We start from the raw sequence: 135,366 nt of genomic DNA, 5'->3' as shown, positions 1-135,366 counted from the left end.
ATTGTATTGAGGAAACTACCGAACAACCAGACCACCCAGGACTAAGTGTGCCTCCAATTACCGTTTGCAACAATGTTGCAAACGGGTAATTGGCAATCAGTGTAATGTATTCTTTGTCCTCTGGGTGGCCGCCATTCGGGAAACACGTGGCGGCGGCCATCTTAAACTACCGAACAGCGGTGTTTTGCCGTCGAGTGTCTGGAACTAAAATCGGACACTTGACTAGGCAAACACCGCTGAGACCTCCATACTTCCAGAAATTCGTATAAAAACTACCGAATGACCAGCCGTTCGGTAGAAAGAACCCCACAAACAAGGGAATTCATTCAAACCCTCTCCAGGCTCTATAACACAGGCAACACAGGCAATTCGTCTGTTTTCATTCCCTTGTTTGTGACCGACCGCAGGGCCAAAATGCATGGAACTGTTTTCGGATACTTTACCCATGCGGTCGGTCAAATCTTTGGAACCTCATATCTCCCGAACCATTCATCCGAATGACCTGATTCTTGGATATGTTGTCCCCCTGAATAAGGGCTATCAAGGGATACCTGTCTTGGAGGTGTAGTGTATGTATTTGGGGTACATCCAGGAATTGGGGAAAAGGGTGTACGGTATAATTATGTTAAGTGCTAATCTAAGGGGAGGAAATGTGTGGGAGGTACATCTATGTGATTGGTTAAATTCATCCTCCCCCTGGGAGTGTCCTGTATGTACTTGTTTGTAATAAAAGCCAGACTGGGTGTCCCAGTCCAGAGGTCTTGCTTAACCCTCAAAGCGATGTGTCGTCTCGGTCTTTGGGGAATGGGATTGTATGCTGACTGCCAAGAGTGTAAGCCGATGTCTGCTTTTCTTGTTCAGCTGTTCCAGTGTTCGTGTGGTTCCAGTCGGGAGAATGGTGTTTGCAGTAGCTGCCTGTGCATCTGGAAAGGGGATTATCGCCTAAACGGATTTTAACCCCTCATATGCTGAAACGGTCCGTTACAATTGGTGGCAGCGGTGGGATCGTTCCTACAACCAGAGGGACAGCTACAGACAACACCATTTCTGGATTACAAATTGAGGGCAACGCTAGTATCCGTACAGCGACCCTATCTACAAAGGAAATCAGGAAAATGGAAGGAGACAGAGTCGCAGCTGCTGCAGCACCTCCGAGGGAGGAGGAGGAATCCGAGTTTGCCAGGGAATATAGGAGCAGGATGGCTCTATTCTCACCAGCCCGAGCGGAGCAGATGGCAGACCGGGTCTACAACGATGTACAGGCGTACCTCATGCTGCGAACGACGCAGAGGAACCAACAAGCTGCGGGATTGTTCCCACAGCCAGAAGGACAGCTACAGAACAGCAATTCCTTGGAGTTACAAATTGAGGGCAACGTTAGCACTCGTGCAGCGCCCCTGGCAGCAGAGGTATCCAGCGACTTGGAGCAGACAAGTATGGAAGGCTCTGACGCTGAAGATGATTTTATGGCCAAGGTGAGGCAGCAAGTGGCCCAGTATGGGGGTTATATATCCATGGACATATTCCAGGGGATCTGGAACCAGGTCATGGCTGAGCAAAACTCAAAGATGGACGGAGAGTATGATGAGCAGGAAGAGTGGTACAGCAGCAGAGTAGAGGCTGCATCCGAGGAGGTTAGCCGCCCCCCCCTGAGGCGGCAGGAAGAACCCGAAGTAGGGGTCCTCATAGATTGGTCCTGTGAGGAACCACAACAGGCAGGTGGAGATGGGACCGAGGTCTCTCCACCGGGCCCAACGGGATGGTGGGCAGCAGGCCCAGGTCCCCCGCGACAGAGTAAGTCCCCGGGAGATGAAGGTGCCGTCCTTCCTCCCCAGCGGCAGTGTGTATCCCAGGGAGATGAAGGTGTCGTCCTTCCTCCCCAGCGGCAGGCTGAGTTACAGGGGGCAGAGGTTGTTGTTCCTGCCCCCCAGCAGAAAAGTGATATGCCAGGAAGGCAGTGTGAAGTAAAGGGAGAGGAGAGCAGCGTCCTCCCTCCCCAGCGGCAGTGTGTGTCTCCGGGAGCTGATGGTGTCGTCCATCCTCCCCAGCGGCAGGCTGAGTTACAGGGGGCAGAGGTTGTTGTTCCTGCCCCCCAGCAGCAAAGTGATGTGCCAGGAAGGCAGTGTGAAGTGAAGGGAGAGGAGAGCAGCGTCCTCCCTCCCCAGCGGCAGTGTGTACCCCAGGGAGCTGAAGGTGCCGTCCTTCCTCCCCAGCGGCAGTGTGTCCTGCAGGGAGCAGAGACAGTCAGTCTCGCACCCCAACCGCAGGACAAGGGAATGAAAGGGGAAACAGCTGGTCTCCCTTTTCCCCAGCAGAGAGAGTGGCAGGGAGAGGAGCCTGCTAACCCCTCTCCCCAGCAGCAGTTCACCGTCCAGAGAGAGGAGCTTGTTATACCCTCTCTCCCACGGCAGCCTAACCCACCAAGGGGAGATGTTAAGCCCCACAACTGTGCAGATGGGACTGTAGTCTCTGCACTTACAGCACAAGGGATAGGGACGGTCGGTCCTGTTCCCCAGCCTCAGGGTGATGGATCCAAAGGGGAGACAGTCGGTCTCCCCCTCCGGCAGTCGAGCTGTGCACCTAAAGGGGAGAAAGTCAGTCTCCAGCAACCAGGCGCCCACCAGACTACTCCCGTGGTAGTGCTGGCAACCGGACAGAGTACCGCTGGTCTCTGCCCCCTCAGCAACCCACCAAGGCAGCCTACCAGTCTCCCACCCAGCAGCGGTGAAACACCAGAACCTGGACAAAATTCTTCCTCACCCAGATGTAGTAACCGGTTAGTGTGGGTGGGCTGCTCTGTTATTTCTGTTTTGTGGGTGGGTTGCTGGACTAACCAGGGCACTGACCGGCAGAAAGTCAGGTACCCTGTTAGTCTAATTGGCAAAGGGGAGAAATGTGGCGAAACCAGCTTCGCCACTGTGAACTGGAGAGGCCTGGCTGCTAGCCTCCTGCCCTGCGACTATGGCCCCTGGACATATTGTACTGGAAAAACTATATTTGGGCATGTAATAATGTATATTACTGCTACTGGGCCTTTAAGGGCCATCCGTGGATCTATGGGGACTTTTTGGATACTGTACCTTTAAGACTGTGGAGCGTAGTACAGTAATCCTGCCTTTAATACTTTAATGTCATGTATGTATTTTTGTATGCAGTTTAACCTGGGATATGTATGCAGCATTCAACTGATTGTTCGGTAGAATCACTCCATTCATTGTATTGAGGAAACTACCGAACAACCAGACCACCCAGGACTAAGTGTGCCTCCAATTACCGTTTGCAACAATGTTGCAAACGGGTAATTGGCAATCAGTGTAATGTATTCTTTGTCCTCTGGGTGGCCGCCATTCGGGAAACACGTGGCGGCGGCCATCTTAAACTACCGAACAGCGGTGTTTTGCCGTCGAGTGTCTGGAACTAAAATCGGACACTTGACTAGGCAAACACCGCTGAGACCTCCATACTTCCAGAAATTCGTATAAAAACTACCGAATGACCAGCCGTTCGGTAGAAAGAACCCCACAAACAAGGGAATTCATTCAAACCCTCTCCAGGCTCTATAACACAGGCAATTCGTCTGTTTTCATTCCCTTGTTTGTGACCGACCGCAGGGCCAAAATGCATGGAACTGTTTTCGGATACTTTACCCATGCGGTCGGTCAAATCTTTGGAACCTCATATCTCCCGAACCATTCATCCGAATGACCTGATTCTTGGATATGTTGTCCCCCTGAATAAGGGCTATCAAGGGATACCTGTTTTGGAGGTGTAGCATATGTATTTGGGGTACATCCAGGAATTGGGGAAAAGGGTGTACGGTATAATTATGTTAAGTGCTAATCTAAGGGGAGGAAATGTGTGGGAGGTACATCTATGTGATTGGTTAAATTCATCCTCCCCCTGGGAGTGTCCTGTATGTACTTGTTTGTAATAAAAGCCAGACTGGGTGTCCCAGTCCAGAGGTCTTGCATAACCCTCAAAGCGATGTGTCATCTCGGTCTTTGGGGGAATGGGATTGTATGCTGACTGCCAAGAGTGTAAGCCGATGTCTGCTTTTCTTGTTCAGCTGTTCCAGTGTTCGTGTGGTTCCAGTCGGGAGAATGGTGTTTGCAGTAGCTGCCTGTGCATCTGGAAAGGGGATTATCGCCTAAACGGATTTTAACCCCTCATATGCTGAAACGGTCCGTTACACTGACATACACACAGACTTACTGGCATACACACAGACATTCTGGCATACACACAGACATTCTGACATACGTACAGACATTCTAACATACATACAGACATTCTAACATACATACAGACATTCTAACATACACACACAGACATTCTAACATACATACAGACATTCTGACATAAACACAGACATACTAACATACACACAGACATACTAACATACACACAGACATACTGACATACGTACAGACATTCTAACATACACACAGACATTCTAACATACATACAGACATTCTAACATACATACAGACATTCTAACATACACACAGACATTCTAACATACATACAGACATTCTGACATACACACAGACATACTAACATACACACAGACATACTAACATACACACAGACATACTAACATACACACAGACATACTGACATACGTACAGACATTCTAACATACACACAGACATTCTAACATACATACAGACATTCTAACATACATACAGACATTCTAACATACACACAGACATTCTAACATACATACAGACATCCTAACATACACACAGACATTCTAACATACATACAGACATCCTAACATACACACAGACATTCTAACATACATACAGACATTCTAACATACACACAGACATACTGACATATGTACAGACATTCTAACATACATACAGACATTCTAACATACATACAGACATTCTAACATACACACAGACATTCTAACATACATACAGACATTCTAACATACATACAGACATTCTAACATACACACAGACATTCTAACATACACACAGACATTCTAACATACATACAGACATTCTAACATACACACAGACATTCTAACATACATACAGACATTCTAACATACACACAGACATTCTAACATACACACAGACATTATAACATACACACAGACATTCAAAGATACATACAGACATTCTGACATACACACAGACATACATACACAAATACAGCTAATTTTTCTTACCTTTTTTTGCAGGTGGAAGGCTGTGGCTGATGGGAGTCGGCGTGGCTCCTGCGGGCTGCAGGCCTGTCCTTCTTGCCTCCCGCGCGGTGCTGAGGGGAGGGGAGGGAGCTGGGAGGAAGTGACGGCCACTTCCTCCCAGCAGTACTTTGCGGTTGGGATTTTTTTTAAAGGGGCCCGGTCGCGCTATTGCACGGCCGCAGCGCTGACCGGGCCCCTGAAGATACAGGGCCCATGGGGTGGCCCTAAGTGAGTGGGCCACCCGATGGGCCCCATCAGCATGCGCTACACGTGGGGCCCGGGCGGCTGGGCCCCCCAGGGCCGCCGGGCCCGTGACAACCGTTATGGTTGTCACCCCCTGATGGCGGCCCTGTGGACAAGCCTTAGGTTGACAAAAGGCAGAGCTCTACCATCAACTTTTGTCCAATCCCAACAGCTGTCCCAGGTGATGGCCGTGGGATTCAGGCATCTTTTCGCTTATCACAAGACATGATCTATTGAGTCTCCCAAAGTCACATGGCATCCACTAAAGACCTCAGTGTTGTATTCTGGCACATATGCCCATTGTACAGTGCTACGGAATTTGCTGGCACTATATAAATATTAAAAAAATTATTATGCGAGAGTACAGCTCGTATGCAGCTACTGAGAGATCAAGTGCCAGAAACTGAAGAGGGTCCTCAGGATGAAGATGGCGGTGGCTGCAAGAGACAGTTTCAGGTAATCTACCCTTGACTGCCCTTTATGGCCACGGGACCCAAACTGGAGATGTCATCTTGAGGTGTTACAAAATATGCAAAGAGAATACCCTCCAGACTATGGTTACACACCGCCACATATTCAGACTTACACACCAACAACCCTCTAATCGACGCCTCGATCAGAGTGTGGACAGCTGTGCGCTACAGACTTAGACTCACCACCTCCCCTAGCCCTTTAACTCCCATCACTCACAACCCGGACTTGGCGGGCGCCTTATCCCAACGAGACCTGGCTGGTCTCCGACAGGCAGATTGGATGTACCTACACCAATGGATCGGCACGCGAGGACTTAAACCACTCGCCGAGCTATGCCCCGATAGAACACCAACGTTACTCGAACGATTCAGATATCACCAAATAAAGACATACTTTCTTTCTTTGCCGGGCCGAGGGCATCTAATCAGACCCCTCACCAGCTTTGAACACCTATGCGTACACAGAATACATGTACACAGGGGTATCTCTACCATATACACCATACTCATGGCCCAGACCAGTGGAGACGTAGTGCTCAAATTTAAGGACCACTGGGAGACAGATACAGGGAAATCTCTCACCCCACAGGATTGGGACAAAATCTACACCCTCACTCATAAATGCTCCATCAGCTCAAAGTACCAAGAACTAAATTACAAAATTTTAACCCGCTGGTATAGAACCCCGGACATACTACATCGCATGAATGACAGCATTCCGGACACCTGTTGGAGATGCGGCACACATAGAGGCACATTCATTCACATATGGTGGACATGTCCAACGATCACCACGTACTGGGAGAGAGTCAAGGTAGAGATAAACAGAATCACAGGGGCAGGGATTCGCCTAGACCCCCTAACGATGCTGTTACACCACACCCCCGCACCCATTAAGATTTATAAGAAGTCCTTAACGTTGCCACTACTTAACGCGGCTAAGGCCCTTATCCCTGCATTATGGAAGCAGAGGGGGGCGCCTACCCTCCAGCAGTGGGTGACAAAGGTGGAAGAAATCCACTCAATGGAATCTCTAACGGCGGACCTCTATGGTAGACAAGAGCAGTGTGCACTGACCTGGTATCCATTGGAGGCATATCTAGCCAACGGGACCACCAATCCCCAAGGGACTCCTCAGAGGGCCATAGAGAGCCACCACGTACAAAGCTAACCTAGCCAGATACCCACCACCCCAACAGCTCCCATCCCTCACCCCCCTCCAGGACTGGACGACGGACGATACCCCCAATGACTGACTCGGACAGACCCGTAATAGGGACTCATTGACCTGTACACACTTGATGTAAGACGTAAAATGCCATGTAGGGCACTGAGATCAGAAGACAGGAGGTCACCTGTACAGCACAGCACCACCTGACTACCTAGACCGGTAACCAACGGGTTCACGCCTCAGACTGACAGTATAGTATGACAGGCAAACATATCTCCAGTTAAATGCTTACCCACAGTAATTATTAACCGTGTAGGCGTTAGCACACCTGGCTTTTACCCAAGTAACCAGGCGCCTGCCTGAAAAAGGACTATAGACTAACATTAGTACTACTTGCCCGGGAAGTGTTCCCAGTTATGGCCGCTATGATATGTGCTCGATAATATTCAGGTCAAGGGATACACAGATGATAAGGAAAAACTAGCAATCATCCAGGGTAAACAGGGAGATAATGCACGACAAAATATGACTACACATAGAAGTGTAAACACACACAAATGGGACTCTAAATTGCCTGAAAAACATTAGATATCCCCGATTGTGACCCGGCAGGTTCATGCAGGTGAAGAGATCCATTCATGCACCTCCTATCACAGCAATACATACTGTTTTACCTTCAAGAATTGTTGACGCTGTTTGAATTAACATGTTTATTTTGGCTAACCAAACTGACAAGCGATCTGTTTATAACCAACTGTTTATTGAAAATTGAGATGTACATTTGTAAGCATGCTTACCGACTTTGCTGTTCTGTACACTGCTATTGATCATATATGTCAAACGTAACATGGAAAAATAAAGATTGTCTAAACAAAATATGCAAAGACCCCCAAAACTTACAGATCCGATTTAATTTTCTTCAACACTTAAACCCTCAGCCTTTTTTAACCCTTGGCAATCAATTAATCCATTTGCACAACAGATGCAGATCTTTAACATTCTGTTATTGCATCCAGAAAGATATGTCTATAAAAATAGTAAGAGCGCAATAGTTTGTTCATTTATACAGCAATAACGCTATACAGTGGGACTTCAGTTTACGAATTTAATGCGTTCTACTGGACATTTCTTATTGCGAAAAATTTGTAAAACGAAACGCGTTTTCCTATAGGAATGCATTGAAAACCAATTAATCCGTTCTGGAGGTCAGAAAAAAGTCAAAATGAGCTGGCATGGAAACCAACACACAATGCAGAACACACAATAAAAGGCATGAAAACGACGAAGCTTAGCTCCTTACCTTTCCACAGCTTGAGAAATGCACCAAAAAGTCCCAAAACAACTGCAAAAATTTCCAGAAAGGCTCCAAAACTCGATGCAAAAGCCGCTCCAACACCTCCACACTCGACGCCACGTGCTACCCACAGGCTCCAGCATGCAGGGGGCGGTGCTATAAACCTCCCAGGTGCAATGCATCCTGGGAAAAATTGCTTTGTATTGCAAATTATTTTTGTAAACCGAGGCATTATTTTCAATAGATTTTCATTTGTAAACCGAAAATGATGTTAACCGAGGCGTTTTTAAACCGAGATCCTACTGTATTTTTAAAACACATAACACAATAAAACTCCTACCATGTAAACATATCATGGAATAACAATTTATTGTGGCGTGATTTAGCAATATTCTATTTTTCCCCCTGTGGAAAATCTTTACCCAATATTTCACATAGCGTTGCCAGATCAGGTAGGTTTTCTTGGACTTACAACCCTAATCAAGGACCCGAAAAGTGTGCCCTACAGTATGTAGCATTAACATGCTGCAGAAAGGACATTGGTTATTCTAGAAGGAATTTCCCTGGGGCTTATACTCTCCAGCAGCATATGAATACTATGTATTATATGGCAGCACTTTTCATGTGCTGCCCATCCACATTAGGAAGAAGTGATCTAATTCCAGGGGAAAAGGGTGGTTCCACCAACCCTAATATGACAGAGAATGGGTTAAACCACTTACTCAGCTTAGTCCACCTCAATCAAAGGCGGGTAAAGAAAGAAAAGAAAAAAAAAAGCATTTGAAAACAGAGCGTCTTTTTGGCACAAGGATAATAACGGTCCATTTCTTTCAATTATGTATTTTTTTCTAATCTAAGCCATGAGGGTCATTAACACTCGGAATGTTTTAATGCTGCTAAGTATTCAGCTGCCTCTTGAGCAGCAGGATTCGCTTTTAGTTCCAAATGGATTCATGGCTCCAAACCGATTCCATAATCCGCCCCCTGTATTCATTCTTTTCGCATTGTCTCCCCTGTGTTGATATGCTTCCCACTCATTATCCCACTTTCATCTCATCCTTTACTTTCATCTCAACTCTTTTTTTTCTCTGGCTGTCTCATACTCCCTCTGTCTGTCTCATTAGTTTGTGTATCCCCTAGCGCTCTGTCTCGTTCTCTTCCATTCTTCTTTTCTCTCTTTTTACAGAGCCAGCTGTTTTCATTTACCGTGCTTGCCTGAACAAAGCTCCTTCCTAGGCTGTTGCCTGCTAATTTATTATTTTCTCCAAATAACTGTAATTAGTTTATTACGCTGATATTAATGGCGCATGTGGAGTGCGCGGGAGCTAATTGAAATGTTTGCGATTCCCAATGACTTTTCATTCTGCAACAGAAGCAAATCCTATTTAATTTAGGGGATGTTGTTAGAGTGTAATACAATATACTGCAAAGCTCCTGGAAATTAACCTGATTTAGGCCAGAGTGATACGGAAAATTCCAAGTTCTCGTATATTTCTTCATGCCATGGGTCCATTTTAGTCTCCAACTCTTTTCTCGGCTGCAGATTTAGATTATATGATTAATAAAGTTGTAGATTTGGGATAATCAACAGACCTCTCTCTAGCGGTGATAGAACTGCACATTTCACGATGCTTTGTTACTTTGGAATTCCATACGTAGATCTCTTTCTGTGGTTCTTGAAGTGACAACATAAAATGAAACCTGGGGGTACCCACCATGGGCCTTCCAGCTTCTCCTGAACTATATTTCAAATTCTTCTCTAATAGCCAAAGCTGGAGAGTAAAAGCAACTCTTCTGGCACCATAACAACTTAATTAGAAAGAAGCTGTTATGGTGCCAGGAAGACCCTGGCGCACGCTTGCTTTTAGGGGTTAAACTGTTCATCAATGGTATAACCCCAAAGCCTAGTATCCAGAGCCCGATCGCTCTGCCTGCTGCCCTTCCACTGCTCAAAATATCAAAAAGAGTCAATCAGTACCTCTGCATTTACAAAAAGGCTTGAGAAAAATACGTACATGTCTCAAGGAGTTCTGTGAATAGAAAGCTACTGATTGGCTAAGAGCATCACTCTAACATACTCAGCCAATCAGCAGCGCCCCTGACCGAAGGCTTACTCTCAAGATTCTGAGCAGCAAAAGAGCAAGGGGCAGAGCGATTGCCTGCCTGGCTGGCACTATTACAATTTAATTCTAAAGTTCCAAAGTTCTTATGGTGCGTGAAGTGTTCTTTTGAGGCTGGACATCCCTGCCCCAGATCCCTGTCAAGATCTGGCAGAGAATCATGTTAAAGTCCAACAACTACACCTTTACCTCTCAGAAAAACAAGCAGATATTAACTCCTGATTTATTAAATACTATTTAAGGTTTTTTTCAACTAAACTTCATCAATATCTCAAAACACACATGTGATGCATGATAAAACAAAAAGAAACTGACAATATTTAGTTAGTCATCTGTGTATTTTCTGTAGTTTTATGGTCTAATGAGATGACAGTTATTGTATACTGCTGTGCACCTGGTAGCCAGGTGTTTCTATGACTCTACTTGGTTTCCTGTGTAATAATATTTTCTGCTGACTCCTCTCTTTTCTGTGAATACACACAATGAGAGGGACACAGAGTTCTCTATACGTAAAATATACTTTATGTTCAAATCCAAGAGATTTTAAAAAGGCTGAGGAGAGGTCTAGCCTTCTATTTTGGGTATAGGAAACAAAAATGTAAGGGATCCCCAGCATGGAGGGTTCTGTCATAGGGGTCGTACCCCAACTTACAAGATTGGCAAATACTACAAACAAAGGTTCTAGATAGATGTATTACCGGGCCTTAGCATGGCCAGACTTAACGTAAGAAAGATAACGTCAGTAGTAGCCAAGGTCAGGAATATAGAAATACAGATTAACAGAACAACAAGTTAGGTCAGGATACCAGAAATACTCAAAGTCACAAACAAGCCGGGTCAGGATACCAGAAATACGCAAAGTCAGAAAACAAGCCAGGTGAGGATACTAGAATTACATGAAGTCAAATACAAGCCAAGTTCAATACCAGGATATCAATAGAGACTTCCTAAAACGCGTATCAAGGCAGAAACCACGATAGGTCAATGAAAAGGGGCCCAAATTAACATGCGAAACCAGTAAAGGGAGCTGTTTGGTAAGTAATACCGGTATATTCACTGTTCAGGTCGAGCAGCCACAGGGAGCATTAGGGCCACACGACCTGACGAGGGCAGCAGCGCGGCCACGCAAAGCGTTCGACTTGCATAACCCGACGAGGGGAGCATCGCAGGCTCGAGATTTAGTTAAGTTTGCTACAGGTACAAGAAATGCAGTTCACACTAATGGATCGGTCTCTTTTGTTCAACAGAGCAGCAACCTAAAAAGTGGACAAAACCAGATCAACTCCACTAGCGAAGTGAAAGCCTGAGTCTACGGTTGAAAAGCACTAGGAAGCCATTAAAAAAACTTATCCAGTTTGTGTCTATCACCAACTATTAACTATGTCAATCCATCCACAACTGTCAGTTATGGGGTGCAAGGATATCCCTGGCTCAGTCATCAAAACCAAGTGACTGCAGGAATATTCACGGGGCGGCACCAAAGTCATTCCACCTTTTGTGTCTATGGTCAAAGAAAGAGCAACAGTATGAGGAAGAAAGGAATGAGACTGACAGAAAACCACTTAGGATAGGGAACAAACTAAAGGGGGAGATAGGACTCCTGGGGGAGCTGTCGGGGGTACGCAGTGATTTGGCCACTGGTAGAGACACTGATCGTGGACATGTACCCAGTTGGATCAATTTCCAACACCCACTAATAAGAATTATAAATGAATCACCTGTACCATCTGGCCTCATAAATAATTACAATCGGTTCCAACTTTTTGTTAGTGTTAGTAGTTCTTTATTATTTATAGCCCTAAAAAAAATTAACAGCCAGCCTCAGGGGTCATTGAAGTCACATCTATTGCCAATCTCATTACTCAGTCATCAGATGGCCAGTGTCCTTTCTCTCAGACACAATGGTCTTTATAACTGGTAGTCCCATTGTGCTACCTGCCACGTGTCTCTAAGGCTTTCCCAAGCCCAGCTGCCATACAATCCCATTATATGGTGGATTCAGACCATCTGCTTCTCAATCCTGTGACGATATACAGCCTCCTGAACTTCAACGGTCATCTGTTAAAAGCTGTTCATGCATGGGGTGAGCTTAGCTCAATCAGGAATTTAGTGACAAGAGGGGGTATTACACATTTAGAGATTTTTTTGTTCAATGAACTCCAAATTATAGACAGAACTATTTACTAAACTGAGAACTGCTGGGAATTCAAAGCACATTTTAAATTTAAGAAAAAGGTAGCCAAACTAAAAAGTCCTCAGATTTTCACTCACTCAGAATTCATGACAATTTTTACTTTGCTAAAAAAAAGATCATGAGAGAGTTGAAATCCGGATGACAAAATTAATACTAAAAAAGCCGATCTCGAAAAATTCTCAGAACACGGATATATTCACAGCTCAACTGTTCTAGCCTAAATTTTACCATCCACATTTACATGTTCTACAGTTTAAAGTTTGGTAAATAACCTTGCCCATGATATTGAACTATAGTTGATTTGGAAATACGTCTAAAGGTTTGAAATGACAATAAATGGTAGAAGGTAGGGTTATATTATTCAGCGCAACAAGAGGAGTTATATAAAGCAATATTACATGATATATTATATCATTATTATTTATAACGCACCAACAAATTCCACATCTCTGTACAATAGGTGGGACTAACAAACAAGTAATTGCAACAAGGCAAACTGGACGTACAGGAACAGAAGGTGCTATGGATCCTATTTTAGAACATGAAAAGCTTATACAAAGTAAAAGGAAATTAAATTTGGTGCAATAGCTATGCGCAATAAGAACGACTGGCAGGGAGCTAAGATGGAGATATCCAGTTGCAGGATAAAGAGGTTTTATACATTTATCTTGATTTTTCACAGCTCACAAATACTATAGGGGATATGCATACATAAAATTAAACGTCCTGTTAAGTGAAAGTTCCTCTTTAAATTAAATTATAAATGGAATTATTGAGAAGACTATATGGAATTATAATGATCTTCCCACATAAAAATCAGTTAAATTTTTTTAAGCTTATTTAATTATGGATTATTTATTTACGAATAATGTTAGCCTATAAATACATTACTTGAAGTGGAAACATTTTCTGCAAAACACTCAGGGCCGGCACTTCCTGTAAGGTGACCTAGGCAGCCGCCTAGGGCGCAACTTAGCAGGGGGCACCGGAGCCCTGCGCCTGGAATCACTGGTGCGGCTCCTCATGCTGCGCCGCCTGGGCGCTTTAGCAAGCCTCAGGCAGCTCAGCACTGCTGTATGGAGAGCGCACCCTCCTGCCAGTCTCTCAATGTAGCGTGGCCAGGCGGCGCGGAACAGGAACTTCTGTTTCCTGTACCCGGCGGCCGGCAAACTGACAAGAAGTGCTCACTTCAGTCCGCCAGCGGCCTGGTACAGGAAACAGAAGTTCCTGTACTGCGGTTCGCGCCGCCCGGCCACGCTACATAGGCAGGAGGGAAGAGGAGGGTAAGAACCACTGGTGGAGGGGGAGGGGAGTAAGGACCACTGGGGGAGGGTGGGGGGGGAGTAAGGACCACTGGGGAGGGGAGTAAGGACCACTGGGGGGAGTAAGGAACACTGAGGTAGAGGGAGGGGGGAGTAAAGACCGCTGAAGGAGAGGGAGGGCGGAGTAAGAACCACTGGGGGAGGGTGGGTGGGAAGCAAGGACCAATGGGGAGGGTGGGGAGTAAGGAACACTGGGGAAGGGGGGTGGGGAGTAAGGACCACTGAGGATAAGGGTGTAAGGACCACTGAGGGAGGAGGGGGAAGGTCCACTAAGGGGTTTGGCAGAGGGAGGACCACTAAGGGGGAGGGGGGAGAGGGGAAGGACCACCAAAGGGGGGGGGGGGGTAAGGCGGGAGGACCATTGAGGAAGGAGGGGGGGAGGTCCACTAAGGGGTTTGGGAGAGGGAGGACCACTTAGGAGGGGAAGGACCACCAAAGGGGGGTAAGGAGGGAGGACCATGAATGAGAGGGGAGGAGGGTAAGGGCCACTAAGGGGGAAAGAGGATAATAACCACGGAGAGGAGGGAGATTACCACTAAGGGGGTGGGGGAGGAGGGGAAGGTCTACTAAGGGGTTTGGGAGAGGGAGGACCACTAAGGGGGGAAGAGGGGAAGGACCACCAAAGGAGGGGAAGGACCACTAAGGAGAAGGGAGGAGGGTAAGGACCACTTAGAGGGTAAGGACCACTAAGGGGGAGATGAAGGTAAGGACCCCTAAGGGGGGGGGAGAGAGGAAGGACCACCAAAGGGGGGGAAAGGGGGGGGAAGGATCACTAAGGAGGGAGGACCACTAAGTAGAGGGGAGGAGGGTAACGACCACTTGGGGGGAGAGGGTAAGGACCACTAAGGGGGGGGGGAGAAGGTAAAGACCACTGAGAGAGGGGAAAGGGGAAGGACCACTAAGGGGGGGAAGAACCACTGGGGGGGCGGGGGGAGTAAGGACCACTGAGGGAGAGGGAGGGAGGGGAGTAAGGACCACTGAGGGAGAGGGAGGGGGGGAGTAAGGTCCACTGAGGGAGAGGGGGGGTAAGAACCACTGGGGGAGGGTGGGTGGGAAGTAAGGACCAATGGGGAGGGTGGGGAGTAAGGAACACTGGGGGAGGGGGGTGTGGAGTAAGGACCACTGAGGGAGGTGGGGGGAAGGTCCACTAATGGGTTTCAAAGAGGGAGGACCACTAAGGGGGGAAGAGGGGAAACCAAAGGGGGGGGGGTAAGGCGGGAGGACCATTGAGGGAGGAGGGGGGAGGTCCACTAAGGGGTTTGGGAGAGGGAGGACCACTAAGGAGGGTAAGGACCACCAAAGGGGGGGAAGGAGGGAGGACCATGAATGAGAGGGGAGGAGGGTAAGGGCCACTAAGGGGGAAAGAGGATAATAATCACGGAGAGGAGGGAGATTACCACTAAGGGGGTGGGGGGGAGGAGGGGAAGGTCTATTAAGGGGTTTGGGAGAGGGAGGACCACTAAGGGGGGAAGAGGGGAAGGACCACCAAAGGAGGGGAAGGACCACTAAGGAGAAGGGAGGAGGGTAAGGACCACTTAGAGGGTAAGGACCACTAAGGGGGAGATGAGGGTAAGGACCCCTAAGGGGGGGGGGAGAGAGGAAGGACCACCAAAGGGGGGGAAAGAGGGGGAAGGATCACTAAGGAGGGAGGACCACTAAGTAGAGGGGAGGAGGGTAACGACCACTTGGGGGGAGAGGGTAAGGACCACTAAGGGGGGGGGGGAAGAAGGTAAAGACCACTGAGAGAGGGGAAAGGGGAAGGACCACTAAGGGGGGGAAGAACCAGTGGGGGGGCGGGGGGAGTAAGGACCACTGAGGGAGAGGGAGGGAGGGGAGTAAGGACCACTGAGGGAGAGGGAGGGGGGGAGTAAGGTCCACTGAGGGAGAGGGGGGGGTAAGAACCACTGGGGGAGGGTGGGTGGGAAGTAAGGACCAATGGGGAGGGTGGGGAGTAAGGAACACTGGGGGAGGGGGGTGTGGAGTAAGGACCACTGAGGGAGGTGGGGGGAAGGTCCACTAATGGGTTTCAAAGAGGGAGGACCACTAAGGGGGGAAGAGGGGAAACCAAAGGGGGGGGGGGGGTAAGGCGGGAGGACCATTGAGGGAGGAGGGGGGAGGTCCACTAAGGGGTTTGGGAGAGGGAGGACCACTAAGGAGGGGAAGGACCACCAAAGGGGGGAAAGGAGGGAGGACCATGAATGAGAGGGGAGGAGGGTAAGGGCCACTAAGGGGGAAAGAGGATAATAATCACGGAGAGGAGGGAGATTACCACTAAGGGGGTGGGGGGGAGGAGGGGAAGGTCTATTAAGGGGTTTGGGAGAGGGAGGACCACTAAGGGGGGAAGAGGGGAAGGACCACCAAAGGAGGGGAAGGACCACTAAGGAGAAGGGAGGAGGGTAAGGACCACTTAGAGGGTAAGGACCACTAAGGGGGAGATGAGGGTAAGGACCCCTAAGGGGGGGGAGAGAGAGGAAGGACCACCAAAGGGGGGGAAAGAGGGGGAAGGATCACTAAGGAGGGAGGACCACTAAGTAGAGGGGAGGAGGGTAACGACCACTTGGGGGGAGAGGGTAAGGACCACTAAGGGGGGGGAAAGAAGGTAAAGACCACTGAGAGAGGGGAAAGGGGAAGGACCACTAAGGGGGGGAAGAACCAGTGGGGGGGCGGGGGGAGTAAGGACCACTGAGGGAGAGGGAGGGAGGGGAGTAAGGACCACTGAGGGAGAGGGAGGGGGGGAGTAAGGTCCACTGAGGGAGAGGGGGTGGGTAAGAACCACTGGGGAGGGTGGGTGGGAAGTAAGGACCAATGGGGGAGGGTGGGGAGTAAGGAACACTGGGGAAGGTGGGTGGGGAGTAAGGACCACTGAGGGAAAGGGTGTAAGGACCACTGAGGGAGGAGGGGGGAAGGTCCACTAAGGGGTTTGGCAGAGGGAGGACCACTAAGGGGGGGAAGAGGGGAAGGACCACCAAAGGGGGGGGGGGTAAGGCGGGAGGACCACTGAGGGTGGAGGGGGGGAGGTCCACTAAGGGGTTTGGAAGAGGGAGGACCACTAATGGGGGTAAGGACCACCAAAGGGGGGTAAGGAGGGAGGACCACTAAGGAGAGGGGAGGAGGGTAAGGACCACTAAGGGGGAAAGAGGAAAATGACCACTGAGGGGAGAGAGATTACCACTAAGGGGGTGGGGGGTGGAGGGGAAGGTCTACTAAGGGATTTGGGAGAGGGAGGACCACTAAGGGGGGGAAGAGGGGAAGGACCACTAAGGAGAAGGGAGGAGGGTAAGAACCACTAAGAGGGTAAGGACCACTAAGGGGGGGGGGAGAAGGTAAGGACCCCTAAGGGGTGGGAGGGAAAGCGACGAAGGACCATCAAAGGGGGGGAAAGGAGGGGAAGGACCACTAAGGAGGGAGGACAACTAATTAGAGGGGAGGAGGGTAAGGACCACTAAGAGGGGGGGGGAGGAGGTAAAGACCACTGAGAGAGGGGAAAGGGGAAGGACCACAAAGGGGGCGAGGAAGGCAAGGACCAATAAGGGGTTTGGGAGAGGGAGGACCACTAGGGGGAAGGAGGGAGGACCACTAAGGGGGAGAGGGGGGAGAGAGAAGACCACCAAGGGGGGACTGCAGAGGGACAGGGGGCCAAGGAAGAGCACTAAGGGACAGAAGGGGAGAACAGTGAGGGACAGGAGGAATGGGAGATCACTAATTGACAGGAGGGGAGAGCACTATGATTTTTAAAAAATAAAAAATAAAGAGCTGCTCCCCTCTCAGTCCCTATCCTACCCCAAAAACCCTCTCTTTTACACTACACACATACACAATGCATCCCCCCACACACACACACAGAAAACTACAATGAATCCCTACTCACACACAGACACACCTGAAACGCACAATGCATCCCTTACGCTCACACAAACATTCTCTTACACACAGAAACAAAATGCATCTCTTACACACTCAATGCACCCCTTACAGACACACACTGCATTCAATTACACAGAAACACACCTTGTTTCCCTTACACACACACACACACAGAAACATACAATGCATTCCTTACACGCAAACACACACTGCATCCCCTATACACATTGGTATCGCTATACACTATATTCTATAAGAACACACACACACACACACACATTACATCCTCTACAATAACACATAACACATCCCCTACACACATACACTCCACTCCCTGTGAGGGAACTCATGGGTGGGCCATGTAGGTGGATTTATGGGTGGGCATTGTAGGCATACTCGCATTGTAGGCATACTCACGGTCAAGCCCTGGGGGCCCAGACCTTGAGCTGTGTAAGGGGCCCCAAAAAATGGAGCTGCTTCCTGTTCGTTAATTGTTGTGAGCACTGTTACAAACAGTCTCCAGAGAGCCTCTTCTACACCAGACCTGTGGAGCCAGACTGAGCCCATCATCAGCCTCTTGTCCTCATCTGGTGGTAAGTAGGCAATCCAATATATTATTAGTGGCACTAATCTCTAATTTTCCTCACATTAAAGGGCCACTATAGTCACCAGAACCACTGCAGCTTAATATAGTGGTTCTGGTGTCTATATCCTGTGCCTGTAGGCTTTTTAATGTAAACACACTATCTTTTCAGATAAAATATACTTTGTGCAGACTGGCATTGGCCCATATGGCAGAGCATATGGGCGGGGCAATGTGATGTCACATGGTGGGCAGGGCATATAGAGGGGGCGGCAAAAATGTTTTTGCCTAGGGCGGCAAAAATCCTTGCACCGGCCCTGGCAACACTGCTCCAAGGGTACATTAACAAAAGCTAGGGAAATAAGACCATGTAATACATAATTAGACAAACATGGTAAAAACCATAAAATCTAGAATTCAACACTTTTATACAAAATGTAGTGTGAGATGCACTGTGAGCTTTCAATCTAAAGGTAATTCTCTGTAACTCCATTCACTGCTTCTTGAAGACTATTTATGTGTAGGTTGGAAAAAGGAAAAAGCACTAAACACTGAATTGTATTATTGGAATTCAAATAGCAAAATTATTATTATTAGCAACTATGTAGCGCCAAAATATTCAGCAACTTTAATTATTTATGCACTTTAAAATGTAGACAAACATGACAAATATCCAGCTCAGTTCTGGTAAAATTGGATTTAATTAATAAATGGTCATTTGGGTCAAAGGGGTCCTATATTTAAACTGCAGTACCACCAATGGCCACTGGGAGAATCTCAGTGTAGATTTCACTTAATACACTTCACTTAACTTTAGATTAGTGAAGCAGTTTTGGTATATAGATCATGCCTTTGAAGTCTCGCTGCTCAATTCTCTGCCATTTAGGAGTTATGTTACTTTTTTATGTAGCTTAGTCATACCTACATGCATGTGACTTACACAGCCTTCCTAAACACTTCCTGTAAAGTGAGATCTAATGTTTAAACTTCCTTTATTGCACATTCCGTTTAAGCTAGAATTTATTATTTCTTGCGCTGTTAATAGCCTGCTAGATCTCGCAAGAGCCTCATGTGTGTGATTAAAGCTCAATCTACAGTGCAGGATATAAAAACTTCTAAAGTAAGTTACCATCTGATTGGAAATGAAACCATCTTTTTTTTTCATGCAGGCTGTTTGTGAGTCACTGGCTAGGGCTAGGGCTGCATGGACAGAAACAAATTTTAACTCCTAAATGGCAGATAACTGAGCAGTGAAACTGCGGGGGCATGGTCTATACACCGAACCTGCTTCATAAAGCTCAAGTATTTTTGGTGAATTTAGTGTCCCTTGAACAGTACTTTTGTTTTTGAAACACCCCCAAGCTTTAAATTTCCAGCATGTCCAGAAAAGGACAACAAAACATAAAATACTTATTTAATAGATAAATGAAACCAACAATAATACTTTATAATAATATTTTATAATAACACAAATAAAAATACAAATATTTTATATATGACATTCCAATATCTTGTGCAGGGCTGTTCAAATGTTTCACTCGTTTACTATGTGAGTCCCTCCAACTCTCTATACACATTGTTCCAGCTCAATTATATATTTTTTTCATTGAGACTCTCTGTGATAGATCTATTATATTATAACTCTACCCCCCAGGATTAACCTTTCACAGTTCTCAGTCAAATTAAGCATTTCCCAGATAAATATTCTTTTGGCAGCCATGGCTGTATTCAAATGTCCCCAATAGGGCAAGAAACATATGCCATTATCATCAAAAACGCAAAGTTGCACGCTTGACATATCGGTTACATAAAATAGAAAACTGAAGAAAACAAAGCTGATTTAAGGATAAAAGCAAACTACGATGGTAAAAGATTAAATGTATGTATGTAAAGAAAAAGCAAAGTAAATTGAATGATAACAAGCTTAAAATCCATTAATTTACTAGACATTGAAATGAAATAAAAACCAAATTTACGGAATTTGGGGCAAAATAGCTAAGTTGAAAAAATAATAAAAAAAAATACAAAAATACAAAATTATTGGAAATATGAGGATAATATGATCCATAGCACCGCTACCACCATATTTGCTGTGTATGGTGAGTGAAAAAGCTATGGTTTGTCTATCAGACATGTGCAGCTATAGAATGTTATGAGAGACCCTGCACAAGTCACATAGTAGCTATATGATTTGGGATCAACGTGTATGCATAACCTATCAATAGGGGTTGCTGGTGGTTTTTGTATCTCTTCTTCCTTTTTTATTTTTCTTTAACTCTCTAAATGGGCTACTTTTCATTGACCCCTGTATGAGGCTTTCCAGTTATCGATATGATAAATTATGGTTATGGTCTATATGAGTTGTAGATGGGTATGACGGGATACATATGAACAATTGTCTGATCATGTATGATGATGTGCTTTGATTCATCAGTTTTGATTGTATGCCTATTGCAGATTTATTTTTTCTGTGTCTAACCCTGTCTATGTACTTTTTAAAATCAAGAGATTAAAAAAAAGGGGATGGCTGGGTGAGGGGATGGCTTGTCAGTAATGCAATTTGGTGATGCACACAGCGATGAAGGGGAAGGTCCTTTTTGGCACACCTCTTCACTAGGTCAATAGGCCGTTCAACAAGACAGCCAACCTGGGAAGGCAATGCGTAGGAGCTTTGCAGAAGCAGTTACATAATAATAATAACATCAAAGTGTTTAAACAGGAAAGATACATACTAATATTCCCTGGTTTCCAAGTTCATCCTGGGCATATATGGGCATATATACCTTTAAATCACGTAATACTTTATATTCCTCAGTTTAATGTAAATGTCCAGCCCAGACTAGCCATAGGTCAGACCAGCCAAATGTTAGTGAGTCAATTTCTCCTTTCTACTAAAATAATAAAGCAAGTCTGATAGGGGATGCAGGTTAAGTGTGCGTGTGGATCAATTGAACTCTCTCACTTGCGCACTCGAACCAGATATCACACTTCAAACTGGAGCAGTGGAAAAGGTCATTGTTTATTTCCAATATATCAAAAATTTGCAAAGAATACATGACAAAAAAAGATGCATTAAATAAATTAAGCATCAGATACAAAGAGGGGTATCACAAAATTAGAACAAAGTCACTATGTATTTTGCGGCTCACCCCAATGCTTATCGCACCTTTTCTGACAAGTATGTTTTTTATAATTTTTGATACTGTGGGAATAATTACATTTTATTTGTTTTATAAATTCCTTTGAGGTGTTTTATCTTGGCAAGCGCAAGACTTTTCTGAATGTGAGTGATCATCAATTGATCCAATTTATTAGTGAATGGAAAAGGTAATGAGTGTATGTAAGTTCCTCTAGCATTTTAGTAATATGAGATAGCATAGCATGCAGGTCACAAAGTAATTCCTATTTTAGACATAGAGTACATGCGGTCTATTTTAAAGGACCACTAAAGACACCATCTGGTGCAGTGGTCCTTTAGTTTTAACCCTGTAATGTAAAACATTGTCGTTTAGTGGAAATGGCAATGCGAGGTTAAAGGGACTTTCCACTTCCCAAATAAATAAATACATCACTCTTTATTAGATATACCCTTAATTAAATCATGAATGCTTTTAAAAATGCATTTTTCTTATCGGGGGTATATATAAAACCAACTTGCAAAACTTCATATCTTTTGTCTAAAGCCTTTGCAAGCCCTCCCCTCCTAACCCTGCCCAGACTTTTTGGCGGTCCAATCACAGACTTCCCAATGCAGCTCAATGAGAAAGCAGGTGCTCTGTGCAATTGCTGCCTCTAGAGTTTAGCTCCACTTAGCTAGGCAACCAGGAAGTAACGGGACCAGTTGTCTGATGGACAGCCAGGGGGTGTGACAAGGTTTATTTATAAAAGTGCCAATTTCTGTCAAATTATGCACTTTTTGTGTAATGAGAAAAATAGGACACACTCTTCACTCGGAAAGCACATTGAAGTTCCCCTACAAATACACCCCTAGTGGATAGCCTACACTTTAGTGGTGGAGTGGTGCGCTAGACAAGCATGTATTTTTCGTCCCCAATGCATAAAAAAGAGGAGTTGTGATACCGGAGAAACTGACGGAAGCCAAGCACAGAGAGATGGACACAGGTTTCTTCAGGAAGGAAGAGATTCTTTATTGGATCACCGATCAGGACTCAGAGGGACTAATGTCACCAAAATACAGCAAGTTCTGAGCCCCGGACAATAGTGCAGGCTCCTTATATAGGCACATAACTCCTCCCATATTAAGCTCCACCCGCACATTCTCTTGACCAATCAATACAAATAAGAATTAACTTCCTGCTTGACCGCATGGCCTGTCCAGCACAATGGAGGAGGGGAATACTACATCCTGTATTCTCGCACATGCTCCGTACACTACTGATCGTATCTTGCCTCGTGCAAGCAACTGATCGATACGTCAGCATATGCACGTACACATGCCACGTGGTAATCTCGGCCTACTAAATTTATTTTTACCGAGATTCCACCACATTCCCCCCTTTGATGCCTCTTGATATTTCACAATTACTTGAGGCATCACTTAACCTTGGTTTGCATACACCGCAAGTTACCATGAACCAGACCAGACTTATCTATGATGTGAATCTTCAACACTCATCTTCCTGCATTGGTTCTCCCTGATCTAGAGCCTTATATTTATAAATTGCCATTATCTGTGCAGCAGCCTTCCTCTCTGCTATATTTTCTATCAGGCTTTGCACAGACCTAACTACTAAGGGTATAAGACATGGCAGGAGTAGACACAACATTAAAATCAGTAGGACTCCACCTACCACTGCCTTAAGCCCTCCAAACCACTCATACCAGCTACCAAACCAACTACTTGGATTGTACCCTTTCCATACCTGAGTAGGTACATGCGCTAGTTTAACCATATGGCTAGTAAGCTCAGCTATTGCTTGCCCTTCGTCATCTATTTGAAGACAGCAATTGCTCAGGTTAAACTTCCCACATACACCTCCCTCTACTGCCAAAAGGTAATCCAAAGCTAATCTATTTTGGTAAACTGCTGTCCTCATCCTGGTATTGTGCTTCGCTAGAAGATTGAGCGCTTGTGATGTCTCGTTAGTAATGATCTCAACCACTGCCTGTAATCTTATAATACGGTTGAGCATATAAATTGGGGTTCTATGACCAAAGGTACCATCCTCTGCCCACGTGGCTGGCCCATAGTAATCTATAATACGCTGGGGAGGCCATTCATCATCTTCCCAGGCGCCTATCTCTATGGGTCCCCTTTTCTTCCTATGATTCACATCATACACTTTAACAACTAAAGTCTCACCTGTTTCGATAGGTAACAAGAAGAAGGATGGTTTGAGCATACCCAACACACATGCCCCTTCCCAGTCCTGTGGCAACTCCGAATAGGCTTTCTTACCACAGATCCAGTACAAATTTGCTGGGGCTCTCCAGTTAGATGTGATGGATAAATCAAACCATATATCCTTTAAATTGGCGTAACTTGCAAACGGGTTAGATGGTTCTGAGACATTTGAAGCCGACCACCAAGTTGTATTCTTTGTATCATCATCATAAGCTTTTTGCCCTAGACAAGTTAATTCTCCTACAGAAGTATTATACATTATACATTATCGGCTTCAGCTACTAGCAGGGCGGCTGCAGCTACGGCTCTTAGACAAGGTGGAAGTCCGCTGGCCACTGCATCCAGTTGCTTAGACATATAGGCAACAGGTCTTTGCCATGATCCCAAGTACTGTGTCAATACTCCCACAGCCATTCTTCTTTGCTCATGTACATACAGGTAGAATGGTCGTGTGTGATCAGGTAGACCTAATGCTGGGGCACTCATCAAAGCCTTCTTCACATCTTCAAATGCCGTTTGCTGTTCTTGAGTCCATAAGAAGGGGTCGTGCTCTGTACCTTTGATAGCTGCATACAGAGGTTTTGCCAGTATCGCGTAGCTGGGAATCCATATCCTACAGAAGCCTGCTGCCCCCAAGAATTCTCGCACTTGTCTTCTATTCTTGGGTATCGGTATTTGACATACAGCTTCTTTTCTCTCTGGCCCCATAATTCTTTGACCTTCAGAGATATGGAATCCCAGATATTTGACAGTTGGCAAACACAACTGAGCCTTCTTTCTAGACACCTTGTATCCTGCCTTCCAGAGAATGTGTAGTAGATCGTGCGTTGCTTGCTGACATATTTCCTTTGTAACTGCTGCTATCAACAAGTCATCTACATATTGTAACAATACACATTCTCCTGGGATGGACTCGAAATCCAGTAGATCTTGACTTAGAGCTGACCCAAATAGGGTAGGTGCATTTTTAAACCCTTGGGGCAGTCTTGTCCAGGTCATTTGGCGTTTCGAGCCCGTCACAGCGTTTTCCCATTGGAAAGCGAAGATACATTGGCTTTCTGCGGCAATTCGGAGGCAAAAGAAGGCATCTTTGAGGTCTAGGACTGTAAAGTAAGTAGCCCCGCCCGGAATTAAAGCAAGCAGGTTATATGGATTGGGTACAACTGGATGTATGCTAACAACTGCATCATTGACTGCTCTCAAGTCCTGTACAGGTCGATACTCATCTGTACCGGGCTTTTGAACAGGCAGCAATGGGGTGTTCCAGGGGGAAGTACAGAATTTTAGGATACCATACCGTATGAACTTATCCAGATAAGATTGGATGTTCTTCTTAGCCTTCTGCGGGATGTGATATTGTCTTAGGCTCACTGGATAAACCCCAAGTTTTAGTTCGATTTTAATAGGTGGAATATTGCGGGCCAGTCCTGGTGGGTTGTTCTCTGCCCAAACTCCTGGTATGTTGAATAAGGATTCATCACTCCTAGGGTTTTGGCTAGTCAACGTTGTATAAAGTCGCCACTCTTCTTCCTTTGGTACGGATAATGTCATAATACCTGAAGGTCCATTAAACTTTAAGGATGTTGTTCCATTTGGTAGGAACGTAATCTGCGCTTGTAATTTGGACAGCATATCACGTCCCAGCAATTGGACTGGACATTCAGGCATGTAAAGGAATTGATGTTTTACTACGTGGCCTCCCAATGTACAGAGTCGACTTTTAAGATCCGGTTTTGCAGCACTTCTTCCAGTTGCTCCTATTACAGTAATAGTTCTTCCAGATGGAGGAGCAACTAGGTTAGTCACCACCGAATGTTCAGCACCAGTGTCGATCATGAACGCACTCCTTTTTCCCCCTATTGATACATCGACCATAGGCTCCGCTCGACCAAGGGGGATGGAGCCCGGTCGGTATCAATAGTCCTCCATGACCGTGTCAGCCAATCCTACTAAGTCCCTACCTTCTCTATCGCGGGACCTTTGCGCTGCTGGATAGTACCTATCTTCCCTTACACTTCCTCTGTTCCCATTACTTCCTCTATTACCATTGCTCCCTCCGGGGCCTCCTCTACCTCTCGCTCTGCCTCTAAAGTTTCTGTAACCTGTCCTAGGTCTGTCTCTCTCATACTGTTCCCTTCGTGGACACTCACTTCTCCAATGCCCTTCTTCCCTACAGTATGCGCACTGATTTCTACTCAGAGGTTCCTCATTCCATCTACTATCGCCTCTATCTGGGCCCCGTCTATCTACGCCTGCGATCGCTACCGCTAGCATATCAGCCTTTTTACGCATCTTGCGCTCTTCCTCTTTCTTTGTCTCTGTTTCCCTGTTCATGTATACTTTATTTGCTACCTCCATTAGTTGGGTGATAGACATACCTGCAAACCCTTCTAACTTTTGTAGCTTGCGCTTAATATCTCCGTAAGCTTGGCTGACAAAGGCGGAGTTTACCATTCGGGAATTATCAGCGTCTTCCGGATTAAAGGGGGTATACAAGCGGTATGCCTCCAATAATCGGTCATAAAAGACACTGGGCGCTTCATCACTTTTCTGAATCACCTCAACTGTCTTCGACATATTAATAGCTTTCTTCCCTCCGGCTTTCATGCCAGCAATTATAGCGTCTCTATAGGCTTTGAGTTGAACCATATCTGCGCCATTAACATTCCAATCGGGATCGGTGTTAGGATAATGTGTTGCGGCCCATGCTGCCGGATTGGCTTGATTTAAAGCACGGGCTCTATCCTCTAGCGCTTTAATGGCCGCTTGGTTAATCCTTGTCCTTTCCTCATTATTGAACAATGTCATTAATAACTGCTGGCAATCAGCCCATGTCGGATTATGTGTCTGAACTATCGAGGTGAACAGATCGGTCATAGCGTGTGGTTTCTCAGTGTACGAGGAATTGTGGGTCTTCCAATTCAAGAGATCGGTAGTCGTGAACGGGACATATACGAAGACTGGGTCAGCATGTGCCATTTGACCTGCGGCATCGAGATAGGCTGACCCAGGATTCAGACAAAGGGGCATCTGGTAATGTTTGAGTTGTTGGGTACCGGTCAGTTGTCTGGTTAGTATAGGGCTACGTGAAGGGGCGTCAGTTATGGGTTCCAGTCGGGGGGAAATAAGGCATGAGGATGTGGGAACTTGATTTTGGGAAAAGCTGGTAAATAGAGTACTCCCAGCCGAGCTAGAAGAAGCTTGACCGGAAGTTTGAAGTGGCGCCAAATCAGGATATTCAGATCTAACGGGGGTTGGTTCTGGTTCCGGAAGGGGAGGTTTAATACGAGGGGGGGTGGACTCTGCACTGGAGGAGGAAGCGGAAGTGGATGAGGGCAATGAGGGGAGGGGTATAGAACTTCCTGCACTCGCGTCACCTCTTCCTATAGGGAAGTAAGGGGGCGGCAAAGGGATCTCGGACTCAGGGGGCGTGTCCAAAATGGGCCTAACCACAGTCCTAGTGGACAAACAAGTCCTGGCCACCATGAGGCGACATTGCTCCTCGTGGCATATCTGAATCCATTTTGGCGAGTCGTTTACGGCCTGTCTCAAACAATCAATATATGGAAACTGTCCGTAAAGTTCAGGCCTACCTGATACAGCCACGTGTACACGCTGTACCAGGGTTGGATCCAAACTACCATGTGGCGGCCATGCCGCAACCAAAGTAGGCCACTCCCTAGTGCACAAAGTGACCAAACGTACAGGAGACATTTTAATGCCAAAATCACATGTTTTAAATCCCTTTTTAAAATTCTTTACCATACAACCTAAGGGATCCAAAATCGTTGACTCCGACGCGCCCATACTTATCAATGGAACGTTGTTGACAACGAATACTATGCACGCGTTCTATTGAACAGTCACACCCGTTTCCTTCGGCAACAGCACCACGTGGTACGGTTACCAAGTGAAACGTACACAATAACAATAAACACTCAGGGAATTCCCGTACACACACAGCTGTTACACCAGTCACTAAATAATCAATATTATGCCCTTTGGCGAAACTATACAGTCACCCACGCTATAATTCTCTATATACGAATTACCCGTCTATAACACACCCCAGTAACATCGTCTTTTACAAATAGCGGTTACAGTACGGTTAGCATAGGTCAAAGCACAATTTAAGGTCACAATACAATTATTAGTGGTTATGGTGTTAAACATGCAATAGACGACAATGATTAGTACTTATATACAGTGTCAGTAAATATACAGGGTTATGGTACCGTGCACTATGATACAGCAACACACTATTAACACTCTCGCTAGACGGCTGAGCTCGCGCTATCTAACAAGATATACACTTTACTAACAATCTTTAACACATATACAATCCCAACTAAACTATTGGCCAGTACCTTGAATGGACTACCTAAAACTATGTACACCCGTTTTGGTTAGCCACACTGCCCAAGCACCACATATAGCGAACTAGAGGGCGGAATTTACAACAGCACCCTTTTAGTCTATTTACTCTATCAAAAATCTAGTGGGTTCCAAATTTACACGCCTTCCCACTTAGCCAAGATAGGTTGAGATCTAGCGAACCGAATTTACACAGACGCCGTTTAGTCTCCCGGTCCCTCCGACCTAGCGAACAAAATATACACCCTAGAACGCTAGTCTAGACAAGACACCGGTGTCCGGCTAGGGCTATTTACACAGAACTCCGCCTGACTCCAAACCAAATCAAACGGTCTTACTAAAGAGCGTTCGATTGAGCGGTGCGCCTTCGCTCCTTCCCTCCGACAGAGGGGGCAGATTCCATACACAGATTTAAACCCCTTTTGGGCCTACCGCACAATCGGTATACCCCTAGTGGGTCCGCCGTCTAAAACAGCGGTCGTCTTACCTCCTCGTTCCTGAACCTGAGTTCACACTCATCGACGGGGACACCCCAGCACTTCTTACGTAGAGGCCGATGATCTCCTGGACAACAGACCAGTGGCGCCGAGACGAAGGGAGGTCCACGCAGAAGTTCAGGGGTGCAGCCGTAGAGAACGTGGGCAAAGATAGACCGTCTCACGCCTCTGCCTCTCAGCTACCGTTGAACGATGAGCTTCCTGGCCAATGCACCAAATGATACCGGAGAAACTGACGGAAGCCAAGCACAGAGAGATGGACACAGGTTTCTTCAGGAAGGAAGAGATTCTTTATTGGATCACCAATCGGGACTCAGAGGGACTAATGTCACCAAAATACAGCAAGTTCTGAGCCCCGGACAATAGTGCAGGCTCCTTATATAGGCACATAACTCCTCCCATATTAAGCTCCACCCGCACATTCTCTTGACCAATCAATACAAATAAGAATTAACTTCCTGCTTGACCGCATGGCCTGTCCAGCACAATGGAGGAGGGGAATACTACATCCTGTATTCTCGCACATGCTCCGTACACTACTGATCGTATCTTGCCTCGTGCAACCAACTGATCGATACGTCAGCATATGCACGTACACATGCCACGTGGTAATCTCGGCCTACTAAATTTATTTTTACCGAGATTCCACCACAGTTGGTGTGATGTTATGGAAGGCAGATATAAATGAATATCTAAAATTGTCATTTAGATTTAGAGTTGATCCTTAAAGGGACACTGTAAGCACCCAAACCACTTCAGCTAATTGTTTGCTGTGTCCCTTTTGCACTTAGTGCTGCAATGTAAAACATTACAGTTCCAGAGAACTGCAATGTTTACATTGCAGCTCTAAGTCTGCCCTCAGTTGCTGTCTACCATAATGTCTAACAGACAGCCACTAGAGGGCTTCCGGAATCAAAATGGACCGGTCCGCTATCTGATGCTGGACGTCCTCACGCTCTGCATGAGGACCTCCAGCGTCAGATCTTTCACCATAGGAAAGCATTGATTAAAACTTTCCTATGGGGAAATCCTAATACGAGGATGTCCATTGCCGCGCATGCGCATTAGGTCTCCCCCGCCAGCTGACGTTGGCGGGGGAACAGTGTGGGCGGAGCCTGACCCAGTGCTGGATTCAGGTAAGTGACTGAAAGGGTTTTAGCCCCTTCAGCGCCGCAGGAGGAGGGGCGAGAGGGAGGGGGCTCCTTAGAAACCTATAGTGCCAGGAAAACGGCTTTGTTTTCCTGGCACTATAGGATCCCTTTAAACTAAGTGCAGAGGATATCACCACAGCATTAGGACTTGTATTCCTTTAATCTTTTGCAGCTTATAATTAACAAAATACTATACTATAGGGACTAAGTAGGGTTACCATATCCAACATGTTTTCAGGGACACATATCACATATACAAATAGATGGGCAGCACATGAAAACGGTTGCCCTGTAGTATATAGAATTCAGAAGATTGTGTATAAGAATAAGTATTTAGGCAACGAAGAATGCTGCAGAATATGCATTATACATACTGCAGGGCAACCCTTTTCATAAATATGACAACACTAAATATCTCCCTAAAAACATGGTGGATCTCGTAATCCTACCTTTATATGTTTAATAAATAGATTGGAGTGTTTTTAAATGTACAGGCCCAATGTTTTGTCCAGCCCTGCTAGATATTATGATCTCCATAATTATTTAACATGGACGTTGTAACGGATCCACTGGCACCCCGACTGGGTACCTCCGTTGAAAGATGCTCCTAGCGCTTCCAGAGGACTCCAAGCACTCCACCAGACACCATAAGCACCGCAGGCTGCAGCTATCTCCCTTCAGAACGAAGCAGGAACAAGCTCTTACAAGAGCTCAGTGATTATAGCAAGGGAATATGCCTAGCATAGCAATCCCTTGTAGCAGATTCCCCCAATAAGAGACAGGACTCAAGTTGAGGGTAAAAATAGAACTCTCTGGCTGCTAGCTTGCAGCCCTTTTTATTAGGTGCTCCCATGAAGGGGAGGGACACACACAGTAACGTACATTAACCAATCACACAATAGTTACATCCCACACATAGCCCTCCCCTCTACCTGTAAACTAATTATCTGTACACACAGGAAAATACAATTATCCTAGGTAGGGAAAATACAGTTTTTACACAACATTCATAACTCCCAAAATATACATCACATTCGCATAAAAATACATATTCACAATCAATCCATTCGGGGGAACAACATACTCAAAAATCATACGAATTGGACCAGGGGTTAAAAAGTTAGTACAAATGTGCATTTGACCTTCTGGAAGCATGGTTTTTAGAAGCTCAAACTAGTTCCCCAGAATCCTCTATCCTGGAGACAATGGAGAAGCTGATTTAATTATATCCAGGGACAAACACAGCCTCCATTAAGCACATGTTACCAGCAACCACCAAAAGACATAAAAATACATAACTCCTGTTATACTAAACAGAACCCCCACATTCAACCTATCCCCAGATGGCTTGGATCTGAGCGCTCAACATATCCAAACAGCGTTTAGATGCCACAAACACAGTTCAAACACCATGAGGGTTTAAGTTTCGTATGGGCTGATGAGAGGGCCCATAATCCTGGGGCAGCCCAATAACCCACAGTATGCCCAAATACCGTGCATAAAGGGCCAAATCGCCCAGGGACCGTAGTCACAGGGTAAGAGGCGGGCAAGCAGCCCCCTCCAAACCACAGTGGCGAAGTGGCTTTCGCTACATATCTTCCCATTCGGGGGTAGACTAACCAGGTACCTGACCTTCTGCCGGTCAGTACCTAGATTAGTCGGGCAGCCCACCCATAAAACAAAATTAGCAGAGTAGCCCACCCACAAAACAAATTTAGCAGTGTAGCCCCCCCACAATAAAGAATTCACAGAATGGCCCACCCACGGTACATAGTTCACAGAGGGTCTAACCCACAAAACAAATTTAGCAGTGTAGCCCCCCCACAATAAAGAATTCACAGAATAGCCCCCCAACAATAAGTCATACTGGCCTGTAGGTCCCAAGTTGTGGGGTGAAACTGTGGCACCCTCGGCCTTGCTGGGCAAATGGCTGTGAGTACTTGGGGGCCAGATGCCCGATGTGCTCTGCTCCGGGGTCAGAGCTGGGGTAGTCTCAGGGTAAGGAAAAAAGGAAGGACAGAGGCCAGCGGCGCTCTGCCCAGTTGCCAGCTCTTCCGCTGAGGCAGCCTGTAGAAAGTCAGGCTCAGGGGAAGGAAACAAGGGAGGACAGAGGCCAGCGGCGCTCTGCCCAGTTGCCAGCTCTTCTGCTGGGGGGTCAGGGAACAAAGGAGTTGACTGGGGAGGAGAAATATCACTTACCTCCCCCTGGTACTCCGGCTGCTGCTGGGGGGGGAGGTCGATGCTCTCCACTTTCTGTAACTCCAGCTCTAGTTGGGGATCTGGGCCGGTTGCCCAGCATCCCTGTAGGGCCGGTGGAGAGATCTCGGTCCCATCTCCACCTGCCTGCAGGGGGTCCTCCCAGGACCAGTCTATGAGGTCCTCTACCTCGGGTACCTCTGGTTGCTGTTGGGGAGGGAGACCGGTTGTCTCTTCCTCCAATAACACATTCTGCCGCTGGGGAGTGAGACCGACTGTCTCCCCTCCCTGTAAAACATACTGCCGCTGGGGATCTGGGCCGGGTGCCCAGCATCCCTGTAGGGCCGGTAGAGAGACCTCGGTCCCATCTCCACCGGCCACCTCGGTTTCTTCCTCGTCCCACTCTACCTGTGGCTGGAGTTTCTCCCAACGTGCCCACTGGCCTTCCCTCAACGCCCTGTGTTGTAGGTTCCGGGTCACCATGTCCCACACGAACCGCACGTATTTCTCCTCTGGATTGGGTCCGTAAAACTTCAGGCGCAACCCTACCATCGTGCCAAACTCTAGTACGGAGTAGCTATACGCCATGCTTGCTGTAGCCACTGCTGGTTCCATTATGTTGCTGAAGATAGGGACGCTGCACAACTCCACACGTTACCGGTGTCTCTGAGCTGCTTCTCCTCGCACTAGGACGCCATCCCACCACTGCCACCAATGTAACGGATCCACTGGCACCCCGACTGGGTACCTCCGTTGAAAGATGCTCCTAGCGCTTCCAGAGGACTCCAAGCACTCCACCAGACACCATAAGCACCGCAGGCTGCAGCTATCTCCCTTCAGAACGAAGCAGGAACAAGCTCTTACAAGAGCTCAGTGATTATAGCAAGGGAATATGCCTAGCATAGCAATCCCTTGTAGCAGATTCCCCCAATAAGAGACAGGACTCAAGTTGAGGGTAAAAATAGAACTCTCTGGCTGCTAGCTTGCAGCCCTTTTTATTAGGTGCTCCCATGAAGGGGAGGGACACACACAGTAACGTACATTAACCAATCACACAATAGTTACATCCCACACATAGCCCTCCCCTCTACCTGTAAACTAATTATCTGTACACACAGGAAAATACAATTATCCTAGGTAGGGAAAATACAGTTTTTACACAACATTCATAACTCCCAAAATATACATCACATTCGCATAAAAATACATATTCACAATCAATCCATTCGGGGGAACAACATACTCAAAAATCATACGAATTGGACCAGGGGTTAAAAAGTTAGTACAAATGTGCATTTGACCTTCTGGAAGCATGGTTTTTAGAAGCTCAAACTAGTTCCCCAGAATCCTCTATCCTGGAGACAATGGAGAAGCTGATTTAATTATATCCAGGGACAAACACAGCCTCCATTAAGCACATGTTACCAGCAACCACCAAAAGACATAAAAATACATAACTCCTGTTATACTAAACAGAACCCCCACATTCAACCTATCCCCAGATGGCTTGGATCTGAGCGCTCAACATATCCAAACAGCGTTTAGATGCCACAAACACAGTTCAAACACCATGAGGGTTTAAGTTTCGTATGGGCTGATGAGAGGGCCCATAATCCTGGGGCAGCCCAATAACCCACAGTATGCCCAAATACCGTGCATAAAGGGCCAAATCGCCCAGGGACCGTAGTCACAGGGTAAGAGGCGGGCAAGCAGCCCCCTCCAAACCACAGTGGCGAAGTGGCTTTCGCTACAGACGTTGCTAGGGGAAAGCTGACCTGGGCTGGATCCCAAGGTCCAATTTTATATCCATTTCATTGTTAGCCTAAAATGACCAATAACCTGTTCATCTCAGTTACGTAAGTACCATTTATTTCATATATAATAATTAAAGAACATAAAGAGGGGTACTGCTCAAATTTCATTGGCATGTTATTTGGTGACATACAAAGTTCATTGCACGATAATCAAATTATTTTGGGATTGTGGATTGGTTTGGAACTCCCTGGAATAAAAAACGCCAAGAAAGGTTTGGCAAGAATAGAGTTCATTTTTGGTTTAACATTTAAGGATTTAACGATTGCTTAGGCTTTAAATGATCCAAATGGATATTTGATAGCAGTATGTTACATGTAACTGGACCCAGTCGGTTTCATGTATTTGGTGTGGTTATTATAATGCTCTGTTTATACAGTTATGTCTGCCGGATTTGTAAATTGTGAAAATTACCTACAAACTGCAAACCTTTTTTTATAATAAACCTTTTTTTTTTTTTTTATAATTATTTTTTCTTTAATTCAAATATAAATAAACATATAAATATATACATATACATACCATAATTAACATATAAATTACACTTATTGCCCTACAGTCTCCAACTTAAATAACCGTCCTTGCCAACGAACTTAACCAGGTGCCTATGCACCAAAACTTTACCCACTGGTGTCTCGCCTCCCCCCTCGTGCAAACCAAAAATTCCCATCATCTTAAATGCTCTACCACCAGACGGCTTTTTGCTCGGTGGGCACGTCCTATTCGGTAACTTAAAAGTTTACCTTACAGAGCAGGGGAGGTTGAGACCCACCATGTCCATCTCCTGACATTCCATCTGGTCCCCAACCCTGTTGGCAAGGACACGCTCCCCGCTAGCTGTGACGGAACAAAAACAGAAAATTAGGGTGGGTTGGAGGGAAGATGTTTGCTGGCCAGAATCCCAAAAGGCACTGAGGTAAGGTGATCCCTGCCCCACTACAAACCCATAACCACTCCCCTAAACACATATAGCCAATTACTAGCACCATCCCCACACTCATACATGTGCCCTTGTCCGTTTAGCTGTGCTGACTCCCCAGGGCCTGAATTGTGGGTGCCATTGGAGATTTTAAATGCCACTGGGTGGCCAGCATAAACTGTTGCAAATAATTAGGTGTAATATATGATCAGGGCATAATCACAGGTTTAATAGAAATAGTGTGCAACTTTTATCTAGGCATGCATTATTAGACTAAGGGTACAAATAACAGTTTAAGCAGTTTGCAGCAAGGAATCAACAGCTAAACAGTGTTAATAGTATAAGCCATTAATTATAATCATAGCACATCACTTAGATAGCAATACTATAGATTATTAGCCCATAGATCGGTATAGCCATGCAGAAATCTGCGGATCCATCACAGACCCGCTCAGCCGATGCCCCTGGATGGTAGGCGAGTGTCCCATGCATGGTGTGTGAGGTGAGACTTTGGGGGGCAGTCGCAACCAGCCGGTTAGCCGGTGTCGGTAGTGTAATGGGAGTAAGGGAGGCCGGATTCTCCACTCCAGGCAGGCCTGCCGGCCGGCGTCTTCAACTCACAGAATTGGGGGATCCATATAGCCCAGGCCATCTAGTTAATGGGATAGCCGGAGACTTTGGTGGCGATGGTCTTCTTCTTGCGTGACCGACGCTTTGGCATACAGCCCCTTGGGGCCCGCTGTCTGGGAGGGCTAGGACGATTAATGCTAGGTGCTGGTAGAGTCGCTGTGCCCAGAGCATTCCTTACCTCTCCATGTTCTTCTCTTTGCTCGTCTGCTGGGGGTAGGTATGGAGTGGCGGCGCGTTTTGCTTCAAGCTTAGCCCAGAAGTGTGCGAAGATTTCCTCCAGCCTTTGGTCAGAGCCCATAGTTCAAGTCTCGTCCATGGTGTAAGGATTCGTCCTCCATCTTTGTTGATTCCATGTGGCAAGCCTGTTACACAGCGATGAAGGCAGCGAGGCAGGTAAGTGTGCTGGTCCAGTGGAGATCGGGTTAATCCCCCCTGGTCTAGAGGGGGGGGGGGGAAGCAGGGCTGCACCAAGGCTGTGCTGCATGGGGCCTGGTCCCGCTAGGCCTCACTTGGTGCTTCGGGAGTAGCTGACAGCCGGCATGTCACAGGCCCGACCTTAGGCTCTCCGTTGGTAGCAGAAGGTGGGTAAGTCCCAGTGAAGGCTGGATGAGGGTGCCCTTAGAGGGTATTGAGTCATATTGCGTCGGTTTGTGGAGGAGCTCTCACAAATTGCACCCGACCACTATGATGGTCAGGCCCTGCCCCCTTAAATAAACCTTTTTTATGAGGCAATTCTTTTGTACTCATAGGCACCAAAAGTATTTAAGCTATCTGACTAAATATTGTATGGTTCTTCCATTGCAGGAGGTAGATTTATTCTTTGTAGTTAAAAATATTTTTAAGGAACACTATAAGCACCATAACCACTACAGATTGCTGTAGGGATTATGGTACCAGGAGTATTCTGGCATCCTAAACAACCATTTTAGAGAAGTTTGACTTCTGGGAAACAATGGGCACTGCTCCCTGTCCCCACTACTTACTATGGAGAGTATGAAGCTCTTAAGGAGGATCTCAATTGGCTAGCAGTGTCAGCTGATCACTCTCGACCATCGAGTTAACCCCTGCACTGTGTAGATCAAAGAGACAGATTCTGGCACTCCATAGGAAGTAGGGGAGTTAGGGAATGGTGCCTGGCATCGCACCCCATATGAAGTCAAAGTGTTCTAAAATGATTTGACTACATACATTGGTGAGAGAAGGGCATCAGTACATTTCTTGCACCATAACTACTACAGCATTCTTGGTGCTTGGAGTGTCCCTTTAATTTATTTCAGTCTACTTGCCATTCATTTTCAATAAAAAATAAGCATTTGAAGGGTTACTTTAATCACCATGACCATTTGTTTTTAAGTGGTCATGGTGTTAGGACTCTGTATGTGTAGCAGTTCAGTAGCCAGCCCAAAATAAGTTTTAGCATATGGACATCACAACTTTTCAGGAATCCTATCAACATTGCACGCAGGATGTTGTCTTAACTTTCTACAGTCGAAAGCTGACAATTGAACTACAACTCCCTGAGATCCTTACTGTGCCCATAATGCATTGCAAGTAGTGCTACAGAATGTGAAAGGGACCTTCTGGCACCAAAACAACTTTAATGCATATGATGGCCTATTTTCCTGTGTGCATACATTGGATAAGAAAGTATTTTTCTGGACTTTTCAAATGCACAAAGAGGGAAACTTTAACCCCTTATGGACACGCGACATGTGTGACATGTCATGATTCCCTTTTATTCCAGAAGTTTGGTCCTTAAGGGGTTAAGTGTGAGTCGGGGTGTGGCCACGCATGCGCTGTTCTGATGCAAGTATCCTATTTAGACAGACTAGTTTCTAAACACATTTATTGTAGTTTAAAGACACATTACAGTGAGTATTATTACTGTGGATCTCTGTTATACATTTAGACACACCAACAATATGGAGCTTCTAGAAAATAATTGAATATTATCAGGGTTATTTACTAGAGTGAGAATTCAAAGTGAATTTCAAATTTAAATGAACACTATAGGCATCAAAACAACTTTAGAGTAATTAAGCAGTTTTGGTGTATAGATCATGCCCCTAAAGTTTCACTGCCCAATTTGCTGCCAGTTAGGAGTTAACCCCTTCAGGACGGAGTCAATAGTGCACGTTCTGATCAAAACAAAACGTAAACAAAAACTAGAATTTGCGCTACATGTCTGTTCAACCGTAGTTCCCCTCTTTCAAATTATATGCACCCACACTTATTATATATCATTTTGTTCAGGAGAAACAGGGCTTTAATTTACCATTAACTATTCATATATGAAACATAATATATTATGAATAAAATGTAAAAAAAAATGTGAGAAAATAAGATTTTTTTTTACAATTTGTATTTCCATCTGACATTTTAGCTGTGAATGCCATAATACTGTTAGGTTTTACTGCACAAAAATGCACATATTTGTAATCAGCGATGTCTCACGAGTACAACAGTATCCCCCATTAACAGGTTTTAGGGCGTTTTGGAAAGTTACAGGGTCAAATATAGAACGTTCCATTTTCAAATAGAAATTTGCCAGATTGGCAATGTTACCTTTGAGACGGTGTGGTAGCCCAGCAATGAGAATTACCCCCATAATGGCATACCATTTTAAAAAGTAGACAACCAAAGGTATTGAAAGTGGGGTATGTTTATTCTTTTTTAGTAGCCACTTAGTCACAAACACTGGCCAAAGTTAGCGTTCATATTTGTTTTTGTGTTAAAAAAGCAAAAAAGGAATATTTGGCCAGTGTTTGTGACTAAGTGGCTACTAAGAAAGACTGGACATACCCCACTTGCAATACCTTGGGTTGTCTACTTTTGCAAATGGTATGCCATCATGGGGGTAATTCTCATTCCTGGGCTACCATACGCTCTCAAAGGCAACATAACCAATCTGGCAAATTTCAATGTAAAAAAAATGAAATGCAAGCCTTATATGTGACTCTCTGACTTTCCAAAACACCATGAAACCTGTACATGGGGGGTACTGTTATTCTCGGGAGACTTCACTAAACACAAATATTAGTGTTTTAAAACAGTAAAACATATTACAACAATAATATAGTCCATAAAAGTGCTGTTCGTTTGTAAAAAATGCAAAAAACTTCACTTTTACTTAAAATATCATCGTTGTAATACAATTTACCAATTTGAAACACTAATATTTGAGTTCAGCAAAGTCTCCCGAGTAAAACAGTACCCCCCCATGTACAGGTTTTATGTTGTTTTGGAGAGTTACAGGGTCAAATGTAGTGCTTGCGAATTAAATTCTCTGCACTTTCTCCCTGTGTTGTCAGGCATGTCAATCAAATTTTAATTAATCAAATCACCTAATTATGTTAAAAGATTACTTAAATATACACGTAGAATTTTAATACATATGCATTTATAGGTATTTAAATTCTACGTGTATACTAATGTAATATTTTATGTAATTATATGTATTTATCTATATATATATATATATTTGCGGTTATTTGCATTTTATATATAGATAGATATATATAGAATGTCATTCTAAGTGTATTTTGTTACCAATATATATATATTAATAACAAAATACAGTTAGAATGAAATTACATATGTATATATAATTTATATTAAATTTTGTTTGAATATTTTATTTATTAATTTTATTATTGTATTTATTTATTATTGTAATTATACGTATTTATATATATAATATATGTGTATATATGATACCGGAGAAACTGACGGAAGCCAAGCACAGAGAGATGGACACAGGTTTCTTCAGGAAGGAAGAGATTCTTTATTGGATCACCGATCGGGACTCAGAGGGACTAGCGTCACCAAAATACAGCAAAGTCTGAGTACTGAATACATAGAGTACATTCCTTATATAGCACTGTAGCTCCTCCCACAATTAACTACACCCACACATACCCTTAACCTATTTAATGAATAGAGTCTAAACTCATCCATCCGGTCTAACCACGTGGCTCATCTGATACAAAGGAGAGGGACGCGTAATTCCAGTTCTTACATTCCTGCACCTGGTCAGTACAGTGATGACAGTATCTTAGCTACGTGTAATTAACTAACTGATACTACAAACACATATACATACATATGCCTTGTGGCAATCTTAGCCTGCTAAACTTGTATTTTACTGGAATTACATCACATTCCCCCCTTTGATGCCTCTGATATTTCACAATTACTTGAGGCATCACTTAACCTTGGTTTGCATATACCTCAGGTTACCATGAACCAGACCAGACTTATCTTATGATGTGAATCTTCAACATTCATCTTCTTGCATTGGTTCTCCCTGATCTAGAGCCTTATACTTATATATCGCCATTATCTGTGCAGCAGCCTTCCTCTCTGCTATAGTTCCTATCAGGCTTTGCACAGACCTAACTACTAAGGGTATAAGACACGGTAGGAGTAGACACAACAGTAAAATCAGTAGGACTCCACCTACCACTGCCTTAAGCCCTCCAAACCACTCATACCAGCTACCAAACCAACTACTTGGATTGTACCCTTTCCATACCTGAGTAGGCACATGCGCTAGTTTAACCATATGGCTAGTAAGCTCAGCTATTGCTTGCCCTTCGTCATCTATTTGAAGACAGCAATTACTTAGGTTAAACTTCCCACATACACCTCCCTCTACTGCCAAAAGGTAATCCAAGGCTAATCTATTTTGGTAGACTGCTGTCCTCATCCTGGTGTTATGCTTCGCTAGAAGATTGAGCGCTTGTGATGTTTCATTAGTGATAATCTCAACCACCGCCTGTAACCTTATAATACGGTGGAGCATATAAATAGGGGTTCTATAACCAAAGGTACCATCCTCAGCCCACGTGGCTGGCCCATAGTAATCTATAATACGCTGGGGAGGCCATTCATCATCTTCCCAGGCGCCTATCTCTATGGGTCCCCTTTTCTTCCTATGATTCACATCATACACTTTAACACCTAAAGTCTCACCTGTTTCAATCGGTAACAAGAAGAAGGATGGTTTGAGCATACCCAACACACATGCCCCTTCCCAGTCCTGTGGCAGCTCCGAATAGGCTTTCTTACCACAGATCCAGTACAAATTTGCTGGGGCTCTCCAGGTAGATGTGATGGATAGATCAAACCACACATCCTTTAAATTGGCATATCTAGCAAACGGGTTAGATGGTTCTGAGACATTTGAAGCCGACCACCAAGTTGTATTCTTTGTATCATCATCATAAGCTTTTTGCCCTAGACAAGTTAATTCTCCTACAGAAGTATTATACATTATTCCTTTCCTTGCTATGCAAACATAACCTATGATGGAGGTCTTTAATCTCCACTCAGATTTACCTCTAACACTCATATGATAATCGGCTTGTGTAGATATTAATTGGTCAACTGCCTCAGAACCGGACATTACCTCCTTTGCTTCCCAAGGCCATTGGTCTCCCATGTTAGTACCTCCACACACATAGCAGTTGGTAACATTAAGACTACCGGCAATACTTTCAGCTAGATCAATGAACAGGTTTTTAGCATTATGGGGGATCTTATTATCTATACTCATCTCTTCGTAAAAGGAATGGTATACTTGATGAGTCTGGGAGGATACCGTATCAGTCTCTATTCCTATAAACAATAATGTCCCAGGATCTAAACCCGTCCCGTATATTTGAAACCCAAATAAATTTCCATACTTATCTAAGAACTTGTCGGGGTTATTAATGAGTATATGGACTGGGTTGCATTCCATAGACTTACAATAAGGGCTAGTCGGCAACTTAGTCACTATCATGTCTTTGTCTACTGTCTGTCCCCAAGTTGCCCACCCCACACAAGACCAATATGGGCAAAAGTTATAATCTCTATTTGGGCATCTAGGACTTACATATTTATTTTTGCTACTGGGACAAATATATTTATCGTTAGACCCATACGTCCTCTCCCATCTAAGATCCCCACATACATTCCACGGCTTTCTACCACTCGATATCGCTTTACACGCATCAAATAGCAGAACACCCGAAGAATGTACGGATTCTAACACCGTTTTATTAATTAGGGTCCCCTGAGGATCTCCATTCCTGAGAGTCAACCAAATTGTACGAGGCTGATACTCCGGACTGAAGCACTTAGGTTCTCCTACTCCTAAATGGCACACACTATAATCTATATTTAAGTATCTACATCTCGATACATCTTCTTTACATTCGTATTGTGAATGCCAAATTAGGGTTTGGGAAATATGGTTACCTGTTCTCGTAGTCTTAATGCATACCTCACAGCTAGGAGTGTCGGTACCTCTACCTTCCTGAATATAAAAACACATATAAATAAACACTATCAAAAGCACATCTTTCGCCGTCATCCTCAGTCTTCGTCCGTGCGATGGAACCTCAGCTTCCAGGATGTGAGGGCTGCAGGGAATGGAGTTCTGCTCGTCTTCACAGGTGTCCCTTCGAGACTTTCCTGGCTTATACACTATGTGATGGTAAGCGGACAGGCTTTATTATGGCCTTCTCACTCACACCTGTAACAATAAAATTTGTAATCCACAATAATTCCTCGTTACTCCGACTGAGTAGTGCGTTTTAACCGGATCTTGCAGGGATTCTCTGGATCTGCTGTAACTTGCCAAGAATCGACTGCTGCTGGTTTAACCCTGGAGTGATGTATCCACGGAGTCACTTCTGCTACTTTTATTGCTGTAGGGGTAGACAAAAGAACAACATAAGGACCTCTCCACTTGGGCCCTAACGGTACATTATTCCACTCTTTAATCCACACTTGATCTCCTGGATGATAACTATGAACAGGGGGATAAATATTCACAGGTAATCTATCTTGTACCCATTTCTGTACCTCCTCCATAGTCTTACCCAACTCTACAACCTGCTGCCGGGTAATTCCTTCTCCCAACTGACTCAAGTCCCCCCTTAAGTTACCAAGTACGGGAGGTGGTCGCCCATACATGATTTCAAAAGGAGAGAGGCCCATCCTTCTGGTAGGGGTACTGCGGATTCGCAATAAAGCTATGGGTAAGAGAACGTTCCACTTAAGTTGGGTTTCCTGACACATTTTAGCCAACTGGTTCTTTATAGTTCTATTCATTCTCTCTACCTTACCAGAACTCTGGGGTCTATATGCAGTATGAAGCCTCCACTTTATACCAAGCATATGAGTCAGTTGTTGTAGGCACTGGTGAACAAAAGCTGGACCATTGTCCGATCCTATAGAACAGGGTAGTCCATATCGGGGTATTATTTCTCGTAGCAGGAATCTCACAACTTCTCCTGCTTTCTCTGTACGAGTAGGACATGCTTCTACCCAGCCTGAATAGGTGCACACAATTACCAGCAGGTAACGATGTCCACCCGATTTAGGCATCACTGTAAAGTCTATTTGTAGATCGGACATGGGGAGTCCCCCCATAAACTGAACTCCTGGTGGCTTTACTGGTCCTTGTCTTGCATTATTCTTAGCACACGTTACACATCTGCGTACAATGGCCTGAGTCAAGTTGGACAATCTTGGTATGTAGAAATGTTTTCTAAGAGATTCTTCAGTACTGTCTCTCCCAGAATGTGTCCCGTTGTGATAATTTTGGACAATTTCTACCGCTAGCGATGCTGGTATAACTATTCTTCCATCTTCTAGCTGATACCACTTGTTCTCCAGATACTTTCCCGGTTCAGTCTTTAACCACTCCTCTTCTTGAGCTGTATAAACTGGAGTCCATTGGGACAGTGGAGTTGGTATAAGAGCAGCTATATGCCCTACATACTCCTGTCTTCCTGATTCAGCAGCACGCTTAGCTGCACTATCTGCCATCCGATTTCCCTTGGTTACATCACCATCTCCTCTCAGATGTGCTCGACAATGAATAATACCGACTTCTTTCGGCTCCCACACTGCTTCCAATAGTTGTAGGATTTCAGCTGCGTACTTGATTTCTTTGCCCTCTGAATTCAGTAGTCCTCTTTCTTTATACAAAGCTCCGTGGGCATGAGTGGTTAAAAACGCATACTTAGAGTCCGTATAGATATTTACTCTTAAACCTTCAGCCAATTGTAACGCTCGTGTTAGTGCTATTAATTCTGCCTTTTGTGCTGATGTTCCTTTCGCCAGTGGCCGAGCTTCTATCACCTTGTCTATTGTTGTCACTGCATATCCTGCATAGCGGATCCCTTCTTTCACATAACTACTGCCGTCGGTGTAATATTGAACATCGGGGTTCTGGATGGGAAAATCACGAAGATCTGGTCTACTTGAGAATACTTCATCCATTACTTCCAGACAATCATGTTGACTTTCAGTAGGTTGTGGCAAAAGGGTAGCTGGATTTAAGGTGTTTACAGTCTCTAAATGCACTCTTGGGTTTTCACACAACATTGCTTGATACTTGGTCATACGGCTATTACTAAACCAATGATTTCCTTTGTAATCCAACAACGTCTGTACTGCATGTGGGACTCGTACATAAAGTTCTTGACCCAGAGTGAGTTTATCGGCTTCAGCTACTAGCAGGGCGGCTGCAGCTACGGCTCTTAGACAAGGTGGAAGTCCGCTGGCCACTGCATCCAGTTGCTTAGACATGTAGGCAACAGGTCTTTGCCATGATCCCAAGTACTGTGTCAATACTCCCACAGCCATTCTTCTTTGCTCGTGTACATATAAGTAGAATGGTCGTGTGTGATCAGGTAGACCTAATGCTGGGGCACTCATCAAAGCCTTCTTCACATCTTCAAATGCCGTTTGCTGTTCTTGGGTCCATAAGAAGGGGTCGTGCTCTGTACCTTTGATAGCTGCGTACAGAGGTTTTGCTAGTATCGCATAGCTGGGAATCCATATCCTACAGAAGCCTGCTGCCCCCAAGAATTCTCGCACTTGTCTTCTATTCTTGGGTATTGGTATTTGGCAGACAGCTTCTTTTCTCTCTGGCCCCATAATTCTTTGACCTTCAGAGATATGGAATCCTAGATACTTGACAGTTGGCAAACACAACTGAGCCTTCTTTCTAGACACCTTGTATCCTGCCTTCCAGAGAATGTGTAGTAGATCGTGCGTTGCTTGCTGATAGATTTATTTTGTAACTGCTGCTATCAACAAGTCATCTACATATTGTAACAATACACACTCTCCTGGGATGGACTCGAAATCCAATAGATCTTGACTTAGGGCTGAACCAAATAGGGTAGGTGAATTTTTAAACCCTTGGGGCAGTCTTGTCCAAGTCATTTGGCGTTTTGAGCCCGTTACAGCGTTCTCCCATTGGAAAGCGAAAATACATTGACTTTCTGCGGCAATTCGGAGGCAAAAGAAGGCATCTTTGAGATCTAAGACTGTGAAGTAAGTAGCCCCGCCCGGAATTAAAGCAAGCAGGTTATATGGATTGGGTACAACTGGATGTATGCTAACAACCGCATCATTGACTGCTCTTAAGTCCTGCACAGGTCGATACTCATCTGTGCCGGGCTTTTGAACAGGCAGCAATGGGGTGTTCCAGGGGGAAGTACAGAATTTTAGGATACCATACCGTATGAACTTATCCAGATAGGATTGTATGTTCTTCTTAGCCTTCTGCGGGATGTGATATTGTCTCAGGCTCACTGGATAAACCCCATGTTTCAGTTCAATTTTTATTGGTGGAATATTGCGGGCCAGTCCTGGTGGGTTGTTCTCTGCCCAAACTCCTGGTATGTTAAACAATGTCTCATCCCTCCTAGGGTTTTGGCTAGTCAACACTGTATAAAGTCGCCACTCTTCTTCCTTTGGTACGGATAAAGTCATAATACCTGAAGGTCCATTAAACTTTAAAGATGTTGTTCCATCTGGTAGGAACGTAATCTGCGCTTGTAATTTGGATAGCATATCACGTCCCAGCAATTGGACTGGACATTCAGGCATATAAAGGAATTGGTGTTTTACTACGTGGCCTCCCAATGTACAGAGTCGACTTTTAAGAACCGGTCTTTCAGCACTTCTTCCAGTTGCTCCTATCACAGTAATAGTCCTTCCAGATGGAGGAGCAACTAGATTAGTCACCACTGAATGTTCAGCACCAGTGTCGATCATGAACGCACTCCTTTTCCCCCCTATTGATACATCGACCATAGGCTCCGCTCGACCAAGGGGGATGGAGCCCGGTCGGTATCAATAGTCCTCCATGACCGTGTCAGCCAATCCTACAAAGTCCCTACCTTCTCTATCGCGAGACCTTTGCGCTGCTGGAATATACCTGTCTTCCCTAACACTTCCTCTGTTCCCATTACTCCCTCTATAACCATTACTCCCTCCGGGACCTCCTCTACCTCTCGCTCTGCCTCTAAAGTTTCCGTAGCCTGCCCTGGGTTGGTCTCTCTCGTACTGCTCTCTTTGCGGACATTCGTTCCTCCAATGCCCTTCTTCCTTGCAATACGCACACTGATCCCTACTCAAAGGCTCCCTACTCCATCTATTATTGCCTCTATCTGGGCCCCGTTTATCTACGCCTGCGATCGCTACCGCTAGCATATCAGCCTTTTTACGCATCTTGCGCTCCTCCTCTTTCTTGCTTTCTGTTTCCCTATTCATATACACCTTATTAGCTACCTCCATTAGTTGGGTGATTGACATACCTGCAAACCCTTCTAGCTTTTGTAGCTTGCGCTTAATATCTCCGTAAGCTTGGCTGACAAAGGCGGAGTTCACCATTCGGGAATTGTCTGCGTCTTCCGGATTAAAGGGGGTGTACAAGCGGTACGCCTCCAATAATCGGTCATAAAAGACACTGGGCGCTTCATCGCTTTTCTGAATCACCTCAACTGTCTTTGACATATTAATAGCCTTCTTTCCTCCGGCTTTCATGCCAGCAATTATAGCGTCTCTATAGGCTCTGAGTTGAACCATATCAGCACCATTTACGTTCCAATCGGGATCAGTGTTGGGATAATGTGTTGCGGCCCATGCTGCTGGATTAGCTTGGTTCAAAGCACGGGCTCTATCCTCTAATGCTTTAATGGCTGCTTGATTTATTCTTGTCCTTTCCTCATTGTTAAATAAAGTCATTAATAACTGCTGGCAATCAGCCCATGTCGGATTATGTGTCTGTACTATTGAGGTGAACAGATCAGTCATGGCTTGTGGTTTCTCAGTATACGAGGAATTATGGGTCTTCCAGTTTAAAAGGTCGGTAGTGGTGAAAGGGACATATACGAAGACAGGGTCAGCGTGTGCCATTTGACCTGCGGCATCGATATAAGCTGACCCGGGATTTAAGCGAAGAGGCATCTGATAGTGCTTTAATTGTTGGGCACCAGTCAACTGTCGGGTTTGGATGGGGCTACGTAGGGAAGCGTCAGTCATGGGTTCCGGTCGGGGAGATATAGGGTATGGGGATGTGGGAGGTTGGTTTTGGGAAAAGGTAGTGAATAGAACACTTCGGGCCGAGCTAGATGAAGCTTGACCGGAAGTCTGAAGTGGCGCCAAATCAGGATATTCGTTTCTAATGGGGGTGGGTTCTGGTTCCGGAAGGGGAGATTTAGTACGAGGGGGGGTGGATCCTGTACTGGAGGAGGAAGCGGAAGTGGATGAGGGTAATGAGGGAAGGGTTACAGGACTTCCTGTATTTGCGTCACTTCCTCTTACCGGAAAGTAAGGGGGCGGCAAAGGGATCTCGGACTCAGGGGGCGTGTCCAAAATGGGCCTAACACCAGCCCTAGTGGACGAACAAGTCCTAGCTACCATGAGGCGACACTGTTCCTCGTGGCATGTCCGGAGCCATTTTGGCGAGTCATTTACGGCCTGTCTCCAACAATCAATATAAGGAAACTGGCCGTAAAGTTCAGGCCTACCTGATACAGCCACGTGTAAGCGCTGTACCAGAGTTGGATCCAAACTGCCACGTGGCGGCCATGCCGCAACCAAAGTAGGCCACTCCCTAGTGCACAAAGTGACCAAACGTACAGGGGACATCTTAACCCCAAAATCACAAACTTTGAATCCCTTTTTAAAATTCTTAACCATACATCCTAAGGGATCCGGAATCGTTGACTGCGACGCACCCATATTTAACAGTGGAACGTCGTCGACAACGATTACTATACACGCGTACTATTCAACAGTCACACCCGTTTCCTCTGGCAACAGCACCACGTGGTACGGTTACCAAGTGAAACGTACACAATAACAATAAACACTCAGGGAATTCCCGTACACACACAGCTGCTACACCAGTCACTATATAATCAATATTATGCCCTTTGGCGTAACTACACAGTCACCCACGCTATAATTCTCTATATACGAATTACCCGTCTATAACACACCCCAGTAACATCGTCTTTTACAAATAGCGGTTACAGTACGGTTAGCATAGGTCAAAGCACAAGTTAAGGTCACAATACAATTATTAGTGGTTATGGTGTTAAACATGCAATGGACGACAATGATTAGTACTTATTATATAATGTCAGTAAATATACAGGGTTATGGTACCGTGCACTATAATACAGCAACACACTATTAACACTCTCGCTAGACGGCTGAGCTCGCGCTATCTAACAAGATATACACTTTACTAAAACAATCGTTAACACATTTACAATTCCCAACTAAACTATTGGCCAGTACCTTGAATGGACTACCTAAAACTATATACACCCGTTTTGGTTAGCCACACTGCCCAATCACCACATATATAGCGAGCTAGAGAACCGAATTTACACAGACGCCTCTTAGTCGCACTATACAACGAGCTAGAGAACCGAATTTACACAGGCGCCTCTTAGTCGTACTATCAAAAGTCTAGTGGGTTCCAAATTTACACGCCTTCCCACTTAGCCCAGATAGGATGAGAACTAGCGAACCGAATTTACACAGGCGCCGCTTAGTCTCCCGGTCCCTCCGACCTAGCGAACGTAATATACACCCTAGAACGCTAGTCTAGACAAGACACCGGTGTCCGGCTAGGGCTATCTTACACCAGGACCCCGCCTGACTAACCAAATCAAACGGTCTGACTAAAGAGCGTTCGATCGAGCGGTGCGCCTTCGCTCCTTCCCTCCGACAGAGGGGGCAGATACAGATTCAAAAACCCCTTTGGGCCTACCGCACAATCGGTATACCCCTAGCGGGTCCTGCCGTCTAAAACAGCAGTTATCTTACCTCCTCGTTCCTGAACCTGAGTTCACACTCATCGACGGGGACACCCCAGCACTTCTCACGTAGAGGCCGATGATCTCCTGGACAACAGACCAGTGGCGCCGAGACGAAGGGAGGTCCACGCAGAAGTTCAGGGGTGCAGCCGTAGAGAACGTGGGCAAAGATAGACCGTCTCACGCCTCTGCCTCTCAGCTACCGTTGAACGATGAGCTTCCCGGCCAATGCACCAAATGATACCGGAGAAACTGACGGAAGCCAAGCACAGAGAGATGGACACAGGTTTCTTCAGGAAGGAAGAGATTCTTTATTGGATCACCGATCGGGACTCAGAGGGACTAGCGTCACCAAAATACAGCAAAGTCTGAGTACTGAATACATAGAGTACATTCCTTATATAGCACTGTAGCTCCTCCCACAATTAACTACACCCACACATACCCTTAACCTATTTAATGAATAGAGTCTAAACTCATCCATCCGGTCTAACCACGTGGCTCATCTGATACAAAGGAGAGGGACGCGTAATTCCAGTTCTTACATTCCTGCACCTGGTCAGTACAGTGATGACAGTATCTTAGCTACGTGTAATTAACTAACTGATACTACAAACACATATACATACATATGCCTTGTGGCAATCTTAGCCTGCTAAACTTGTATTTTACTGGAATTACATCACATATATCTATTATATATATAATATATGTATATTATATATATGTAACGTCATTCTAAGTGTATTTTAATACTAATATATGTACTTATATTAGTATTAAAATACACTATGTATGACGTTAAATATATATAATATACATATATATTATATATATAATATATATACATATATTATATATATATATAAATACATTTGATTTATTTTTAAACATGTTTAATATATTTTTTTTATACTTCCCACCAGCAGGGGGACTGTCTAATATTTTAGACAGTCCCCCTGCTGGCAGATCCACAGCCAGCTATAGGGGGCCATGTGATCGCTCTTTGAAAGCGATCACATGGCCCCCGGGGGCCTGATTTGCCGTGGGAGGGCTGCCTGGGCTGTGAGGCAGTCCTCCCGAAGCGGAGCGCCGGGAAGGTAAGTAACCCGGGCGCTCCAGGGCTCAAAGCCGTTACGGCGTGCTATGCCGTCACAACGGCTTTAACCCCTTAAGGACCAAACTTCTGGAACTTCTGTCATGTGTCCTTAAGGGGTTAAAGCCCACTTAATCCGTGACGGCATAGCACGTCGTAACGGCGGGAAGGGGTTAAATCACTTTTATTTAAACAGTCCTAGCCACACCTCCCTGCATATGAATTACAAAGCCTTCCTAAACACTTCCTGTAAATTCACCTAATGTTTACACTTCCTTTATTGCAAATAATGTATCATTTATAATTTCTTATCTCCTGCTCTGTTAATAGATTCATAGAACCTGCAGAGGCCTCCTGTGTGTAATTAAAGTTAAATTTACAGAGCAGGAGATACAAACTTTTAAAGTAAGTAACATCTTATAGAAAATGAAACCATTTTGTTTACATGCAGGCTGTACCAGTGACACACATTGCAGGGATAAGGAGGACAGGGACACTGCACCAAGACCACTTCAATGACATGAAATGGTTTGGGTGCCTATATTGTCCCTTTAAAAACCTGCAGGAACAGTTATAGAGGGTGTAAACCTCAGTGATCTCCCATCTCCTGCAGTGTCTGTATGTGAGGTTGGAGAGGAAGAAGAAAAGGTCACTTCCCATCTGCCCACTAGAAGCCTCTCACACAGGAAATGCCTTGCAGGGGTCGCATTATCTGATACACACTGTATATCCTAAACTGCAGCTCTAATATAATCAATCTGACTGGTCTACTGAAGACATAGGAAGGTGAGTACTTTGCAAAACCCTTCAAACTCCAGCACTCAAATTCTAAACCTGAAAATACACTGTTTACCTTAATCCTTTGTTTATCTCCTCTTAAAAACTACATACCTCATGTCATGTACCTAAATAATGCATTTAACCCAACTCTAGTCCTAAACGCAATAATCCTAAACAGCCTTTATACGACAACTTCAACCTTCCTCAAGATATTTATAATTTTAACACTAAACACTCTCTGCAATACAACTCTGACATTAACCCCTCTCTAACCTTAAAGGGATCCTATAGTGCCAGGAAAACAAACCTCTTTTCGTGGCACTGTATGGTTAATAGGCCCCCTCCCTCATGTCCCCTATCCCTCAGGGTTGAGGGGGTTAAAACCTCTTCAGTCACTTAACTGAATCCAGCTCCGATGTTCCTCGGCGCTGGGTCAGGCTCCACCCACGTCCCTCCTCTGCCTCCCTCTTGCGCATTAGACCTCCCCATAGGAAAAAATTATTCAATCTGATGCTGGAGGCCACTAGAGGCTGGCTTAACCCCAAATGTAAACATAGCAGTTTCTCTGAAACTGCTATGATTACAGCAGGCAGGGTTAACCCTAGAGGGAACAGGCACACAGACCACTTCATTAAGCTGAAGTGGTCTGGGTGACTATAGTGTCCCTTTAAGCCTGCAAGCATTTACACAGCTGCATACACTCACTATACTCACAGATTCAAACACATTACATTACAAGCAGAACAGAAATATACATACATTTATACATATGCAGTTGTCAAATATGAATGTTTTTTTAGGCCTGCAATGTCCAGTTGATGCATTTATAATAATTTATCTGCCTTATTTTGGGGTTGTGGAGCAGGGGGGTGCTTTAGAATTTTGTGCCTACAGTCGCCTGACATGTAAATCCGGCCCTCCTGTAGAATGTAAATGATATATCCTCTGGGCAGAACTTTTCTTGTGCTGCTCATCAATATCTATAAATAATGTGTCCAGGACAACGTGATGATCTGACATCCCTAGGGATCAGTCACTCCATGCCCCAAACCATTAATGACAATGATATCCAGTTCAAGGTTTAGCGTTTAGGATTGAGTTACTTTAAGCATTACTTGTTTTAAGGGGTTATCAGTGTGTAATTTTTTAAATAACAACTAGTGTGATTGTTTAGTTTAAACATTTTCAGTACCAAACTCCTACAAATATCTGCAAATCAACATATTTTAAACCTCTTTCTACACTCAAGGGTTGTGTGTAGCTGAATATATTTATGATATCGATCTTTGTAGTGCCACTTGCTCTTTTTTAGAAGAGAATAGCCCGGTCAGCTTTTGAAATATACATTTGCGATCCTCTTCAAATAATAAAGTGGCCGTCTGCTTGCCACCTGCCCTGCTGACATCCTATATATGATGAAAACACAATGTGACATGTCCCCAGAAGGTCAAAGCCATGTGTGCAAACATTGCCTTGGGAGGATTATTTGCATGACAGAGCAAATATCTTGTCATATAGCAGCCTTGTCCTGTGCTATAAGAGAATACAAACTGATTGATGTACTGTGTGTGAATACTTAACATTTAGAAAGAAAAGAAAAATAGCCTAGAATAAACAACTCACAAATGTACATAAACCATCATTTATAAATACACAACGTTCTTTACTGTGTATCTAAACCGCCAGTTTGATTAATGTTCTGTCATATATAATAATAAACTGAATACTATAGTATATGTAATATATAATGTATATTGAATACATCCAAAACCTGGAAATCACTGATGGCATTAATTTTACTTAAAGGGACACTATAGTCACCAGAACAACTACAGCTTAATGTAGTTGTTCTGGTGAGTATAGGCAGTACCTGCAGGCATTTTCATGTAAACCCTGCCTTTTCAGAGAACATTGGTACAGATGGCCACTGGAAGTGCTTCCTGGAGATGCTGAACTTTCCTCATATCGAAGCATTAATTCAACGCATTTCTCTATGAGGAGGTGCTCATTGGCCAAGCCGACATTTGGCCCTGCCCCGTCCCGCCTCCTTTCCAATTTCAGCCTAGGTAAAGCTTTCCCTATGAGAAAACATTTGATTGGCTGAAATCATAAATTCTGATAATGTTAGCAAGGAGGCAGATCAGGGGCAGGGCTGCGGGGGCCGCCAATGCTGGAAATAAGGTTTTATTACCTTTAAAGGGGGATATGGGTGGGCAAGCTACCTAAATGGGGTTTTTAACACTATAGGGTCAGGAATACATGTTTGTGTCTTGACCCTGTAGTGTTCCTTTAATGTTCCTTTTATGTATCTTTTATATTGAGTTAATTTTTAGAATTATGAGGAGGGTCCCACAATATCACTTTAGGGAGAGGGCTGAATTAAAATGGCAACTGCAAACTGTTTGTGAAAAGTAGACCAAAGTGTGCCTCTAGCCGAGTTTAAGAATTTTTTTTAAATCTGCACATTCTGCCTAAGTTGTGCAACTTTCAGCACAGTTCAGTGAGAACATACATAGTGTAAGTATAGGATAGTCTTCTAACAGGGTAACATAATAAAGTAAAACTGGAACAATCGCTAGTTAGCGGGTTATATGTAAGAACAAGAACAGCACAGTTATAGACATGGAGCAGTTGCCATGAAAATCATGTAACTATTGCTGACTGTGCCACTTTAATGCCTGTTCCCCAAATGGTTATTCATTTACAAAGGATTTGAAAATAATAACTGATGGTTGTGCCTGTTGTAGATGTTTTGAATAGAACATGCTTTACTTATTCAAAATAAATGTTTTTTAAAATAAAATCAATAGGTTATAAAGGTATCTCAGGGTCCACATAAACCTTGCAATAATATAATTATTATTGCACAGGGGGAGAAACAGGGGCACTATAGCCTTAGGAAAATAAGTTTGCATTCCTAACGTTATTACGTTCCTTTAAGACATTGCCCCAGAGAGTAGGAAATCAGACACATCCCAAGATGCTTCTTATGAAATTCTGGAGTATCTTTTGTGGAAGGTCAGCTTGTCTATCGTGCCCAGTGTGTTCTCTTTGCTTTCCATATTCAGTCAGGATATACTAATATGCCCAACACGCAGAACTTAAGTAACAAATAAAGAAAACCCGAAGACGTATTACCGACCCTTAGAACGGCTGGATTTAACGTATAAAAGGAAAAACACAAGACAGGCTGAGGTCAAGAATACAGATATAGTGAAAATGGTATGTAAGCCAATGGTCAAGGGTTATAGAAGTCAGTTCCCCACGTTTGTCTTATTAAAGGACCACTATAGGCACCAAGACCACTTCAGCTTAATGAAGTGGTCTGTGTGCCTGGTCCAGCTAGGGTTAACCCTGCCTGCTATAAACATACATATGGGTTAATCCAGGCTCTAGTGGCTGTCTCATTGACAGTCGCTAGAGGCGCTTCTCACTGTGATTTTTTTTTTTTTATAAACATAGCAGTTTCAGAGAAACTGCTATGTTTATAATGGGGTTAATCCAGCCTCTAGTGGCTGTCTCATTTACAGCCGCTAGTGGCGTTGCGTGCTTCTCACTGTGAAAATCACAGTGAGAAGACGCCTGCGTCCATAGGAAAGCATTATAAATGCTTTCCTATGAGACTGGCTGAATGCGCGCGTGGCTCTTGCCGCGCATGCGCATTCCGCCGTAGAGGGGGAGAGGAGGAGGAGAGCTCCCCGCCTGGCGCTGGAGAAAGAGGTAAGTTTAACCCCTTCCTCCCCCTGGAGCCCGGCGGGAGGGGGTCCCTGAGGGTGGGGGCACCCTCAGGGCACTATAGTGCCAGGAAAACGAGTATGTTTTCCTGGCACTATAGTGGTCCTTTAAGAGTTTATAAGTATGTAGGGGCAGCACCCCTTCCTGTCTCATCAGAGAAATTTGCCTTTTAGCTGATACCCGGAAGGTGATTTGTATGTGTTATAGCCCCAGGGCCGGCGCGTCCATAAGGGCGCCAGAGGAGGGGGGCACAAAAATCCGAATCCCCTGCCTCTGGCTGGAGAATCGGATTTGTAATCTCACCTCTCTCCCTGCAGCCAGCACACAGCAGGAGCAGGGCAGTGAAGTCAGCCGTCCTCCTCTGATGATGTCAGAAGGGGGTGGGACTTCTACTGCTCCCAGACTCCCCAGCGGTCCTGACTGCAGCTCCAGCCTCCAGTGCAGCCCGTCCCAGCCGACCACTAGGGTTAAGGCTCTCCCCTCCCTGGCCCAAGGTAAGCCTCTGGAAGGGGAAGGGGGTGGGGGAAGAACTTTTAGTATGTTTACTTTTATTTATTTTTTTTTAAATCAAAACGTTTTTTGGCAGCCCCTTTCTACTGCCTCTGCACCCCTCTACAGCCCCTGCCCCCACCATACTGCCCCTGCCCCCACCATACTGCCCCTGCCCCCACCATACTGCCCCTGCCCCCACCATACTGCCCCTGCCCCCACCATACTGCCCCTGCCCCCACCATACTCCCCTTGCCCCCACCATACTCCCCTTGCCCCCACCATACTCCCCTTGCCCCCACCATACTCCCCTTGCCCCCACCATACTCCCCTTGCCCCCACCATACTCCCCCTGCCCCCACCATACTCCCCCTGCCCCCACCATACTCCCCCTGCCCCCACCATACTATCCCTGCCCCCACCATACTATCCCTGCCCCACCATACTCCCCCTGCCCCCACCATACTCCCCCTGCCCCCACCATACTGCCCCTGCCCCCACCATACTGCCCCTGCCTCCATAACAGCCCCTCTATAGCTCCTGCCCCACCATAGTGCCCCTCCCCCTTTACTGCCCCATGTGCCCCTCTACAGCACTTCTATTTCCCTCTATAGCCACTGCCCCCACCATACTGCCCCCTTTACAGGCCCTCTATAGCCCCTGCCCCTCTATGTCCCTCTATAGCCTCTGCCCCACCATCCTGCCCCCTCTACAGCCCCTGCCCCACCAAACTGCCCCACCATACTACCTCTGCCCCCTTTACAGCCCCTCTATAGCCTCTGCCCCACCATAGTGCCCCTGCCCCCTCTACTGACCCTCTATGCCCCTGCCCCCACTATACTGCCCCTGCCCCCTCTATAGCCCCTGCCCCACCATACTACCCCTGCCCCCTCTACAGCCCCACCAAACTGCCCCACCATACTACCTCTGCCCCTTAAGAGCCCCTCTATAACCTGTGTCCACACCATACTGCCCGAACCCCCCTGTACTGCCCCATGTGCCCCTCTCCAGCACTTCTATTTCCCTCTATAGACCCTGTCCCCACCATACTGCCCATGTCCCCTCTACGTCCCTCTATAGCCCCTGCCCCATGTGCCCCTCTACAGCACCTCTATAGCCCCTGCCCCCACCATACTGACCCTGTCCTCCTCTACTGCCCCATGTGCCCCTCTACAGCACCTCTATAGCCCCTGCCCCCACCATACTGACCCTGTCCTCCTCTACTGCCCCGTGTGCCACTCTACAGCACCTTTATTTCCCTCCATAACCCCTGCCCCACCATACTGCCCCTCTACAGCTCCTCTATTTCCCTCTACTGCCCCTGCCCTGTCTGCAGCTCCTCTATTTCCCTCTAAAGCCTCTACCCCACCATACTGCCCATGCGCCCCCTATACAGCTCATGCCCCCCCCTCTACAGCCCCTCTTTCCCTCTACAGCCCCTGTCCTCACTATACTGCCCATGTCCCCCCTCTATTGCTTTTGTGCCCCCCTCTTTATCCCCTGTGCCTCCTCTATTTCCCTCTACAGACCCTGCCCCCTGCCTCTGCCCCCCTTTCACACGCCTGCCCCTTTCTCCCCCCTCTACAGCCCATTTACCCCCACCATACTGTCCCTGTGACACCACTATATTGCCTCAGTGTCCCTCGTTACATCCTGTGCCCACACCATACTGCCCCTGTGTCCCCCTCTACTGCCCCTGTTTCCCACCATACTGCCCGTTTCCAACCACATTGCCCTCTTGCTCCCACCACAGCCCCTAACTCCCTTACTTCACATCCCTTCCACTCCCTTTTACACCCCATAACTCCAGTACAGCCCCTATTCCCTTACTACAGTCCTTACCCCCACTACAGCCTCTCTCCCCCAATTGCTGCCCATACCCCCCACACTACAGCCCCTGTTCCCACTTGCAGCCATCAACCTACTTCAGTCCCTAACCCCCTACTACAGCCCCAATTCCCCACTACATTTCCTAAGCCCCCAATTACAGCCCCTAACTCTCAACTACAGCCCCTGTCCCCCTACTACAGCCCCTAACTCCTCAATTAGAGCCCCTATTACCCCACTAAAACTCACTACCAGCCCCCCCCCCCACCCAAGATTAGGTTCTGGATCTGCCCCTGCTCTTTATACCTGTGTCTGCATGTCTCTGTATGACTATGTCTGTCTGTGTATGAAAGTGTATGTATGTCTGTGTCTGTATGTCTCTATATGACTGTGTCCGTGTGTTTCTGAATGTCACTGTATGCCTGTGTCTGTATGTCTCTGTATGACCGTATCCATATGTCTCTGTATGCCTTGTTCTGTATATCTTTGTGTGACTATGTCTGTGTATATATGCCCCTGCATGCCTGTGTAAGTATGTCTCTGCATGCCTGTATGTATCTGTATGCCTTGTTCTGTATGTCTATGTATGCCTGCATCTTCATGTCTCTGTATGTCTGTGTTTGTATAACTGTGTCTTTATTTATCTATATGCCAGTGTCTGCATGTCTCTGTATGTGTGTCTGTATGACTGTATTTCTGTGTACCTGTATGTGTTGATTGTATGACTGTGTGCCTGTATGGCTGTGTTTGTTTGATTGTGTGCCTGCATATTTCTGTGACTATGTGCCTGTATGTGTGTGTAGCTATATATCTAGGTCTATATGGCTTGGGAGGAAAAGTTACACAAAGGGGCCTGAGGGGAAGAGTGACACACAAAAAACAGGCTGAGGGGAGAGACCCACAGAAAAGGACTGTGGGAAAGAAAGACTCACAAAGGGGCTGGGGGGGGGAAGGAGATATACAAGGGGGTGTAAGACACACTAAAGGGGGGTACAATACACTACATGGGGATTTCACAAGGCTGGATATGAGATACCGCTAAAGATACATCTTATTCGTGGGGGGGGTGGGGGGGAGGCAAAAATTGTGTAGCCAAAAATCCTTGCACCGGCCCTGTATAGCCCTATCTATATCTAATGAACATTTGTTTTAATTACATTTAAATACAAATAAAAAATAAACACTTGTAGGGGAGGGCTTTAAATATTTTAATATAAAATGTGTTGTATTTTTAAACCTAGACTGTTGGTGTGCCTTGAAGACTGAGTTGGGAATCATGGGTCTGTGTCTTCTCCTATAGTACCCAGGACGGGCCAACATAGCTTCACTATAGTTGTGTTCATATCTCTTTCACTTTGCTGTCTACATAGTTCTAATCTTAAGCCTTCTACATCAAACCAGCTTCCAACATTTATAGTAACAGTGAACTCCAGCAGCACCCAGAGTAATACAGCAACAGGAACTCAGCTGGTTTCATATTCAGATTCCTAGTAGATTATAGACCTGTCCAACTTAATTTCTTTGGAATGGACATCACAGAAGTTCAGTTACCTGAGCTGCCATGAGGTCAGGAGCCAATATTGTGTTTAATGAATAAACCACTGTCTATCATCCTGTGTTATCACAGGATTTATTTTTTATTTTTTATTCCATGGTATTCAGGTGAGGAAGCTGAGGCTTTCTATATAAAGATTGCAATGTTATCTGTTAAATGTGCGTAGTGATAAATGCTGTCAATGTTTTAGCTTAGAACCAGATATTTTTAGAAATCGATGTGAAACAGGGGGAGTATGGCTTCCTTAAGATTCGGGATGTCACTCACAATGTGCCCAAACCTTTATGGTTGTGATGACATACGACATGTGGCTGTCATCTTCTCACTTTGAGTTATATCTCGGAGGTATCATAAATTATCTTCAACAGTTCATGCTGTATACAGTATATATCAAGCTGAAAAATGAACATCTTTTTAGGCAATCAGCTTCTGTTGTATTTTTCTTACGGTCAGTGCTAGATTAAAAACCCGTTGGACCTTACGCTGACAATTATAATTGGCCTAATTACAGACCTTGTTGACAGAAAACACTAGTGCAGCCATACCTTCCAAGTGTCTTGTTTGTGGTGCTAGAGGGGCTCTTTCAGGATGCATTTGAAGCCCATGCATACCCTATATAAGTCTCTCTTCCATTTCTCAATCTAGTCTATCTATCCATTTTACAAACTGAACAGCTCTCATCTCTCTCTCACTCATCACAGACTCTGAATGCTGTCTTCTTAGCACTCACATGTCCATTCCTCTCCTTCCCTTCTCACTAGCAGGCAGAAGCTTGCTGGTGGAATGCAGCTTGGGACAGAGAAAAAGGTGGCTGTATTGAGTGTAATAGAAAATTGGACATGGCACATGATGACAGGAAGACGCTGGGCTGTTCGAGAGCTACAAGTAGCAAATGCATTTGCACAGTGCAAGTCGGGTTTAACAGACAGTTTTTCACTTCTCATTATTATTACTTTTAATGGAGCTTAAAGGGATTCTCCAGTGCCAGGAAAACATATTAGTTTTCCTGGCACTGCAGGACCCTCTAGTGCCCCTCTCACTCCCACCCCTCATCCCCTCACCCCTCACCCCTCACCCCTTCAGTCACTTACCGGAGTCCAGCGCCTATGCTCCTCGGCGGGGGAGACCTACTGCATTAGACCTCCCCATAGGAAAGCATTGAATAATGCTTTCAATGCTTTCCTATGGTGATTTTGGCGACGTATCGTTTTAAACCGTGTACTATGAACACGGAAGTGTCCTCTAGTGGCTGTCTAGTAGACAGCCACTAGAGGAGGACTTAACCCTGCAATGTAAATATTGCAGTTTATGAAAACTGCAATAGTTGCAGGGTTAAGGGTAGTGGGAGTTGGCACCCAGACCACTCCAATGGGCAGAAGTGGTCTGGGTGCCTGTAGTATCCCTGTAATTACATTTGTTGAATGATGTTCTATTTTGGGCTTTTGTTCTGTTTTTTTTTTTTTTTTAATCTGACTGAGCAGCCATGTTGGTTCTGACTCTACTGTTATCTGACCAACTATTACTTAACCAAACTTACCTGCTGCTGTGATTGCTCTGTGTGAAACCGTCAGTTATCCTTGTTGAGGATAATAAAATCACGTGAAACAACTGGTCCAAATTAAAATATGATTATTGAACAGATAAGCAAAATTACAAAACAAAGTGACAGAGGTTTTAGCACTTTCAATGTTATTTAGCTGGCGCGCACATAATCAGATAAAAAGCTGTTTCTTATACGTTTTGCAGATATCCCAGTGATGCAGTTTGTCCAATAGAATTCTCTGCAAGTTCTCCAACTCAGGGTTTTCTTATCTCGTCCTTACAGTTCTTGGGTGTTGTAACATCATGTGTGCACGTAAAACAGAATTTAGCTGAACTATACAGAAAGGCTTTTGTTTAATATGACTGTAAGCATCAAACTGATATTAAGCATTGGGCAAGATATAGGCAGGTCATGTTTTCTTTAACATCCTTTAAGTTTTTTTTTTTTTTTTTTTTTTTTTTTTTAATTCTTTATTTTTGTTGTGCATCCAAATACATATACGCTCATAGTGCCACAACAGCAACAATAAGCACAGTTGTGTACAAACAAAACAAATGTGCGACATTCGCATAATCTGCACAAATTTTTAAAAGGTATGTAAGACAACGGCATGAGTTAAAAGGCTTGCTCTAGGTAACTATCTTTAAACAGCTATGGTGATGTGGCTCCCGATAACATGAGTAACTATAAGAAGAAAAAATATGCTTGACAATAGTATGCTCCACTGTCTGAAATAAAAGGCTCTATATTAGTAGACGATTAAATGTAGACAGCACCCTAAGCAATGCTTTGCAGTAGACATTAAAAAGAAAACCGTGACATAGTAAGCAGGGTGAGCAATCCTGTCTAAAAGATGGGCAAATGCAGAATAGTCTGACTGATAAGGACTATAGACATGGTGAGTATTGGCTCATTCTATCCTTGGCATAACAAGCTAGACACGGATGATAAAAGGAACCCGGGTACACTAAGTATTAATAGGCTGTATCTAGTAGGCAGTTGATTATTAAGGAGAGGAACACTGGTGGCTTATTAAGTTCAGCAAAAGAAACAGAGATTGGTAGCTAAGGGGAGCTGGGTCAACAGCATACACCTCCTGCACTAAAATATACTGCCATCAGCCTATCCCTTTAACAGGTATTTCACAGTCCCACATAGCTTGATTTTGCAGGCTCGCTGCTGAAGGTGGAATTGATGGGTTCTGTGGCTGCAGTTGCTTCCCTTCCTCCTCTCTTATTTTCCACTTCTCTGTCCTCGTGGGCATGGAGGGACGCAGCTTCAGTGCCTGCCGGTGAATTGCCTTACTCTTTTTGCGACAGTGCACCCTCCGCCGTCTTATGCGCCTTGAGCCTCTGGCGGGAACTGCCTTACATGCTGGGATGCGGTTCGGGTACCGTGTGGAAGGGACAGCCTCTGCTTTAGGTAAGATCAGCCTGCTCTCCAGCTTTCTCCAGAACGCATCGAAGAGAGCATCTAATCGTTGGTGGATAGTGTTCGCTTCTCTTCCCGGCACTGGAGTACTCGTGGCAGCCGCCATCTTTAGTGTACCTCCGGTGTCCTTGCTGCAGTTTGCGACCCTGCCACAGCTCTTCATAGGATCTGGGGAGTTACCAGGATGGGGACCGGGATCACCCCCGCCGGTCCAAAGGGGGGGGTAGCGGGGCATCAGGATCATGCTTGGAGCCCTGCCTGCGCGGGTCTGGGAGAGCGGCCGCCTCAACCCGTCTCAGCGCCTACTAGGCCTCACTCGGTACCGGCGTTTGGAAGGAGGTAAGTGACCCCGGGGTGCGCTCCCAAGACGGTCATTCAGTAGATCGGTCAAATTTTATATTGAACTCAGTGCGAGTTTGTGTGGAACAGCTTGTAGATAGGGTTTTGTTGCGTGTTTCACCAGGAGCTCATAGAATTCACATCCAGTCGCCATGCTAGTCAGGCCCCGCCCCCCCAACATCCTTTAAGTTAACTATTTTATCACCAGCCAGTCCACAAAAAGCTTGTTCTCCTGCATCCCTCCTTAACTTCCAATCTTCATTGTTTTCAGTGAGCCTATTCCATGGGCTGCAGCTCCATTAGTCCCTATAATTATCCTGCTCTGTTTACATCTTATATACTGCAGGCTTGATGAAGTGGAATCATTGCATCTTCCATAAAGAAAAAATATTTTTGGTGAGTGATTGATATTCGCTTTTTTCTTTGATTTGCCGTCTGTCAGTATAGCCATTGGACTTGATATAGCATGAGGACCAATAGGTCTGTTGCTCTGCTACAAACACTCATGGATATCCTCTGTGATTATCATGCCCAAACCACTCTCTGTCACCACAACCCAAGTCTCTTGTTACCACCACATCCAGGTTCACAGTCTGTCACTATAATAATACTCTCCGGTATAGTCTATGCCACAAACACATGTAGTCGCACTTTGACCTCATCTTAGTCATCTAAGGACCACACTTCCACTAACATAATCATGCTCATTGTTACCTCATTGACACCTAGGTGCTTTTGGCTAGGTTTGCCTTACGCTACCAGTACGCCCGTGTTGGCTCTCTTCCCAATAGCCCCATCATACATGTTTTGTCACTAGGATATGTCTTCTACATGCCAGAGGCATAGGCCGCTTTCTGCTGCTGGTTTATATATCCAGCCCTTCACACTACTCTGTGCCATCTGGAGATCCAGACCCACAATGCGCTCAGACACCAACACACCTAGGTCTATTCTGTACCACCAGCATGTTTTAACACACTTGTACCAACTCTGTACAACAAACACTAGCCACTGTTTAGTAGATATACCCCAAATGAAAACTTGCATGTATTTAATTATGCATTTTTTTCATTAGAGTAATATCTAAAAACAGCTGGCAAAAACTGCAAATCTGCTGCCTTTGCCTAACCTCGCCCAGACTTTGTGGCTGTCCAATCACAGACTTCCCAATGCAGCTCAAAGATGTAACCAGTATACTTTATAAAAGTGTACATTTCTACTGAAATATGCACATTTTTAAAAAAAATAAAATAAAGAGGACACACTCTACATACATAAAGCTTTTCAGCAAGGCAAAGTGCTTTCAGTGTCTGGAGTGTCCCTTTAACCCAGCTTTTTTTCTGCTTCCATATCCGAGGCAGAAGGCTGCAGGCTAGTGTCAGAAATAATAGCCAGAATTCAGAACCTACAAGTAGCAGGACATCAAGGAACTGGGGAAGTCTTGGAGATGCACAGAAGTAAGTTTAGTAGCCAATAAGCTACATAGTCATTTAGTCTCTTATGCTCATAAAAAATTTGGTGCACAAATAATGGTGCACAAATGTTTCAGTATCATATGAACTAACTCTAGAATTCCCATGATTGGTGTAACAGAGCAACATTACTGACGCATAAGAAACACAAAGTATGCTCTTTCTGCTTTTTTACGTGCATATTTGTGGCACGCTATTAACAACAGACAACAGACAAGAAACCGTGAAAGTGCCGCTGACTACAGGGGCCTATGATGTTACCTAGAACAGAGAAGTGCGGCCTGTTTTGAGGTTTCCGATGCTGGCACAAGCCATATATATTGAGTTAGAAACAGTTTTTTACCAGAATGGACACATTGTCTCTTTTTTGGGACACTTAGTTAGCCAAATTGAAAATTATATTTTAGTTTTGCTGTTTTAGCATAACATTTTAAAATGTACTTTGAATTCCCAACAATTCACAATTTAGTTAATATTTCTGGGGGAGGGGGGGAGGGGGGGGGACAAAACCAATCTACTTTTTTCTACCCATATGCCTTTGCTGCGCCATTCAAATTAATCTCCCCAATATATGTCACAAAGTACTATATTTATGGTATTTGCTGCATAATCTAGAGGTGTATATGTTTGTACAGATCACCTTGGAAGTTGCACATTGAATTTATCCATTGTACAGCGCTACGGAATTTGCTGGCGCTATATAAATTATAAAATAATAATAATAATAATCATATATAAATGACTTGCCCTTTAATGTAGCAAACACAATGTTTCATGCACCGAGATACTTGGTATCTTTTATGTTGTGATTCCAGCATTGATTGCCATGCTTTAAAATCCATTGAGCTGCTTGATAACACTGCATTAGGCATATAACATTATCCACAATTAGGGGAGGGTTTGTATTGGTGGTAGGGAGGAGATTGCACCCTCCCCCATTCTCTTGTATCCTTCCCAGCCCCCTTTCCTCCAGCCAGCCACACAGTCTCCTTCAGATATTGTAGAGGCCCTTTAACCTTTGTGTGCTAAAGAGATCTGTGGAGATACATTGTGTGGACTTTTTACATAGTGACTGTGCACAGCGATCGGATAACATGGTTGGGATTCCGGGATCCTTTCAGTGTAAGTTGATTGCAACCCCTAAAATTAAGCTTGCTTGCATCCTCTTATTGGGGAACCCGGGGGCGAAGATGCATGCCGTTGACTTTTTTACTTTTTAGCCTTCTGGGTTTTTGAGAAAGAAACCAGGGGTACTCATGCTTTGTTCTCTAATTTTTGTAAGACTACAATTCCCAAAATGCTCTGCTAGCAGTTGGTTGCTCAGTATTCAAGGGAAATGTAGTCCAGCAACAGCTGGAAGGCAAAGACTGGAGAGCCCAGTTATTAACGTCCCTTCTCCGAAGGGAATATATATGTGTTGTATGACTTGGAATCAAAAGAGTTAAGCTTTGCTGCTAAGATGCTCGTATTGTTTTTTTTTTGTTGTGCTGCTTTGGGTCTGGAAGAGTAAAATGGGTTACTTAGAAAATTGCCTTAGTCTGTACATATTTCCTCTGATTAGTTTAGTTGGCGGTTTGTGTATTAACTCTTCCATGCCTGGGGTTTGGACTCTGCATTTTGGTTTCTTTTGCATACTTAAGTGCCATTTTGTGACAGGCATAGCGATTACTAACAGAGGTCTCTGGCAGTGTATGGGTTAACTGGACAAGAGGACGTTTTATTACAGGAGATTTAATACAGGGGTTAATCTACGGAAAGGTCTTCGCTCATGGGAAGATTGAATTCCGGTGATAAAAGGGAGTTTGAGTGAACTAAGTTGGTTGATGGAGAGAATGTTGGCGTTGATGCAGAGGTTAACTTAACCCATTATGGTGTTTGAAGCAGTAACATGGACTGACATTATTCCATGGAAGTGACTTTCATACCTAGTGGGTTGTTTTCTATAGTGATCCAACATGATGGAGCATCTGTTGTGAATGATGAGATACACCCTGCAGGGATTGCCAGTAATAACCGTGCAAGAGCACCTATCCTTGGCTGGCTTGGAGAGAACCGTGGCTGCTGGCAGTGGTGGGGGTTACTCAGTTGAAGACTTGTTGGATTTAGAATTTTTTTCATTCAGGTTTAGAAATAGATCCTTTGCTTTTGTAGCTCTATATTTATTGTATTGTCTGGTCTTTTATTCATGTCAACAAAATAAAACCAAAATGTTTTAGTTTAATGCATCCCAACCATTTTCCCACCATATTTCCATGATGGCTCTCCAGGGCACTCCAGCGGTTGTGGAGTAAGATCCCCCTATTCCAGTAATTGGTCGGTCAGCATAAGGTGTTACTATAGTCCAGGATTAGGCAACCTTTGGCACTCCAGATGTTGTGGACTACATCCCCCACCCCCATGCTTTGCCAGCATTATGGCCGTGAAAGTATTATGGGAGATGTAGTCGTGTATTATGGGTGTTGTAGTCCACAACATATGGAATGCCGAAGATTGCCCACTCCTGTCATTGCCCCTTGCAGATGGAGTGCCAAAAGGTCACAAATCACTGTTATAAGCACTTGTGCGCTACTTAGAAATAATTGCACTGTTTCTTATAATTACTATGATGCCTTCGGTCCTACTACTGTTTTTGCATTCCTACATGGGTTTTATACATGAAAACAAAAAGGGCCCATATCGTGACTTTTCTTCTACCATTCCATTTTTCCATTAGTGCAGGTTACACCGTATACACGATGGAGGGGAATTGTGGTGCAATAAATTTTATCTTTAAAAAAAATCTGTATTTCAGGCTAAATTCTCACATCACCTGCAACAATTTATTTTTTCAACAATTAGATCTATTTTGTACTTTGATGCAGATGACACCCTGGCATCCAGTAGAGACACGAGGGTGAGTGGGGGTGTGGGGGTGGTGGAAATAATGAAAGTGTTGTGATCTTAAAAGTTTTGCAAAGTTACTAAAGTGGAGTGATCATTAATGGAATCTCTTATGGTAACTGCACCTCTTTGCAGATCACAACACTTTGATAAACCCCCCTCCACTGTTTAAAAATCGCAGTGCTTTTCTCCTCTAGACTCTTTTATATCTAACCCCCACTGTGGGCAGTATGACCAACATGGGTAAGTGATTTAATTAACCAATTCAATACTATAAGATTTTATAGCTATTGCAATGTCTTAACACAGACACAATCGGCCAACGTTGCATCAGTGGACTTTTTTGCACCAATGTCCTTCAGGGTCAATGCTCTGGAATATGGGTGGTGGGTCTATAAATACACAATTATGCGCATTCCGTAGGGATGACATATGGACGATTAACCCTGGTTGTGTTGACGTTAGTTATGTCATGTGTCAATAAGCACCTGCTACTCTGTTAATGCTAAATGAATTGGAATTATTGTGACTGCTATGAAATATTCTGGGCGATTGGAGTGGTATTAATAATTATAGCTCCCACTTGCCTAATTATTTTGCTTTAATTTCTGAAAGAATACATTTATAGACTGAATGAATTATCAGTTCAGCAACTAAAGACTCTTCTGATTATGCAACCCAATATCCTTCTCCTAAAATCTGATTAAATTCTGAATTCAACTCATATGTGTTGTTTTTTTGTGTTTTATTTTTAATTTTTTTTTTTTTTTAAATTTTGGCTGAAAAATATGGTTTGCGAAAAGTGGAGCTAGAAAAAATTATGAAACTTACACCCCCCAGTTTTTCTATTGTAAACATAGCTTTCAGTATGGCTGCAGGTTTGAAGCTTATTTATCATCTAACATTTTTTTTATTACTTTTTATTTGTTGACCGGCAATAGTACGAGAGTCAGTCAAAAATGATCCGCACTCTGGTAAAAAAAAAAAACAAAAAAAAAAAAACAACAACTTTGGTTAGCTGCACTTATCTAGCCTTATCTGTTGAAATCTGGATGATGTAGCAAATCATTTGCAAATTAGCCATTGCTTTGCCTATGAAATAATCCACAACAAACTTGGGTTTAGAAAAGTTTTTTGCGAGATGGGTACCAAAACATCTCACGAAAGAACATAAACAGAAGCGTTTGGATCAAAATTTAGATTGATACTCGAAGGAAGGTGAAAGCTTTTAAAAAATAATCAATATTGATAATGAGACATGGATTTATCAATACGAGTCTGAGAGTAAACGGTAGAGTACAGAATGGAAACCTTATCAATCGCGACCAGGAAAAAGTTCAAAAGACAACCATCAGCTGAAAAATTGATGCTTACAGTTTTCTGGGATTCTCAAGGGCTAGTATTGCTACACTGTTAGGAAAAAGGTTCAACAATCAACAGTGAGATGTTCACTGAAGGGCACCTCTGCCCAAACTGTGCAAAAACTTTGTTTTAAGGTGTTAAAGCATCCTCCCTTTAGTGCTGATCTTGCTTCATCGAAATTTCACCTGTTCGGTAGCCTAAAAGCAGGCCTACAATGACGAAGATTCACCACTGATTAAGAAGTGAAGACATCAGTGCATTCGTGGCTCTCTGCTCAGCCTAAAAAAAAATTTAATGAGGGAATACGAAAGCTTGTTGACAGATGGACAAAAATGATGTATTTGTCTTTTCTAAAAGTTGTCTAAACTAAAAATTCTACAGCCAGAGTGCAAATATTTTTTGACTCACCCTGATATATCATAGTGACATAAAAATTTCAATATGTAACAAAATCAGATTTTTGTATTTTTGGTTACACTGTCTATCATCATTATAAGAATAATCAACATTAAAGAAAATTATATAACGGAAACTAAGATAAGTTTCACAGAAATAAAATAAGGAAATTCCTGCCAGTCGGAGGCATCTATTGCCATGAACGCACACCCAAGTACTCCCACGCTTGACACCCATTCTCCTTGCGTTTCTGGTTTTGTCCCCCTATTGGTAATTGTATACCTCCCATGGTTCCCAAGTATTGTAGAATGTAGGTGAGTTGTTTCGGGCATGCGCTTTTAGTTTATCCATAGGGTACATCTTTAACTTTAGCTACCATCTGTGCAATGTTGTAAGTATCGCTCTTTAACAACATTTGAGCCATGGCACTATATGTTGCCAAACTGATTATATTAAAGAGCGTTTATTCTCTTTTGACAACACCTTCTATGGGTTTAGATAGTAGAAAACCCCAGGGAGATAATATAAAATGTCTATTGACAACATTGGATACGAATGATCAAACGTCCTTCCAAAAGGCTTGTGCTTCAGTGCATGCCCACGACATTTGTACATATGTACCTTGTTCCCCACACAATCTCCAGTATGTATCTGAGGTGGTCTTTCCATTACAACCCAACAGGGGTTATGTACCAGCTGAAAATTGTTCATAGTCTAAAGGTGTAATAAATAAATGGTATTGCCAAATAGAAACCCAGCAGGCATAAACAATGTTTAAAGCGAATTGGAATGGTGTTCACATAGGCTTGGCTTAACTCCTCTACCTCTTGGACCCTGGCGCGCTTGATGCTCCCCCTACAGAGCGCGCAGAATTATGGTACATTTAGGTTAGGTTTTTTTTTTTTCATTATAATTCAAATTATTTGTGTAAATATTTCAAATGTATAAGAGTAGTGTTTGCTTTTTAAGAACACTGTGTATTACTTTTTTCTTTTAAAAAAAAAACTTTATTTAAAATAATATTTTGCACATACCTTGAAAAAACACTGGACTAGATAAGAGTGGAGTGTCTTTTTGGTCTGCCTGCTTTAAATCTTGCAGTTGGGCCTCCCTGCTGGGTATTAGTCAAATATGTTATGGTGTGTTAGACTCCACAGAGCCAGCCAGTCTCCCAGACCAGCTGTTACACATTACATTCTTAGGCTATTGATTAGATGTTGGTCTTGACACAGACATATTTGTTTAATCAATCCAGTACTGGATATATGGCACACAAATTTCAGTCCATCAAGGCAGAGAGTCAGAAGTCTGAGTTTGTTACTTCACTGCTGAAACAATTTGCTTAAAAATTATTAAAAAAAAAAAAGTTAGAAACATTTTTATGGTATAAAAACAAGACTCCATTATACTGGATGTAAAATCCTCTATTTTGAGACATTCACAAGGAAACTTGGACAGCAACAATGTTTTCAGGTTTTACCACAATTATTAATGTAACTAATTTGCTGGCCTAATATTGGTTTTATAAAGACTGCAGATAACTTCTTGTGTGTACGAGTTAAATATTTTACCAGGTGGAACTTTTTTGGTCTGGCTTAAACAGAAATGTGTTTTCCATTTGAAGTGTCAAATCTGCTGGGAAATGGAGGGGTATTATAGAAGTTATATCATTTTTTTTTTTAAATCTGTGGAACTTATTGTAGATCCACTTACTTTGACAATGTTGCTACATGGCTTTTAAACATTTTTTTTTTAAAGGAAATGTTTAAAGGACCACTATAGGCACCCAGACCACTTCAGCTTAATGAAGTGGTCTGGGTGCCAGGTCCATCTAGGGTTAAAGGGAAACTCCAGTGCCAGGAAAACGATCCGTTTTCCTGGCACTGGAGGGTCCCTCTCCCTCCCACCCCCCAATCCCCAGTTGCTGAAGGGGTGAAAACCCCTTCAGTGACTTACCAGAGGCAGCGACAGGTCCCACGTCGCTGCTTCCTCCTCCCCCGCCACTCCTCCTTCTGCTTACGTCGGCCGGTGGGCGAGGCTGATCTCGCCCGCCGGCCGAGGAGACCTAATGCGCATGTGCGCCAATGCCGCGCATGCGCATTAGCGCACCCCATAGGAAAGCATTGAAAATGAATTTCAATGCTTCCCTAGGTTGGCGGTGAAATGGCTACGTAGAAAGTGTCAAAACAACCTTGGGTAAATAGCCTGTGGTCTCTACTTTATATAAATATATACTTTTGTGTGGCAATTTTGTTTTCTTTTATGGCTATTAAGCTTACAAGACAAACATACCAAATTCTAAAATCGCCCACATTAAAAGTTTATTTTACTCCTTGTGCTTTGTGACCTGTAACTACAAAAAAAAACTTAAAATCCCAGACACATTATATATTCTGTAAATCAGAACAACTAAATGAATTTATTTTTAATTACTTTCCTTAACCTGCACTAATTGTGCACACATTATTATTGCAAAATAGAGCGACGCTGGAGGTCCTCACACAGCGGGAGGACGTCCAGCGACGCTCTAGCACAGAAAACCTGTGCTATGAAGCAGGAAGTTCCCTCTAGTGGCTGTCTAATAGACAGCCACTAGAGGAGGACTTAACCCTGCAAGGTAATTATTGCAGTTTAAAAAAAACTGCAATAATTACACTTGCAGGGTTAAGGGTAGTGGGAGTTGGCACCAATGAGCAGATGTGGTCTGGGTGCCTGGAGTGTCCCTTTAACCCTGCCTGCTATAAACATACATATGGGTTAATCCAGCCTCTAGTGGCTGTCTCATTGACAGCCGCTAGAGGTGCTTCTCACTGTGATTTTCACAGTGAGAAGACGCCAGCGTCCATAGGAAAGCATTGAGAATGCTTTCCTATGGACTGACTGTGCGCACGCGGCTCTTGCCGCGCATGTGTATTCAGCCGGTGACTACCGAAGGAGGAGGAGAGTCCCCAGCGCCGAGGGAGCACGGCGCTGGAGAATGGTAAGTGATTTAACCCCTTCCTCCCCATTCAGCCCGGCAGGACAGGGGCCATGAGGGTGGGGGGGGGGACCTATTAATACTATAGTGCCAGGAAAACAAGTTTGTTTTCCTGGCACTATAGTGGTCCTTTAACATCAGGGATGCCCAAAAGGTAGATCCAGAGATATTGCTGAACTACAACTCCCATGATGCACTGCATGCCTTTGCATGTCTTTAGAATGACAAAGCATCATAGAAGTTGTAGTTTTCAAACATCTGAAGATCTACTTTTTGGGCATCATGTTCTACATAGTAAACTGTGAAAGAGCCAGTTAGAGAAACTGGGGATTTGTAATCTATATGCCCCCTTGAATGTGTAAAGTAATAGAAAATCCATCTCAGTGAGAGCGCTTCAGTCCAAGAAATACCCCTATACAGATGCTTGCTTGCAAAAATCCCAAGTTGACAACTATTTTTGTTTGTGATTCAAGACCGTTTTTTGGCACCCTTGGCGTCATTGGGCTTAGGAGAGAATAGGTGAAATTAGTAAACTAACTATATATATATATATATATATATATATATATATAAATTATATTTTGTTGATAATATTAATAAAACAAATTAACAAACACAAAACTGACTATCTTAATACTGGTAATCAACTAATCAGCATTCTTTATTTACAAGCTGAAAGAAATAAAACAATGCAATCTAAACAAATTAAATACAAAAAAATTAAACTATAAATAATTAAGTTTTTAACCTTCAAAACAAGCTACTTTGCACTGTACATTTTTACCATTATTAGTTTTGGAAGGACATGTGGTTACCGCGAATATATTCATATCAACAAGATGATATTTTGGAGGTACAGGGGTGGGGGTTGTTTTTGCATGTCTCTGTCTAAATCGTGGTATATTGTTAGAAGTGTGAACAAATGTACTTTCTTAATTTATGTTCCTGCAACACTTCCCCTGTGTTTTGTACACCTGGATAATCTTTTTTTTTATATGTTGGCTATTTTAATCACTTTATGTACACTGCAGTGTTGTTTGACAGGAAAGTAATTAAAGGAATAAAACAAAGTCTGGTGAAGCCCTTCAGCACTGTGTCACCTTATGATGCACTCTTGGAGAGAACACGGCCCCTGGGCGTGTGACAGCAGCCAGGTGTGCAGTGTGAACAAACAGGTGTGTTACAACTATGTCACACCTGGGGTTCCATCTACCCCAGGTCACCAGGTGCAGAGGTCTCTGTGTTACTGGAAGCTAGATGATGCTCCTGGGGTCAATAACTTTTTCAGAATCAGAGAATCAGCCCACTAATCATTTTAGGCAATATAGCACATAATGGGTCTGCTGACTATGCGTATCTGTCATCACAAGTCTCCTGTCTTTCCAGAGCCACCTATATCCAGGTAGTATCCTATAAAAACAGTTCTGTTTTGTGCTACACCGGATTAATTATCCTCTGGGGATAAAACTAAAAATATTAGTCTAAGGAAGGCAAATCTAAAAAGCCTAAAGGTTGACAGAGTGTCATGGTAGTCTTAGTCCTACACACCTACCCAAAATCAGTGTTTGCTGAAACAATAGAGGCCCAATAGTCTAGGTTGAGGCAGCACTCCACTGGAAAATAACTGGTTATTTTTTTTTTTTTTTTTTTTTTTTGAATTCTTTATTTTTGTCGTGCATGTGAGTACAAAGCATAAGTAAAACGCCACAACAGCGTACATAGATGTATACAAGATAGATCGTGGCTGGAATAGATGCACATTATTATTATTTTCCCTTGAAACAGGTTTAACATATCAATTGCAACCAATTGAATAAACTAAGTTATATAAGCAATGTCATGACTATGATCATGCAATTTGAAATAGCATAAGTAACTAATAAAACTCTAATACAGCTAATTCTCTGCGTGTGTTCAAGTTAAAGCATGTGACAAACTTTTCCACACTTTGCCCAACGAATTTTGCTGTGGAAGTATAAGCTGAACCTTGCTGTCATAAGTCGTGGTCGGTAGGGCCCCATGTAGAGTGGTCGTCAGTCATATCAGGCTGGTATGTGTTATGTATCCATTTTCTAGGGGCCTAATAAGCGCAGGCTGGGGCCTAATTGAAAAGTTGCTGGAGTCATGAGAAGTACAGGCTGGGGGTTCATTATGAGAGCCTGTATGTCACAGCATGTAGACGTAGCGTATGGTATTAATACAGGCCTTACATGTGGATACCAGTTGCGGTCGTGGGTGTCTAAGCAATCTTGTTGTGTCAGTTAAAACAAGTCAGCAGTATAGAACAACTAAAATAAAACAACATTTAAGGAACAAAAAGCAAGAAAAAGGCATATGAGATTTTGTTATCGGACTGATTTGGTTACGCTCGTTGTATCAGGGTTCGCATAGTCACCGGGTTACAGGCTTGGATTGAGCCCGGTAGAAGCAGAGTGCGGGAGAGCGTCCCAATGTTTTTGTTCTGCTTCATGTTGCGGTAGCTGTGTGTGGTCCTGCAGGGGGGTGTCGCGGCACAAAGATCGGTGCGCTGACCACGCTCTTCCCCAGGCTACTTGTGGGTCCAATCGGTGGGTCCGTGGCGTCCATTGCCAACCGTGGTAGTCTCAAGTCCTCTAGTGCTTTTGTGGCCTCTTGTGTGCTCCGCACCACCAGTGGGCCGCTTGCGCCTTCTATATGTAGGGCACGGCCTGGGCCCCAGCGGTATCTGATTTTTTCCTGCAGCAGGAAGGATGTGAGCCGTTTGAGGGATCTTCTCCAGGTCAGCGTGCCCCTTGAGAGATCAGCGTAGAATGATAGAGCGGTGCCCTCAAAAGTGTAGGCTGGTAGGCCCTTGGTGGCCTCTAGGACGGCCCTCTTGTCCCTCATGTTTGAAAATCGGAGGATAACGTCCCCTGTGGCAGCTGGTGGTGCTGTTGTTGGCAGCGGTATACGAAAGATGCTGTCCATCGTGACGGATTTGGCTACTTTCGGGGTTAAAAGTGAAGTGAGTAGCCGCCTGGTGTAGTGCGGAAGCTCGGCTTCTGGTATGGAATCCGATACCCCCCTCAACTTTATGTTGTTTTGACGTCTCTTATCTTCTTGTGTGGCTAATTGCTGTTCATGCAGGGACGCTAGTTGCTGCAGTTCGTGGACTGCCGTTTGTAGCTCTCCAATCTGGCGTGTGTGGTCGCTTGCGGTGCTTTCTACAGTCCCAAGTCGTGTGGAGAGGCCTTTCAGATCCTCTCTTATTGTGGCCACTTCTGCGGATATTTTGCCATGATGTGCAGCCATAAGCTCAGTGATAGCCTCCATAGTCACCGGTGTGGGTGCCGGAGCTACCACACGTGTTCTGACTGGCGGCGGTGGGGCTCTGGTCTGCAGGAGGCTCTCCTCTCCATCTTCCGACGTGCCATCCGAGAAATCGGAGCATCCACCGTGTAAGGACGCCATTGTAGCTCCGGCCATCTCGTGGGCCTGCTTCCACATGTCCCCTATGTTCATTCCCAGACGGGGCTTGTCCGGCTTTTGCTTTTTCGCTTTTCTGCCCATGAGGGTCAGGTAAGTTGTGGGGTACTCCGGGGGGGTGTTTTGGTCGTGATCGGGTGTCGCTTGCCGCTGTTAATCAGGTTTGGAGTCGGGAGCTCTGCGGCCATGCGACTATCTCTGTCCGTTGCTAGACCGGAACCCCCAACTGGTTATTTTTTAACTGTTGGGGCATAAAGACTGATTTGAGACTTGTCGAATAAAATCCATTTATGAAAATAAGCACCTCCTGCATTTATGAGAGGTGGGATGTATACTAACCAAGTATAATGGGAAAAAAACAACATATTTATAAGTACGCTGATTGTAAAAATCGATAATGACCTTTTATTTATTCATATTTTGACCACTCAAAGTATAACTGCGGACGATGAATAATAGTTACTACAAATGCAAAAAGCAAAATGTCACTCACAAAAAATAGCAACCACATTGCCGTGCATTTGAATCGTACGTTCAGCAAACATGTTAAAATAGTATACATTTTACTAAACATTTATTTCTAAATATTTTTGATATGTTCTAACAATTCTTATTTCATTTAAAATATAAGTACTAGTGCTAAATAAAGAAAAAAATATATATATTAGTTAATTCAATAAAATTGTGCTTCGTCGTTTAGAATATATATATATATTTTTAAAATCTAATATTCACATTTGTTCCCACGAAATGAGCAGATTCAATTAACATGTGTCTATAATTAAGAACACATTTCTCTGTAATGTGTTGCAGACGCCCTCTGGTAAAAATAAATTTAAAAAAAACAACATTTTTTTGAGCAGAACAGGAGTATTTAATAAGGAGCAAGGTATATTTTAAGCAGATGTTGGGATTCTGGAAAGAAAGCCAACCGTATATTTATATGTTAACAGCCCACTCAGCTGGGTGACAAAACATTTTCCCTCTTGGCGTAAGCAAGCTTTTGTTTGGCTAATGCCCTCCCATAGGCCTTTGCAGCATAGCTGCCTATTAGCTGATGTGGTCGCTACACACAATGAAGATCCGCAGTGCTAAGATTTTTGCTGCAAACAATACTGTGGCTTTGTAATGGCTACACCATTTGCTTAAATTTTACTTCCTGCATAGGCAATTTTTTCGCTTTTTTTTTTATTCTGTACAAAGAGCTCTCAAATAATACAAGTAATTTTACCTTTCCCTGAAAAGCGAAGTTCCCATTTAATCATAAAACGAAATTGACAAATTATATAGGGCAATCAAAGTTCAGGAAATAAAAAAAAAAGTTTTGGTAGTGCTTAATATTAAATGGGTTTTAAAATATGTGTAAATATGATTTATAGAACAGTAAGGAAATAATCCCATAGAAAATTTTGTTTTGTGTACAGCTGTGAGATGTACAATGAGATACATACAATTTGGTTTTATGTTTTGTCAAGATGTAATTCATGCAGTCGAGAATAGCTGAATTGGAAAAAATTTGTCAGTTCAGATATATTTATAACGCAACAATTTTGGTTGAAATTCTGCAGTTCCTGTTAATTTCCTTACAATCCCTAAGTTAGTTAAAAGGTTACTCCAAGCACTTCAGTGATTTCAAGTGGTCATGGTGCCTAGGGTCTGTAGGTACAACGTTTAACCCCACCTCTGGGAGCACCATTGTGTGTGTCATCAGCCTCCCTGAATTAAGAGTTCTGGGCTGGCTAATGTCAGTTCTGATGTGCAGCATGCCATTCATTGGCAGACAGGGATCAGTCGGTTCTCTCAGCCAATGAATGGCTGCAGAAGGTGGAAGCTTGTCAACCAGAGGGAGTGACTCCTTGGAGTCTGGTGGAGACCCAGGTAAGGAAGCCAACTGTTACAAAATGGTACTTCTGGCATCATAACCACTACAGTGGCCTTTAATGGTTTTAGTGCTTGGACTAATCCTTTCATAGCCATATGAGTATGTGTTTATTTATTTTTTTGTGTGTCTTTGTGTTTCTTTCCTTTGTGGGTTGTAAAAATAAATAAATTAATTAAATGACTATCAACTGAATATGAATTGGTCTGGCCGTTGCAAGACACACGGTGGGTATTTATCATACTATAGGGGTAATGTCTGCATATAATACTTAATTGCATGTCAATATACGATATTATTCAATAAATTGTATCGAATAATCCTATTATATAACCTATTATTAAAGGGACACTATAGTCACATGAACAACTTTAGCTTAATGAAGCAGTTTTGGTGTATAGAACATGCCCCTGCAGCCTCACTGCTCAATCATCTGCCATTTAGGAGTTAAATCCCTTTGTTTATGAACCCTAGTCACACCTCCCTGCATGTGACTTGCACAGCTTTCCATAAACACTTCCTGTAAAGAGAGCCCTATTTAAGCTTTCTTTATTGCAGGTTTTGTTTAATTAAGATTTTCTTATCCCCTGCTATGTTGATAGCTTGCTAGACCCTGCAAGAGCCTCCTGTATGTGATTAAAGTTCAATTTAGAGATTGAGATACAATTATTTAAGGTAAATTACATCTGTTTGAAAGTGAAACCAGTTTTTTTTTCCATGCAGGCTCTGTCAATCATAGCCAGGGGAGGTGTGGCTAGGGCTGCATAAACAGAAACAAAGTGATTTAACTCCTAAATGACAGTGAATTGAGCAGTGAAATTGCAGGGGAATGATCTATACACTAAAACTGCTTTATTTAGCTAAAGTAATTTAGGTGACTATAGTGTTCCTTTCATTCTTCATTTATAATGCTAAGACCTAACATTAGCACCGCAAAAAGTGCGCCGAGCAATATATTTAACCAGCTATTTTTAGTAAAATCAAACTTCTCATTTGGAACGCTACCCTGGAACGCCCTTGCAATGTCAACATTTAGTAGACTCTGGCATCTTTCATATATTCTGTACGTGACTATTTATATAACCACATATAACACTGAACGCAGGAGTATAAATATAGTGAATATAGTGTGTCTGCATAATCTACAATTTCTGTAGAGATGCTTACACGTGTATATATAGTTTTGCATAGTGTGTGTAAACATAGGATGTGCGTTTATGAAATGCAATTTTGAAGCTAGCTTTCAAAAATGGAGCAAAGGAGAAAATGGAGCAAGAAGATTTAACTGGTCTCCATGGTAATTGCATCATTCTTAGAATTTCGCCCCAGAAGACAGGGAGGTAGACGCTTTTTCTTTTTTCAGCTGCAGATCTTTTTTTTTTTTCCTCCTTAACCAGAGGCCTGGATGAGAGTGTTGATATATTTTAGCCAAGAGCTGTTGGCTGCTGTAGACACACGGTAATGCTTTCTTTCAACGTGATGCTGTGGATACAAGAATCGTGTTATACAACAGAGCGAGCTAGAAGGGCCCTCTCCAGGGATTGCTGCGCTTCGTACATTGCTTGCTGGATGCTAGATATGTTTTGGATTATCAACTAACGTATAGCTGTGATTATCTGCGTTTCTGCTCTAAGGGCTATAGAGCTGCTTACCTGATTCTCTGCATAAATGTCACCTGAGTCATTGATCTTATTCCTGATCTAGACTCCCAGGTAGGTTTCCCACCTTTCTTGCAAAAAACAAACAACCAACCAACCAGCCATGCTCATTTGCATAATTAATAACGAGTGAGATCACAAAATATTACTTGATGTTCTGTAACATCACAGGTAGTGACATAAGAGAAAACAAAGATTGGAAACGGAAAATGATCTAAATCACTAAAAAAAACATTTACTATGTCTGACCGTGTGTGTAGCATTGTGTATGTGTAACAGTGTGAATGTATACGTTTTCTGAGTGTGTTTGTAGAGTGTGTGTAGTGTTGTATGTCAGTGTGCATATACTCTCTGAATGCGTGTGTATGTCAGTGTGACTATACTGTGTTTGCATTTGTGTGTACAGCAGTATGTTATGAAGTGTATACTTTGCAAATAGCAGTATATGCATACTGTGTCTGACCGTGTGTATAGTGTGTCTCTTTGTCTGTATATAGCAATGTTTGTACCTGCTATGTATAATAGAGGTGGATATTCTGGCACCGTTTCTCTCACCACTCTCCTAGAGTCTAGTCAGAGAAAACTGCGGGCCTCTGCATTACAGTTGGCAACCCTACAGTCCCAGATAGAAGTGCCTTGGTATTCCTAATTCCTGTCTGCAGGAATCTAATAATATTCTTGTTTTAACCTTGCTAAAGGCAATAATTCTTAAATAAACTTAATCTTAATGGCTGGTCAGCAGCCTAGATTCTGTTGGCTAAGCTGCAGAAGCCGTAGCCTAAACCAAAAAAAGTGGGACACTACATAATTCATTATTCTTGGTTATTCCAAGGAGAAATGTGGTAATCACCGTTCTGCACTAATCAAAATCACGCAGAAAGTGAAGGTGCCAAATGTCAGTCAAAGATTGCATGACTGCACCAGGAAGGTCCTCTGGTGGTTGTCTGAGTGACAGCCACTAGAGGTGTCCCGCAGAAACAGTGTAAATAGTTATTTTTTTTTTTTTTTTCAGAAAATGTAGTGTTTACACTGCTAAAATTGCAGGGACAGTCTCTTTGTACCAACATCACTACATTAAGCTATAGTGGAACTGGTGCCAGGAGAGAGATCCTTTAAAACACAGTCAGAAACCAGAACAGATTGATGATGTTTTTTTTAGCAGTAGTATTTTTTTTGTTTTTTTTGTTAACTACATGAAAAATGCAAGATCGATGATTATTTGTGTATATCTTGTTTTTGCAAGATACAATACATAGAAAAAATCTACAGGGATATTCATTAGATCATTAATTAAGTAAATTCACATTTTACACCAAAATAGCAAGACAATTAGAAAATCTCCGGTCAATTCCGTACAGTTCACATTTTACTGAATTTAGTGTTGACATCAAAACTGCAAATGTAAAGGGAAAATAGAAAAAAAAAAAAAAAGAAAATTGATGGTATGTTTTTTTTTTTTTTTTACAATGATTTTGCGAAAATGAACCTTGTATACCACAAATCCATTGTCTATGGGGAGATTTAATATAGCTAATTAATTAAAAAGTGATGCAAATTCTGAAAGTGGACCAAACACCAGTAGATTGTGCCTGCTGCTTTTACCGGCTACCATGGTGTTTGCTTCACTTCTAGAACATTGCACCACCTTTTAGATCACTGATACATCTTTCTTAGTGTGTTTGTATTATACAGCCAGACTCCTTGTCTTGATGCATTCCTATGGTCTATAAACAGAATGTGTATACATGCAAAGACAAAATATCCAGGACACACTGAACATGCCTTTCCTCAGCCCCAAGGCGGTATAGTAATGACATGTTGTATTACTGAGGTGGGTGGCTGATTTCCTTTTGAAATGAATAGCTCTGGGCTGCACAATCTCCATCAGACATCCTGGAGCCGGAGGCTGGGCCTGTGGAATGCGGCAAAACCTCACACTTCACTCCAGCTTTTTCTGGGAGGTCCAACAGTATCTTTCCAATACAGGACCACTGGGAGATGGACCCTGGCTGTAGATCAATCCTAGATTATAATTTGTATGTGTATTTATATCTTAATCGCTTGTTCTAGCACAAGCATTTTGTTCTGAAGGGGAAAAGTTTATTTTTTTTATTGTATTTTATTTTAACCAGAAAAAAGAAATCATCCTTTTTTAGTCAAACGTGTGTTTTATAGCTAAATTTATTTTCCTATTGTTAATTTAAAATTGTTAGAAAAAATATTTACTCCTACTAAGGGGTTTTTATTTGCTAAACAGTATGTGGTTAGTTGCTTTAACGGCTAACACAAAGCTTAGGAAATCAGACCAAAACAGCTGCACCAGAGATTGTTGTGCTATTTTGGGCTAGATTTTGTAAGTTAGCGTCAATGAAGCACACTTCAATGATCACTAAATAAGTGTTAGTACTTATCATTATTTTATTATCTATATAGAAACATAGAAACATAGAATGTGATGGCAGATAAGAACCATTCAGCCCATCTAGTCTGCCCAATTTTCTAAATACTTTCATTAGTCCCTGGCCTTATCTTATACTGTAGTTAGGATAGCCTTATGCCTATCCCACACATGCTTAAACTCCTTTACTGTGTTAACCTCTACCACTTATATAGCGCCAGCAGAATTCCGTAGCGCTGTACAATGGCTGGACTAACATACATGTAATTGTAACCAGACAAATGGACGCACAGGAACAGAAGGGTTGAGGGCCGTGCTCAATGAGCTTACATGCGCAGGGGTTCTCAACCCAGTCCTCAGGACCCCCTACCAGTCCAGGATTTGGGGATTACTGGGTGTGTCTAATGTGTTTAGAAAAAGGGAAAAAAAACACCTTAGACTCTAAGGTTTTTTTTTTTTTTTTTCTAAACACCTTAGACACACCTAGGTAATCCCTAAACCCTGGACTGGTAGGGGGTCCTTGAGGACAAGGTTGAGAACCCCTGTGCTAGAGGGAGTGGGGTATAGTACTTGTGCCTAAATTGTGTAGGAAAACTCCCTTCAAAAGGTTAGATGCCATGAAATATTTAAATAGAGCTTTCTTGTGATTTGGCTGGAAGAGTGTCATGAGAGTTGTACTTCATTTTAGAAAGCCGCATTTGAAAAAAAAATATATATAATATTTTTTTACCTATTGGTAAAAGAAAAATATGCTGCTTTCTTCCTATAAATAGGTAGCTATAGAAATAGTCTCCTCTTGCCCCAACCTCTGCATCTTGCAATGAAAAATTAAAAATCTCTCTAATTTACTAGCCCCAGTGCATTATCACTGTCTAGCAATGTCTTGACAATGATGGATCCTTGGAGCAGGCACACAACTTGCAATTAGTAAATGTGATGGGAATTGAATTGTAGCAAAGGGGTTTATTCACTAAACACCATATTGTGGTGACGTTGAACCTGACTTGAAATATTTAATCCAGAAGAAGAAAATTCTCAAACTCACCATAGTCACAGTTTGGCTCTTTTAGCCTAAATTTAGTTTTTAATGCACTATAATAAAGTGTTTTAGTAAATAAACCCCATTGATTAAGCAATGAAATCAGTCAACCCTGCTATTAAAGAGTGCTAAACGGTATATTAAAAAAAAAAAAAGTTGTACAAAGTTGAATTGTGGCAGGGTTTACACCTGTTTTGTGCATAGACATGGAAAAATAGAATGTGATGGCAGATAAGAACCATTTGGCCCATCTAGTCTGCCCAATTTTCTAAATACTTTCATTAGTCCCTGGCCTTATCTTATAGTTAGGATAGCCCTATGCCTATCCCACACATGCTTAAACTCCTTCACTGTGTTAACCTCTACCACTTCAGGTGGAAGGCTATTCCATGCATCCACTACCCTCTCAGTAAAGTAATACTTCCTGATATTATTTTTAAACCTTTGCCCCTCTAATTTAAGACTGTCATCTTGTTGTGGTAGTTTTTCTTCTTTTAACTGCCCCCTAACTGCTCATTGGAGTTCCGGTTGAAAAGTGCTGGTATAGAATATGTCAGTTCATTTGATGTATATTTAGATTATTTGTCTATATCTAATATCCAATCATTGGTGAGCCTTTGCCATTGCTCGGGATCGAGTCATAAATGTGAACTTAATTTAAAAGGGACACTATAGTCACCAAAACAACGTAATGCTTAATGAAGGAGTTTTGGTGCATAAATCATGCCTCTGTTGCCTCACTGCTCAATCCTCTGCCATTTAGGAGCTAAATGACTTTGTTAATGCAGCCCTAGCCAAACTTCCCAGCACATGACTTACACAGCCTGCCTAAACACTTGTTTATACTTCCTTTATTAAAAATTCTGTTTAATTTAGAAATTCTTATCCCCTGCACTGTTACTAGCTTGATAGACCTTGATAGAATCCTGTATTTCATTATAATGTGACTTTACAGAGCAGATAAAAACTTTTAAAGTAAGTTAAGATCTGGTTGAAAATTAAACCATTTTGTTTTCATGCAGTCTGTGTCAGTTACAGCCAGGGGAGGTGCGGCTAGGGCTGCATGGACAGAAACAAAAGTGATTTAACTCCTAAATGGCAGAGAATTGAGCAGTGAGACTTCAGAGGCATGATCTATACACAAAAACAGCTTCATTAAGCTAAAGTTGTTTTCGTGACTATAGTGTCGCTTTAATTGAACATGGCTAGACTGGACTTAAGTTCAAGTTACGAACCTGCCAGATGCATTTGCAAACTACCCTAGTTTTTGTTTACTAGCCAAGATTGCATACATTCTTAGGGATTTAAATAAATGGCAGCATAAGTATTGGGCAACTGCTGGGTTAAATATACCATTCTATATTATTTACTACATCCAGGAGACTGCTCTGAATTGGGCTTGAGGTCGAATTACATCTGTCTTACTTTTGCCACGTACTATACTTACTAAAAGCAGCTATTCATGGAAAAAAAGAGTTTATCACCAAAATGTTTAACTGTGCAGGGAGCTCATGGGGGCTTTATTAAATTGGCCAAAATTGTTGCCAGCCTGTGTCTCTACTATCGTGCCTCTAGTTTATAAAATATTTATCAGCCAGTGGGGACATAAATCACCACCGTCCACTCCATAGAGACTTGCATGTTTTAGTTTATCTTCAGCCTTACAATAACTGACTTGACTACCTACGATCCAAATCTGCTGAAATCTCATTGGCATTATTAAAGGGACACTTCAGTCATTTAAGGTCCTAAACATATTGTACGTTTTTATGTATTTTCCATGAACCATTTCTGCATCTTTTGTTCCTCAAACTGTGGATGTCAACACTCTGTATGCAGCATCTACATTTATCATCTCTACGCCTTGCAAGGAGACTCTGAACGCTCCCTGTGTTTGACTGCGCATGCGCTGCAGCCACCCAATGCTTTCCTGTGGGAAAGAATTAGATTGGCTGAGATCATCAAGATGGTGATGGGGGGAGCTGTGGCAAGACTGGTGTGGAGAGGGAGTAAAGGTATTTTTAAGCACTTTATTTCTCCACAGAGAGGGGGGCTGGGGATATTAAAATTATAGTCCAACACTATGGTGTTAGGAATACATGTTTGCATTCCTAACATTATAGTGTTCCTTTAAACTGCCATCTGTAGGAACACATTTCAGTTATTATGGTATAGCAGTTTTAAAAAAACAAACAAAAAAACACTTTAATGGTTATGGTGCCAGCATGCTCCAGGTGCCACTGTTGGTTATGTGTCAATTTGTATTTGAATGGATTGACACAAATCAAGGTTTCCCCAGGAGCAAGTAACATGTTCCCCTGGTCATCATATTACTAAGTACTGTAGAAGTAACATCCCTTCATTAGCAAGCTCACTTTCATTCAGAGCTTCAACTGACATCCTCAGCCAGTTTTGCCATCCAAACGTGGACAAAATTGAAATTGCTAATGCAGTGTAACTTCCTAAGTGGACAGAGAGGACTAGACCATAGGGACTCGAAGGACCTTGACTTGTGCCGAATGGCTTGGGGATGGCACTGAGAACGTGCTTGCACCATAACTATTGCAGCAAGATTTATTGATTATGGTTAAGTTGACATATTTATACTCTAAAACCCTGTCTAGGTTTGGAACTATTTTTTTTCTGTTCCTCGGCACAATCTCACTGAATGGTGAGTTGTGTCTTGTTGATCACCAGCTTACAAAACTAAAGCCTGGCATCTTGAAAAATAGCCACCATTGCCCCCAATCAGACATGTGTTGAACTACTGTAGAAAAAAAAGCTTCCAGATACCTACAGCTTTATACCTGGAGTCTGACTCTTGTACCTGACTCGGACACATTGACATTATATATACAGGATAGAACAAGCCTTCCGTGCTGAATGATATGCTTCAAGCAGATAGATACATTTAGAGCATGAATTATGTATTCAATAATGATGCATCATGGGAATTGTAGTACAACTTGATGGCTTTAGATGCCATTACTGATATCATTTTATTTTTTTACTTTTGCTGTTAAACATTGGTCACTGAGTAAAAGTAAAATCCAATCATTAAAGTTCTGAACACATTGGATTTCCAGCTGGTAAGGAGCTTGTAATAAAGCTCCTGACTTTCTTTTATATTCTATAAAAAAAAATCTTGCTCTCAATGGATACCTGCCAAGTGTCCCGGATTTCCAGGCACTGTTTCTAGATTTGGCTCTCTATCCAATATCCTGTTGTCCTGGCTTTTGTCTCAGTTTCTATACAGGAAATGTAAGTTTTTATGCTACGAAGTTAAAATATATTTCGCTATTATGGTGTTGCTAATTAGAATATTGCTTAGTACCTTTTACTCGATTGTTTACCAAACAGTGAATCATGGTGAGTTGGCAAAAAAAGATGTAACACCAAATCGATTTTCCCTTATCAGTGTGTGGAAAACCGAACTTGCCAACAGTCCTGAATTTGTCGGAACAGTCCAGATTGTTTTGCAGCCCTCTTACAAAGCTCTAGTTGCTTTTTCAGGTGTTCTGCTTCTGGATATTTCTGCATTGCTAAGTGCATCCTTGCCTCTGTACTAGGCAAGAATACAAACAATTCCAACCTGTTGGCAGGTGTATCAGTTGTGTCCTGCATTTGGGCCAACCTGCCTGACCTTGTTACTGTGCAGTCTATAGGCCACCCATGTCCTATCATGGCATTATCACTGACACAGACTCATACTTTCCAAAGCTGATAAGTTTGAAAGACAGCCACACCATACACCAACCAATGATGTGTATTATCTTATATTCGTAATTACACCAAGCTCAGCTGCCCTGTATGCTCTGTAATTTATCACCAGTTGAACAAATGGTACTAGTTGATACCCTTGCCAAATTATAATTTTGGGGCCCCAAGCAAGACTACACCCCATTTTATTCCACATTGCTTTTTAATGGTGCATTTGACAGTTTTGGCCTCAAAGTAGTGAGTCCGACAACTTTAGAATTGCTCTACCTAACTTACAGTCGTTCAAGTCACAAAACATTCCTCTGCAATTGCAAGAGTTAATCTGACGTTTTTCAGCCTGTGTATGCAATGATCTGTGCTCTGTCTGTTCTCTGCCTTGTGTATATATCTCAGATCAATGTGCCAAGTGATAGGAAACAGAGCTTGATGATAGATTTGCCCTCTAAGCCTTCTCGATCCCTTGTGGCACCAATTCCACTCCCTACATTTGTACGGAAATTTTCTTTTTATTTTCCTTTTTATATTAAATATGGAGAGGCCTGCTTTTAAAGGTTTTTTTTTTTCTTTTTTTTTTTTCGTTTTTTTTTTGCACAACTGTTAACATGAGCTCAATGCAGTGTATTGCTGGGAAGATTTTTTTTTTATAAAGAGATGCTGATTGTCGTAGCGCTGCGTTTTGCTGCGCATGTACAATCGCCTTCAATGTTGGATTGGCTGAGGTCATCAAGTTTGATGATCCCAGTCATAGAGGCTGAGCCTGCTGCCACGTGGGAGAAAAGATTAGTAAACTCACCTTTTCAAAGCGATGCAAGGGAGAACCGGGACCTAAACAACCGTAGCAGGATTATAGTGTCAGGAATACATGTTTAGATTTCTGACACTATAGTGTTTATTTAATGGGCTCAGTTTTGTTTTTTTTTATCTAAAAAAAAAACCTCAATTTAAGATTAAATTCAGGGTTTTCTAAATAGTCCTTTATGGCATGATACAATGTGCCATTACTCTGCACGTCGTTTTGTATTTATTAGCTCTGCACCAACAATACAATGCATTAACAATGTATTCTGAAATTAAATAGATTACTATAATCATACAAAAAGTGCGTAAACAAGTATTTTGCTCAGTGGGATGCAAGGATATAATCACCAGCATTTTTCCAGCTCTGTAGTAACATGCCATTTTGTATTAATACTCTTCATGTATCATATTTTATATGAGTAAACAACGAAATGCATAATATTAAAAAAAACAACAAAAAAAGTTTTCTTAGGTGCAGAAACTCTGAAATAATTTATTTCTACAGCTCTCCCAGAATGCCATGCAAAAAAATGCAAATAAGCTGAGACAGCATTGTCACTTTGCAGATCTTCACTCTACCATTCCATAGGCTCCCTTCTCCGTGACCTGCTGTTTTAAACAAAGCTTTTTATGGCAATGCATGGGTTAGTGTCTAAATGAACCACTGCCCAGCTGTGTGAACCAGCTGCTTCAGCTCTTTGGAGCTTGTCAGCTTAGTACTAACTTTTGTTCAACATATATTTATACCCATGCTGGGTTCCGTGTTTTTTTTTTTATGACTGTATATTATTATTATTATTATTATTATTTATATAGCGCCAGCAAATTCCGTTGTGTTGTACAATCGGTTAAAGGTGTCGCTTTTTTTGTCATTCACCCTAATTCATAGAGCATGTTTAGAGAAAGTATCAATGAAAAATATAATAAGCATATATCGTTTTCCTGGTAATTAAGATAAAAATAAAACATTTTTAATTCGCTTGGGAGATATACTAGTAATTTAAGAATGACAGCGGCACTCTGCGATAATGGTCTGCAATGATCTGCTGAGCTCGGTGACAAGCAGTCAGATTGTAGACTTCTCAATACCACCCCCCATCCTACGGCGCGACTCCCCGGGCTGAGAGCCTTCCCCCCCAATGCGGCCAGCCATAAACAAACCCTGCGCATATTAAGGACTTACAGTCCTATTGGCTCCGAGCCAGCGGTAGGTGTATATCTAGTGACATCGAAACGCAAGCAGCCCTTAGTAACAGTGGTAGAGACATGGAGAGAGAGAACGCTAGGCAGAGATAGACAGAAGGGGGGGGAGAGATGTCTCCCTCTGGAAAGCGAGGGGGGAGCTCAGTTTGACAACACATCTGCAGTCCATCTGCGCCAGCACAAACCTGTTTCTTCCAACTAACTGAGGAATCACAGTTTTGTTAAATCCACACAGAGGGGTGGAGGGGGATCCCATTTAGTTAGACCCAAGAAAAATCCCATTTCAAATTCCACAGCCGCATATCTCTGACGGTAAGTTGGTTTTAATTTTTTGTTCCCCCTCCCTCTCTCCCCAATTTATTTTAGATTTTTCTACAGAGCAGTTCTCTCTGTAACCTCTTCACGTCTTTTGGATAAAAAAAAAATAAATCTATATACATAAAATACTTGACGCACTACATTTTATAGTCATCTATAAATATGTATATAAAATGTTGTGTAGTTTTTAGGTGCAACACATTTTAAATCGATCTTAGACGAATTTTTAATTCTATTCGGTTTAAATAATATAAACCGTGTTAACATCAGAATATTGTCTTATTTGATTTTTCGATGTTTAATTTTCCAATTTCATGTTTTCTGTTTGTTTCTTTTTGTCTTTGTCTCTTTTTTTTCGCATCCGTGGAAAATTTGTGAAATAGCACATTTCCGTAGGTCGGTTTATTGTGTATTTGGATTGTGCGTGTATTTTTTGTTGTTTGTATATTTTCCAGGTCTATTCATGTTGACGGTCATGTTAATGAATAATAAATAAATGTACAGTTCGTATTTACAGTATTTGGCTATGGAACATATAAAGATTATGAAATTATATTGTACTGCTTGTGATGTCCAAAAAATGCCATTCAACTTAATTTGTGTTACTATGGGTTAATAAGAATGTCCTTGAAAAAAATAGTTAATGACAAGAACACCATGTAACCTACAGTAACATTGCTGTCTGAATAGAAACCCTATGTAGCAATTGTTTTAATCACTTTGAGGATTTCACCCCTCCTGGCTTTTTTCAGCCATGATTGCTCTGTCTTATTGATTTTGTCTATAATACCATCAATTATTTTTGCAGGATGCAGGAAAATGCAGTATTGTGTGAAGTTACCCAGATGCCTCTTCTTCAAACAATGTTTATTTAATAACCCCTTAAAGGGACACTCCAGGCACCCAGACCACTTCTGCCCATTTGAGTGGACTGGGTGCCAACTCCCATCACCCTTAACTCTGCAAGTGTAATTATTGCAGTTTTATAAACCGCAATAAATACCTTGCAGGGGTAAGTCCTCCTCTAGTAGCTGTCTAATCAGACAGCCACTAGAGGGACTTCCAGCTTCTTAAAACGCGAAAATTGTTTTAAACTACGCTCGACGTCTTCACACGATGAATGAGGACCTCCAGCGTCGCCGGAATCCCCATAGGAAAGCACTGAATAATGCTTTCCTAAGGGGAGGTCTAATGTGCGCACGCCCATTTCCGTGCATGCGCATTAGGTCTCCCCCGCCGGCTGACGTCGGCGGGGGAGGAGCATGGGCGGAGCCTGACCCAGCGCCGAGGGACATCTGCGCTGGATTCAGGTAAGTCACTGAATGGGGTTTTAACCCCTTCAGCAGCATGGGATGGAGGGTGGAAGGGAGGGGGCCACTGCAGGATTCTGCTGTGCCAGGAAAACTGTTTTAGGAAAACAGGAAAACAGTCCCTTTAGGGACACAACTTCAGAATTAAATGGAAATCATGACGGAAAATTTCCGTCATGTGTCCTTAATGGATGTAGCCTTTGCTGATCGTTGTAGTTTGCCATCCAATAGAAAATGACAGATGTAAGTCCCTAGTCCCTAAATGGCAGATTTAAGATTTGTTGTGAATGGTTGGAAAATAGTTTAATTTAATTGGTGCTCGGGCCTTGTGTTTAAATATCGGAGAAACTGTATAACCAAGATGGCAGATAATAAACAGAGGCTGCCACAATACAATCTGGGTATTTAGTTCAAAAATATCAGAATGATTTACTATCCATGAAATCACTGATCATTCCCTCAAAATTAGGAGCCTTTGGATGAAGGCTTACACTCCACAGGTCCCTGACCTTGACATCCTGGTGGTGGCTTCTCCCACTGGCCTGGCCAACGGAGTTATGGATTTTTCTTTTCCCTGATATATTGTTACACAACGCTAAACTCTTGGATCTTTTACTGGGTTTATGCTGTTACATGGTTACATAGCTGAATAGAGACTTGCGTCCATCAAGTTCTGACTTCCTCACATATGTTTTTGCTGTTGATCCAAAAGAAGGCAAAAAACCCAGTCTGAAGCTCTTCCCATTTTGCAACAAACTAGGAAAAAATAGATATCTCATTGGATCAAACAGCTATTAACCCACTAGTTATAAATTATATCCCTGTATGTTATGTTTTTGCATGTATTTATACAATTTCTTTTGTTCTTTTGTTGGAGCCTGCTTTCGGGGCATCCAGTCGATACGTTGGTGTATTTATGTTTTTCTTTCGTATTATAATAATGAAAACGTGTTAATTACAAAAAGAAAATGATCAGTAGGATTAATTCTTTTAGTGACCAAATATTAGACTTAATGTGCTGCTTAGTTAGTTAGTTAGTATTTGTACTTCCGAGCAACACTTTCCAGTTTTGAATAGGATGCTTAAATAACGGCATAGACTGTCATCTTAAGCTTTTAAAACGTTGTTGTGTTAAATAGGTCTCAGAATTTGTTTTTGCTATGTTGCCTAAGTAAACCAGTATAAATATCTGACTTATCAGTTTTTGTTTTTTGTGACCCTTCCACGGGGGGTGTCTACCCAAAATGGAGGGTACGTTTGTGCTAAGAGGATGTCTGTGATATAATTTATGGGCTTAGGTTTTACTTTAATTGGAAGAATGTATTGATCTGTGCTGTGTATATCAATGTATGTACTTTGGCAGAGTTGTTCACCAAAGTGAATTTCAGATTTAAAGGACCACTCTAGTGCCAGGAAAACATACTCGTTTTCCTGGCACTATAGTGCCCTGAGGGTGCCCCCACCCTCAGGGTCCCCCTCCCGCTCAGCTCTGGAAAGGGTAAAAGGGATAAAACGTACCTTTTTCCAGCGCTGGGCGGGGAGATCTCTGCCTCCGATCCTCCTCGGTTCCGCCCCGTCGGCTGAATGCGCACACGCGGCAAGAGCTGCGCGCGCATTCAGCCGGTCGCATAGGAAAGCATTTACAATGCTATCCTATGGACGCTTGTGTGCTCTCACTGTGATTTTCACAGTGAGAATCACGCAAGCGCCTCTAGCGGCTGTCAATGAGACAGCCACTAGAGGATTTGGGGGAAGGCTTAACCCATTAATAAACATAGCAGTTTCTCTGAAACTGCTATGTTTATAAAAAAAAATGGGTTAACCCTAACTGGACCTGGCACCCAGACCACTTCATTAAGCTGAAGTGGTCTGGGTGCCTAGAGTGGTCCTTTAAGGTCGAAATAGTCAAACGAGAAAAGTAATCGAAAGTCAGCTGCGCTCTCAGTTTGGCTACTCTGGTCTTAAATTTTAAATTGACTTTGAATTCAGTTTAAAATCTCCCTTTAACTAATAAACCTGCAAATGTTGGGTTACTATAGTGACCAACGATCCTTCCTGCTAAACACACATGGAAGAGAGAGTGTGTTGTGTGTATTTAATGGCGCACATTATAGGAACACTGACCTATATACTCTTAGACCTAAAAACCTATATAATATTAGACCTTAAAGGAATACACCTGGATCATTTTTCCGTTCACACAAATGATCATTTAAAAATAAATAAATACAATAATTTAGATTCAATAACAAGTTTGCTAAATTTAATAGAATTGACCAAACTGCTTTTTATTTTTGGCAGAACTCTTCAATTTTTATTTATTTTTTTTAATAAAAAAGCTAATGCTCTAAATACAATGTTATTTCTGTACATGGAATAACCCATATATGATATAAAATTATGAACAACAACAATGCTGAGAGATGCACTTAATATGAAACCGGCATCTTTTGTGGTGAGGCTAGTTCCACTTTATCTTACCCCCAGTACATTCTAAAGTAAGGAATGCAATATACAAATATAAGACACACTGTCCTCCACTGCACTTCTAAGTGATGGCACTGCTCTCATCCCAAGATGTGCACTAATGGGCACTCTGGCAACTTTTTGCATAATGACACACAAATGTGTATGCACCAGTGAATTGCTTTTATGGTGATGTACATGCTCACCCATCCCCATGAATTGACATGCAATGCATCATGGGATTCATAATAATTTACATTGTATGCCAAGGCATGCCTTGATCGCCCTTTGTGATTGTATAAATCAGAAAAAAGTGTAAATCTAAAGAGCACTTAAGTCAGAGAGCAGATATATTATAGAATGTATCTGTTAACACAGGACTGCTGACTTCATGTTATTGTCATGGAAGACACGATTAGACTAATATTGTAAAGCACTGCGGAATTAGTTGGAGCTATATAAATACTACTACGAATAATAATAATAGCATGCATGTAGAATATAGCAAGTGGGACATTTTGATATCTTATGGGAACCCGAAAGAGAGAGATGCATTCTGCATTATAGGACAAAGGGACGTGCTTCAATCCTTTTTTTTTCTTCTTTATTTAGAATTGCAATTCATGTGTTCTCGCTCAGCAAAGATTATAATGTATTTTTCATTATTATTGCAATAGCTCAATAATCGTATAATTTGGGGAACTCCCCCCACCCCTATTGCTTAGATTTGTCCTTGTAAGCCAACCATAAGCAAACACTAACATTAAAATGAGAGAAGTGCATTGTTAAGGGATGAGATCAGTTGATAAAGAAGGAGATATCATAGACCTCTGCAGGCTTTGTTTGTGTAGTTCATACCCCTTTAACTGCATATCAATGGTCTGCTTAATCTCCTTCCATTAACATTCTCATGGCTGAGTTAACCCTTTGAGAGCCCAAAAGCTATTCAGCACATCTCAAAGCAAGGCATTGCTCATTGCTCTGTCAACCAGAAGGTTACAAAGGACACTCCAGCATAATGTTTGCACGTTATTTTTTTTACACATTACTGTAAACTTAATGCTTTAAGATGCATTTAAAATGAGATCACTTCCGGTTAGCCTACATGCTGTGAAAGAAGGACCTCGTCCATTTTGATGTAATGTCTGAAACCTGTGTTGTTCCAACACAGATCCCTGCCAAGGCTTCCCTGTGGGGCATCACTCAGACTGAATGTGGTACCAAATGGTGATGACATTGGGAAATATCTCTGCTCAGGTCCCTTTTGCTGGGATAATAACTCCATATAAGACCCCCGGACAACACCTAAACCACACGGTTGATCACTAAACCGGGTAACTTTAGGAATTTGACATGGAAACGGCAATTTGTACACCAAAATAGTTCTGATGGGAAATTAGGCGACTCAGGCCAAATTAACTAGTTTTGATAATTTTCTAACATGTTCTTGTCTGTTTATTTACAGTTCCCTATTTATCGAATGTACCGTTATATTGACAATTTTATTTAAAAAGACACATTAAGTAAGGAAATGTAAATCTCTAGTCTAATGTCTCTGCTAAATACAATGTTGCCGTTTTACATAAGGACTGTTTCTTGCCTTTGTGGCTCTGTTTTGTTATGCTTTTTTTTTCTCTTGAGATGTTACTTAGTAATTATTTAATACCCTGCTGTTAAAACTAATTTCATGGGAATCTGGGGGTGAAAAAAACAAAACCTGTTGATACTCTGAACCCACTCAGACTCCTGTTAAAACCCTGTGTGGATTATGGGAAGGAGGAGGGAGAGAAAGCGCTTTGCCATTGTGCAAGCAACAGATGTGCTCCTTGCCTCTAACACATGCCCTCTTTCCCCCATCTGCTCCCAACACCAGGTGCAGCTTCTGTTTACCCATAATCCCATTCACTTGTGCTCATCCTTCTTCATTGTCCCTCTAGGAAATTAGCATTACAGTTCAGGCCCCCCTCCTCTGTCCCTAGGCTGCAGGTGACTGTCATAGTATCAGCTGTTCTCTGACTCCTGAATACTGCGGCCATACCGGGAGGAGGGAAGTACATTTTTGGCCCAATTATTTATTTCCAATTAGGGAAGTGAACTCCAAACATAACTTGCAGGATTATTTACTAAATCATGATTTAAAGTACATTTCAAATTTTGTGCTACGATGGCCAAACTGAAAATATAACTGACTTTTGAGAATTTTTCCAGTTTGTTTATGGCCTAAAATTAATAATTTATATTCTGTTATTATTATTTTACTATTATGTTATTTTATACACAGTTCTGGATGGGTATGTACTTGGCAGCCTCTGTCACTCGAACAAAGATACCTTTAAACAGGACTGCCCAATTTTATCTGGGACTGTTCGGAGGTATTATTAATTGTAAGGTTTAGAACAACGCAGAAGATGCTCCTACTTTAATTACTGCTATTCTGGATTCATTATCATCGATTTAACCTTTCCTACTGTTGGTATTGTTACCTTCTCTTGAACAGTAATACATGTTGTGGGGTGATAATGTCTAATATCTAAAGAAAGAAAAAAATCAACATTGTATTATGCTATACAAATTCTATCCTCATGTTGTTAAAATATAACATGGTGGGGGCGGGGCTTGAGCCTCATGGCGGCTGGACGTGCTTTGGCTGAGCTCCAGGCTTGATCTCCCTTCTAAACTAACTTTTATGCTAAACAGCCAACTTCAAAGCTTAAAACCGGGACTTACCAGTCCCAGGAGCCGGTAGCTGAACCCTGAGCCGGCCGATCTGTTATTGTTCCGTACCTATCGCGGTAATCTAGGAGAGGCCTAGTGGAGTTACTCGGCGGGAGAGGCGGCCGCTCTTCCGACCTGAGGACTGCTGTGCCTTAAAGCATTAACCTCACAGCCCTGTTTTCCCCCCCCCCCCCTCTCTGGACCGGGGGGGTTATCTTGCACCATCGCAGCAGCAACACTCACTAAGCCCCAAAAAGCACTATTACGCAAGATGGCGTCTGAACTCCGCACCACTCCACCAAAGCCTTCGTCTGTCCCGGGACACTCGCATGCCGCTGATTACCTTATGCAGAGGCTCGACGACATCTTTGAGCGCTTCTGGAAAACATTGGAGGCACGACAGTCAGCTACTGCACAACAGAACCTAGAAGGGAACCGGAGAAGCGAGAGACCGGCAGTATGTGGGCCTCTTCAGGGTGATCAACCTAATCGAGCAGACATACCTACAACCACATGCCACACTCGCATTACTCAACCGCAGGACTCTGCTACACTGCATCATAAGTGTACACAGTGGACAGCCAGACAAAAGGTGAGCAGATCCCCATCAGGCAGAACCCTCAACACGGGAACCACCTTCACTTACAGTAGCCCACCTGGGCCGAAGGCCACCAGGGGCACAACCTTACAGCATCACCCGCTCAGGCGGAGGGCTGTCCGCCGCAAGAGGCACAGGATTAACAAGGCACTCTGTACCCCCCAAAAGGGGAAGTACTGGGACTCTAGAGGCCTCCATGCCCGCGGCCCACAGATGCCGGCCCATATGGAGTCCTCCGACCAGCAAAGAGCAATCCCGCACTCAAGGTCTCATGCAGGCAGCCACAAAGCTCACCGGGATGCAGCACAGCTTTCTACCGGCGAAAGACACAGACTGAGAGCCCCTACAGGGCCCATCGGAGATGGAATCTTACCGAATCACCAACTCTGCTACTACCCTTGGCCCACCTGTCAAGCCTCCAGAGCCGGCATCGGCTGATCAGAGTGGACTGAACCAGAAATGTTTGATACCTCATGTCTTTTTTTTTTCTCTTTTCTTGCTCTCTCTAGTTACACATGTTTTCTCTTATTACTTGTTGCCTTCACAACCCAGTGGCATTATTATTTGTTGCCTTCATGACCCAGTGGCATTAAGTTCAGGCACACTGACACAGCCTGTATATTTTGAATGTGTGCAGCTTACAGCATATACAGCCTGAACACCTATCTTATAACAAAAAACATATCCCATGTCTAGACCCAGTTAGATTAGTACACATCCCAAGCTGCACTAGAAACGTAGAAATGTTTGTGCCTAGACACTATGTCAGCGTATTCAAAAATTGAGCAAACTTGTTTAGTATCTGCGAGCACTTCTATAGTCTCTCTCAGGACTTAAGCGCAGACCTATGATTTAGCCTGTTTACTTATAACATAAAAAATGTGCAGTTCTTAACTTGCCATGACACTGAATTAACTCGTGATCTTGTATGTTGTTCCGTGCACTAAAAAATAAAGACTTAAAAAAAATAAAAAAAATATATATATATATATAACATGGCAATTAAAATATATTTTAGGCAGGTAGCAGTATCTAGAGGTGTGCGAATAGGTGTTGCTGGGGAATACTTTGGGGACTGAAACCCCAGATGTAGAGCTGTTTAGCCCTGTATCACAAGGCATCTATTATAAAAACAAAGATCAGTAGTATGGTGCCCTGCCAGGCTACTAAGAAGTAGGGGGTTGTGCCCCCCGGGTTAGTATCAAGAAAGGACGCTGGGGAACAGAACTTTGTTATAACCCCTTGCTGGTTAGGTAGTGTGGTGGGATCTCTTTAAGTTCCTGGCTGTGCAGCATATGCATGTGTCTGACTGTGCTTTCATTGAGATAATGGAGAGCATTAGCGGCATGCTGTTCATGGGTAGAGAGGACGGGACATGAAAACAAACTGGCACTCTCTCAGGACTTGATACTCAAACATTATATACAGCATTTGAAGATAGTACCAGTTTAATGATTCATATTATATATATGTGTATTTCAATTTTTTTTTTCTTTATTGACTTTCTCATATCTCCAGGTGGTATTTTGTGTTTGTCAGAAGAGGCATGGGAGTCTGAGTATCTTCTAGACAGATCTTAGATGTCCCACCTGGAATCTGCTGAAGCCACTCTCCCAGCTTGGCGGTTACATCCCCAAGAACTCCATTAACCACAGGCACTACTAGGATCTCACTTCTTGTCTATGAATGGTTTCTTCCAGTAGCCTACTTGTCGTCAGATTGCCCTGATCCCCTAGCATCTGATGTGGACCTGGTTTATCCGGGTGACGTTCAAGTCAGCATGACTCTGGTTTTTCTTTCTTTTTTGACATAGCCGACTATATATTGTTATCGCCGCCTACTGTCAAATCTGGCCCTGTTCATCAAACCCGTAAGACACATATTTTTCTGGCCATACATATGTAGAATTTATAATGTAGGACTGCATTAAATATGTTTTATAAACCTTGACAATACGAGCATGCAACCTTGACATTTTGGCTCTTCTATTTTTCCTCTGCCAATGGTTGGCAGAGAATTCTGGGAAATGTAGTTCAACATCTGGAATGGCTGGCCACACATAGCAGTAATTAAAGAGAACATATGGCCCACATTAAGCGCCCGCAGTAAGGTTGCCAAATTTCATAAGGTTCCTGGTGATGCATACAGAACTTGTCAGCTCGTCTCTTTATTTAAGCTAGAATGTGGTTAATTTTATGGGACAGTGAAACATGTTAAATAGATTATACAGGGCATGAAGTGGAACTATAATTGAATAAGAAAATTATTAAATAAATTGACTAGGTGCACGAAGAAACGCGTTGTACAAGATGGCCACGGATTTTTTATTTTTTTTTGCTGTGGGAGGTTTTGTTAATTATTAACCACAAACCTTAATTATTTTTACCCTACCGCAATAATTTATTTATTTATTTATTTGGGTGCAACTCCCTCCCCCGCCCTCTTCTTGCCTTATTATATTTTACCGGATCAAATGATTCAGTAACTTATTCTTGGGCCAGATGGCGTGTTTTTCTCTTGATTCCGGCATTGACAAGGTTAACTCCGCAGAGGAGACTGTTAGCTTGGCACAAATGGGAAACAGATGGAGAGTGGTTTCACCACAACGCTTAGAGAAAAACACAGTCAGGACTATGGGAAACGTGGAGCCAGTGATTGCCAGATGTAAGCTTATATCAATTTGTGGTTGGGTTTTATATTGTTGGTTTATAGTTTTGTTTCCAGGGTCGTAAAAGTATTTGTAAATGATATACCATAAGTTGTGCATTGTATTCAAGCAAAAGGAACCATGTTTAGAATATTATATGAAAATTTGAATATGGGAGCTACTACGTGCTTGAAAGTTTTGGGCGAGATATTCCATTACTTCTTGCCTTCTCTGTTGCTCTCTGGCAAATGCTGTGTATGCGAGACAGGAGTCTAAGATGTGGTGGGAAACAAACAGGCTGTGAAGGTTTCGAAACCATGGAGCATATTCTTCCATGCAGGGAGGGGATGAGGGAACATGCTTCCTGGAGCTGGTACAGAGGAGAATCACACACACCAGATGGCTACCCATGCTGATAAAGTCATGAAACCAGTTGTGTGACCTTGCAGTTGTGTGCTGTGGCTTTATATATGCTATGTTGTAACGGTGTATTTTATTACCCTGTGGCTGGATGTACTGCAGAGCACTGGATGGTATGTTCTCTAGTTTATACTGTGTACCTCTTCCTTCACAGTTACTGGTGACAAGAGGATACCAGCGATGCCCGGTTCTCCCATGGAAGTGAAGATTCACTCCAGATCCTCTCCTCCGAGCATGGCTCCTCTGCCACCAGTGAACCCCAGCGGGCCCAGGCCTGTCTCCTTCCCACCATCAACACGTATGTCAACTCCATCATCTTGCTATAAATCAGGGGAAAGTGGCCATTATATTTAGGCTAATTAAGGGTTGTCAGACTGATAGATTAGTAATATCTGTAGAGTAATCGGTGCAGTTCTCCTGCCCTAAGTATTAGCCCTTGCACTCTATTTTTTTTTTTTTTTTTTTTAATTACAATGCACCCCAAATATTCAATATTTATTAAATACCATTTAATTCTGATATATAATATTTCTGGGGCACGTACGATGCAGCCAATAGGAAAAAATAACTGCCAAAGGGGAAGAATTTACAGACAAGTGTGCACAAATGTGAGTGTCTATGAAAGAGACCATAGAAATTGCCTAATTATTATTTTTTTCTGGATCATACAAGCATAAGCATGGTATTAAAATGCAGTAATAACAAATGTTGTTATAATAATAATAATAAAAAAAGAAAAAATACATATATGTAAAATATAACTGCAATCTATGTGCAGAAAGAAGGGGATGCCTTGCCTGGATCTTTTAGTACACAAGGCGATGGATGCAATATTAAGACAATAAGTTAGATAATAGATTCTCCACTGCTGTGTTTGGTCTTGCTGAGATGATTGACAGGTGTAGGTTAGTTAGTTAGTTTCAGTGTTGATGCACACCTTGATGCTTTATGGGTGTCCATATTGACTGCTGTGTACAGAACAAGTTCCAGTGAGAAGTGAAGTTTTTTGGCGCACCCTAGTGTCTCATTTCTATTATGACCACCTTTCACCCTGTGCTTATTGTGCTCTACCATTTACAAATGATCTCATACACTCTGCTGTCTCGTATTGTCCCTGTCCCGAGTGATTTTTGTTGTACCTGCTGCTGGCTCTTATTGTTATACGCCGTCTATTTGTTGTCACTAGCACTATCCATCCAATTAAGTCTGTTGTTGTATGGCTTTTTTGTGTGTGTGTATTTGTGATTAGCTGTCCATTATCTGCTTTGTTGTTGCTCGTCTTTGCTATCTTTTAATCACTCATATCATCAAAAACATATTTTCACCTTGTTGAGCATAGTCTGGTTTGTGCATCTTGTCATGTCCTAGCTTCTTAGAAACATAGAAACATAGAATGTGATGGCAGATAAGAACCATTCGGCCCATCTAGTCTGCCCAATTTTCTAAATACTTTTATTAGTCCCTGGCCTTATCTTATAGTTAGGATAGCCTTATGCCTATCCCACGCATGCTTAAACTCCCTCACTGCGTTAACCTCTACCACTCCAGCTGGAAGGCTATTCCATGCATCCACTACCCTCTCAGTAAAGTAATACTTCCTGATATTATTTTTAAACCTTTGCCCCTCTAATTTAAGACTATGTCCTCTTGTTGCGGTAGTTTTTCTTCATTTAAATATAGTCTCCTTCTTAGAGTTCAAGTCATCCCTGTGCCCACACTGTGCTTTATTTCATATAGTTACTTTACCTCTCTTGCCATTTCTGTGAGCTTACTTTTTTCCTTTTGCAATGGCTCACTGCCATGTTGTCTTGCAAACTCCTTGTTAACCTTGATCTTAATCTGCCGTACTTCCTCTAGAAAAGACGTTATTATTTCAAAATGGTTTCTTCCTGCCTTATATCCTGTAAACAAACTCTCCGTCTTCCAAAAGTTATTTTCAATGTTGTTAACAGTGAACATAATAATCTTTCTTGCTTTATTTTTTTTTATCATTTATTTATAGTCACCAATGGCATTAATCACTCTCCGCCCTCCCTGAATGGAGCTCCTTCTCCTCCTCAACGTTCCAGCAACGGTCCTTCGTCTTCATCCTCCTCTTCACTTGCCAATCAGCAGCTCCCTGCCACCTGTGGCGTCAGACAACTGAGCAAACTTAAAAGGTTTCTTACGACCTTGCAGCAATTTGGCAATGACATCTCCCCCGAAATAGGAGAGAAAGTCCGAACTCTTGTCCTGGCCCTGGTGGTAAGTTCACAGCAACGGATGCAAAGAGTTTCTCTTCTAATGGTTATTGACCTAAAAAATGTGAAGCTATAAAAAAGCATATAACTTCATGGAGCATGCTGGGGAAAATATTCAAGTTCCAAACATATTTTACACTCAAATGTAAACTTCTACGACATCTGAGCAACTACATTGGAATGATGAAATGACTCTGCAGGGTTGGAGACATTATCTTCCCAGGATACAACAGAGTTAGTTATATATCTGGTCCTGTCATGGTTTCTGTTATCTCGGCATACCTCCCAAGTGGCCCTACCTACAAAGGACAGTCTCTCTGCCATCCAAATCCTTCTGTAATTTGTTCCCATGCTGGAGTGCCATTCTAAAACAACCCCTCCCCCATCTCCCCCACCCCCCCAAAAAAAAGACTGTGCCCCTAAAAAAATCTACTTCCAAACCATACCGATTTAAAATTTTCACCTAAAGCAAACATGTCCCTTTTTCTGCACTTTAATTTTGAGGGACCATGATCTAATTTCCTTGCCAAAAAAAACAACTTTGCTTGAAGCAGAGGTGTAGTAGTACTACTTACTAAATAAGCGGTTGCTAAAACAGATCAGGCTTGTATTTTTTTCCATTCCTGTAGAGTGTAGGAGTCAGACACACATATTGAAAAGTCATCTTGACTTTTGTAGGAACCAAATTAGAGGTATGTCAAGTACTGTAAAAGTTCCCAAACTATTAAACACTTATGGTAGTCATAAGAGTTGCTTCAATGCTGCATTTTCAGCTTAATGAGGAACTTTTGTACAATCAAATCACTACTTAAATGTAGGCTATTATTATTAATATGATTATTGCAATAGCATTTACTGTTTTTTTGGAATTTTGGTATTGTCATTTCCACGTGGTAATAGTTCTGCCTTAAGTGAGAATGTAAAACAGAGGAAAATAGTTCTTCCATAAAAAGTTCTAGTTAAGAAAAAATTGTATCTGCTTTGTCTTTGTCTTTCATGGCAAGAAGTTAGTGAAATTCTTTAAAATCTTGAAGGGGTTAAATGCAGCAGAATATTAAAGGGACACTATAGTCACCAGAACCACTACAGCTTAATGTTCTGGTGTCTATAGCATGTCCCTACAGTCTTCACACTGAGAAAAGACAGTGTTTACATTGCTGCCTAGTAACACCTCTTGTGGCAGTCACTCAGACAACCACTAGAGGTTCTTCCCGGTTCAGTGCTGCATTTTGTGCAGTACCTACTTCAGCGTGTCCACGCTCTGCATGAAGACGCCGAACGCTCCCCATACAGATGTAACTGATTCAATGCATCTCTATGAGAAAATACTAATTGCTGCCACAAAGCATTTTGCCGCACATGCAGAATAGCTGCCATTGCTTTCCTATGGTAAATAGGTAGCCCAGCACTACATGTTTGTATTTATAACACTATAGTGTTCATTTAAACACAAATAAAATACATAATAGGGAGATTTTAATCCTATTCTTATTTAAGATGCCTCCTAAGTGAGTTTAGAGTTTTACAAGTTTTAGTGTAGATAGGGCATCAGACTTGCACGTGCAGAGGACACATTTCATGGTAACAGCCATGTTATTTATGTACATTTTCATATATCCACAACTTTGATTCTGAAGCTCTGCAATTAGCAGAACTTAAACAACATATCTGATTTTTTTTTTTTTTTTGTGATTTCTTTTTTAAGGGGTGAATCAAAGACTGTGTGGTTGCCTTGTGTGTGAGATGTAATGACATAATTTTGCGTGTGGTGCTCCAATGGAGTAGTGCTGCATTAGGAATTGCTATCCCACCAGTTCAGAAGGGCTTCTTTAGGGGACACTCTGATTCCCCAATATTCCAAGCTGAATTTGTATTATCAAATAAAAAGAGATCCAGATTAAAGCTTCTGATTCATGTATTAGCCATTCCATTCAGTATATTAACTTCTTCTTCAGTATAAATTGTTCTAAGGCTACTTCTGTTCTAGAATGCATTTTAGTGAAATTTCAAAAACCCTTGGTTTTGGTTCCATGGTATAGTGCCCTTTATTGTGATTTAGATGTTTAGAGCAGGGAGGAGAGAGGAAATGTTTTACTTTGTTTCCCAGTTTATTCAGCACTATTACTAATCTCCTATGCTCACATGCCTTAGTCCTCCCCTCACATGCCCTGATCTTTTTTTTTTTTTTAGAATTCAACAGTGACCATCGAGGAGTTTCACTGTAAGCTGCAAGAAGCCACCAATTTTCCACTGCGTCCTTTTGTCATCCCATTTCTAAAGGTAAGCGAGATGTTGAGAAAACTCATCTACTCAAATGTTAGGCATCCTGACAATTAAGGGCTAGGGCTATAGTTGTAAGGTGTGGGGTTCCATACTATAATATGCTTTGGTCCTATTTGAGATGCTCACTAGAAAAAAGGGTCACACCACTGCCCCCCAATATATATCATTATTTACTATATATACCCCCATGAAAACACGCATGCATTTAAATATGTATTATTATTTATGTGGGGTATACCTATAAACAATTCGCAAAAGCTGGAAATATCGATTGCAGCCTTTGCAAGCCCTCCCCTTCTAATCCCACCCAGACTTACTGTGGCTGTCCAATCACAGACTTTCCAGTGCAGATCAATGAAAAGTCTTTGCAAGGCAGGCGCTCTGAGCAATTGCTGTCTCTTGAGTTTAGCTCCACTGAGCTAAACAAACCAGGAAGTAACATGACTGGTTGTCTGATTGACCGCCATTGGGGCGTAACAAGGTTAATTTTAAAAAGTGCCAATTTATATTGATAGCTGCAGTTTTTGTAAATTTGGGGGTGGGTGAGAAGCAGACTCTCTTCACTCATAAAGTACTTCTACAAACTAGCTGTGTGGAGTGTTCCCTTATCTGTCTTCCTTAGCACCTCTCCATCTTGCCAAACATTAAAAGAAGAGTGACAGGTCTGGAATCCAGGCATTGGTCCTCAGCGGTTGAGTGGGAAGAGCTGAATTTCTTTCTCTGGCATCAAATATCTCTCTTCCCTCCCCTGTCTACTTTATTAGTCTAAAAGAGTGCCTGTGTGACATTGTATTTGTTAAGTCTGTAATACAAAGAACCACTTTGGGAGCAAGGAAATTAGATGTTTATTTTGGGGATACAGATCTCCTGCTTACCCAAATGCTCCACCAGATATTGATGGGGTTGTGGGTATAAAAAGCTCTCAGGCCACCATGAACCAGCTGATTTCAACTCTTAAATTGTGAACGTATATGTATAATTTTTATGAAAATGAATCCATTAACACTTGCTTGCTTGATGAGCTAACTCACAAAGTCAAACCTACTGGGCTATTCGCCAATGTGAAAATTGATGGGAATTAGCAAATCTCAAAATTCTGGTCAGAATATCCAAATTTAAAAAAATATATATTCTGTATGTCAATTCTGTCTTGTCAATTCTGTATGTCAATTCAATTTGAATTCCCTGCAATTCTCCCTTAATCGAATAACCTTGCTAGTCTTTCTTCATTCATGATCACCAGGTATATAGATAATTGGGGGTCAGTTATATAGTGTACAAACAGGAACAGGCTTCTTCACATAAATACCCATAAGAGAGAAAGAAAAAAAATGTGGTTTAGAAATTGGCATAAAATAAATGTTCTAGTCTTGAAATGCTCAGTAATCATGCAAGCTAACCTCTTCAATACTGCAACACATAGTAAAAACGTTAAGCAGAAATAACAAATATACAATAGAAGTGAAATACAATGCTTTATTTGTGTTGTCAAGGCCATTCAACTAAGAACCGAGAAATGTAAACTTTTGCTAATGGAAATGGGCTCAAAAAACAATAAAAATAAAGAAAAACATAATGGTCTGGTTTAACTGTTTTATATAATTGCAACGACTTTTTTTTTTTATCTTCACAAATGTTAAACCCCTCCTTTGTGGAAACCCCAAATGTGGCAAAACACCAAAAATAATTAATTTTAAATGCTTGGCTCACAACTTCCTCCAAGACACGGAGATCAAATTTCCTGCTCACTCCCTGCAGTTAGAAGATTAGGCATCACGTTTGGTATAGGAAATGAAACCTCAAAGCTATTTATTTTCTTCAGTGTAATCATTTTTTTAATTGCTAACTAGATCTTTATATTTTCGGTTAGATATTTTTTTTAAATGAATTGTAAACAAGTACACTTTTGACGGCACTGCTTTAACAGGTGGAAAATAAACTTGCTTCAGCGGGAAGAGATTCATATGTTTTTACTGCTTCCATTATTTTACACAGTACTTGAACAGTATTTATGAGGTATTACAAACTAAATGTGACAGACTAAAATACCTGATTGCATAAGGCAGACCAAGCTGCGTTTTCAACCTTAAATTTCATTGGGGTGGAAAATATGCGAAACACTAGCACGTTATAAAAATGTAATTCCACTGAATCAATTCGTACAAAAATAAAAAAAATTGGTTCGGGTAGTCCGAAATTCCATGTGGTAAATTTTCTGATTGGTTCGTTCACTAAATATCCATATGGCGCTTCGGAGTTAGAGAACTCGGACGACCTGCAGATTTCCCGAAATTTGCTGGCCTCCCAGCTCATTTGAAACCGAATGCACAAGTCTACGAAACCCAGATAAGCAGTCAGCACTGTCGGTGATGATAGGTGAAAAACTGAACCAAGTAGATAGTATCAGTGACAAGTGAGGTATAATTGAGTGACTGTAATCTGTTTTGAGTTGGGTTTTGATGGTTTTATTGATGATTAAGAAAGAGAATTGGAAGCAAGCTCAAGAGAAATAGGGCTTATTAAGAAAAGTTTTTGCAGTGTAGGAGAGAAGAGATGACAATGGGGGAGGACAGCTAGAGGTGAAGGTAAAAAGGAATGTTGCCTTGTAGGAGTATATCATATAGTAAAGACCAAAATATGCTTAGAAGCAGAGTCATTGAGGTCACTGTATGCGAAGGTAAAAAGTTTAAACTTGAAAAGGAGCGACAGATTGAGTTATGAGTTAAGGTGATGAGCATTCCAGTAGAAGCATTTTTGTGTAGTAGTAACATTTTAGAGAATTTAAAACTCATATGCAAAAGTCTTCTGGAATGTAGACAAATTATCACATTGTAGTACCCAGAAAAATGGGGTAAAGAGAAAACGAACCTGTTGACATTTTAACATTGACAGGTCAATTTACTACTTGCCAGAAAAACTAGTATAACACAGGATATGATTTGGGCTTAAAAGATGCATGCAATTTACTTGCATGGTTCGAGGACTGACTCATGGCTTTCAGTGTGTGTTTTGCCTGGGAGATATGCAGAGTTTGCACAATACCAAGACAAAACATTGCATCAACTTGCATCAACAGCAAGTTACAACAAACACTGAGTGTCAAATGAAACTTGGAAGAAAAAGACAACAATATTTTAATAAGGTATCAAAGCCCACTAGTCCAAGAAAACTTTGGCCAATGAATGCCTGGTACTGTGGTCCTCCTAGCTATAGAGCCAGATGATAGATGAAGGATATAAAAGACGATGATGATGATGATCTCCCAGTTTTTGAGATAATTAATGCACATGTACATATGTTGGTGGGCACAAACTTTTTGTTGCCATGTACATGCATGGGTCATGTGTATGTTCAGAAGATCTTCTGACTAGTAGTAAATTAATTGAGCTTTCTTTAAAGTTTCAAATGTGACTTTTTTGTGACACGTTGGCAGACAACAAGGGGAGTCTCAGATTTGATGACAGCATGCAAAAAGCAGAGCAAAGCAAAATTGAAACTTCAAGTTAAGCAATAATATATAAACACCTATTTCATTATCAATGACTGACCTAGAAATGATAATAATTCTCCCTTTTTAAGGTCTCTAACTCAAAATAGAATGTCTTACTTCTTCACCATTAGTGTCTTTTTAGAGGCTTACTCGCATAACATAAATAGGACAAAAAGGCATTTAAAGGTTGTCAGATTGCTATGATGGATATTACATTGACCTGTCAAAGGCATATCAAAGGCTTTTTAGGTTAGCCATCTAAATGTTCACTTTTTACATTTAGTAAAATATACTGTGGAGAGAGAGAAAAAACAATGGCATCATTAGTCACCGCTTACATTAGCAATGGTTGATAGCAAAATTGAGGGGTTAAACTAATGTGGAGCACTTTATTTCTCTTCATTTGAAGGCGAACTTACCACTTCTCCAGCGGGAATTGCTGCATTGTGCCCGTGCTGCCAAGCAGACTCCTTCCCAGTACTTGGCTCAACATGAACATATTCTCCTCAACACCAACACATCTTCTCCATCTGACTCCTCTGAATTACTAATAGAGGTCAATGGAAATGGAAAGAGACACAGTCCAGAGAGGTAAGTTACAATGGATGTTTTTCGTGGTGTATTTAGACTTTAAAATGTAAGTGTGAGATATATGACTGAGGGAGCATACAGGTATAGGATTTTGATTTAATGTGTTATGAAATGGTAAATCAGGTATAATTTCTCATGGTCAAAGGCAGTGGTAAGTTCTGTTAAAGCAGTGATTCCCAAACAAGTGCTCAAAGCACCCATACCACTTGTGGATTTAGGGATTATCTAGCTGTGTCTAAGGTGTTTTTAGAAAGAAAGAAAGAAAGAGCACCTTAGACATGACTGGGTAATCTCTAAATCCTGGACTGGTAGGGGTGCCTTGAGGACCTATTTGGAAACCACTGTGTTAACAAGCAATGCCAGGAGACAAGTCTGTAAACGGACAGGACAAAGAGAAAGGTTCCATGTATGTGACCCAACATTCTATTCAAATGATTTCCTTGGTAAGAGAGCCCATGAATAAATAAGATACTTTAATAATAATGTTGATAAACATGACAACTTTATACAAATTATTATTTGTAGGAGAGAAGATAATGTCTTTGAGAGAGACCCTCTTCCACCTGAACCTCCTGTTAAAAGGGTGTGCACTATTAGCCCTGCACCCAGGCACAGTCCGGCCTTGTCTCTGCCGCTTCTGAATGCTACCAGCCAATTCCACCCCACGCCACCTCCTCTACAGCACTATACTTTGGAAGATATACCTGGCTCACAACTGTACCGGGACAACATGGGCAAAATAGGAGACCACAGAGATTTGAGAGAGCGGCACCAAATCATGGGTATGAAGTAAAAGAGAGCTGTAAACAAAATGGTAGTAATGTTTTCAAACGTAGCCCAATGCAATGTATTTGTCCTCTGTTCACAGGTATGAATGGGAATTTAAATAATAGCTTTCAAGAAGAGCTTGTGGATCATCGACTGACTGAGAGGGAGTGGGCTGAAGAATGGAAGCATTTGGATCATGTAAGCGTTTCTTCTCTTCTTCTCTTGTGCAAATTTTGTAGCTTTATCAATTGTTAAACATTATAGCAACATATTGATTATGCATTTAAAATGGTCTGTTCCTGGGGGGTTGCATGACTGCTGAGCCATTTTCTGGTGTAGACTTTATAATTAACAACATGGCCACCCTCTCACAGGCGCTCAACTGCATCATGGAGATGGTCGAAAAGACAAAGCGATCCATGGCTGTATTACGAAGGTGTCAGGAAGTGGACAAGGATGAACTTAACTACTTAAGGAGGAGATGTAATGAGTCTGCTGAGCTCAGGAAGGGAAGTGGCCACAACAGCAGACAACACAGTCCAACCAGCACAGACTCCGGAAGCAGTGGTGAGTCTTATTGAATTTAAAATTCTGTATAGTCATTGGTCTTTTTGAACTTTGCTATATCATTGATGGATAGCCTTTGGTACCACAGCTTTAAACTGGTCTTTATTTGCTTATTTAGTTCCATATATGTTTTTATTTTGTAATTCTCCTTAGTTTAGGGAAACTTTTTCTTAAGTAGAGTATGGTATTTTGCAGTCATTCGCATTGGGCACCGTTTAGGCAAGGTTGAGTTTCCATTACCAAGCCACTTTACCTACAATCCATCAATCATAAAAATTTGATTGACTTGCCTTCCTGTGTCCCAGATGTCCTCTCATGAGGTCCGTTTCAGACTTCAAGAAACTGAATGGGCCAAGTGTGTGACAATCTATGAGCTTGCTCAAGACCTTAAATGCACGCTCACAGAAGGGTAAACCACCAACATCATGCATGGAGGAGAATAAAATGGTGGCACATGTATATTAAGAAACAGCACAAGGAAGTTAAATAAATATATAAAGGGTAGGGTGAGGGTGTAGCGGATTGGTACCGGGCTGTCCCACGACATGTATGAGAATAAGTGTATTTGGTCATATGGCTGGTTTAATGTGTATGTACATGTATAGAAAGCATGGTATCCGGGTATAATGACAGTTAAATGTATGTAAAGAATTGTATTCCTCTAGTTGTTCGGTAGAATCATTCAAATAAAACAAGGGAATGAAACTACCGAACAACCAGACCACCCAGGAATGAGTGTGCCTCCAATTACCGTTTGCAACAATGTTGCAAACAGGTAATTGGCAATCAGTGCAGTGTGGTCTTTGTCCTCTGGGTGGCCGCCATTCGGGAAACAAACACGTGGCGGCGGCCATCTTAAACTACCGAACAGCGGTGTTTTGCCGTCGAGTGTCTGGAACTAAAATCGGACACTTGACTAGGCAAACACCGCTGAGACCTCCATACTTCCAGAAATTCGTATGGAAACTACCGAATGACCCGCCGTTCGGTAGAAAGAGCCCCATAAACAAGGGAATTCATTCAAACCCTCTCCAGGCTCTATAACACAGGCAATTCGCCTGTTTTCATTCCCTTGTTTGTGACCGACCGCAGGGCCAAAATGCATGGAACTGTTTTCGGATACTTTACCCATGCGGTCGGTCAAATCTTTGGAACCCCATATCTCACGAACCATTCATCCGAATGGGCTAATTTTTAAGTATGTTGGTCCCCCAGAATAGAGCTATCTGGGGATGTTGGATTTGTGGATGTACCCCAAGTATTTAGGGTACATCCAAAACTCGGGGAAAACTGTGTACACAATAAGGGGATTATGATGCTAGAGGAGGGGAGGAGATCTGTGGGAGGTTACTACTTAGAGATTGGATAATGTCTTAAGTGTTAGAACCTCCTCCCTTGCATGGGAGAGGGCTTTATAAGGAACTGTGGAATAAAGCTTGTCAGTCTACTCCTGAAACTGTGTGTCGTCCAGTTATTGGGATTGCGATGGGGATACTGCTGTATTACTTTACCTGCTGGAAACCTTGCCTATGGACTTAACATCACCTTGTTCCTGAGCCTCACTGGAATCTCTAGTGGAGAATAGCTGTGCAAGATCGGCTCTCCGCTACATTGGTTGGCAGCGCTGGGATCCAAACTCACAGAGGAACAAGCGTAAATGGAGTACGGATGGAGATTGATTTTTCTGCACTAAAACGCTCCACGCTAAAGGACCTCCTAGAGGCAAGGGGTATACAAGCCAGCAATAAGAAGAAAGCAGTACTTGTTACAGAACTCATGGCAGAGTACAGAATGGAGGGCGATTCAGTTCCGGCACAGAGGGAGCCGGGAGGAACACCACAAGGATCGGAATTCCAGAGGCAGGTTCAGTTCAGGCTATCCTTTTATGGGGAAAACCCCCCAACAGAAATTGTTACCAGGACAATGGCCGAGGTACAAGAATTCATCCTAAGGACACAGGCACCAGAACAAAGCTCTGCAATTAATGTGCCACAGGAAGGTAAGCCTAAAATACCATACCAGGCTTTTAAAACATATGTGGAGGCAGAGGAAGATATAGACGCTTTCCTGCAAGACTTTGAAAGACTGTGTGCACTGCATAAAATTAACGCAGAGGACTGGGTACCTATTTTGGCCGGAAGGTTAACCGGGAGGGCAGCAGAGGCATATCGGACTGTACCTAATGACGAAATAAGGAATTACAGTAAAGTGAAAGAAATTATACTCGCCAGGTATGCTATAACACCCGAGGCATACCGGCGGAGGTTCCGGGATCTAAAGAAAACAGAGAAGGACTCGCACGCAGAGTGGGCATGCCGATTACAGGGGGCAGCGCTCGGGTGGGTGCAAGCTAGCAAGGCACGTTCTATGGAGGATGTAATACAAATGTTGCTGATGGAGCAGTTCTATGAGGGAGTAACCAATGAGGTCCAGGAATGGGTAAGGGACAGAAACCCTACTTCCCTTACCGAGGCGGCTAGGAAAGCGGATGACTACCTGGATGCACGCAGGTCACAAAAACCTGCAGCTCCAAAAGCAACCTTTAAAACATTCGGGGGAAACAACTACACCCCAGCTCCACCGAGACCGCTACCACCACCTCCACCACCCGCTGCACAGCCCCGGTTCCGACAACCCACCGCTGGCCCCTGTCATCACTGCCAGAAGTGGGGACATTATAAAAGGGAATGCCCACAGCTACGGGACCGTTCCACCTGGATTCGTCCAGGCCCACCTCCACCCAGGGCGGCCGCAGCCCACCACTACCAGGACCTAGTCACCACCCCATATGGTTCCGCAGTCCCCATTACTACTGTGGAACAATGGGAGGTACTGCACGAGGCAGATCCGGTCCAGGCCAATGTGGATAATCTACGGCACCATCGACAGACGGTATATCTGAATGGTACAGCAGTCCGGGGATTACGAGATTCGGGAGCCACCATCACTTTGGTACAGAGCCACCTGATTTCAGATCAGGCAAAACTGAACAAAACTGTTGCCGTCCGGGTAGCTGGGGGAGCAGTGTACCGGCTACCTACAGCAAGGGTACATTTACATTGGGGAGCGGGGGCAGGGGAAGTGGAGGTGGGGTTGATGCCACATTTACCGGCGGAGGTTTTATTGGGGAACGATCTGGGGAGGCTCACTTCTGCTTTTGAGCCCCAGTCACCCACCACAGGAGAGGTCAACCCTGTAGTCACCCGACAACAGGCCCGCACCCAGGACCACAACACACTGCCGGAGGTCCAGGTAAGCAACCCTACCCCCCCTCTAGAATGTGTCCCCTGGGCTCCACCTAATGAATTTGTAGCTGAAGTCGCAACAGACCCCACGCTTCAGGTGTATAGGGACAAGGTTGGCACGGGTTCCCCCGGGGCGGAGGGAGAGAAGTTTATCTGGGATAAACAACTTTTATACAGGGAAACAACCAAACAGATTACGGGGTTAGACCCGATAGCGAGGAGACAATTAGTGGTACCACAGCGGTACCGGGCTGAATTACTCCGGATAGCGCATGATATTCCGCTATCCGGACATCTAGGGGTTAGTCGCACCAGGTACAGACTAACCCAGAGTTTCTTCTGGCCAGGGATTAGCCAGGAAGTACACAGATATTGCACGACTTGCGATACCTGCCAGAGAGTGGGAAAAAGGGGGGATCGCAGGAAGGCTAAACTTCACCCCTTACCCATAATAGAGGAACCTTTTAGCCGAATAGCGGTGGATCTGATAGGCCCCCTCAATAAAGTTAGCCCGTCAGGAAAACGGTATATTTTAACGGTCGTAGATTATGCCACCAGGTATCCAGAAGCAGTGGCTCTGACCAACATCCACGCTGAGACGGTCGCGGATGCCCTCATGCGGATATTCTCCCGGATGGGATTACCCAGGGAGATTATCTCGGATCAGGGTACCCAGTTTACCGCAGAATTCACCCAACACCTCTGGAGGATCTGTGGCATTAAGCCTATTATCAGCGCCCCTTACCACCCCCAGACGAACGGGCTCTGCGAACGATTCAATGGTACCTTGAAGCAGATGCTCCGAACCTTCGCAGAGACCCACAAGGACTGGGAACGATTCCTGCCGCACCTCCTATTTGCATACCGGGAGGTGCCGCAGGAATCCACAGGGTTCTCCCCGTTTGAATTATTGTTTGGAAGGAGGGTCCGAGGCCCATTGGATCTTATTAGAGAGCATTGGGAGGGAGACCGGAGCACAGATGGCACTCCCATCCTACCATATGTGTTGGCCTTTCGGGACCGCCTAGAAGCGTTGACCAAGACGGTACGGGAAAACCTTCAGGAGGCCCAGACCCGCCAGCGTACATGGTATGATCGGGGAGCCAGGGACCGTAGCTTTCAGGTCGGGCAGAAGGTACTAATCTTAAAACCTGTCCGACATGATAAGTTACAGGCCGCCTGGCAGGGCCCATATAAGGTGGTGGAGCAAAGATGCGATACCACCTATATTATCGGCCCCTGCACAGGGACTGGGGGGCGACGCATGCTCCATGTGAACATGCTGAAGCCCTACCACGAGCGTACTGAGGAGGTAACCGCCATCTGTGCCCCTAACACGGAAGAGTTTGACAGCTTACCCCTCCCCGATTTGCTGGGGGATGGGCAGCTGTCCGGAGATTTAGGGGAGGTTACGCTGGGAGATCGGCTGAGCCCACAGGAGCGGATCGAGGTACAGCAACTATTGGAAGAGAAACGCGACACGTTCTCTAATGTACCTGGATACACGCCTCTGGCAACTCACCGGGTCGAGACCCCAGGGCAACTACCCATGCGCCAGACGCCATACCGCATTCCAGAAGCGGTACGGGCAAACATGCGTAAGGAGATCGACGAAATGCTCCAACTGGGGGTGATTGAACCCTCAGACAGTCCTTGGGCATCTCCTGTAGTCCTCGTACCAAAGCGAGACGGTACGACCCGCTTCTGCGTGGACTATAGGAGATTGAACGAGAAGACTGTATCTGACGCCTATCCGATGCCCCGGATAGACGAGTTACTGGACAGAATGGCCAGGGGCCAATACCTCACCACTATTGACTTGTGTAAAGGGTATTGGCAAATCCCCCTGGCCCCAGACGCCATCCCGAAGTCGGCCTTTGTCACCCCATTTGGCTTGTACCAGTTTAAGGTCATGCCATTTGGGATGAAAAACGCCCCAGCCACCTTCCAAAGGATGGTGGATCGACTCCTAGATGGATTCCAGGACTATACATGTGCCTACCTGGACGATATTGCTATTTTTAGCAATACGTGGCAGGAACACTTAGCTCACATCGGAGCTGTACTAGATAGGATAAGGGAAGCAGGTCTGACCTTGAAGCCGGCCAAGTGTAGTATCGGCATGGCTGAGGTACAATACCTGGGACATAGAGTAGGGTGCGGTAAACAAAAACCCGAACCCGCCAAAGTAGAGGCTGTAGCCCAGTGGCCCACCCCTAGGACTAAGACCCAGGTTTTAGCGTTTCTAGGGACAGCAGGGTATTACCGGAAGTTTGTTCCCAATTATAGCGCCCTGGCCAAACCCCTCACTGACCTGACCCGTAAGAACCTTCCCCGCCAAGTAAACTGGACCCCGGAGTGTGAGCAGGCATTCCAACAATTGAAAAATGCACTGATAAATGCCCCTGTCTTGGCAGCTCCCAATCCAACTAAACGTTTTCTTGTTCACACAGACGCTTCTATGTTTGGATTGGGGGCAGTACTGAGTCAAGTCGGGGCCGATGGCGGGGAACATCCAGTGGCTTACATCAGTCGCAAACTGTTACCTCGAGAAGTAAGCTACGCCGCCATCGAAAAGGAATGCCTGGCTGTGGTGTGGGCCCTAAAGAAGCTACAACCCTATTTATATGGACAGCCCTTTTCCTTGCTCACGGATCACAACCCGTTAGTCTGGCTGAACCGGGTGGCTGGAGACAACGCCAGGCTGCTGCGCTGGAGTTTGGCGCTACAGCCTTTTGACTTTAATATCCAGTACCGGCCGGGTAAGCAGAATGGAAATGCTGACGGGTTGTCAAGACAAACTGACTTAGAGAAATGATCCGTGAGCCCCCGGACATCCCCAAGCCGATCCGTGTTGGATCAGACTGTGTATGCCGGCTTGTGGGCAAGGGGGAGCAGTGTAGCGGATTGGTACCGGGCTGTCCCACGACATGTATGAGAATAAGTGTATTTGGTCATATGGCTGGTTTAATGTGTATGTACATGTATAGAAAGCATGGTATCCGGGTATAATGACAGTTAAATGTATGTAAAGAATTGTATTCCTCTAGTTGTTCGGTAGAATCATTCAAATAAAACAAGGGAATGAAACTACCGAACAACCAGACCACCCAGGAATGAGTGTGCCTCCAATTACCGTTTGCAACAATGTTGCAAACAGGTAATTGGCAATCAGTGCAGTGTGGTCTTTGTCCTCTGGGTGGCCGCCATTCGGGAAACAAACACGTGGCGGCGGCCATCTTAAACTACCGAACAGCGGTGTTTTGCCGTCGAGTGTCTGGAACTAAAATCGGACACTTGACTAGGCAAACACCGCTGAGACCTCCATACTTCCAGAAATTCGTATGGAAACTACCGAATGACCCGCCGTTCGGTAGAAAGAGCCCCATAAACAAGGGAATTCATTCAAACCCTCTCCAGGCTCTATAACACAGGCAATTCGCCTGTTTTCATTCCCTTGTTTGTGACCGACCGCAGGGCCAAAATGCATGGAACTGTTTTCGGATACTTTACCCATGCGGTCGGTCAAATCTTTGGAACCCCATATCTCACGAACCATTCATCCGAATGGGCTAATTTTTAAGTATGTTGGTCCCCCAGAATAGAGCTATCTGGGGATGTTGGATTTGTGGATGTACCCCAAGTATTTAGGGTACATCCAAAACTCGGGGAAAACTGTGTACACAATAAGGGGATTATGATGCTAGAGGAGGGGAGGAGATCTGTGGGAGGTTACTACTTAGAGATTGGATAATGTCTTAAGTGTTAGAACCTCCTCCCTTGCATGGGAGAGGGCTTTATAAGGAACTGTGGAATAAAGCTTGTCAGTCTACTCCTGAAACTGTGTGTCGTCCAGTTATTGGGATTGCGATGGGGATACTGCTGTATTACTTTACCTGCTGGAAACCTTGCCTATGGACTTAACATCACCTTGTTCCTGAGCCTCACTGGAATCTCTAGTGGAGAATAGCTGTGCAAGATCGGCTCTCCGCTACAGAGGGTGTTGGTAAAATACAAGGGGAATAAGGAACGGAAACATGAAAATAAATAAGTGGGCATTGATATTAACCGTTAAACAAGTCAATGTAATCTTCCTGCTTGTGCTCTTTATCCCTCCTTTCAACTTTGTAGCATTCCTATACACCAGCAAATGCTTATTTTCTCAATAGATACTATATTGCCATATTTTTGGTAGACTATAAATATACACACACTCACACACTGTAACCCGGTTTTGCAGATTCTCAGCGTGATTTCGGCAGCAGAACAGGAGCAGGCTATGTTACTGATGAGATCTGGAGGAAAGCAGGTACACGATGTCTTCTATCTTCTGGGGACAAAGCAGCCAGAGGTGTGATATGGCTGAGTGCGCTTAGTAGAGAGAATATAACATAATTATGGGGATATATTTCCATATCCGTAATGAGGTGACAATACAGCAGTATTAATGGTTTGGCATATGCATACCAGACACCACTTCTAAAATCAATATTAGAAGGGTTCCTATATCATTATTTCTTATTTCTGTACTTTTACCATTTACCTCTGTAAATTACATGCTAGGACATGCAACTGATTTCAGTTTTGTAAATAAATATTTTTTTTTTAATTAAAGGGAATCAATAGTCCCAAAAATACAGTAGTTTTTTTTCAGGACTTTATGCTCCCTTCTATTATTGTGACCACTGTCCACCCCCCTTTTGCCAATAAAAAAAAAAAAAATATTGTTAAATAAAGATTCGTAACCTCTTTTTCAGCACCAAAATGACTTGCTCCGCCTCTGAAGAAAGTCAGCATGCCTTCTCCTAAAGAAGCAGTGGATTGGAGATATGCATGCGCAAGTAGACACAGTGCTCCTCCAATTAAATGTTGCTAGAAGCAGAATTTGATTGTAGGACCGAGTTTTTGTTCTAGGAGGCGGTAGCACCTCTAGCAGCTGTCTTCCTGACAGCCACTAGATGTGTCATTAAACCTTTAATGTCGACAGTGCTACAAAAACAACAATGGCTTGCATAGAAGGGTTACAATGGCAGGACAACTGCACCAAAACCACTTCATTGAAATTAAGTGTCTAGGTGACTTTAATGGTTCCTTAAAAACTTTTAAATGCAATAAATGAGAAATGTGATATTTCAAGGGATAATCTATGCACCAGGGTGTGCCTAATGTAGTAGTTCTGGTGTAAAGAGATTGTCCCTGCAAACTCAGCAAGGCAAACACTTTTATGAGAAAATTTTGTTTTTCCATTGTGTTCTAAGGGACTGTCACTCATGAAGGTTCTGCATGAAGACATTGAACATTGATTGGTGCAGCATGGCAATTGTCATGCATGCACACTAGTCCACGAATATTTCTCTAAAGCATTGGATAGGCTGACATCATCTGTAATGATGATCTAAACCAGGGGAGATTTTTCTCCCACCTGCTAATCAATTCTTCTGCATAGACTCTCTGCCGATGAATTGATTAATCAATTCAAACCCACCCACAGGCAGTCCTTCTGCTCTCCACCCATAGCAACCACAGCACATGCACTGTGGTAGCAAGGGTAACATCCTAGCTGGCACTGCTTGTGCTGGCTATGGAGTTCAGGAACAGAGTGACTGACATGACTCTGTTCAGACGCCAGCATGCAGGCAACGAAGCCAGCATGTCCGCATCATAGAAGAGGTTTGCACTGCTTGAGGAATAGTCCCCAAGCAGGGCAAATAAGTGAGCACGGACAGACCAGTGATGGGTGTTGCAGAAGTGTAACATCCACCTCTGTAATAAGATTGTGGTGGTGGAGCAGCTGCAGAGGGCAAGGTAAGTGGTGATAGGTTACCTTTAAAAGTGGATCAATTTAAGGATAAAAAACACTTTAAACTTAATCTGTCACACATGGAACTTTTTATCAGTCACTAAAGTTCAATACACACAATGTATACACTGTCTTAAGTAGATTTTAAATGTTATGTGGTTCAGCAGTTGATTATTTTTAAGTGCATACTTCCCAACTCTTGTGTTTAGAACATATTTTCCAGCATGTACCTGCTAGTTTTTTTATCTTAGAAATATCTCAGAACTGCTAAGATTTTTTTGATGCTTTGCTGATAAAAGTAGGATAATGTGAGGTTTTAAATCCTCTTTAAGTCGGTCTTTTTTTAAGCAAGAAACAAACTGTAGGTTGTCCTAAAGCACCTCCACTAGACCCTTCAGAGTGCCGGATGTTCGAGCTTCTGTTAGCTCTCGTGGACTGTACTGGTTATGGTGCTTAAAGTGTCCATTTAGAGTAAAAAAAAAAAAAATGTATTTTTTTTATATATTAGATATTGTTTATGGTCCCTTGCAGCTCACCTTTTCCCCAGGCCACATAGACCTCCTTATTTGGAAATCTGATTATGCAAACAGTTATTTGGGGGACTTTTGAATGGTCCGCTATAAAAATATAGTTAGAACAATATAAAAATACAAACCGGAAACCAGTTAAACGGACAGGCTGCAAAATATTATGGCTTTCCTAGCATATTAATTACAGTATATCTGACAGGTTACCCAGGGTTACGTTTCAAATTTATTGTTTTAATAATATGTAAAACTGCTGAACTATGTATGCAGAAATTAGAAGATACATTTTTTTAATTTTATTTTATTATTGATAGATATAAAGTTGTTTGTTTTAGGTGAAGGAGTGAAGGATCCAGATTTGTGTTGATATACACAGCATAATATGGCAGTGTTATTCCGCTATGTGTAAACTGAATTTCCTCGCTTTTTCTCTCAGAGGAGGCTGTCAATGAGGTGAAGCGTCAGGCTATGTCAGAGGTCCAGAAAGCGGTGTCTGAGGCTGAACAGAAAGCATTTGAGATGATTGCATCAGAGAGAGCCAGGATGGAGCAGACCATCGCGGATGCCAAGCGGAGAGCTACAGAAGATGCATTTTCAGTGGTCAATGAGCAGGAGGAATCCACAGAGGTACAGACTGCTCATTCAGTGATTGACTAGGATTATGTCTTTAGTAGTTCTTTCCCATGTAGAGAACTATCTGCCTATGCCCCAGATCAAGAGGATATCCAATCACTCTGAATTTGCAGTCCATATTCAAATATAGCAGAATGAAAAAATCCCTTGTACTCAAAAGTTTTAAATAACTTGATAGTTTATCATTGGTGCTCGGTTAAGGAGATCCACTATTTTTAGATGTGGATACTGTAAAAGACTAGAGCATTCATAACCATGTGATGTGGAGAAACTAATCAAGACTAGTTTCCATATAACAAAATGCGTTTAATTGCAGCATGCATGCTACCTTATGTTGGTTTTCTTTTCCTGAGGTTTGTTTTTCAGGCGTTTTTCAGGCCCAGTCACATTTCCTGCAGTGCTCTATCTATCCAGATAAACAATAAATATTAACAAAATTTCCATTTGTACTGTTTGAAGCTGTGTTTACAGACTAAATAGGTAAATAACACTATAGGGTCCAAAATACACATTAAAAACACTATTTAGCCACCCAGGCCTCCCTTACCCCCTTAAATATAGTAATTACTCACCTAATTTCCAGTGCCGCACGGGTCTGCTGGCACAGGATTCGTCCCTTTAGCGGACATCATCAGAATGGATGATCTCAGCCAACCACAAGGATTTCCCACCTCCTCATAGAGAAGCATTTAATTTAATGAATCTCTATTGGGAAAGTTCAGTGTCTCCATGCAGAGCGTGGAGACCCAGTAAGCACCTCTGGTGGCTGTTTCTAGGCTGTAATATAACAACTGCCTTTTCTCTGAAAAGCTCATAACAGCTGTAGTTGTTCTGGTGACTATAGTATCCCTTTAAGCCAACTCTTTCCTGTATTTTTTATATTGTGCAAGGGAATTATATGACAGAAGAAGCATATTTTATCAGTGTCTAGTAATCTTGATGGTTTAATGTTATTCGCATTGTATTTTTTTTTTTTTCCTTCTACAGAGTTGCTGGAATTGTGGTCGTAAGGCGAGTGAGACTTGTAGTGGGTGTAACATTGCTCGATATTGTGGCTCATTCTGCCAGCACAAGGATTGGGAGAAGCACCATCGTATCTGTGGGCAGAATGTGCACAGTCAGGCCAAACCTTTGACCCCTGTACGGTCTTTGATTCCTAAACCCTCCGACCCGGTTCTGCTGAGTCCCACCTTGGAGAGGTCATCAAGTGCAACATCACGTTCTTCCACTCCAGCATCCATTACCGCGGTGGACGGCCTGTAAACAAGGGCACTGCTTATCTGCGTTGTTTTGTCTCTTCAGAGGATGAATGTTAAATGAATAAAGTCCCGAGATTAATCTGTAGCTGACCCCAAAAAACAGAGGAGCAAAAGGGGTCTTAAAGAAACCAAACTGAGAAGCATTTTGCCTACCATGATGAGAGTAACTTACCCAAAGGCATTCAGAATATTATAATAAACAAAGAATATACTTTCTGGTGACTTTGGAAAAAAAAAAAAAATTTGGACTACAACAGATTCATCTTGTTATTATCGATTTAAAAGAATGTTACATTCTATCAGCATAAATTGTGACGATCATACTAGCCTTTGGTTCTATCTGCAAGGTTCTTCCTATTCCCTTTCTCTGGGTCTGGAGAAAGAAAGATTTTCAAAGCTGAAAATGTTTGCTCTTATACACATAAACTATAGACATTACTATTGTAAGATGGCAACAACAATCGCAACACATCAAATCACTTTGCATGATTTTTTTTTCCTTGTTTTTTTATTTTTTATGCTTCTCTCCCTCACTTTACTGTATTGTCACTTTCCCTCTACGTGTGTTTATTTTTTTTCTATTTCATTCTATTCAAAGAGTAATGGGTAGACTCCTTGATATATAGAAAAGATTCTAAAATCCCAGCACTCTACTAAATACGGTAGAGAGTACTCCAAAAACAGGACTAAAATCTTGTGGGGGGAAAAAAGTAGACGGGGGACACATTATTTTAATAGAACGTAGCATTTTATAACCAAAATGACCGTGTCGGGGTTATTTTAGTAACATAAAAACATGCATTTTTACAGCATAGAGGTAATATTAGTTGGAAATTAAATTTTGTCTTTAAATTCATAGAAAATATTATTTTGCTATTTCAATTTAAATTATATTTCAGTGTGATGGACAACTCCACAATGTAGCACCACAATATAGAGGAATAATTAATTTTGTGTCACTTTCTGCTACCTTGACATAATCCGGACCCTTGCACAAAAAATGCACACCCTTCCGAATACCCTTCCGAATGTCCAAAGAAAGTACAGACATAAGTAACAAATTCTACTTTATTTGTTTACAGGACCCAATGTTGGGGGATGAGGGGGATCGGAGGGGGAGGTTGTAATTGAAGTAGGGAAAGGCTCTTAAATTGGTTTTCACCATAAGCTAAACCCAAAACAAAAATCCTTTAAGAGACACTAATCTCCAAAGATTATCGTGTGCATGTGGACTATTTACACTGTGAAAGTATTTTACATCTATTACGTACCAGTTACGTACCAAAAATCATCCGTTTGACTCTTACCAGAACATTTGTAGGAATGAAGATATTTCACGGACATTCCAGACTGCATTAAATCCACCAAACTAAAAAAGATGGCTGCTGTGCTTCATTACACCTATGGTCCTTTAGGGCATTTTTAAACCAGTATCTTTAATTTTCTAATATTGTCAAAAATAAGCTACATTCAATATTTGCATCCTGTACAGATAAGCTAAGCATTTGTTACAGAGTTTACTCAATAAATGGCATTTAACCAGTACCGGATCTGATCTCATTAAAATATCTGGGGATATTTATAATTGTGGATATGTATGTTTGGATACCATGCACATTTAACACTGGCTGAAAGGGGAACACTCCAAGTTTGGCATGTTAGAATTGTTTGACTTCTTGCAAGGGGTCTCCCGGGCACTAAGTGGCAATGAACTGGTGTTTTGAGATTTAAGGAACAGAATGGAGATAGACACAATTATATAAAGGTATTTACTGCAAACATTTTATGCAAATGGTATATTTGCCAGCCAAATTATATCAGGCAATGTGTTAAGAACTGTATGTACATGGGATATTGGCGACATTAACATTAACATGTTTAGCTTAATTAAGCAGTTTTGGTGTATCATGCCTCCAAAGTCTCACTGCTCAATTCACTGCCATTTAGGAGTTCAATCACTTTTGTTTCTCTGTATAGCTATTTTGTAGCCCAAGCCACACCTCCCTTGGCTATGACTCACATGACCTGCTTTTATCTCCTGCTCTGTAAATTGAACACTAATTGTATACAGAAGGCTCCTCCGGAGTCTAGCAAGCTATTAACAGATCAGGAGGTAGGGATAAGAAATTCTAAATTAAATTAAATTTGCAATAAAGGATGTGTAAACATTAGATGACTCTTTACAGGAAGTGTTTAGGAAGGGTGTGCAAGTCACATGCAGGGAGGTGTGCCTAGAGCTGCATAATCAAAGGGATTTAAATAATAAGTGGCGGAGAATTAAGTAGGGAGACTGACTGACTGGGCATGACGTATACACCAAAACTGCTTTCTTAAGCTAAGGTTGTTTTGGTTATATTTTTCTGAGGGGAAACAGGTTGCAGATCTGAAAAAAAACAAAAAAAACAAACTGAACATTGTAGGAATAAAGCTTTGCACATGCACATATAAACTATTATTTGCAGGCATTATAAATTTCTATATTGCAATATTGTAATACATGTTTGCTCAAAAAGATACATGTAGCAAATTAGGTGGGACATGAACAATATCAAATGCTCCACAACCTAAAAAGATGGAGCTGTAAATTGGTATGAGTGGGACAGATATTAAACATTTATCAACTTGAAGTAGTCGTCCTCCTCACACATGTGGTTGTAGATAGATCCCCACAATTGTGATACATTCAATAGTATCTATGGGAACTTCCCAAGAAACACACACATATAGATAATGGTAGAGGACATTCACTCCAGTAAAGGTGTTTTTTGGAAAGGAACTTAGATTAGATTTGGATAAAGGGCTTTGTAGAAGTTCAACTGGTTTTTTGGGAGGTGTCATGGCTTCATCTTGTTTTTGTTCTTGAAACTATTATATTTGGTTATGCCCATAAATTACCTACCTAACCCATTTCAAGCAACAGAGCAAGGTTTAGTAACTTCTCCTCTGGAGCTATTTTCTCTTTTTTTCTCTCTTTTATTTTACAAGAAAATGCAGATTTAAAAAAAACAAAAAAACTGGCACTTTTATTAATTAACATTGTTCCGCCCCCTTGGTTTTTATTCAGACAACCAGTCATGTTACTACCTGGTTGTTTAGCTCAGTGGAGCTAAATTTAAGAAGCAGGGATTGTTCACTTATCAGTGATTTTTTTTATTTTACCTGGGCAGTGGAGTGTCCCTTTAACATCTGTTGTTGGGAAATTACTTGAAGAGTTCTTAAAGGGACACTATAGGCATCCAGACCACTTGAGCTCATTGAAGTGGTATGGGTACAATGCCCCTGTTCTAGTTGGTACTAGAATATAGAGTTAGGATTACATCGCCACGTGCAGACATTCCAAGTGAAACAACACTGTCTCCCTAGAGCTAGATACTGTAGATGTGATGTTGTAGATCAACATATATCTGCCTAAGCAGTAACCCATTAAACTGGTTACACTGGTTGAGACACAAAATAAACATATTTGTACATTACAATCTTTTTGGACTCAATTTAGTTACAGGTGCTTACAAAAATTGCTCCCATTTTGCAGCTGTAAAACTAAAATATCACATGCAAGAAATGAACCCTGTGGAATAATATATAAATAGTCTTCACACCCAGTAGCTAACTGGATTTTAGCCTAATTAGATTAAAGGAACACTATAGTCACCTAAATTACTTTAGCTAAATAAAGCAGTTTTAGTGTATAGATCATTCCCCTGCAATTTCACTGCTCAATTCACTGTCATTTAGGAGTTAAATCACTTTGTTATGCAGCCCTAGCCACACCTACCCTGGCTATGATTGGCAGTGCCTGCATGAAAAAAAAACTGGTTTCACTTTCAAACAGATGTAATTTACCTTAAATAATTGTATCTCAATCTCTAAATTGAACTTTAATCACATACAGGAGGCTTTTGCAGGGTCTAGCAGGCTATTAACATAGCAGGGGATAAGAAAATCTTAATTAAACAGAACTTGCAATAAAGAAAGCCTAAATAGGGCTCTCTTTACAGGAAGTGTTTATGGAAGGCTGTGCAGGTCACATGCAGGGAGGTGTGACTAGGGTTCATAAACAAAGGGATTTAACTCCTAAATGGCAGAGGATTGAGCAGTGAGGCTGCAGGGGCATGTTCTATACACCAAAACTGATTCATTAAGCTAAAGTTGTTCAGGTGACTATAGTGTCCCTTTAAGATATCAAGAGATGTTGAACTTCTACTTCAAATATGGCATTGATGTATCACTCTGTGGTACTGTTCAAAATAAAGTAATTCCTTGGACCAACTAGAGTAGGTATTCATTACTGCTGGCTTGGCTAGTCAGTGTATAAAAAGGAATAGTTGAGATTATATAAATATATATATATATATATATATATATATATATATATATATACCCACATGCACACACACCCTATTTAGCCAAGAACATTAAAACCACTGACAGGTAAAATAAATAACGTTGATTAAATTGTTGCAATGGCACCTGTTAAGGAGTAGGAAATATTTGACAACAAGCGAACAGTCAGTTCATCAATTTCAAGTGTTTGAAGCAAGAAAAATGGGCAAGTGAAAAGATCGGAGTGATTTTGACAAAATAGTGATGGTTCGACAATTTAGTCACAGTATCTTCAAAAACAGCCAGTCTTGTGGGATGTTCCTGCTGTGCAGTGGTTGGTTAGCACCTACAAAAAGAGGTGCAAGGAAGGAAAACCAGTGAACCAGTGTCAGGGATATGGGCACCCAAGCGGAGCGAAGGCTAGCCCATCTGGTACAGCCACACAGAAGAGGTACTGTAACCAGTGCCATCTTAACAGCATTATACCCCCCACCCCCCCGGCAAAGCATTGCATTGGGACCATGCCTACACAACCACTGACCGTAATGAAAATATTAATTATCGATGACATTACGCTTACATTTGTTGGTACCTTCAACAAAATCAGTGTTTAAATATTAAAAAACATGCTGTACGGCAGAGATTAATCCACTCAAATTTTTAGACAACTGACACGAACTGCTTCAAAAAAGTATGTGTGTTGATTTTGTCTTGCTTATGTACAATTACGTGCACATTATTTTCGTCAAGGTCAAGATATGTATTTGCAATAGCAAGATTGCATGTACAGATTACAGACGATACGGAGGTGATTAGTTTACCAAAATGTTTTAATAAAGAGGGTTTGAAGGTTCTGAATAAATCTCCCAAAATAATATGCTGAAAAATTGTTTAGCCTATGGTGCCCATATGATCGTGGTACCCCCGGGAAACTGCCCAGCATGCCCAATGCGTTAAGACAGCCCTGACTATAGCTCAAATTGCTGAAAACCTTAATGCTGGCCATGATAGAAAGGTGTCAGAACAAACGGTGCATCACAATTTTCTGCTTATGGGTATGCTCAGTGGCAGGCCAGCCAGAGTGCTCATGAAAACCCTGTCCACCACTGAAAGTGCTTTCAATGGACGTGAGCATCAGAACTTGACCATGGATCAATAGCAGTAGGTTGATGAATCATGTGTTCTTTTAAATCAGGTGGATGGCGCATGTGCTTTCTTTATCTGGGGAAGAGAAAGCAGCATGATGCACTATGGGAAGAAAGCAGAGGCTGTGCCATGCTCTGGGAAATGTTCTGCTGGGAAACCTTGGGTCTTGTCATCCATGCAGATGTTACTTTACCACCTACCTAGAGATCGTTGCAGACTATGTACACACTTTAAGGCCAATTGCCTCTTTCAACAGGATAATGCACCCCGCCACACTGCAAAAAATGTTCAGGAATGGTTTAAGAAACATGACAAAGAGCTCAAGGTGTTGCTTTGGTCTCCAAACTCCCCAGATCCTTGGTCCAGCCCTGAACAGCTGGTGGTATAAAAAATATTGATAGCGTTTATTTACACACAAAGTGCTACATCCATTTCTGTGTATTTAAACTATTTGCAAAATGTGTTTAACCCCTTAAGGACCAATCACATTCTATATAATCAGAATAATCTCGTCCTTAAAAGTTGAGATGACAAAGTGTAACATTTGGTCCTTAGTGGGTTTAAAAAAAAAAACACCTCAAAATGTACATTATACTGCTGGGCTGCAAATGCTGTGTTAAAAGCAACTACATAGACTCAAGTCCTTGTTTACAGCTCTTGCATACACCCTTGTTTCTACAAAATCCACTTTTGCCACAAGATGGCGCCAATGGTCCTCCAGATCTGTTTGCTTCTGCAAATCATATTCAGTTTTTTTCTGAACTTGATCTGCAAAATTGATTCTGATCATTAAAACGACAAAATGAAAGTGGGAAGTAGTGCAGAAATAACTACCATAAATCCGATATTTAATGGTTTATCACAGCATCTGTTCTATTGTTTTCTTATTCTTTTGCCTACTTATTTTCAATTTCACATGTTGCAGTAATCTTACCATCGTGTCATGTGTTGTTTTCTAATTCAAAGCGAATTGCAAGGTTAGGTCACAACATCAAAATAAATCGCAATTTTACGGATATGCGAAATTTACCATGAATTCCCCACAATTCACACTTTAGTAAATGATCCTGTGACTATTAAATATTATGTGCAGGAATATGCTTCAGACTAACTGAAACGGAAGACGATTCCGTCACAATTTCACATATATTTCAATTCCGTGGAACCATGGAGAATGCTGGCTGAAAGCACTGAGCTAGCTGTCACCAGTACCGTCAGCCAATCACCACCAGGCCCGGACTGGCCATCGGGCAAACCGGGCAAATGCCCGGTGGGCCGCGATGGCCACGGGCCGAGGCCAGGGAGATCTACCTGGTCTATGCAGGGCCGGCGCTATCCGAGCGCCGGCCCCGCTGTGTTCCATGAAGGGCCGGTGGGGAGATCAAGGATCTCCCTCACCGGCCCACATGCTGTCAAATGCGGCCGCCGGCGGGGAGAGAGGGAGGGAGCCAGCCAGTCTGGAGAAAGGACCCGGCGGAGCTCTAACTTGCAGCTCCGCCGGGTTTCTCTCGCGAGATCCGGGCCGTTGCCATGGCAACCGGCCGGGTCTTGTGAGAGTGTTACCACGAGGACCACCAGGGATGGATGTCAGCAGCCCCCCCCCCCCAACTCGCCCCCCCCCCCTTCCAGGCTACGGGTAAGAAGGGAAGAGGGGGGGTATAATCAATTTATTTTTATAATAAAACTTTGAAAAAAAAAGACATCAATATTGGCATTTACCTGCCTCCCCCCAGCACCCTAACACACATCACCCTCATACAGCACCCTAACACACATCACCCTCATACAGCACCTTAACACACATCACCCTCATACAGCACCTTAACACACATCACCCTCATACAGCACCCTAACACACATCACCCTCATACAGCACCCTAACACACATCACCCTCATACAGCACCTTAACACACATCACCCTCATACAGCACCTTAACACACAGCACCCTAACACACATCACCCTCATACAGCACCCTAACACACATCACCCTTATATAGCACCCTAACACACATCACCCTCATACAGCACCTTAACACACATCACCCTCATACAGCACCCTAACACACATCACCCTCATACAGCACCCTAACACACATCACCCTCATACAGCACCCTAACACACATCACCCTCATACAGCACCCTAACACACATCATCCTCATGCAGCACCCTAACACACATCACCCTCATACAGCACCCTAACACACATCACCCTAACACACACAGTGCCCTAACATATCACCCTAACACACACAGCGCCCTAACACACAGCACCCTAACACAGCACACTAATGCACACACCACCCTAACACACACAGCGCCCTAACACAGCGCCCCAACACACAGCACCCTCACTCACACACACAGAACCTTCACACAGCACCCTAAAACACACACACACACATCACCCTCACACAGCATCCTAACACACATCACCCTCATACAGCACCCTAACACACATCACCCTCATACAGCACCCTAACACACATCACCCTCATACAGCACCATAACACACATCACCCTCATACAGCACCCTAACACACATCACCCTCATACAGCACCCTAACACACATCACCCTTATATAGCACCCTAACACACATCACCCTCATACAGCACCTTAACACACATCACCCTCATACAGCACCCTAACACACATCACCCTCATACAGCACCCTAACACACATCACCCTCATACAGCACCCTAACACACATCACCCTCATACAGCACCCTAACACACATCATCCTCATGCAGCACCCTAACACACATCACCCTCATACAGCACCCTAACACACATCACCCTAACACACACAGTGCCCTAACACATCACCCTAACACACACAGCGCCCTAACACACAGCACCCTAACACAGCACACTAATGCACACACCACCCTAACACACACAGCGCCCTAACACAGTGCCCCAACACACAGCACCCTCACTCACACACACATAACCTTCACACAGCACCCTAAAACACACACACACACATCACCCTCACACAGCATCCTAACACACACAGCACACACCTCACACACCCAAAGCAGCCCCAAACATGCTGCACCAAGCACACACACAAAGCAGCCCCCAAACACGCTGCACCACACACACACACACACACACACAATACTACACACCAAACATATATGTATATATACTACAGAACCCCTCACACACATACTGCACCCCTAAACACATTAAATTCCAGACAAACACTAGATTCCTACCCAACTCTACAGATATACACACACTAGATCTCTATATACACTGTGAATCCTCTACACACGCACACACACACACACTCACTAGATCTCCTATACACGCTCCTGAGTCCTTCAAACACACACTAGATCTCCTACACACAGACGCTGCACCACCTACACACACTACATTTCTGACATACACACTCTGGATCCCCATGCACAAACTAGATTCTATTTAAGCAAACACATAGTGTCTCCATAAATGGAATACAGTGAGTATCCCAATTATGGAAACCACTGAGACAAATTTCAAGCAAACACAACGCAAGCATGTTATTAAATTTGCTTGCACTGTGCAGAAAAAATACAGGGCCCTTTTCTCATGCCCTGGAAGAGCATTGGACCAACATGCTCACTGAGATGGGGCGTGCTTGTCATTGGGGATGACAAAACACACCCTATCTGGCCCCGCCCCCTTTTCAGTGGGCCGCTGTGAAACAAAAATGCCTGGGCTGAATTTTTTCCCCAGTCCGGGCCTGATCACCACCATTCTAGTTGGACAAAACTGACGCAAACAACGTGGAAGTCTTAATTACACATCATTAACATGGTCAAAGGGGTTGTCTAGTAATACTAGGAAAAAAAAACTAATTTATGTCAAAGCATTCCTAAACTGTTTGACTTGAACCTGCATAAGGACACGATGCTCTGACAGTAAAAACAAATGTAAGAGCATTGTGGGATATGTAGTTCACAACATCTGGAGTGCTGAAGGTTGCCTATCACTGCTCTAAGCCATAGTTAGACTCAAGGGAAAATCCAGAGCTGAAACTAAGGAGAGGCAATGTTGTGGCAAATTCTAAAAGGTGTACATAATACAGATTAAAGGAGCACTATAGGGTCAGGAACACAAACATTTATTCCTGACCCTATAGGGTTAAAACCACCATTTAGCCCCCCTGGTCCCCTCATGCCTCACTAAATATAGTAAAATCTTACTTGTATTCAAGTCATGAATCTATATGAGGAAAGTTCAGTGTCTGCAGGCGGAGGGAGATGACACTGAATGTTTGGATGCATTTTAGGCAGCCATGACCCAGGAACGATCTCTAACAGCCATCTAAGGAGTGGCCAGTGCAGTTATCACTAGGCTGTAATGTAAACACTGCATTTTCTCTGAAAAGACAGTGTTTACAGCAAAAAGCCTGAAGGTAATGATTCTACTCACCAGAACAATTCAATAAGCTGTAGTTGTTCTGGTGGCTATGGTGTCCCTTTAAGGAACAGCGCACAAATAAAATTACAGTTTTACATTTTACTAGGGTACTTAAAATCACCTATCTCAGAAAACAAATGTGGGGATTGAGTTCCACCATATGGCCATATCGTGTTAAACCCACCACTACGCCACAATAACCTGGTGAGATCTACACTAATACCAAGGTGGGAGACAAATTAAATAGTGCCGATGCTAAATAAGCTGAAGTGTATTTTAATAATCTGTTGTAAAATCATTGTGTGTATATATATATATAATGCAAAATGTGATTCTAAAAGGTGGACACATACATCCACACAAATGCAGATGCACAGGTTTACAATTATGCATACAGTAACAAATACCTGCACACATTTAGGCACGCAGCTTCTTATTTGTCACTTGTGCCTGTGACTTGCCCGATGACTAATCAATTAAATGCTCTTGTATGTGCAGCAGGTATAATGAGTGGTGATACTTTTTTTTTAACACATATGTATATTTTCAGAACATTTAGATATATACTTTTTTAATAATTATGATGCCGGTATGTGGGGACATAGTGGATGACCCCTCACTTAGCCCCTGCTGTCAATCAGACGTAAATTCCACTGGCTTCTTAGGAGGAGCATTTGCCTGGTTATTCCCCCCAGGATCGTAAAATCTCCTTTAAAAGAACCAAAATTAACTTTGTCCCTCATGTCCCTAAACACCTCACACAAAGCTTGGCAATGTTCTAGCCATCTTGGAAAGGATAAGCATCTAAATATGTTTTCAGGGGTGAAGGTAATTTGGTTAAACATGCCAGTTATCATTTCTCCCACCACTTTACCTGTGATTTAGTAAAGCAACTAAAAGGTCTGTTCTCACGCAGTATCTAAAGCAATTTATATGAACTGGATACAATATTGCAGAACTCTACTTCATTACACTATGTGAGAACAGTATATATGTAGAAAGGCCATTAGGCCTGAATTTGTGGGAGGAGTAAGTCCCCTACTTAAACTCCCAGCCCCTACTCACCTCTGCCGTTCCAGTTGATTGTCCCCACCCACCTACACCCTGTTATTATTACATTCTCCTTGGTGGGCCCTCTTTTATTTACAGGCCCACTCGTACGTTGGTTTCGGCACACCACAACCAACTTTGCCCTTTCAGATACTATCCATTACGTATTAAATTCCGAGCACAAATATATATATATATATATATAATAAAAAAGTTGTGAAGCTTCAAACTGCAAGACTGGGGCTGTGGCTCTGAGGACTGTTCTGATTCTGAATTCAATCAGTTTTAATCTGCAATGACCATTGGTTCTGTTAAAGGAACACTATAGACACCCAAACCACTTCAGCTCATTGAAGTGGTCAGGGTGCCGTGTCCAAGGTCCCTTAAATCTGCAATTGTAATTAATAAACTGTAGGAATTTGTCTGTTATTAACTGAGGGGGTTGAAAAGCAGCAACAAATTAAGCCACATTTAGTTGCTAAGCTTCTCTCTAAATAGTTATTGTATATTGTAAGGGAATATTGGGGAAGACTTATCAAGGCAAAATCAAGTGCTACTCTGGGGCAATGTGCTAAATAAGGAACAATCACCATGGACACCATTGAATATATTTAGAACTTTGCACCTAGAATGTGACTTGTGCTATTTTGATAATTCCCCTTCACTATTTATTGAAAATGTCTATGTACTCTATAGATTAACTTTTGGGGAAGGAAATGTCACCTAAAATTTCTTGGCTGAGTTTTCTGCCCAAGGGATATTTGCATGTTCCGAGGGAATGCAGCAGCTGTGTGTGTTTTTTAACTGTATTTTTGCATAAAGTTTCTTTATTACAGTCTGTAAATCTCAAACTGTACAAAGTCTGAATCAATTCTGAACTATTACTGCTCTCTTACTTGATAAATGGTAACTGTAATAAAATAGTCTTAAAGCCCGAGACACAGACATTTGCATGTACAGTCTGTTGCTTGGGAGAACTTTGCACGCAGATCGTTTCACATTATAGGAGCTGTGAATAAGCTGATATCATCTGCTATCTCAGACTGATTGTCTGACAGCTAAAGGGATATAACAAAGTTAATTTATAAAAGTGCCAAATTCTATTGAAGCAAGGGCTTCTATCAGCTTACTGAGCAGCTCCTCTCATCCAGTGTGTTCAGTGGAAGTGCTGCTGGATGTTAAACTACATATCCCACAGACTCCTGCTGGAAAAGGGGTTTTTAGAATAGGACATGACATGGGTGGGCAACCTTTGGCACTTCAGATCTTGTGGACTAAATTTCCATATTGCTCTAACAGCCATAATGCTGGCAAAGCATCAGGGGAAATGTAGTTCACAACATCAGGAGTGCCGAACGTGGCCTATGCCTGAATAGGATATCAGCCAATGGACCACAATGAGAGGCCCTTGAATAGTGGAGTCTATTTCTGGCTTGGGTGTGTAGTGTCTGCTATAAACACTTGCAAGTACTGGAGTTTTGGAAACTACACTGTTAGTTCTACAGTGCCCCTTTTAAAAAAAGAGCAAGTAATAAACAGTAGGATCCTGATAGACGGCTTATTACCTTTGCAGCTGGCGATATCATGAATCTGCAACAGTAATATGGAGCCAAGAAGTAGCTGACATGGTTAACAGAATCAACAATCATTGCAGATTAAAACAGATTTAAATCAGATTCGGATCAGTCCTCAGAGTCACAGCCCCAGTCCTGCAGTTTGAAGCTTCACAACTTTTTTTACTAGCCATAGTATGAGTATGGGTCTCAGCTGTAGAGTGACTGAGCACTTTAAAGAAGATGGTGAGTATGTGCAGTAGGAGGTATTAAAACTTTTAGTGATCGGCAGCACGGTGCTCTATCAGAAATGTCCCCATTCCCTTGTCACCCATGGGCTGTCTTTATATGTATTATATATTTGAGTAAATTCCCTTGCTTAATCATCCTTTAGGAAATCACTAAGGCCTTTGGGGGAGAAAAAAAATACAATATTATACACTTACATTTGGCAATGGCCAGGAGCTGCTGCTGCTGTGCTCTTTCTGTGTTACTTCCAAGATGGCTTCTTGCTTCTCTCTCCTTTGGGCACTGTAACCCTACCCCATGGTGCAATCAGCCAATGATGAGCCCTGAATAGAGAGGCCAATAGCGTGTCTCCACTCATAGGCAGCGGATCTGCTGCCCAAATGGCAACTCAATGAAAATTTTGGAAATTCCTTTCTAAAGGACACTTGGCATGTGCAAAACCTGCTGAAATAGAGCAGATTTCAAATCAGACCTACTTTTTTGACATGCCTAGATGCTCTCATGTAAGCTTCTCCAACCAGCTACCAATGAGAGGAGAAGAGCCCTGCAGAACTGAAACCTTTTACAGCATTAAAGAGACCCCCCCCCCATATTTTTGATCTTACCACCCTTCCTTCCAAAAAAAAAGAATCTTAGCATTTCTAAAATACTGCAAATAATTCCCCCCTGCCCCTACATAAGAACTGGCAGGGCGCTGCCCCAAATGACACTATGAACAAGCCTCCACTGATTTTACCATTAATTTATAAAGAGGCAAAATTGTATTTTCATCCTGAGAATTAAACAGATGGGCTGCCCTTTCTATTCATTTTGGTACTACCAACACCTCTGGGGAGACCAACCAAGAAACAATAAATGGAAAACCCCCTCCTGTTGTCTAAATGTCTTAAAAGGTTACTGGAGTCCCCGGCACTGGCTTATTCTTAGGGTTAGTCAGGAAAAATTCCTGCTTGCTCACCTATGAGTCAGATTGATGAAGTTATTTATACGAATATGAACTGGTTTAGTTTACCTCTACTAGGTGAGAAGAAGGATGACTCACGTTCAATATATTTCTGTCTCATTAGAGATATCTTTGCCAGAAGCTCAAGGAAGCAGGCTGAAGGGTCAGTGTTAGGACCCGTCTAGGGGGTCTGCCTTGACGTGGCAGACAGGCATTCCTTCCAGTGGCCACTGGAGTAACTAAATGACCTCCATTTGTTTAAATATACATAGGGATTAAGGAGAGAGCGCAGGCAACTTTTTTCTCTTTGGTTTTTACTATATGTATTGCAGCTGCTGATGTGTACTGTGGTCGTTGCTGCCGTCCAGGAGTGATGGGAGTGAGCGCAGGACTTTTCTTTTTGTATTTGTATTCACATTCAATATATGTAATCTGAAGCTTTATAGTAAATACATTGGCAGTAGGGTGTATTTTGTTATTATTTAAACATACATATTATTTCAGTGATACCAAATATTGTGGATTAATCCTGTACCTTTTACTTAAAACTAAATTCAGTCTTTAACAACCAATGTGTCCCAGATCACTTCATTTCAATACTGCAATGTAAAGGAGTTTAGGAGATACGATGTTTATATTGCAGGATTAAATCCTCGTTTAGTGGCTGTCATACGGCACTGTCCAAGCAAAACGTGGTCACATGGCGTGGGAGCCCCCATAGGAAAGCATTGATTCAATGCTTTCCAACAGGGAAGCTTGGATGCGCACACGGTGCTCGCCACGCATGCACTTCAGCTTCCCAATGGAATGGATGATCGCGGAGAAGACCATGCCTCAACTATGACTTAATAGGAGATGGAGAGGTAAGCAGAAAAAAGGTGAGTAAATCCTTAATTTAAAGGGACACTATAGTCACCAGAACAACTACAGCTTATTGAATTTGTTCTGGTGAGTAGAATCATTTACCTTCAGGCTTTTTGCTGTAAACACTGTCTTTTCAGAGAAAATGCAATGTTTACATTACAGCCTAGTGATAACTGCACTGGCCACTCCTTAGATGGCTGTTAGAGATCTTTCCTGGGTCATGGCTGCCTAAAATGCATCCAAACATTCAGTGTCTCCTCCCTCTGTATGCAGACACTGAACTTTCCTCATAGAGATTCATTGATTCAATTCATCTCTATGAGGAGATGCTGATTGGCCAGGGCTGTGTTTGAATCATGCTGGCTCTGCCCCTGATCTGCCTCTTTGTCAGTCTCAGCCAATCCTATGGGGAAGCATTGTGATTGGATCAGGCCACCACTTCTGATGATGTCAGCAGACATATTTTTTTTTCAGAGGCAAACAGCATGCAGATCTACAGCTTCAGGCTTGAATACAGTACGATTTTGCTATATTTATGGAGGCATGAGGGGCCCAGATGTTGTTTTTAACACTATATGGTCATGTTTGTGTTCCTGACCCTATAGTGATCCTTTAACCTTTAGCACAAATGGGTGGTGGGAATCTGTAAAGAGCTAAGGACATGGTCACTATAGCGTTAGGAATAGAGGTTTTCACTAGTTTTTATAGTGTGTTGCTGTAATACGGTGGTCAACTCCTAAAAACAATATCTATGGAATCTCTTCTGATTTGCCCCTTTTTTCCATTTATTAGGTAACTCACAACTGTCCTTTGTTAACTATTCACTTCTACCTTACAATTCGTTGTGAAAGTGCCTTAACATGTTTTCTAAAGTACTTAAAGGACCACTATAGTGCCAGGAAAACATACTCGTTTTCCTGGCACTATGGTGCCCTGAGGGTGCCCCCACCCTCAGGGACCCCCTCCCGCCGGGCTCTGGAGAGAGGAAGAGGTTAAACACTTACCTTTCTCCCGCGCCGGGCGGGGAGCTTTCCTCCTCCTCTCCTCCTTCCTTGCGACGTCATCGGCTGAATGCGCATGCGCGGCAGGAGCCGCGCGCGCATTCAGCCGGTCGCATAGGAAAGCATTTACAATGCTTTCCTATGGACGCTGGCGTCTTCTCACTGTGATTTTCACAGTGAGAAGCACGCAGGCGCCTCTAGCGGCTGTCAATGAGACAGCCAGTAGAGGCTCTGGAGGCTGGACTAACCCTCAGTATAAACATAGCAGTTTCTCTGAAACTGCTATGTTTATTAAAAAAAGGGTTAATCCTAGAGGGACCAGGCACCCAGACCACTTCATTAAGCTGAAGTGGTCTGGGTGCCTAGAGTGGTCCTTTAATACCCCGTAACAGTGTCCTTTTAACTCTCAGTAGTCAGAATGTTCAAATTACAGACTGGACCAGACTGTTCCAACAAAAATTTGACCGCTTATTTTGGGTGTGCCAAGGCACTCCTGTCACCATTTTGCAAGTTGACTTTAGCATAAAGGGATGTAATCTATTATTTAGATAAACAGAATTAATGGAATATTAATGAGCAAAGCAACATTTTACAGTTTTTATTGTTAGAGTGAATATCATTATCCTCTACTATATGACCTGCCAGTTATTGCATGTCTGAGATTGGAGGAAGGAGAGGGCGTGTCACTGGTGATGTGCCTACCTGTAAGGGGCGGTCATCGCGGATGCATGCTCACCAGGATGATAGGCCTATGTTATCATGGGCATCCACAGCAGAGGGCAAGAAGGGGCAAGTTACATCTCCTTGGGATTTACTTTTCCTTTGAATGAAATGGGACCTCCCTGGAATATTTTCTGGGGATACTACAGTGTGTCACATGGACAAGTCATGTGACTTGACAGAAGTGAGTTACTATTTGGGCCGAGCTATATACTGAAAACTGAGACAATCTAATAAAGACATGTTTTGATTTAACATATCTCTAAAAGTGTAATTTTCAATACTGTGCAGAATAATTTGAATCACCTTGATGGTCAAGTTGATTGGCTGAGATAGATTATTTTTGATGATTTTATATTTTCACTCAGGACGAGCCTCTATCCACATTTAACTGAACTTATGGCGACACACTCAATGTTATACATATAACCAAATCATATTGGGAAACATGCAGGAACTCATAAAACACAATAGCGTGTTTATAAAGGGGTGAGGAAGACAATGACAAACAAAAATATGACCCGTGCCTGCAGAAACTATGTTATGCAAATCTACCTGAGTATGCAAATTAACAAGCCTTGCTATTCAGATAGTGCGTATAGCTGTTTCAAGATCTTCACAACCAACAGATGGTGCTGTGCAGGTTCCACAACCAAATCCACATA

At 42.9% G+C, this 135,366-nt stretch overlaps 1 protein-coding gene across 4 annotated transcripts; it reads left to right on the top strand.

The window, feature by feature from the left end:
- Window positions 1-63,765: 63,765 nt before the first annotated feature.
- Window positions 63,766-118,949, top strand: CBFA2T2 (CBFA2/RUNX1 partner transcriptional co-repressor 2). 4 transcript variants are annotated; one of them, XM_063455735.1, is made up of 11 exons: window positions 63,766-63,921; window positions 97,182-97,325; window positions 99,030-99,271; window positions 101,458-101,547; window positions 105,450-105,631; window positions 106,157-106,413; window positions 106,500-106,597; window positions 106,774-106,966; window positions 114,452-114,520; window positions 116,975-117,165; window positions 118,159-118,949. In XM_063455735.1, exons 1-11 carry the CDS (start codon window positions 63,894-63,896, stop codon window positions 118,432-118,434), a joined length of 1,770 nt encoding a protein of 589 aa, XP_063311805.1. In that variant the 5' UTR covers window positions 63,766-63,893; the 3' UTR covers window positions 118,435-118,949. The 4 variants fall into 4 exon arrangements, with proteins under 4 accessions (XP_063311805.1, XP_063311804.1, XP_063311807.1 ...); XM_063455734.1 differs by having other exon boundaries at window positions 114,452-114,562; XM_063455736.1 differs by lacking the exon at window positions 63,766-63,921 and adding an exon at window positions 86,679-86,865 and having other exon boundaries at window positions 114,452-114,562.
- Window positions 118,950-135,366: the final 16,417 nt, after the last annotated feature.

Source organism: Pelobates fuscus, chromosome 5 (genome assembly GCF_036172605.1).
Source record: "Pelobates fuscus isolate aPelFus1 chromosome 5, aPelFus1.pri, whole genome shotgun sequence".
Lineage (NCBI taxonomy): Eukaryota > Metazoa > Chordata > Amphibia > Anura > Pelobatidae > Pelobates > Pelobates fuscus.
This window is presented reverse-complemented; position numbering and strand designations above follow the sequence as displayed.

Excerpts from the sequence above, each read along its gene's own strand:
- CBFA2T2 (XM_063455734.1), top strand. The coding sequence starts at position 63,894 with ATGGTTGGGATTCCGGGATCCTTTCAGT. Across the intron at positions 101,548-105,449 it reads TTGTCATCCCATTTCTAAAG|GCGAACTTACCACTTCTCCA; the intron begins GTAAGCGAGATG and ends CTTCATTTGAAG. Across the intron at positions 106,598-106,773 it reads AATGGAAGCATTTGGATCAT|GCGCTCAACTGCATCATGGA; the intron begins GTAAGCGTTTCT and ends ACCCTCTCACAG.